We start from the raw sequence: 144,179 nt of genomic DNA, 5'->3' as shown, positions 1-144,179 counted from the left end.
TATTTACGACATCACATTAGAAACCTCTAAAGTTATCAGTGTTTCTCTACTATATTGTGCGTGTATTATTCATATAAACCTTCTTAAATCAATATAGCTATTAATAAAAACGCATCAAAATCCGTTGTGTGATTTTAAAAATCTAATTATACACACGGACAGACAGCGGTAAGCGACTTTGTTTTATACTATGTAATTATGTCGAATGACGAATGACAATGTTTTCAAAACACGAGGAATTCAATGTAATTGTGACATTTTATAACTATTTAAAAACGCAGTCTAAACAGCACTATGGTTTTACTTTCGACGAGATAAAGCGGAATACTATTTTTTTCAGATTATGTTAAGTTTCTAAGATAAATTCAGAAACTGATTAAATAATAATTGCTTATAATTATTGGTTATATTATACAACGTTAAAAACCACTTAGAATTTCGACGCAACATTTGAAGGAGTTCAATACTAAAATGGTCATTATCCTTTCATAACATTCGACTGACCGACAGACAGAATTAATTTCCTATTTATAATATTAGTATAGATCAGTCTTAATATAAATCACAGCTAATGATATAATAATAATTTTAACGCAGAATGCATCAATACCTTGTAGTGTAATGAATTAAAAAAAAAAGCGCGCGCAAACGCCTGTCACTGAAGCTCGGGTTTACTTTTTGGCGCGAAGTTTGAATGCTTGCCGTTTTGATTGGTTTTTGTTATTTATTTAAAGTAATTATAACCCTGTTCAAGTCAGCTTGATCTTTTTGACAGACGGGCTAGTGATGGGAAACAGAAAATATAACATATATAACAGTCGATGGAACGATGGAATACGTAATTCCAATTAAAATTCAAATTTTAAATTATTTTTCTAAAAAGAGTTATACCAGCTAAAAAGACCCCAACCGAAAGGACCCCCGTTTATAACAATAACTTAACAGTGATCTTTAATAAGGATTTTTGTAATCGATATTTGTAGCAGTTACTGCCTGTTTCGCGTCCCTACCGTCCGACCGATGTGACATCGTACAAGCGTCTATTATTTTCAGTGTTTCTATTTAAAGTTTACTTTGAAGCAATAATATATAATAGAAAAAGTCTTTATTAAATATAATTGAATTTTTTTTTCTGATCGACTTATACGACCTGAAAAAATTACATCTGTCAAAAAGATCAAGCTAACTTGTACAGGGTATAATGTTATTTGTCATTATAAGGTATGATAGTCATGTGTATCTTCTTTTTAAAATGTTATTTTTAATTCTAATTAAGATTATTATATACTAAAACATTCTCGGAGACGTGTTGCATGTTCTAGTTTAACTTGTATGCTTAATAGTTTTTTTTTTTTTACAATTAGGCATTAGATAAAGTATCTTTGCCTGTTATCATACAGACTATTCAAAACTAGCTGAATGAAACGAACGAATGAACGTTAATAACTTTTAAGGTTAAATAAAAGACTTTTATAATAATTATGAGTAATTTCTCTATTTAATATCATTCTAAATCCATTCATACAAACTAAAATCGTAATCCAACAAACACAGTACAGTCGTTTATATATATAATATATCATTGTATGTCGCCAGCACATATATGTATGTTTATTATAAAATCACAAAGTCATGTTTCAAAATAAATAAGTTTTGAGCGTACTTATTAATTTACTCTGTGACAAGAATTTTAGTTTTTTTAATTTCAAAAGAAAAATTATAGAAAGAATCTCTAAGAAATGTCGATTTCAATGGCAGGAGGAGTCAATTCAATACGTCAATTTTGACCTTGAATACGTTCGAGATTTAAATTATAAATGATTCTGAATAATGGCGAAGTTATCGGAACTCTAGAGCAAATGATTATAAGTAGTTAAATGTATAAGCAATATTAAACATTCGCTACATCACCGTAGGGAGCTAAGATGTTATTTCCCTTGTCCCTACTCTGCCTCACTCACCCTCCTAACCGGAATATAATAACACAAATACGTGTGTGATACCTAACACTAAATAAATTTATATTAATCAAGAACCGTATGTAGTTCAATATAGCAGATGTATTAGCGAATCGAATGGAATATAAAATCTAAGGTTTGATTATCTTAACTCCTAGTACCATTGAAATATACTCTAAGAGCCTAAGAGTCGACATTTAGAGCAAAGAGTACTAACAAAAATGTCAAATAAGATAAATTTCTAAAAGAAAATAGTTCAACTAAAAGAAGTTAGTATTTAATATACGTACAGTATATAGATCATAATTCTGAAGAAAAAAATCACTATACATTATATACAATTAAATATAATATCTATTGATTGTTTAATTATAGAATATTAGTTAAAAATCGAATCAGCCTAATTTAATTTAAACGAAGAACTAAATTAACATAAGAAATAAATAAAAACTTCAACTAAAACTAAGATAAAATTGAAAAAAAAATCGAAATACCAAATTCAATTGTCACAGAATAAATAAGGAGGTTTATCTAAAATAATATGAGTTCAATATTTTCTTGGCAAGAGATAAAGTTCAAATGTGTCCTTCGGTAAGGCGACGCATGCTGGCTTCTGTCTCAGGTCGTCTTTATTGACAGCCGCGACCTCGAACTCTTGGACGATGTTGGCGAACATGACGAAACTCATAGTCGTGACCAACGTTTGTCCAATACACGTCCTCTTACCAATGCTGAACGGTAAGAAGTGGGGGATATTCTTCTTGACAGTGACGATTTCCTTTTCGGATTCTGTGGCTTTGTTAATCGGACCGGTTCTCTCGCTGTCCGATTCCATACCTGAATCGCATTGCGAGTTCCTCCTCGTGCGTATTTTGGTGCGTTCCAAGAATCTAGACGGATCGAATTTTTGCGGCTCATCCCAGTATTTACTCGATGTGTTCAATTCGTAATTGTTTATGAAGACAACGGTTCCTTTCTCAACGCCGTATCCTGATATGTTCGCGTTCTCGGTAGCCACATGAGGGACGATGGGTGAAGAGGCGTATCTTAGACATTCTAAGATTGTTGCTTCTGTGTACGGCAATACACTTCTATCAGCCAACGTTACAGCTCGTTTCCCTTTAGTTATACCATCGATTTCTGCCTTAATCTTCTTTCCGACATCCGGATCCCTGGCGACAGCAGCTAAACAGAGCATGACCAAATTACCGACAGACGAATGCCCACCCAAGAAGTCTTCAAGCATAAATATAATAGTGTTTCTATCAACAGTTGGATCGTCATGGAGCACTCTTAAGAGACCATCGAGGAAGTCTTTCTCAGGTCCCTCCATGTCTAAATTAATCTCCCTCTGTTCAACGATCCTGGACAGGATGAAAGAACGAATATCGTTTGACCAATTGGATAGTTTCTCCATGTGCTTCTTGTAAAATGGCGACAGCCACGGCAGGAAATCAACAGCGTAACCTTGGTTTATTTCCCAGAAGATCTCGTCGAAATGGTTAACTATCTTCCTGAATTCCGCATCGTTGTCAGCGTCGAAACGAATGTTGCACATGTAGTTTGTAAACATGTTCATAGCTGTTGTCATCAGGAGGGGTTTCAAGTTGATGCTTCCAATTGTTGAACGAGTAATGTTTCGCAAGGTCTGGACGAGTTCTATGGATTCGAAGGTCGCCACGGAACCGATCCTCGTAAAATTATCCGTGTGCTGTTTTGGACCGCAGTGACGTCGCGCCAGGTTTCTACGTCTGAGTTGCAGGTTCGACCAATCACAAAGGGCCAGAGCTGTAAAAGACAAACATTCATTAGTATTTGAGTTTAGAACTTTCATCTCTCTCTCTGTCGGTTTGCAGTAATTTCGTTGGTGTTTTCTTTAACTCAAAAGTAAAATGAAGTAATATATCCAACGTGTAAAAAGAAAGAGAAGTTGGATTTAAGATAGACTGTATATCTTTTAGGTCTCTGTGTTCGAAACCTCCAAGCCATTTATAAAACAAAATAAAATTTTCTAAAACGTATCACAATCAAACACGTGTTGAAGCTTAATCGGCTGTGTGGCACTCGCTTAAATCAGCTATAAGTTGTGACCCACACATACCAACAGTTGAAAATAATCAAAAGCTTGTAAAAAGAAATGGGGTTGCGTGTTTTAGTACAATTCAATACTTGCTCAATAGAGCATGGGATTTTCGCACCATTGATTTCTATGGGCCATCGATCTTAAACGAATAAACCTCTTATGATAACACATTAAACCGTCTGGGAAGGCACAATAATATAACAATTAGAATCGTTGGAAATACTTATTTATGTAGTTACATTTATATCATACTAGCGACCCGCCCCGGCTTCGCACGGGTGCAATGTGAGTAATCCCTAAGAGATAGACATATACCATCGCGGACTTTTTTGAAGACCGTTTTAAGGTGTACAATACTGAAGAACATTATTTTGATCTATCTCGTAGGGTTCAGCCAGCGTTTACAATGTAAGCGCAAAAAATGTATAAATTTACGACATCACATTAGAAACTTTTAAAAATATCAGTGTTACTTAACTATATTGTCTATGTATTATATACAAAAACCTTCCTCTCGAATCACTCCATCTATTAAAAAAAAACTGCATCAAAATCCGTTGCTTAGTTTTAAAGATTTAAGTATACAAAAGGACATAGGGACATAGAAAGCGACTTTGTTTTATACTATGTAGAGATAAAGAAGAAGCAAAACCTGTGGTTTTATCCGAGCTACATTTCAAACACAAACGTCAAAACCCCGTTTCACACCATTTGGTAAAATCCGTTCTTAGAGGATGTCTGCACTCTTTAAGAAACCTTCTTGCGAAATTTCAATTTGTATGGTGGCGTGTTTCGTGATGAATCTTTGACTTTTTGACTTTGAATCATTTCACTTATATATACAAAAGTGAAATGATAGGAATGAGGACCATGTTGTGAGAAAGGTTTTGAGAATGGATGTGGATGGATATAGAGGTAGGGGACGACCAAAGAAACGATGGATGGATTGTGTGGAAGACGATATGGTTAGAAAGAATGTTACTTGTGAAATGACGTCAGATAGGGAAGTATGGAAGAAGACGACCCCAAGTGAAATTGGGTAAGGGCAGGAGGATGATGATATATATATATTTAATAAGCGATATCATAAAAATAAACGTAATCGATTTCAGAACGTCATCCGTATGGCTGTAAACATTAATACGGGATGTTTTCCCGCGTAATATTACAAAAAAAAAAAAACGATTGTCACTAAATGTAAACGGGAGTCCTTGTTCAATTCTGATTTTATTTCAACCTCAGGATTATGAAGTTTATAAAATTTAACAAATGATAAAATATATAATGTGTACAGGGGTATTTATTTATTAATAGTAATTGTCAGTTTACTCATGGAATGCATAAGTATTTATCCATATAACTTAGTGAGTTTCGGTGTTAGGTTTAGATGGAAGATCGTCTGAGTATCAGCCAGTACAAACATTCTATCTCCAAGCAAGGTTTGAAGGGTGAGCCAGTTTAACCACAGGCACAAGGGTGACATCGTAATCCAAGGTTCGTGATTCGCGATTAAATTGTAAATATTTCAAATAGCGTCAATGTCTAGGGTGGCCATTTTGTCCATCAGTATAACTATATCATAAAAAAAATCTAATATTATAAATGTGAAAGTAACTCTGTCTGTTACGCTATCACGGTTGAAACACTGAACCGAATTTGATGAAATTCTTTATGAACTTTAAACCCCAAGGAGGGATGTTATAATTTACAGCCTGTAAACTTAATAAATTCGTTGATCGTACGAGAACCGGTGTATTCAACATGGTATGGACGTTGGCAAAGCATCTTAACCGATGATTTCGGGTTCAAACTCAAGCACCCACTGAATTTTCATTTGCTTAATTTGTGTTTAAAATTCATCTCGCGTTCGGCGGTGAAGAAAAACATCGTGAGGGAACCTGCATGTGTCTAATTTCAACGAAATTCTGCCACAAGTGTATTCCACCCGCATTGGTGCAGCGTCGTGGAATATGATCGAAACCTTCTCCTTAAAGGGGGCCTGAGCCCAGCAGTGGGAAATTTACAGGCTGCTAATGTTAATTAAAAAAAAAAAACATCGGTTGGAGCTTCGCTTGAATTCAAATGTCTCGTAACAAACAAACGACGTTACATATACAGAGGGACACGAAGCATCAACCGGTTTAAAAGTATAATTCGTAAGTTCTATATTTGTCAATAATTCCATTCTTGGCGCAAAATATGCGCACCTATAAGCGTCCTCCATTATCCTGCATGAATAATCTGTGTACGTCACGGTGCTGGTGCAACACCTGGGCTGCGGTATGAAAAAATATCTCCTTCGTAATCGAGCACAGATATTAAAATGTAAAAATAAATATGTGAATCGGTAATCAATTATTTTGAAGAAAATTATGTTTTGTTTTTCTTTGGTAGTGTTGCCAGTTAAATGTACTTATGTAAATGGACGACGACGTTCGAGATATGACGTTCAAAACGCATCCGCAAAGCATAGTGAATATCACAGATTAATAAAGCTCGAAATAGCGGTTTGTATTGTCTAACGGCTGAAAAACTGTGAACGTTGTAACATTCTGTTGTATATTTAGTGTCAGCGTTGCACCCGTGCGAAGCCGGGGCGGGTCGCTAGTGTATTAATATAACTAAAAACATTAGAATTTAGTATTAAAAATATCAAATATCAATGACCTACACTTGTAATTAGGCAATTAATTTCACAATAAGCATTATTCTATGATATCAAAATTATATCAAGTGTCATATTCTGCATAAAAATCAATTATTAGTAGCGTCTCATTACAAATTTTCGGCTCAATAATAAACAGTAAAATGTGTTAACTTTGCTTATTTATAAATAAACAATCTTGATAGAATTGTTATGTTCTGTTAAAACGTATATTTATAATGAAAGAAACTGCCTAAAGTCGCCGTACATATACTCTATTCCAACCATAAGAGGAGAAAAGTTAAATAAACAACATTTGACGGCAAATTGACGCGACATCATTGGTCGAGAGCTCGAATGGAAATGGCGTTTCGAACGTCGACGAAACTGTCATCGGAATTTTTGGTAGTAAAATTAAAGTGGATATAAGTAGTTAAGTGTAATAGTGTTGTATTATAAATAAAGATATATTAATCGTAAACTTTATGAATATAAATACGTAAATCTAAGGTTTGTTTATCTTTTTTCCTACGTCCATTGGTAAAGGCTTTAGTTAAAACGCCTGTTTTTTCTTACAAGCATGAGATGAATTATAAACGCCAATTAAACAATCGCAAAATTTAATGATTCTTTCGGATTGAACCGGTTATCTTTAGGTGAGATTCACGTGCACTTACAACTGTGTCATCAACGTCATTGATATTATGTTACATATTAACGGCGCCTTTTAATATATATGTAATATTATATCGCTATGGTTTAAGTTACGAGAGTCTTGATACATTAACAGACTTTAAATTTCTCACTGCTGGGCTAAGGCCTAGTCTCCCTTTGAGGAGAAGGTTTGGAGCACCACGCTGCTCCAATGCGAGTTGGTGGAATACACATGTGGCAGAATTTCGTTGAAATTAGACACATGCAGGTTCCCTCACGATGTTTTCCTTCACCGAACATGAAATGAATTATAAATACAAATTAAGCACATGAAATTTCAGTGGTGCTTGCCTCGGTTTGAACGCGTTCTAACCACTGGGCCATCTCGGCTCTTGAGTCTTGATATATACTATTTATTAAAGCAAGTAACTCTATCTGTTTGTTAGTTTCGTTCACGACTGAATGGAATTTTTCGGAAATTTGGTTTTATGGAATTGATAAATTCTTTTTACACCTTACACCAGCCGATCAGTCTCTAGCAGGCGTAGCTACGGTTAAGCCCTAGTTATAAATAATTTGATTATTGTCGTGACTTTTAAAGGAGTGGGGATTCAGTACCTTTGACGATGTATTTGCAAACAAAGTAAAGTCACTTAAAAAAATAGCCTCGATTTAAGCTCGGGTTCCATCAGGACTGAACACTTATTGTGAATAACAGAATTGTAAATATCCTTACTTGCAAATTTTGTCCTTGTCTTTGGGAGAACTAATAAGCTAAGGCGACGGGTGCTACGCGTACTGACTTGTTTCATAAATGACAATTTAGAGTGTACAGATTTATTAATAATTTTTCTTATTAGAATGCAAGAATTGTATATATAAAGTTGTTTTAAATTCATAATCTTCGTTTCTTCAAAAATTTTAACTGTGGATGTATAATATGTTTTATAATTGTTTTGACGCTTTAAGTTAAAACGCTTGTGACTTGGTACATCATTATTTGATTCTAAGTGATAATTAAAGTTTAAAATTACAATAAGCATACTTGTGTAGGTCAAAATGATATCGGTTTTCAGGAATTTAGTTTAATTTTAAGCCTAGAAATGGGCCACCTGATGGTACACCATAGACTTGGACATTAAGAGAAATACCACCAACATTTGGAGCTAAGATGTTATGTCCCTTGTGACTGTATTTATACTGATTCAAACCCCGTTGATTTTTAATTGTTGAAAAAGAGTAACTACTGAGTTTCTTGTCGGTTCTTCTCGATAGAATCTACATTCCGTACCGGTGGTAGCTACACTTGATATAGTTTGTTAAATGATGATTCAAAAGTGCTTGTAAAAGCCTACTTGAATAAAGTGTACTTTGATTTTGACTATTGCTGTTTGGTGGTAGAATATCTGATGAGTGGGTGGTACCTACACAAAGCCTTACTAACAACTAGCTAAGAACGTATTTTAAAACTATATGTATCGTCCTGATTAATGTGTCTGTACGTTGAATTTCTTTTTAGTTTTTTTTTTAATTTGTCTTCTTGAATCGAAACTTGAATCGAACCCGGGACCTCGGAGTGGCGTACCCATGTAAACCGGTGTACACACTACTCGACCACGGAGGTCGACAATAGTGGGATCAGTGTCTGATATTTTGCATAATAGTTCCACTGAAATGTTACGTTACGTTTCACTTGCTTGTGCTAGCTTTAACCCTAATGACAAAGCATTTTTATACGTAACACATGGCGACCCTTAAAAAGCAAGCGAAGCCACGGGCGCCAACAAGCTATAAACAGAGCTATTAAAAGGAAAACCGCAGGCGAAAGCGAACAAAAAATGTGAATATTGTATTTTATTTAATATGGACTTTAACGTCATATATTTAAAGTACATTTTCGTTAATCATTGCTCATGTTACATTTCAATGATTTTTAATTACGACGCCAATGTTGGTTCAATGTTGGTTACAACTTTTTTATATTGTATGTAATGTTAAGAGCCGAGATGGCCCAGTGGTTAGAACGCGTGCATCTTAACCGATGATTTCGGGTGCAAACCCAGGCAGGCACCACTGAATTTCGTGTGCTTAATTTGTGTTTATAATTCATCTCGTGCTCGGTGAAGGAAAACATCGCGAGAAAACCTGCATGTGTCTAATTTCAACGAAATTCTGCCACTTGTGTATTCCACCAACCCGCATTGAAGCAGCTTGGTGCTCCAAACCTTCTCCTCAAAGTTAGAGGCCTTAGCCCAGCAGTGGGAAATTTACAGGCTAAGTTTTTATATTGGTTAAAATATATCAGACGGTATTTGTTATTAATTCTGTCTCACATTATGAATGCAATAAAAAAATTCAATATCATTTATCTGACTTTTTTTATAACGTTGGCAAACGATCTACTGAGTCACTTATTGGTAAGTGGTCACTGCTGTCTATAGACATTAGTGTGATAAGAAATATTAACCATTCCTTACATCACTAATGCGCCACCAACCTTGGGAACTAAGTCTCTCTGTACAACAGTACTAAATATTGATGCTTGGCAACAGAAAATGAAATTATACAGAGCTTTTTACGTATATATAAATACTGTAATGTTATATATATTAATTATTATTATAAAATTTAAATATAATAAAAAAATGTTTTGACAATTTAAGGCATTATAGGTTTACGCCTATGCCAGAAAAAAAAGAAACATTAGTTCGTTATATTTATTGAATTTAAATAGACTTTTTTGTATATTTAAGCTATAGTTTTAATTTTACATAGATTTTTAAAAAACGAATCGTCCCTTTTTTCTTTTTTTTTGAACTGGCTTACGGTCGTATTTATTCCTGACGGTCTTAAAGATTTTATATTTTTCACCTCAGACTTAACTTGGCTTTGATTTGTCTATCACGACATTTCTTTTTATATATACTAGCGACCCGCCCTGACTTCGCATGAGTGCAATTTTGTATAATTTTATTGGCTCAGAAGATCTGTGTAATGCTAATATCGCAAAAACACTCTTAAGTTTTCTGAAATATACCAATTTTCAGCTCAGTTTTTGTAATTTTTTCTACCAAATAACCTTCTACAAAGTATTAGAAAACTAAAAAATAAAATTAAAGCTTGAAAATTAAACAAATAATATGATATTACATCAAACGTTTGCACCAATGTTGGTCAATGCAACCCAACGCAGTTAAAGCTCGTTTTTTACTCATGAGCCTAACGCCTTAGCCGGACTTTGTAATTTGATGTTTTTTCTTATCGCCTTTATTAAATATAAACAATAATTTTGTAAACAGTTTTACTGTTGACTCTGAGATTGATAGACGTGTTGTTTTTTTTATTGTTGTAATAAAAAACTTTTGTGTGTTAAGTTATGTGATATTTTATATTTTGGCTGTATAATACGGTATGTTGCTTTTTTTAAATAAAAAAAAAAATGTCTTCCAAGTACATAATGTATAAAATGAAATTTGTCTAAGCTATACGGACAGTCCCAAAAGTCCTAACAAATATTTTCTTTTTATAAATATAAAAAAATTTTGGATAAAATTAGTCTCGACGTGATAGTATCGTCAATTTGTAATATTTTTTCTTATAAACACATAGACATACAAAGAGAGGTCCTTTAAAAACAAATAAAAAATAATTCTAAATTCAAATTAATATAATAATAATACTTACAATTATTTCTGTCGCCGGCGAATAGCTTGTGGAACCTCAAGAAGTCGGGACGACCGCCGAAGAATTTTCCATTTTGATTCAGAACCTCCCGTATCTTGTCTAAGCTGTTTACAACCAGACACTGTGCTGAACCTAACTTTATACTAAATATATCCCCATATACACCAGATAATTCAGTAAATGATTGGAAAGGGGATTCATTTTTTCCGAGTAAGTGCAAACTTCCAATAACAGGCAAAGGTATCGGGCCTGGGGCTATTTTCAACTCAGCGACTTTATTTTCTCCATATTTCGTAACTTTTCTCCACGTAACAGAACGTCGCGTTACGAATTTATATAAGATAAGGACGCATAAAGCGATTATGAGGAGTGCACTCATTTTTTCTAAAAAGAAATATTTCGAGTGACAACACCTGTTTTGACAGGAGATTTGGCGGGAATAGCCCCGTTCGTCGGCCAGCACTGCGACAGCTGTCCGATGGCGGCCATATTTATACCAAATCCTGCAAACTGTCATTGACAATTGGCACAGACTATTTTCGACTTTATATCAATGCTGATACGATTCACACATCGTGCTAATTTAATCTTTGTCTATGCATACAATTAGATGCACCATTTAGAAGCATAGTTGGCAGCACTGTGTATTAAAATTTTCAATTACAATAATTTTAAATAAAGTTACGTATATTTACAACAATAATAAACATGAATATATTTAAATTTAAAAAAATAACTATTAATAATTTATTTTATAATTAAAATGAAATTGTGGATGTATAAAATGTTATCTTTGCAATATGTTATATAAAAATATTTTAATGTTAACTTAAATTCGTCTCGTTTACAAAATAAATTCACAAATTTACTGATCGTATTGAATTCAAATAGAATAATATGACACGACGATTAATTCTAATAACATACAAAGTTTTTTTTTTTTATTTATATTAGAGCCGGGCTCATGTTACATACACTGATTTTGAAATTTATTTCTGGGTTAGGAAGGTAATGCTAAGTGTATAAAATAGGGTCCGTTGTTATGTCTGTCTATACGAGTCATTAATTTTTTTGTTAAGAAAAGTTATGTATATGTTAGAGACGAATCGATTAAAACTTTGGCTGACTAGCCGACTACGGTCTAACTAGTCGGCCTCTTGATTTTTGCTTTGAATACGTCGGTGTTTTTATATAAAAAATAAAATTTTATTTTTCAGTGAACAAGTTTTAAGAGAATTAAAATTTATTTAAGTAAAAAATAAAGTCTCGCTTGTGAATTTTCTTCGATCGATTTGATAATAATTCGTCTTATGTCAAGTTTAACCAGACTAATTGTAATTTATCCAAAATTTATTTCATCGTAATAATAATACTTGTAATAAAATAATGTAATTCCTCCTATATACGCCAAAGGTAGCCAGTTAGTCGCCACCTTTTGCCAATACTCTCTACCGACTAGTCGTCGATAAGTCGGAAATCTTTAATATGTAGGTAGGTATATGAAACTCCTATGTGTACCTAACTCGTAAACGAATACGTTTTTTTATGTAAGGATTTAAGTCTCTGGATGTTTTCGTTTGATAAGTAACGCTAAGACCGGGAGGTTAATACGAAATCGGTTTGGTTTAGTATGTGTATACCAACCACAAGAAGACAAAAGCCAAATAACCAACATTTGACAGCAAATTGACGCGATGTCATTGGCCGAGAGCTCGATTAATCTATGATATTCACTATGGATTTGCGAAAACTGTTATCAGAACTTTGGTAATAAAATTAAAATATTTTTGTGGAATAGTGTTATATTAAACATAAAGACATATAAGTCAAGAACTAGTATTTAGTTCGTTTTATGTAAATCTAAGGTTTGTTCATTTTTATTCCTTCTTCGACTGAAATCGACCGTGTGTGTTTCCGACCAAATGGGAGTTGGTAAGTGTTTGATACTTTAATTTTATTCCAATTACCCCCCCCCCCCCCTCTAAATAACATGTATGTTACTTTGTAATAATGAGCAACTACTGAGTTTTTTGTCGGTTCTTTTCGCTACCTTCGCTTCATATAGATTGTTATATGACGATTCAAAAGTGCTTGTAAAAGCCTACTTGATCTCTTATACCTTTTACACTAGCTCACCCAACCTGAACACAATTCTGCTGTTTAAGTAAGTGAATTGTCATTTAGCAAACTGTATTAAGCGAAGCTACCACCGGTTCGAAATGCAGTTTCCACCGAGAAGAACCGGCAAGAAACTCGGTAGTTATTCTGTTTCAATTATACTATTAGTCGGATGTTTTAAAAACATTGCAAACGAATGCTCAAAATCTTAGGATTGTTAGATAGGTTAGCTTACAGGAGAAACGGGTGAGGATCACTCAAAAAAATAAAGATGGCGTAATGGCGTCAATCCTATCCTGATTACAAACATACTCTAATTTTCAAATTTTTTGGAATTATTGTATATGTAATTCTAAATTAAGTCTATATGTTTTAAACATAAAGAAACATTACGTACGATATAAATCAAAATCAAAATCAAAATATACTTTTGAATTACTTTAGAATCGTCCAATCACCCAACCTGAACACAATCCTGCTGTTTAAGTAAGTGAATTGTCATTTAACAAACTGTATTAAGCGAAGCTACCACCGGTTCGAAATGCAGTTTCCACCGAGAAGAACCGGCAAGAAATTCAGTAGTTACTCTTTTTCAACATCTAAAAATACAGTCGTGTTAGTTAAATACAATTATATACGTATGTTATGTCTCCTGCCTGGAAGTCAACGAGCGTTAACTCCACGCTTTTTTATCATGAATATAATCTTGTATCGAATAATATGCCTTCTTTACCGATGTATTTTTTACAATTGACTTGAATCTATGAAACGGCAAAGTTAAAAATGTCTGCGGAATGTTTATTTATTTTTTATTTATTTATTGCTTTAGAAATACCATCGGCATATTCACAAATCATATTTAGGAAAAACAACAAAAGAAAACTTGTACAGTGTGATACACCATTACAGGTATTTACATTTTACAACTTACATGTTAACAAAGGTAACTAAACACTACACTCAAACATTTAATAGAATCTGTGAGAATAAATTTTAAACAAAAAATATCAATACAATAGGATGACAAACAATCTTTGATAACAAAAAAGGATATTATAATTATTTGACTTACCAATAACACTAATATTTTTAAATATTAAATATTAATTACTAACTAAAACAGTATCTAAATTTTTCTTAAAACGATCACTACTTAGTTCGTATATGTCGATGACATGGGAGTCAAGTTCATTGTAGGATCTCATACAACGAATTAATGACGAAAATTTTCCAACATTTGTGCGATATCTAGGAATGGCGAAGGTGCCTTTAATTGGATATCGAGGAATGGTTTTCGGAACATATAAATTTATTTGAGAAAGTAGCCTTGGACAGTCTATGGAGTTGTGAATGAGCTTGTGTAAAAACATTAAATCGTTCAGAGACCGTCGTTTCTCCAATGTATCTAGCTTAAAGTATTTTAAACGTGTCACATAGTCTGCTCGATATGGACAGCGCCTGTCTTTATATGCTAAAAATCTTGTAAAACCCTGTTGAATTTTTTCAAGGCGACTTTTATAAATTTTGTAACTTGGACTCCAAACTGGTGATGCATATTCTAAAACACTACGAATCAGGGAACGATACAACGTTATAATAGCTTGAATATTTTTAAAGTCATGACATGTTCTTTTAATAAAACCAACGAGTTTCAAGGATTTTTCTAAAATTTTGTTTATATGATTACTGAACTGTAATTTAACTGTAACTGTTGTTATCAACGTCTATGTATATAAACTTAAAAACATCGTCGAAAGTTTTTTTTAATTATTAAACTGTATTACTCAAATAAAAATACGTACAAAACTAAATTAAGATATATATAGATCAAAATTCAATTCCGTAAAGTTTCAGGGGTGTGTTAACAATGTTACAACTGTCTCTGTCGCACGACACGGATCCAGATAAGGGTTATGAAACAGATAGCATCTTTGACAATAGCTCCTCGCGTCGACACAATGTCCCCTACACTAAAGAACAAGCGTTTAGGGTCGCTAAGCCTTCAAACATAATAGACGGACCTACTAAACAATTATATAACCTAAACTTAAACTTATTTTTTATATTAAATTTACATTAGCAGCCTGTAAATTTCCCACTGCTGGGCTAAGGCCTCCTCTCCCTTTGAGGAGAATGTTTTGGAGCATATTCCACTACGCTGCTGCATTGGGTTGGTGGAATACAAATGTGGCAGAATTTCGACCTCACGATGTTTTCATTAAGCACATGAAAATTGGTTGCCTGTCTGGGTTTGAACCCGAAATCATCGGTTAAGATGCACACGTTCTAACCACTGGACCATCTCTCTTACTCGTAAACTTATTTACGAGTATGTATTTAATTTTAGTTAACATATGTAAAGATTGCCTATATCTTTTAATATATTTGTTCTCAAGTCTAATAAACTTAAAATGTACATGTACATGTATATTCTCCACTGCTGGGTTAAGGCCTCTCCTCTTTTGAGCAGAAGGTTAAGAGCACCCCCACGCTGCTCCAGTTGGGGTTAGTGGATTCATATGTGCCAGAATTTCGTTGTGATTTCGTCACGATGTATTCCTTCACCATCACACACTTATTTGCACGAATAAGTTCAGTAGTGCTTGCCTGGGTTTGAATCCGCGATTTAAATTTTTTCTTCTCTTTTTTAATTCAATAATAGAATAAGCTAAACCTTATCCTCAATGAAATCAGGCCTTTGCCTTTTTCTAAAAGGTTACATAACAAGAAAACATCGTACAAAATTATTTATAACCTACATCCTAACACAATTGCCTACGTCAAAGTTGTTTTTAAAATTCGTTTGAAATTCAAATAAGTTAATGCTTCTGTAAAGAAAATAAAACGATTTCGGATTTTGTTTTTTTTTTTTTTTTTCATTTAGACACGTGCTCGATGCTAATCCGTGACGTCATCCGAACCTTACCTGGCCACGAAACTTGATGAAATTCTTCCCTTAGATCTACTTACATTTAGCAGCCTTTAAATTTCCCACTCTTATGCCTCTTCTCCCTTTAAGGAGAAGGTTTTTGGAGCATATTCCACCACACTGCTTGGTGGAATACACATGTGGCAGAAATTAGAAAAATGCAGCTTCCCTCACGATGTGTTCCTTCATCGAACACGAGATGAATTATGCTTGCCTGTGTTTGAGCGCGAAATCATCGGTTAAGATGGACGCGATTTAACCACTGGACCATCTCTCTTAGATTTACTTATACCATGTGATTCGCTTATAGATCAGCTATATCGTGCACTTCAAAGGATTCTCGATCTCTATTTCACTTAACGAAACATATCGACTTTAATTTCACTTCCAAAAGTTTCGATGACTTCACCGAAGTTCAAAATTCTATCGCGAATTCATAATGAACGTCATAGTTTATTCAAGCTCTCGACCAATGATGTCGGGTCATACGCCGTCAAATGTTGTTTAGCTTTGCTTTTTGTCTTCTTGTTTTTGTAAACGGTACTTAGGTTGCTAGGTGACTAGGATACGTGATTCTTAGCAGAATATTGAGAGGACTAACTCAGGCAAACGCTGAGTTTAATGGCGTTCATTTGTGTCTATAAATAACAAAAAGGATTTTTATTTTATTTTACGGTATAGGTTTTACTATACTTGGTGGTAGGGCTTTGTGCAAGCCCTGGGTAGGTTCACCGAGTGGTTGGTATCTTATATTCTACCGCCAAACAGCGGTACTCAGTATTGTTAAGTTCTGGTTTAAAGGGTGAGTCTGTGCAACTACAGGCACAAGCACTGATGATAAGTGGTCACCACCGCCCATAGACAAAGACGCTGTACGACGTATTAACCTAGAGAACTAAGATGTTATGTCCCTTGTGCCTGTTTACACTGGCTCACTCACCCTTCCAACCGGAACACATCAATACAGAGTACTGTTATTTCGCGGTAGTATATCTGATGAGTGGGTGTACCTACCCAGACGGGCTTGCACGAAGCCCTACCACCAAGTTCACACCTTATCTTATTTAACAATGTTAATTTATTACAAATTTAAATTGTAAGTGGTAGATATGGTAGTGGTCAAAAAGAAGACATTACATGAATATCTATAATAATGAAGAGCCGAGATGGCCCAGTGGCTAGAACGCGTGCACCTTAACCGATGATTTCGGGTTTAAACCCAGGCAGGCACCACTGAATTTTCATGTGCTTAATTTGTGTTTATAATTCATCTCGTGCTCGGCGGTGAAGGAAAACATCGTGAGGAAACCTGCATGTGTCTAATTTCAACGAAATTCTGCCACATGTGCATTCCGCCAACCCGCATTGGAGCAGCGTGGTGGAAAGTGCTCCAAACCTTCTCCTCAAAGGGAGAGGAGGCTTTTATCCCAGCAGTGGGACATTTACGGGCTGCTAATGCTAATGCTATAATAATTCTTATTATATTTTAATTAATTATTTGCAATCAATTAAAAACTATTATTAATTACGCCAAAGAAATACAATGTCTTAAACTTAAACTTACGTACACACACCATTACGTCTATTCAGAAACTAGTAACGCGCCCCGGCTTCGCACGGGTGCACTGCTGATACTAAATATACTACTTGGTCTTTTTTTAACACACAATGTATTTAAGGTACTTAATTGGATAAGGATTAATATTGTATTACTTAAAATCGCTTTGTAAATTGTTTCTCGTAAAAAGTAAAGGATGAAAAATGCTTGTTGTGGGCTATTCCTAAGAGATATACATATAACATCGCGGACTTTTTGAAGACCTTTTTAATGTGTACAATATTGTCGTACATTATTTAGATCTATCTCGTAGGGTTCAGCCAGCGTTTGCAATGTAAGCGCAAAAAATGTGTTTATTTACGACATCACATTAGAAACCTCTAAAATTATCAGTGTTTCTCTACTATATTGTGCATGTATTATACATATAAACCTTCCTCTTGAATCAATCTATCTATTAAAAAAAAAACCGCATCAAAATCCTTTGCGTAGTTTTCAGCATCTAAGCACACAGGAACAGACAGACAGCGGGAAGCGACTTCGTTTTATACTACGTAGTGAATTTTACACCAAAAACATATTTTCCTCGAAAACAATTTTTCCTGAAAATTAAGGATTTTATTTATAACCTCTTTGAATAAAACATTACACCGCTCTACTTAATAACTAGGTAAGTTTAGAGAGAGATAGGTATACTGTTTACTGTGAACGGAAACGAGACGGATAGTGTTTTGTTTTGGTTAGACGTGAAAATGTCAGTGTATTGTACGATGTCTGAAGAGCGAATACCACCACTCTGCCCAATGCGGTTTGGTGGATAAACATGTAACATAATTCTATAGAAATTAGTTGATTTATGCTTATGATTTTAAGACAGTTAAATACCAACTTAAATACATTGTGCATTTAATATAGATCAATATGGCCCTTTACAGCGTGTAATTTAAATGAATATTTTCGAAGATATTACAGATTTAAAACGCAGGGACGTAGCGGTTTGTATTGTCTAACTGAAAAACTGTGAACGTTGTAAGACATTCTGTAGTATATTTAGTATCAGCATTGTACGTGTGCGAAGCCGGGGCGTGTGTTAAAAATATTGTTTGATATGTCAAACGTAGCAGATTTACATCATATCCTGCAGGTTTTTTTTATCGATGTTTCCGCGCTTCACTGAACACGAGATGAATATTAAAATTTAGACGCGCTCGCCGGCAAAGATCCCTCAGCCATTGTTGTTTCACGTGTTCAAATCACGACCACCTCAGCCAGTAACGGGCCAAGGATGCCATGGAAAATAGGACACGTTTAATTCTTAGAGTGTGTTGAAAAACATGCGTGTTTTTGTGTACGTGATGTATTGATGTACGCGCACTAAACTCGCACCAACTAAGAGCCGAGATGGCCCAGCGGTTAGAACGCGTGCATCTTAACCGATGATTTCGGGTTCAAGCCCAGGCAGGCACCACTGAATTTTCATGTGCTTAATTTGTGTTTATAATTCATCTCGTGCTCGGCGGTGATGGTAAACATTGTGAGAAAACCTGATGTGTGTAATTTCAACGAAATTATGCCACACGTGTATCCACCAACCCGCATTGGAGCACCGTGGTGGAACATGCTCCAAACCTTCTCCTCAAGGGGAGAGGTGGCCTTAGCCCAGCGGTGGGAAATTTAGAGGCTGCTAATGAAAAAAAAATAATGTAGTAGGTTGATGAGTGACCCAGTATGGTTTAGACACAAGGGATTTAATTTTTAATGGATGATGATGTCATCCTGACCTATATCAGCCTCATCGCCCATTATCAAGGGAGACCAGGCTACGCTGGACATATTATAAAGCACAAATTTTTGCACAAACACAGATGCACTTTGTTCCGTTACTCAAATGATCTTTACCTGTAGGGCGTTGTGCAAGCACGTCTGGGTAGGTATCACCCACTCATCAGATATTCTATGTCAAACAGTAGTACTCAGTATTGTTGTGTTCCAGTTTGACGGGTGAGGGAGCCAGTGTAAATTACAGGCTCAAGGGACATAACATCTCAGTTCCCAAGGTTGGTGGCGCATTGGTGATGTAAGGAATGGTTAATATTTCTTACAGCGCCGTTGTCTGTGGGCGACGGTACTTATCATCAGTTGTCATTGTTCTTCTGCTAAAGGATATCATTAAAAAAAATCTGTTGGAATAGAAAATCCATCAGAGTGGAGGATTTACGTGCTTTCGGAGGCACGGGGGTAGACATTACTAATCTTCAGAGCTGGGCTGTTGCTGAGACTCTTACCAATAACAGTTGTATTGGAAGTACACGGGTTGAAACTCAAACTCCAATTTTTTTATTCAATATACACCACCAACGGTTCGAAAAAGAAAATACCCAGACCTGAGAACCGGCAAAAGAAACTCAGCACGTCTTTCTTTGTCAATTTTATTATTTACAATTATTCGACATGAAAAGGACTAGCTACTCCATTGGGTAGACAATAGTTAATACCTGTAACAGTGCCGATGTCTGTGAGCGGTGACCACTTACCATCTGGTGGTCAATTTTCTCGTACGTTTCCGGTAGATTTTTGATAATAATCGCTCATATCAAAAGTTTGTTAAGTTAAAATTTGACCTAAATATTTGTTGGTTAAATAAAATAAAGCTGGTGATCTGTTCCTCCGGTCATAAGGCCTAAATTTAGGAATACATGCACCCCCCAACGAATATGTCATCGTGAATAAAGTTCGCCGTTACGTATAAATTACAGAATCTAGACCAAAACACGATTTGTCAATATTTCCAAGAGTTTTGGCTGTTGTATTTTTTATGTTGATTTCGTTTCCATTCTCGACAAAATTTTTTACCTGTTTCTTAACGGAATTTGAATGATGTTTTTAAGTTGCGCCCTCGACTTTGACCTCGGACGGTTTGGTAAATGGTTATACTTTGATAAGTTACTTGGTAGCTCGTTGGGCACCCTTAATTAGTGACATATTACACCATAGAGAACTATTCAATTATTTTTTCCTTTTTGAAGAAGTCAACACGTAAAGGCACCAAATATCTGAGTTCCCGAGTTCTTTCTATTGGAGGTTCATTTGATAGTCTGTCTAATAATTTTAAATAAAAAAGTCTAGATGGTAATAAGTTACCAGCAGAAATACAATAATCTATTTCTTTCTAATGAACCTGGTTCATCGCCATGGTTTAAGATTTTTAACACATAACTATTCCGGAACTCTACTAACTAAGTAAGTTACAAATTATTTTAAGATTTTCGACCTTTAATCTCAAATAAAAAAAAAATCAAGTAACGGAATGATTCGGAACTTCTGAATAATATTTTTAATTATGTTTTGAACGAGTGAGAGTATTTTCAGCTTGTTGTAAATTTATGTAACTTCAAAGGTCTCGATCGGCCGGGATATACATAACAAATTAAAAAAGAGAGATTCCCTCGGATTACCCGTTGGAACGAAGTTTCTTTCTCTATATATAGAGAAATAATTATGTATTTATTATGTATTAAATAACAGACGCAATGAAATAAATCGACAAAAATCGTTTGAAAATACTAAAATGACAATATATATATGTCGGAGAAGCAGGATGCCGAACAGTTGGGTTCGGGGATTGATCCGACATTTGTAAGACTATGTGGGCGTGCAATGGAGATATTCATAAAATAAAAGGTATTTAATATCGTCTAATCACTGTATTCATTGATTCAATAATCGTACACCACAAATATCAAAGGATTACAATGATTCATCTCGATTAAGAGCAAATGGGTTTGCAGGCAACCATCGCATTCGAGAAGCTTGTCAAAACATAACGGCTCGCGTTGCCATGACACTTACAACTCCATTCGGGGTGACCCGCTCTTATAAGTAAATCAGCCATCAAACATTATTGCCAACTACTCGATTCATTAATTATCCAAATCAACAACTAAAGTAACCACGCTCCGATATATATATATATAATTGTTATTAAAAATCCCATTCCAATTAAAACAATAACAAAAGATAATGATAATAATAATGATATGAAACCGTATTCAAAAGAAAGAGATAAAGGTGATATCAGACGGTTCATTCTTTTGAGTGAATGATTCATTTTTCTTTCATTCCATGTTCACACGGCTTAGCTGGAATGACGTAAAAAAGAATATTCATCCGTAGTTTCTTTCAATATGGCGTCGATTGAAGTCGTGTCTCTTGGAATAAATTTAATTTGTAATTATTTGATCAAGGAGCTAAAAAAAAGATTAAGAAAAATGCGTTCGAGACAAAATGACCAAATTCGAGTGAACGTTCATTCTGTGTTCAGATTGTTCATTTTTCGTTCATTCGGAGTGGGAATGAATGAACCGGTCCAACGTCGTTGGATCAGTTCACTAATGAATCCATTCGGCGCTTTTGTTTCACTTTGTGTTTAGACGTGTCTCTTTGAGTGAAAGATGCAAAAAAAAGAAATTAACAAAAAATGAACCGTCTGATTCTACCTTAAGGAGAGTACTCTTTTCCCATTGTCTCTTTATTTTTATTAATTTTATAACGTATTATTTTATCAATTACCTTTTTACAATGTTGACTTACATTTCAATTTCCAAGTAATCTTAGAACACCTGCAAAAAAGTAGGCAATTACCCATTTACTTATCATGACTCTTGGTTTACTGTGTAATTTTGTTGTACTACTTGTTTGTGTTGTCAAATAAATAAATAAATAATAAACTAACAATAATAAGACAATGTTGAATGGGTAGCTATTAATAAAGTTATTATTATTACTTAAGACGGACGCAAATGTTATATTACCATACATGTTTATTCTCATGTAAGCGGCTTATGTCCTTTTTAGAATAAATGTCTATAAACCAAATTAATTTTATATTAATAATAATTAGATTTATTGAACTATTAATTATTTCCAAGACCAATTTCGATTGGACGTATCTGTTGGACGTGACGCGTCGTAATCTTACCTCTTGCAATGTGTTGTTGGTTTCATGAATAGGGGTTTTTTTAAGGCATTGGTTGCCGGACGAGCATATGGGCCACCTGATGGAAAGTGGTCACCACCGCCCATAGACAAAGGCGCTGTAAGAAATATTAACCATTCCTTACATCACCTATGCGCCACCAACCTTGGGAACTAAGATGCTAAGTCTCATGTGTCTGTAGTAACACTGGCAAAACCTTCAAACCGAAACACAACAATACTGAGTCCTGCTGTTAGAATATCTGATGAGTGGGTACTGGTGGGTTACCGCCAAGTAAAACAAAGTATATACAAACAAAACAAATTTTACCTCTTAATAATAAATTGAGTACGTGTTAGTGATGTCGGAGGGCCAGCGACTTGGCTGCCCTCTGATCTAGTTCCTTGTCCTATATACCTTCATGGTCGTAAACACGATGGCACTCGGAAAATAACCGAACTAAAAACGAAAAGATAGATATAGATAACGGCTATTTTTAAAACGTAAACAAGAAATGTAGGCCGTGTTTATTATGTAACTTTGGTTTATTTCTGTACATATGTGATTTTTTTTTATTGATTTAACACTTCTATTTTGCTTCGCGTGTAAGAATGAATCGTAGGGGACGACCCAAGAAACGATGGATGGATTGTGTGGAAGACGATATGGTTAGAAAGAATGTTACTTGTGAGATGACGTCAGACAGAGAAGTATGGAAGAAGAAGACATGCTGCGCTAATAAACAAGTAAAATCGGGATAAGGGCATGAGGATGATGATGATGATGTAAGAATTACTCGTATTCCGTGACGTCGAACGTCATGACGCTCTCTTAGACCGAGATGTCTTCTCCGTCAGCTCTCTGCTGTCTTGAGTATGGCGCGTATACATTGCCTTCAATATATTTACTAGCGACCCGCCCCGGCTTCGCACACGTACAATGCTGATACTAAATATACTACAGAATGTCATAAAACGTTCACAGTTTTTCAGTCGTTAGACAATACAAACCGCTATGTCCCAGCGTTTTAAATCTGTAATATCTTCGAAAATATTCATTTAAATTACACGCTGTAAAGGGTCGTATTGATCTATATTAAACTCACAATGTATTTAAGCACTTAATTGGATAAGGATTAATGCTGTATTAATTATAATCGCTTCGAAAATAAGTCATTATTTCTGGTGGTTATTGTGGGTTATCCCTAAGATATAGACATATACCATCGCGGACTTTTTTGAAGACCGTTTTAAGGTGTACAATACTGTAGTACATTATTTTGATCTATCTCGTAGGGTTCAGCCAGCGTTTGCAATGTAAGCGCAACAAAAAGTGTTTATTTACGACATTACATTAGAAACCTCTAAAATGATCAGAGTTTCTCTACTACAATACATATAAACCTTACTCTTGAATACGTTACGTAGTTTTAAAGATCTAAGCATACAGGGACAGACAGACAGCGGGTAGCGACTTTGTTTTATACTATGTAGTGATTATAATTATATCAAAGCCTAAAGCAGCGCACGACTTAAACATGGCGTCTCAGTAAGAATAACATTCATAACTTGACCTACCCTGACACGCCATTTTTATACGTTTATCCTGTAAATTTCATAATTGTTAAGGTCAATGTCGTATAACATATCCTGTCATTTGACGATGTCCAGTGTATTTCTTGTTTTTTCTTATCTGTTGTGATATATAGATAATTTTAACACGAATATGCGCCCTCTACGTTGAAATATTTTCGTGTATTAGTGTGAGTGAGTTACGCTCGTAGTGTCAAGACGTCTTAGTGTGCGTGTCGTATTCAGCAAAAACAAGTTAGGTTATATTTCTTAAAGTTTATTTTATTTAAAAATTATTATATTTACCTTTACGTGATGTAGTTTATGTGCATTTTTTTTTTATTATATGACGGTCAATGAGCACCATCCAAAGACAATGGCGCTGTAAGGAATATTAACCATTACTTACATCACACTGGCTCACTCACCCTTCAAACCGCAACACAACAATACTGAGTACTGTTGTTTGGCGGTAAAATCTACACGAGATATATATTGAGATGTATCTTAAGATTTCAAATTCGCTTCGCAATTGTCAAGACTTTTGTTTAAATATTCGTATTGATTTCGCCTTCAACGCTAACATAAAACTTCGGGTATATCTTTTTTTTTTTCGTCGACCGGAAGGTGTCGATGTATTTTTTGTGATTTGACCCCGTTTGACCCAATTTATTCAGAGAAAAAAATCGCCTGAAAAATATATTCTCAGGGTTGCCAGTGACAAATGTTTTTATTGGAAAATAGTTGACGCCCGCGGCTTCTCTTATTTGAAAGATTGCTCAGTCGTTAAGCATACTTTAATTTTTAGGTATATTTGGTGGTAGGGGTTCGTGCAAGCCCGTCTGGGTAGATACCACCCACTCATCAGATATTCTACCGCTAAACAGCAGTCAGTATTGTTGTGTTCCGGTTTGAAGGGCGACTGGGTCAGTGTAACTGCAGGCATAGAAGACATGACATCTTAGTTGCCAGGTTTGGTGTGGCATTATTTCTTACAGCGCCCATGTCTATGGGGGGTGGTGACTCGCCATCAAGTGGTCCATTTACCTTATTATATATAACATACTACATAAAAAAGGCATAAAAAGCAACAGACGGACAGATAGAGTTACTGTTTCATAGTGATCTTTGTATTTTAAAATCAATCAATCAAAATATACTTTATTCAAGTAGCGTTTTACGACTTTTGAACCGTCATTTAACAAACTATATTAAGTGAAGCTACCACCGGCTCGGGATGTAGTTCCTACCGAGGAGAATCAGCAAGAAACTCAGTAGTTCCTCTTTTTCGAGATCTAAAAATACAGTCATGTTAGTTAAATACAATTATATATGTACGTAATATATCCTGCCTGAAAGTCAACAAGTATTGACTCCACGCTTTTTATTTAATATTTATTATACTGGACGTGGTTTTTAGGCGGTTTTTGCAAGGGGAAGTCTTCGAGAGATATCCTGGTTCTTGGGGGAGCTACCATTGATATCACATAAACATACGCTGCCCAACCGAGTCTCAACTGGATGATCTTGCGATTCTACTTTTGCAACGAAGTTCTCTAACGCGCCTTACAGTTGAGTGAACTGTCAGAAATTGTCACGTAAGGAAAGCGTTATGCGACCGAACGATCTTTCCCTCTCTTTCCTTTTAGTAGCAATTATGTATAATTGAATTATTCTCAAATATTGTTTAATAAATAATATATAGCGAGAGCAATCTTTATATTTTGTTTGTATATCTATAATCATAATTAAAAATATTGGAAGGGAGTATGGTACGCCATCTTGTTTATTCGCACTGGTTGGAAAAGAGTGTCAATGGGAGTTGAACGGCGCTCTAGTGAAGCGTCGCGTCGATGGCAGCGCGGCGGCCATCTTGGATCGACGGTTACATTCAAGATTTTCCGCGCGCGTATGCGACGAATCGCTAATTTTCGACATTATCTTTTGTAATAGATTCAGTGATTTATGTGTGTTTGTGTATATGATTTATTAACGAATCGATATTGATGACTATTGTGAATATATCTGTGTGATTGATTTGTTTAATTAAAAACTTACTGAATTTGTGGATCGTTCATATATAAAATCTTGAATAATCCTGATATTACTAATAAAATGACAATTTAATTCAATTCTTAGTTTAATGGCTTTTAGTTGCGCATACAGGGCACAGATTATTTCGCCAACGTCACGTAGGATGGAGAAGACACGTCAGAGATTCATCGGTACGGTTGAGTTACAGACTCAATGAAATTTTGAAGACTAGCATACTAGTAACAATTTCCTTGCTAATCCTTAACCTAGAACAACACAAACATAAAGGGTCAATAATAAGATAAATTAAAAATAATTGTTAGTACTCTAAACTACATATAATAAGAAATAACACAAAAATATATATTTTAAATTTGACATTTGACGTATTTCGCAAAAAAACAAAAAACAATCGTCGCTGTCACGGTGACAGTTACCGCAGCCCTACAACACACGGAAACGTTGATGTATAAATAAAAATATATGCTAAATACTTATGACCTTCTCTCTCCGTGTAGACACGTGAAAAAAAAACCCCAGCGAATATTTTGACATTCACATTCGGCGGATTCGAAATGTTCTCCGTCTTCCTGAATTTCGGTAAATCATTTTTTTTTTACAAGTTTAATATTCAATCAAGCTGTTTGTCTGGGTCAAGTTTGATGGACTTTTGGGTTTGGCATTTTTTTATTGTAAATAGTTAGGCAGACCGGCTAATAGGACATCTTCACGACAAACCTTGGGAACTGAGAAGTATCTGTAACTGCACAGCCTCACTCACTCTTCCGACAATTAACTGATGAGCTGGTGGTGGTGGTACCACCTCAGACGGACTTACACAAAATCCTGCCATCAAGTAAATCACACAAAATATATACATATATTAAAGTAGAATTTTAAATACCTAGTTAGATTGTAATCTATCTCGCGAAATTGTAAACTGTCGAAATATTGTAAACGGTGATTTAACTCAAAATTAAATGTCGATAATTTCGATAGTAGATGAATACATATATCGGTTAAGTTAGGTTAGAGTTTTTATAATTTAACTTAAATTAACTTCAGTAGATTATAGTGTACCGAGAAGTAATGCGTTAAATTGTAAGCAGTGTGCTACGGTTCACAATCTTTTCTCGCGAGATAGATTACTAACGGTATTTTTATTTGACACAGTTACCCGTGCCTTTTTTACATTTTATTTTTATAAATTTTGGCGTTATTTTATATTTTTACTGAACATCAGTAGATCTTCGCTGGACTTCGAGCTTGTCGTATTCTTGGAAGACGTAGCCCACACTGACATTTTTCTTTTTTTTTCAATTCAATTTCTTTTTTTTTTTTATATATATTGGACAACATCACATACATTACTCTGATCCCAATGTAAGTAGCTAAAGCACTTGTGTAATGGAAATCAGAAGTAACGACGGTACAAATACCCAGACCCAAGACAACATACAAAACTAATGAACTTTTTCTACATCGACTCGGCCGGGGATCACACCCGGGACCTCGGATTGGCGTACCCATGAAAACCGGTGTACACTCTCGACCACGGAGGTCGTCAAATCGATTTCAAATTTAAAATTGAAATACGGTATTAAAATGAAAAACGGTATTTACAATTTGACGGTGACAGATGAGATACTAAGTTTTAAGTTTTCTTTAGTACGTAGTTTATATTAGCCCTTAAATATAGGAAGAGAGGTTTTTAGCCCATTTATATACAAAACATTTTTAGCTCTGACTTCGATGATTTACAGTTGATGCTTATTAAAGCCATATGAGCCGAGATGGCCCAGTGGTTAGAACGAGTGCATCTTAACTGATGATTTCGGGTTCAAAACCAGGCAGGCACCACTGAAATTTCATGTGCTTAATTCGTGTTTATAATTCATCTCGTACTCGGCGGTGAAGGAAAACATCGTGAGGAAACCTGCATGTGTCTAATTTCAACGAAATTCAGCCACATGTGTATTCCGCCAACCCGCATTGGAGCAGCGGGGTGGAATATGCTCCAAACCTTCTCCTCAAAGGGAGAGGAGGCCTTTATCCCAGCAGTGGGACATTTACGGGCTGCTAATGCTAATAAATGCTAATGCTTATTAAAGCACTTGAGCGAGGTTTGTACAAAGTCATAGTTTTCATTCCTAAACGTTTTGGTATGAGAGTTTAGGCGCAGGACCAAATGCTTTAAGTATTTTCGTAGGCGTGGGAGTGTGCTCACTTCCAACTTCAAGATACTAGTTTTTTTATCGGTTAGGTTGGCGGACGAGCATATGGGCCACCTGATGGTAAGTGGTCACCACCGCCCAGACAACGTACTAAGAAATATTAACTATTCTTTACCAATGCGCCACCAACCTTGGGAACTAAGATGTTATGTCCCTCGTGCCTGTAATTACACTGACTGACTCACCCTTCAAACCGCTGTTTGGCGGTAGAATATCTGATGAGTGGGTGGTAGCTACCCAGGAGGGCTTGCACAAAGCCCAAGTAAAAGAGTTTTTCGATCGAAAAACCTGGATTTCGAAACTGGGATCTGTGGCCATATCTCAAGGCATCAGACCAACGAGGCTGACCAATAAAAAAATGCATAAAATAATATTAAAATTAGAAGCAGGATGACTTGTACAGGACTTGTATCAACAGAGTTTTTTTATTAATTTACAAGATCATCGAACAATTTGAAGATGGCGAAAATCACGTTCAAAGATTAAATTACATACATAAATGCAGTAAAGATAATAATGTATTACTTGAAACTTAAGTAAGTAAATAACAGCCTGTTGATCGTAAATTTCCTCCCTTATAAGGGGGGGGGGGGGGGGGTTCAGGAGCTAACTCCACCACGCTGCTTCAATGAGTTGATTAGAAGAGTTTCTTTAGTAAAACTATGTTAACTTTACTTGTTATGACTATGTTATGATCGCATATAGAAGCGAAGTATATAGTTTACGCCACATACAGGACAATAAAGAGCGGACGGGGAACACGTTTCGGTATACGAGAGAGTCATGACGTATCACGGTATACGATTCAGTATTTCCCTGAACTGCTGATATATATGTCGGAGGAGCAGGATGCCGAACAGTTGGGTTCGGGGATTGATCCGACATTTGGAAGACTATGGCGTGCAATGGAGATATTCACAAAATAAAACGTATTTAATATCGTCTAATCACTGTATTAATTGATTCAATAATCGTACACTTCAAATATCAAGGGATTACAATGATTCATCTCGATTAAGAGCGAATGGGTTCGCGAGCAGCCATCGCATTCGAGTCGCCTGTCCAAACAAAACGGCTCGCGTTGCCATGACACTTACAACTCCATTCGGGGTGACCCGCTCTTAAAAGTAAATCAGCCATCAAACATTATTGCCAACTACTCGATTCATTAATTATCCAAATCAACAACCAAAGTAACCGCGCTCCGATATATATTTTTTATTTTTTTTTTATTTAAAATACTTTATTGCACAACGCAGGAATACATGATATAAATACAAAACTTTATATAAATAGTCCGCAAAGGCGGTCCTATCGCTTACAGCGATCTCTCACAGATAAGCTTTGGTGATAGAAGCTTAGAAGGTAAACCAGGTAAGTGCAGAAATAGATAAAGAGAGGAGATAAAAACTATAATATACATTTACATTACAATACATTAGCAGCCTGTAAATTTCCCACTGCTGGGCTAAGGCCTCCTCTCCCTTTGAGGACAAGGTTTGGAACATAATATACCACGCTGCTCCAATGCGGGTTGGTGGAATACACATGTGGCAAAATTTCGTTGAAATTAGACACATGCAGGTTTCCTCACGATGTTTTCCTTCACCGCCGAGCACGAGATGAATTATAAACACAAATTAAGCACATGAAAATTCAGTGGTGCCTGCCTGGGTTTGAACCCGAAATCATCGGTTAAGATGCATGCGTTCTAACCACTGGGCCATCTCAAATTAACGACGTTTGAAGATAATTAAAACAATAACAAGAATTAAGTTTAAATAATATTACATTAAATAGAAAAAGGCTGAGATAAAAATAAGGAGAGGTAAAGATAACTTGGTCGCACAACGCTTTCCTTACGCGACGTTTTCTGACAGTTCATTCGTTTCTAAGCTAGACAGAACGCCAGCCAGTATAGACATGATGTGGCCAGAAGATGTTGGACTCTCTTCGGGATGTTATTGAGAAAGTAGGAATACTCATTGTTGCGTCACATATTTACAACAATAATATTTATATTCACAGTAGCATTGGTCACTTTGATAAAATCAGTGATAATCATTGTACGTGCACAAGAAGTGAGGATAAGCTTAGAACGCCAGTTTCCGACTCCGAAAAGTCAATAAACATTCTTGGGGCCAGGTATCCGTTTCTATAATAAAATTCCGCAGACATTTTTAACTTTGGCGGTAAAGAAGGCATATTATTCGATACAAGATTATATTGATGATAAAAAAGCGTGGAATTAATGCTTGTTGACTTCCAGGCAGGAGACATAACATACGTATATAATTGTATGTAACTAACATGACTGTATTTTTAGATGTTGAAAAAAAGTAACTACTGAGCTTCTTACCGGTTCTTCTCGGTAAAATCTACATTCCGAACCGGTGGTAGCTTTACTTAAAATAGTTTGTTAAATGACGATTCAAAAGTGCTTGCAAAAGCCTACTTGAATAAAGTATATTTTGATTTTGAATTTTTTTTATAATTATAGTTTTACTAGCCCCAGCTCCCCCAATTACCAGAATATTCAGAACTTCCCCTTACAAAAATCGCCTAAAAGTTTAAATCATTTTATGTAAAACCGTAAACAAGACAAAGAGAGGGAAGGTCGCTCTTTACGTGACCATTTCAGCCACTGTAAGCCGCGCAAAAGAACTTCGTTCCAAAAAAACATATATTGTAGCAAAACGAAACCATAATTTACTTCACAATATAATGCAAATGGTACCTTCTAGACCAATTGTGGTACCACCAACAAAAACAAGTCTCGAAACACATTCACGGTCATACATTTCGCAACAACCAGAAAGTCTATTGTTAAACATAAAACATTATTCAAATTGGTCCTGTTGACGCAGATCGAACATAAATATTGTATTGAGGCTTAATTCATATGCACACATGTTCGGATACTCGCTGCTGAATAAAATTAACATAAGCTGTGCCCGCGAGATTTGTTCGACTTTGGGATTGGATACATCTAAAAAAAAAAAAAACAAATTATGTATAAAACATTCTTCAAGCTTCAATAGCTAAATCACAATAATTGTCTCCGATATAAATTGTGGATCATTAAAAAAATATGATCTTTGAGTCGAGATGTTTCGATATTAAATACATGCAATTCAATGACACGACAGTTCAACGGGCGGCCATGTTTGTTTACGGGTGCGGTCAGAAAGTGTGTTCCAAATAATAATTTCGAGCAAGGGTGCGGTAGTTAGTATATTTATGAGAGTATTTTTTATCATGCGCGCACATACGATGTCATTAAAACTATACTTTGAAGTTGATCTACTTACTTTTTTTGACCGGGGAAACGAGTAACAACTGAGTGTATTGTGGGTAGGATCTACTTTCCGAACTCGTGGTGGCTTTGCATTTAACTGAACACGGTAACATGACGATTTAAAAGTTTAAAAAGATTTATTCAAACTTAACAAAATCCGAGAAGTCTTTCCTAGTTAAATTTGGATTTTTTTTTCCATCACGCTGCTTCACGGAGGGTTGATCCTCAAAAACAATGTTGCTTGTCCTCCTTTATATCTAATCTAATCCAAATCTTTGACTAAAATCTACGTCATGCATGGTCGTCTAAAGAGCTATTTCGGCTAATTATCAAACAATTTAACTCAAATATCATACTCGAAATAAATAAAAAAAAAATTGAACGGTATCAAGGCTACCCGTTACATAAACATTACAGATTAAATATTAACTGAACATAAATAAATATCCTAAATATAATTATTATATTTCGGTACGCGTATCCGACCGTGTATTCAAAATGGCTGTCTGCGTTAGTAACGGTGAAAAAAATAGTGTCAAATGTTGAGAATTTATTATTTATACATACGAGACGGACCGTGTCTTGACAGTTAGTTTATTATGCATTTAATTTAAATACGGGCGAAAATGAAGCGAGACGAAGATTATTTTGATCCAACTCTCGATATTTATCTGGATGTTTAAATTGAGTCAAATATGGTCGGCCATTTGTAAAAACATGACATAGCTTATCCATAAATAACATAACATTATAAATGCGACAGTAGATCAGCCTATTTATTTTGATTTTAAGGTTTTAATTCAATTTTAAAATTTGACACCAAAAAAAATTAAATTCATACCTAGAGGATGTAAAATTGGGTGTAAAATAAACTCTGCCTACGGTCACACGATTAACGCTCGCTACGCTTAAGACATCAAAACAATGTTCTAGAATATTCTAAGCCTTCACATAAAATGTATCGCTTCTTAGAAACGTTCATAATACCGTTTTTCGTCAATTAAAATTAGTAAAATATAAATTAATTGCAGAATCATTTTTTTTTTAATTAATTGTCAATTGTTATTCAGGTAAATGTGTTAGTTATCTTAAACATTTAATATAGATTAAAAATATTACTAGACATGACAATTACAGGATATAGTTGCTCGCGAAACCGCCGAAGTGACATTTTTTTGATATTTTGTCAATGTCATCAGTGACCGCAGACTAAAAATCAGTTTATAGGTGATGCGTTTAGTTATTTTACTTTCGGCCGAGTCGATGTAGAAAAAGTTCATTAGTTTTCTATGTTGTCTTGGGTCTGGGTGTTTGTGGTTCTCGTTACTTCTGATCTTCCATAACACAAGTGCTTCAGCTACTTACATTAGGATCAGAGTGATGTATGTGATGTTGTCCAATATTTATTTATTATTTATTATCGTCGTTTAATTTTTTTATTGCTCATATTTAAATTCTTTATATAATCTATAAAGGTATGTCAATTAGTTGAACGAAATTTTCGAAGTTCTCTAACGCGGCTTACAGTAGAGGGAATAGAACCCGAGACCTCGGAATGGCGTACCCATGAAAACCGGTGTACACACTAATCGACCACAGAGGTCGTTGTTTAATTTGTAATTTCTGCATGTGTCTAATTTCAATGAAACTCTGCCACATGTATCCACCAGACCAGATTGGACGAGCATGCTGTAAAGCTGAAAACCTTCCTTTCAAGCGGGTTCAGTTCTTACCCCAGCAGTGGGACAAAAGCTGTTCCTATATTGAGAAAGCAACCAATCAAAAGAGTATCAATGTCTCTCTCGTTTTTAATACTGGTTTTATGCACTGTGTAAATTATTCTAAGTCTGTTGAATGCAATGTGTGCAAATGAGTCTTTTTCCATTGTTTTTTTTTTTGTCGAAATGATATTCAAAGACGTATCTTTGAATATAATTTATCGTATTTTCGTTTTTGTTTATATTTTATTATATAATCTTCCCCGATCAAGACAATTGAATGCACAATTTGATGCTACCTATAAATTTATATGAATTATTTAAATTTATTTGTTACCATTAACTTAAAGATACATTTTTTCACCCACGTGAAGTGCTGAGAACTGTGTGCGCCCTAGCTTAGCGGAACCACTAAAAAAAACAGCATTACCCACCTGAAGAGACGCTTCTGGAAGCATCGTGGGACCGCTTTCGCATGCTACCATGACGCACCGACGGAGGAATAGCTGTACCGATTTCCAACAACTGTTTCTTAATTTATAATTGATGAGCTTTTTTATGAAACGCAACGATAAATTTGTTCGCTAAGACTCTATCACTATCATTATAATTAGCATTAGCATTAGCAGCCTTTAATTTTTCCCACTGCTGGGCTAAAGGCCTCCTCCCCCTTTGAGGAGAAGGTTTGGAGCATATTCCACCACGCTGCCCCAATGCGGGTTGGGGGAATACACATGTGGCAGAATTTCGTTGAAATTAGACACATACAGGTTTCCTCAAGATGCTTTCCTTCACCGCCGAGCACGAGATGAATTATAAACACGAATTAGGCACATGAAAATTCAGTGGTGCCTGCCTGGGTTTGAACCCGAAATCATCGGTTAAGATGCACGCGTTCTAACCACTGGGCCATCTCGGCTCATTATAAAGTAACATATATTTAATTATTTATGCTTGTATAGCCTGTTCCGCCCACGAGAGGACAAAAGTAAAATAAACAAAATTTGACAGCAAATTGACGCGATATCATTGGTCGAGAGCTTGATTGATCTATAATACTTATGGACTAGTGGATCGCACGCGAAACTTCTCGTTTATTCAACGGATTTTTTAAATTTCGAAACCTATGACTATAAGGTCTTTTTTTAATTTAAATTCATTGTAAACTGACGGCGTCTGTTCGTCATAGCGCCGCTCCCTACGCGACCAGCAACATTTTTCCGCTCTCTGAAACAAATAATTAATTGTTAAATCGTAACAATTTAATAAATCACAATCAAGAATCCTGTTTAATTTTTCTGCACGTTTACGGCTGGAGCTCTTCGAATGATGACACCTTAAGAGATCTTTTATGTACAGCTATGATCCCATAATCACGGGGACAAAAATCGGCTTACGCTATTGATACACAGCGTGACTGTTTGAATACTATCTATGTTTAAGGACGTGATATCTGGCGATCATATATAACAAAAAAAACATATAACACAAATAAATAATGAACTTCTAAGTAAAGTTAAACAAGAGCTATGTAATTAATTACGCGTCGTGTGGACACCCTGGTTACGCCGTCGAAGCAAAACAGTTATGTGGCGTTTTGACGTTACGAAAAAATTATAAGCGATTATTTTTATGCGCGAATTTTGAAAACTTCACAGTGAAGTTACTCGCTAAGCCGCCGATTAAGTGTCAAGTCGCTCGAAATAGACAACTTCACACCTTATTTTATTAACAATGTTTATTTTTAATTCATGTTTGTGTGTTACAAATATATGTCTGTGGCTCCGCTCGTTTAGCAAGTAATGAAGCTTAATTATGTCCTTCCTGGGGGGCAGACTTCGCAGCTATAGTATATAATATACACAATTATATTATCAGTATTGATTTCTAATTAATTAACACTTAAAAATTAAGCACATGAAAATTCAGTGGTGCTTGCCTGGGTTTGAACCCGAAATCATCGGTTAAGATGCACGCGATCTAACCACTGGGCCGAATCGGCTCACTTTTTTCGGCTTTTTTTTTATCCCTAACACCTAAAATAGACATGAAATCGAAATTTCATCCGGTAAAGATAGGTATTTAAGGCGTTTTATGTCGCAACCTATAGATGAATTGTTACCAATATACATGAAACAAGACGATTATTTGATTGTGAACCAGACCTATTAACCACTGCGCTAACTGGGCTCTTTAAAATCAAAATATACTTTATCCAAGTAGGCTTTTACAAGCACTTTTGAATCGTCATTTAACAAACTATTTAAAGTAAAGCTACCACCGGTTCGGAATGTAGATTCTACCGAGAAGAACCGACAAGAAACTCAGCAGTTACTCTTTTTTAACATCTAAAAATACAGTCATGTTAGTTAAATACAATTATATATGTATGTCATGTCTCCTGCCTGGAAGTCAACGAGCATTAACTCCACGCTTTTTTATCATCAATATAATCTTGCATCGAATAATATGCCCGCTTTACCGATGTATTTTTTACAATTGACTTGAATCTATGAAACGGCAAAGTTAAAAATGTCTGCGGAATTTTATTAGCTTATCCTTATTTCTCGTACACATACAATGATTATCACTGATTTTATCACATTCAATAACATACATACATAACATAAGCAGCCCGTAAATGTCCCACTGCTAGGATAAAGGCCTCCTCTCCCCTTGAGGAGAAGGTTTGGAGCATATTCCACCACGCTGCTCCAATGCGGGTTGGCGGAATACACATGTGGCTGAATTTCGTTGAAATTAGACACATGCAGGTTTCCTCACGATGTTTTCCTTCACCGCCGAGCACGAGATGAATTATAAACACAAATTAAGCACATGAAATTTCAGTGGTGCCTGCCTGGGTTTGAACCCGAAATCATCGGTTAAGATGCACGCGTTCTAACCACTGGGCCATCTCATTCAATGGCAAACAAATAATATATTATTTCGTAGATTCGTGTTAAATTTGGTAAGTAAAAGATATTTTTACCTATATGGTGATCACGACTATAAGGCGTCAGTCTGTCTACCTATTCTAAATTAATAACATAGTACAGTAGACCGCCGATTATCCGAATTAGTTAAGACCGGGATCGATTCGGATGTAAAAAAAACTATAACACACATAGTATAAATTTTATTGAGTTAACAAAAACAGTTCTACGACCATAACAGTTGAAATAGATCTGGACCAGTGGCGGACTGAGAAAGACTAAACCCACCCGAGGCCCTGGGCAGCAAAGATGGAATGAGCCCCCCCGCCAGCTTTAAAAAAAAAGGTAGTTTCACAAGCATTTTATTGAGTTTACATTTGTGTGTATACACTCACGTTCACGTTTATTATATACTACATGTAACCCGCAGCTTTGCCCGCGTAGAATATGAATATATTTACAAATTAACTTAAAATGTTACGTTAATGAAATACCTCTTTGTATACCACATTGGAGTGTTTTCAGTGCTTAGGGTAGAATATCCAGAAACGCTTAAATGCAAATCAACTCATTTTTAATCGGTGGCCCAAAAATAAAATTTAGAGTTTTAACTTCAAAATGACAGACTTCCAGGCTAAACTGAATACGAAATGTTAACACCTATCCCTTTAGGCCTAAAATATCAAGAAACGCTTAAATACGTATCTACTCATTTTTAATCAGTAGCCCAATAATAAAGTTCCATGTTTGTTACATAAAAAATGACTGACTCCCATAAAAACTTTCAACCCTTATTTCACCCCCTTAATGGTAGATTATCTAGAAACGCTTAAATACGTATCTACTCATTTTTAATCAGTAGCCCAATAATAAAGTTCCATGTTTGTTACATAAAAAATGACTGACTCCCATAAAAACTTTCAACCCTTATTTCACCCCCTTAATGGTAGATTATCTAGAAACGCTTAAATACGTATCTACTCATTTTTAATCAGTAGCCCAATAATAAAGTTCCATGTTTGTTACATAAAAAATGACTGACTCCCATAAAAACTTTCAACCCTTATTTCAACCCCTTAATGGTAGATTATCTAGAAACGCTTAAATACGTATCTACTCATTTTTGATCAGTTTCCCAAAAATAAAGTTTCATGTTTCTATCTTAAAAATGACGGACTTCTATACAAACTTTCACCCCTAGTATCACCGTAGGGGTAGAATATGTAGGAACACTTAAATAAATATCAACTCCTTTTTAATCAGTATCCCAAAAATAAAGTTTAATGTTTCTAACTTAAAAAAATCCCATACGAAAGTTCAACCCCTATTTCACCCATTTAGGGGTAGAATATCCAAAATTCCCAGCTGAGTGGGTGTCATGATATGTTAGTTTATAAGTGTACAGCCTAAAATATAAGTTTTATGCTTCTAGTTCTAAAAATTCTAAACATGACAATACTTTCAACAACTTACAACCTTTCATCCCCCTTTTCAACCCTTTTTCCAAATAAAAAGTAGCCTATGTCCTTTCTCAGGCTCTGTAGCACGCTCCCGCTGCCCCGGCCGGCCGGTACCACCGCAAACGCTACGTTCCGAAATTTTTAAATCTGTAATATCTTCGAAAATATTCATTTAAATTACACGCTGTAAAGGGTCATATTGTTCTATATTGAATGCACAATTTATTTAAGGTACCTAATTGGATAAGGATTAATGCTATGTTGCTTAAAATCGCTTCGAAAATAAGCCGTTATTTCTCTATATCTTTAAGAGATAGACCTATATACCATCGCGGACTTTTTTGTAGACATTTTTGAGGTGTACAATTCTGTAGTACATTATTTTGATCTATCTAGTACCCTACTCAGCCAGCGTTTACAATGTAAGCGCAAAAAAATGTATAAATTTAGTTTTAAAAGTTTAAGCATACAAAGGGACATAGGGACAGAGAAAGCGACTTTGTTTTATACTATGTAAAGATATATATTTATGTGTAAAAAGTCTAGATGGCTGTAGAGTGTAGTATTTTGATTTTGATGAAATTATGTAGATACTAAGCACATTTTTAAAGTCTTGTTTAGGATTTGATCAGGGGAACGGGGATGAATTGGTGGCCCCCCAAGACTGGAGGCCCAGCGCGCCCCTTCCGCCCCCTGTTAGTCCACCCCTGATCTGGATTCCAGTGAGTTCCAACTTGTTACAACATAACAAAACAAACATTACTTGGTTTTAATTTTTTATATTACGCTTAGGACCGATTCGGATAATTTGTTTGGTTAATCGGCGTTCGGATAATCGATATGTTAATTTAAATTTACTAATTAAACTTTTCTTTTAATAATTAAATGGACGATTATTTTTTTATTAAAGTTATTATTGGTTAAATATAGAACTTTAAGTCCTTATATATTAATGGCGTAATCCGATTTTTGTCCCAGTGATTACGGGACGATGGCTGCACGTAAAAGTTTAGAAAATCTGAGCGTCATCAAGAGCGTCGATTGCAATTTACTAAATTGTTATAATTTCACAAAAAAATAATCCTAGTTGTACAAAGAAAAAATGAAAAACGTAAACAATTTTGTGTTTGACAAACTTCAATGCTAACTGACTGACTGGCAAATGTATACTAATTGACGTTAAAATATACTTTAAATAAGGTTTCATTGTTTTGGCGCCGAATGTAGATGCGTGATTTGCATTTTACAATTAAACGAAATCAAAATAAAGCCTCTCATAGGCTTCGAAACTTCTAGAAGAAGCTTTTGAATTAACGCGAAGTTTCGCGGGAAACTAGTATTGAAAACGAAACATTATCAAGAATTTTCTAACGACGAATATATATCAGGATATATACGAGATCATTTTGATTGCGTTTTTGATTAACGTGACATATATAAAAACAAATAGTCCGATCCTTGTTTTAACATAACATTCATGAATTATCTATAAGAAATAATCTTTTAAAAACGACGCTACAATTGCAACAACGCTCAGTTCCACTTTTGCTTTCGAACTTGAAGCGTCTCCGTTTTTGGGTGGATTTAATGGTAAGTTTATTTCTTTCGTTCTAATATTAAAAATTAAATTAATTAACAACTCGTGTGTCTATTCAAAAGATTTTTTTTTTAGAAATAACGATTTTCATTTGGCACTAAAATCACATCTACGTTTGGCGCCAAAATTATGGAACCTCTTTGGAATTAAATCTTTAATGTCAAATGTCCATTAGTTCAGTTAGGATTGGAGTTTACTTTAAATTTTGTTTAAGTTTATCATTTTTATCTTATACAGCCGTAGCTCCCTAACCGGTCAGTAACTATTTCCGTAAACTTAGAGGGCGAGCCAGGATACTCTTAGGTAGATAGATGGATTGATTCAAGGGGAAGGTTTATATGTATAATACATGCACAATATAGTAGAGAAACACTGATAATTTTTGAGGTTTCTGAAGTGATCTTAGGGATAGCCCACAATAAGCATTTTTTATCCTTTACTTTTTACGTGAAATAATGACTTATTTTCGAAGCGATTTTAAGCAATATAGCATTAATCCTTATCCAATTAAGTACCTTAAATACATTGTACATTTAATATAGATCAATACGGCCCTTTACAGCGTGTAATTTAAATGAATATTTTCGAAGATATTACAGATTTAAAACGCAGGGACGTAGCGGTTTGTATTGTCTAACTGAAAAACGGTGAACGTCGTAAGACATTCTGTAGTATATTTAGTATCAGCATTGAACCCGTGCGAAGCCGGGGCGGGTCGCTAGTAACATATAGGATTAAAAAAATGGATGAATTTTGACCAAATGTTATAAATAAGATCGTTTGGTAAACATAGTACTCATACTTTAAATATAACGTATTTAAAAACTAATCTAACGCATTCAAATTATATATAACGCAATTATATATTACGATACCTTTTGGGGTTACATAGCCAAATGGCAAAAAACGGAACCTTTATAGATTGGTCATGTCTGTCTGTCTGTCCGTCCGTATGTCACAGCCACTTTTTTCCGAAACTATAATAACTATACTGTTATAACTTGGTAAGTAGGTGTATTCTATGAACCGCATTAAAATTTTCACACAAAAATGAAGAAAAAAAGCAATAAATTTTGGGGTTTCTATGGATAGGTCTTCAAAAATGATATTGAGGTTTCTAGTATCATTTTTTTCTAAACTGAATAGTTTGCGCGAGAGACACTTCTAAAGTGATAAAATGTTATATATAATGATATTTTAGACGTCACAGGGGGGACGGACAGTCCCCCCTGTGACGTCTAAAATAAGTGAATGATGAAACAAAAAAAATGATGATGTACATTACCATGCAAACTTCCACCCAAAATTGGTTGGAACGAGATCTAGTTAGTAGTTTTTTTTAATACGTCATAAATCGTAAAGCGCAAATATATTTTTATGGCATTGGTTGGCGGACGAGCGTATGGGCCACCTGATGGTAAGTGGTCACCACCGCCCATAGACAAAGGCGCTGTAAGAAATATTAACCATTCCTTACATCACCAATGTGCCACTAACCTTGGGAACTAAGATGTTATATCCCTAGTGCCTGTGATTACTAGCTCACTCACCCTTCTAACCGGAACACAACAATACAGTGTACTGTTATTTGGCGGTAGAATATCTGATGAGTGGGTGGTACCTACCCAGAAGGGCTTACACAAAGCCCTGGTAGCCCAAGCAATTTACCTTTCATTCAAAAGTTACAACGAACTACAAGAATTTTTATATTATGTGCTACGGAACCCTTCATGGGCGAATCGGACTCGCACTTGGCCGCTTTTTTATTGTTTAGCGGAGGATGTTAACCTTTGATAAATATTTTACCGAAAATTGCGTAATTTTTTAGCAACAGATATATTTTTGAATTATAAATAGAACTATTATAGTATTCAAAAGGCGTTAATTTACTTATTAGTGTCAATAAGTTTCCAATATAACTTAAATAGTACAAACAGACAGACAAAAATTGTGAAAAATGTTATTTTGGTATATGTACCGTGGTATTTTAATATTACAAACAGACACTCCAATTTTATTATATGTATAGATAAGGAGAATTGGTAATTGTGTTTAAATGTCGTGCTTTGAGAGCCGAGATGACCCAGTGGTTAGAACGCGTGCATCTTAACCGATGATTGCGGGCTCAAACCCAGGCAAGAACCACTGAATTTTCATGTTCTTAATTCGTGTTTATAATTCATCTTGTGCTCGGAGAAGGAAAACATCCCTAGGAAACCTCCATCTTGATGCTCCAAACCTTCTCCTTAAAGGGATAGGAGGCCTTAGCCCAGCAGTGGGAAATGTAGAGGCTGTTACTGCGTCAAATCGGCTTACGCTATTAATATATAGAGACGACGTATCGTCCAGTTGAGCCTCATTTTTCCTACTTATCTAACGAATCAACGCATCCCAAATTTTATTAGCAATGAATTACGGTTGAATTTCGACCAATGGGCGACCACTATTTTAATAAAAACGACGGCTGACCTCTTTTCATCCAATGGCAACACTTTATGTAAATAAAGTTTGTAATAAAACAAACGTTATACCCTGTACAAGTTAGCTTGATCTTTTTGACAGATGTATTTTTTTCTGATCGACATAACTTTGCAATGACGAACATATTATTTTCTTAATTTAATGATTTTAAAAATTGTAAAAATATTTTAATAAAATACATATAATACAAAAGTTATGAGCCGAGATGGCCCAGTGGTTAGAACGCGTGCATCTTAATAGATGATTTCGGATTCAAACCCAGGCAGGCACCACTGAAATTTCATGTGCTTAATTTGTGTTTATAATTCATCTCGTGCTCGGCGGTGAAGGAAAACATCGCTAGGAAACCTGCATGTGTCTAATTTCAACGAAATTCTGCCACATGTGTATTCCGCCAACCCGCATTGGAGCAGCGTAGTGGAATATGCTCCAAACCTTCTCCTCAAAGGGAGAGGAGGCCTTTATCCCAGCAGTGGGACATTTACGGGCTGCTAATGCTAATGCAAAAGTTCCTAAAGATTCAAGCGTTATCCGAAAATTTAAAGACTTGAGATGCACGCGTTCTAACCACTAGGCCATCTCGGCTCTTTTTGGTTTCAATGTAAATTGTCGAAATCCGTCACGAAATTTGTACCATTATGAGACGGTTTTTGGCTAAACATGACCGAACCTCAAAATGCGAGCAATGCCGCGGGCGACAAATATACATATACTCAATGTATTTCAACGTATAATGTAGTCTACTAGTGTATATATATATAATAAACTTATAAAGTGGTAAAATTTGTTTGTTTGTAAAAGGTAACCTCTAGAATTAATCGAATTCAAATAATGTTTCAATGATAGAGACCGACATTCTACTTGAGTATCTGCATAGGATAAGACAAAGTCCCTTCACGCTTTGTACGCTTGGATCTTTTAAGCCACGCAACGGATTTTAATGCGGTTTTCGTCAATAAACAGATCGACTTTCGAATTTCCACCTCCCTTGCCGGTCGTTTTATTTCAGTTGCTTTGAAATAAGTTCCAAGTTGTTACACATTTTTGGAGAGCTAAGATAACCGTAATGTTATTTTTAAATAATCCGCAGGACAGGTTTCATAACGATTTTTTTTTTGTTTTTAAGGCAAGAAAATAACATCGTTTCGTAATATTAAAATTGATACATTTTTTTTAAATAAATTTTTAATGTTGCATTTTTGACTTATTTTGAAAAAAGCTAAAAAACCTGCTACCTTAAAAATGGTTCAGTTTTGCATTATGCATATGGGGGTTAAAATTATCGCAAATAGCCACCCCTATTATCTCATAATTACCAACAACCCTGTATATCAAGTACAAGTACATTAATCGACCTGTTGAAATTTATCAAACAAGTCTCAGAGAAACACCTCTTAAATAAGAACTTTGGTAAATATCACCGATACCAAAATATGTGCAAGCGAAGATATTCTATACTAATATGTTATGATATATATGACGGATACATGCACGTGGTTCTCAAATTATTCTTAGCTAGCAAGGTCAGGCATATAGGATACGGAAGACCGTGTTATGTTACATTTTATACAACTAGTGACCGCCCGCAACTTCAGCGACATACTTCTAGTGCCGAGACGATATATGAACGTCATATTTTAGGAGGAACAAATCACCTGGTAAGAGATGACCACTGATCATAGGCAATGGATACGTAATATTTATTGATTAATATAACTTTACTAAACATAATATTAACAAATACACCAGTACGCGGAATATTTTTTAAATTATTTGCTTAATTTTATAAACCTAAGGTTAAAATGAAATCAAAATTGTTAAAAATCTCTCTTTTACAATAAATTGGTGAAAATCATTTTTTTTTTCTAATTTTACGAGGGAAAACATAATGTAAATCGATTAGACTGGCTAAATCTACTGGCTGAGTCTAATGGCATTGACAAAAAATGTATTTATTAAATATATTATATCAATATTAATAACAGGTTTATAAATCTTTAAAACAAAAAAGACTCCAGCCTCCTACGCCATAAAACCATAAACTATCAAACGGTTTTTAATGCGGTTTCACCAATAGCCGGGCTGTGTCATGAGGAAGATCTAAAAAAAAATCTAAAATCTAGAAAGCGCGGGAAAATAAGACATAAAATGGCGCGCGTTGAACACGGTGTGAGTACAGCAAGATGATATTTAAATATACAGTGCAACCTTAATATAACGTACCTCAATATACCGAATTCCTCGATTTAACAAATTCACTTTACATTACGAATATTTTTTGCGAGCAACGTCTTTAAAACAAATTTTCAACTATTAATTAAAAAACTCAAAATTGTCAACCCAAAACCTTAAAGTCACCAACAAAAATTTTTGTTACCTACCTAATTGTTTTCAAATAGAAAATATAAGAATTTGACGAAAATGTGTTGTAATTGATTCCTAGAAATTGTAACAAGATGCAGATAAGAAGTACGTAATGTGAGATGAAAAAAAAACTGGTTTTTTAACCTCTTTATAACGAATTTTGGACCAACATAACCTCAACAAAACAAACCTCAGTTTAACGAATTACTTAATATAACGAATACTTACTTGTTCCCTTCCGATTTTTTATATCGAGTTTGCACTGTAATGCGTTTTTAATCTTATTTGTAAATCGACCTGACACTTGAATATAACACCTCATTTCACCAGTGAAAGAGGCTGACAGTTAGCCTGGTTAGTTTATTCAAGAGAAGCGGTTGCCATGGCAACCGAAACAACAATAATTACAGCTGTTACTCATAGCAACAGGAATGGCTAACCTAACCTAACCTAAATTTACAACCAAAGTCTCAATAACAATTCCGATTTGCAAAACGCAATTTTCTCACGAATTCATAATGGATACCATAGATATATCATTCAAAAATTCGACCAATGATATCGCGACGCGATATCATTGGTCGAAAATAGACGATAATAGACGCGATGTTTATTTTTCAAAGTCAAAGTCAAAAATCTTTATTAAATATAGAAGTGTTTACACTTGCTTATTGATTGTCAAAAATCTACCACCGGTTCGGAATTTAACACCTCGGACCTGAGAAGAACCGGCGAAAGAAACTCGCGGGATATTTTTTCTTTTTTTTTCCATTTTGCATGTACAATAATAATTATATTTTAGTTATTTGAAACAATCTGGAGCCGATCATTTCATTCCCAAGGAGTGCAGTCAACTAAAAAGTCATTAGTGTTGTAATATCCTTTAGCACACAAACGCTCTTTGACGATTCTTTTGAATTTTATAATTGAATAATTTTGAACGTTTTCCTCAGATAATATTCCATTGGCAGAATAATAATTGATCAGAAAACACATAATTGTTTACATACAAACGCTATTCCAACCACAAGAGGACAAAAGCCAAATAAACATAATTTGACAGCGAATTGACGCGATGTCATTGGTCGAGAGCTTGAGTAATCATTGATATCAAAAATGGCGTCTCGAACGTTGACGAAACTCTAAAAAATGACGTAAGTTGCTTAAGACAGACATAGGACAGATTAAAAATGTGTTAACAAAATACTAAAGTGTTTTTACTTTGAGACAGTTGATCCCACATTCTGAAATTTAACTCATCATAGTCTGTGGTGAAGTTTCTAGAAACTTCTAGAAACTTTTTGGCGCGAAATCGAAATTGCCATTCTGAGCTGCTAGCATTCTTAAGTTAAATCTCTAAATTATAAAGACAATTCTGGGTAAGCTTCGAAAATTTATAAACAGACTTTTAGACGAATAATTTTACTATTTATAGTATTAAATGTGTGTCACGATCATGTTACAATTTCTGCAGTTCTTAGAATTTCGAGTTGAATTCGAAGAATTGTGGCGTCGCTAATATTAAAAATGTAATAATTAAATAAAAACTGTTAGATTAAGAATATTTTTTCATTCATTAAAAAAAAAAAAAAATTGATTTAATAAAATTGTTTATCTGATACCTAATCGGGAAAGAATGTATTCGAAATTTTAATTCATTGCGTTTTTTTTTTTTTTTTTAAGAAATATCAGGTTTGTCGAAGATCGTAATATTAAGTTGCAATAAATTTTTATCTTGATCACTGATCTAATACTGATTGATAATTTAAGGGTCGATTTTATTAATAAATTGATGACATAATATGGCGGAATGATTGTGGGCTGAAGCAATACATTCAGAACTCATAAAAAATAAAAAAAAAAGATTGACAAATGCAATCGTTTTCAGTGGTTGATTTAAACGTTACGGTTTAGATTAGAAATTCAAATATTTGAAATTTATATTTCGATTGAATTCGAATGTAACTAACATGTAACGTTTTGGAAACGTTTTATTCTTAGATTTTAACAATTGAAAATGATTTTAATTTGACAAATGACATTGATTCTTAGTACATTTATTTGGTTTTAGAATATATATTATTTTTATTTTTGTATTGTGTACCTTTTAATTTCTTGTATGTTTCCTAAGTCTTGCAGTTTTATTTATGATCGAGCACGCTCGTATATGCTCATGTAAAAACATTGTGTCGTTTCACTGCGCAAAAACGTGCGCGTTTTCGCGCAAACGCCTTCCAACGCGTTTTTTAAGATTTTTTATCAGACTCTTATCTAAGCAATAATTATTAACTTAAATACTCTTTTTAAACATGTATTTTATTAAAGAACTACAAGAAAGTATTTATTGTAATATTATTGAGGCCTACTTTTCGCTATGACTCCGCACGGAAGTTAAATTAAGTATATTCGTATTTTAACGTTTATTGTCCACCTTGTGGTAAATGGCCCCCACTACCCTTTTCCTTAATATTGTAATAAATATTAACTATGGGCTACATCGTCAATGCGCTTCCAACCTTTTTTTAATTGGGACTGTTGTCGTCCACAGGTACGTCAATCCCATTGCCTCTTCTTCCAATCTTAGGTACCATTGCATCTCGTCCTACAGCTATACTATCTATTTACAAACCGAAACATAACAATACTGAATGGTACCACCCAGGGCTTCCACAAAGCCTCATTGAATTCCACCATCAAAATCCAATGACATTCCTCTAATATTCGAAAAATAGTAACTTATTTTGAGATTCACGTTAAGCCCTATATATGTTAGTGAAAAAATGTTTAATGATGGATGTTTCACACGTGTAGACGCGCCTTTATAATATTTTATAACGTTCAAATTGTAATTTGATCTATGAATCTATTACACGCAGTACAGTGCGTTAATTGATTTAATATATATAGTTTAGTTTAAGTATTAAATTGTTTTTGATGGTTCAGTACGTACCATTTTTTTATACGCTTTCATGTTTAGTCTAAAATCGACTACATGAAAACCGAAAAACAGTGCTCAGTTTTGACTCAGCAATTCTAAGCCGGGTTGTCGTCGCTAAACAAAATTATACGTGAAATTTAAATTAGATTTTTTTTCAATACAAATGTTTCTTGTGTGCTGTTCCGGTAAGGGTGAGTGAGCCAGTAATTGCAAGCGGAATATGACTAGGTAAGAACATATATCACGAGCTCTTGGGTTCGAGACTCGAGTCGGGAGAGGTCTTTGTCAAGAGAGCGTCTTTTTTTGTGTTTTTTAACATTATTGATCGCGTTGGATTTGTTTACCGGTTATTATGACATATGTAGGATTTCTTTTAAGACTTAAGTTTGTATAATCAAAATATAATTAGTAGTAGGCTCTTGCGAGCATTATATTTCGACTATTTAAAAAATTACTAACTTCTATACAAAAATTCCTTCTCATTTTCACCCTCTTAGGTGATGAATTTTCAAAAACCGTGTGAAAAGTGTTATACTTGTTAACATAAGCTTTATAATGTTTTCCATATTTGTAACATCGGAAATAACGTATTACCATTCACACCTTCATCCTACATTTCACCCTCTTAGGTGATGAATTTTTAAAAACCATGTGAAATGTGATTTCCTTATAAACAGAATCCCTATATCGATTTCTGTATTTGTAACATCGTAAATGACAATTTTTCATTAAAACTTTCACATTAAACATCACCCTCTTAGGTGATGAATTCTTAAAAACCTGGTCACCGTGGTAACATTTACTTGTAAACAGAATCATTACATCGATTTCCTTCTAAGATCGGAAATGACGAATGTCCATTAAAAAATAAAATTCATCTTCAATCCTATTGGGTGTTGATTTTTTCAAAAAACGCCGTAACAACCGTATTTAACTTATTAACATAAGCCTTAATGATTTTCATACTACTGACGTCATTGACGAATTTCCATATAAACCCCTTATTTAGTTACTTTCATTTGACCCAATTATATCCTGTTCAAGTTAGATTGATCTTTTTGACAGACGGGCGAGTGATGAGAAACAGAAAATATAACATATATAACAGTCGACGGAACGATGGAATGCGTAATTCAAATTAGAATTTAAAAAAAAATTAACTTATTTTTCTAAAAAGGGTTATACCAGCTAAAGAGACCCCAACCGAAAGGACCCCCGTTCGTAACAATAGCTTAACAATGATCTTTAATAAGGATTTTTTTAATCGATATATGAAACGTTTGTACAATTATATGTTAAATTTATTTTACTATATTATGATGTATTTTAACATAAAATATACAAAATCAAATCAAATCAAAATATACTTTATTCAAGTAGGCTTTTACGAGCACTTTTGAATAGTCATTTAACAAACTATTTAAAGTAAAGCTACCACCCGTTCGGAATGTAGATTCTACCCCTAAGAAACTCAGTAGTTACTCTTCTTCAATATCTAAAAATACAGTCATGTTAGTTAAATACAATTATATATGTATGTCATGTCTCCTGCCTGGAAGTCAACAAGCGTTAACTCCACGCTTTTTTATCATCTATATATCTTGTATCGAATAATATGCCTTCTTTACCGATGTATTTTTTACAAATGATTTGAATTTATGAAAATTCAATTAATTAAATTAATTTAAAGCCAGTAAAACGAATCGTACCTACTTATATAATAACTGTATACTTTTTCAACGACAACGATATGACGGTACTTGTAAATAGCGCCAACGTGAGCTAAAAACAATTCTATTATTGAAGATTTTTTTTTTTTCAGATATGACGTAAAGGGCTGAAGAAATCATTCCAAGATGGCGATGAAAGATTTGATCGAAAACGAAAGTAACTGTCAGAATACGAAAGTCAATGAACTTTACCTTTCTTCGCATTTAACGTACGCTGTTCTGTGTTCGATTTTTGAATTCGTCTTCAAATATTTCAAAGTTGCAGTTTTTGTTTTTATTTTTTTTCTCTTCATATACATCCTGTACAAATCGTATTGGAGTCCCGTGTTTTACGCAAAGGTAAGAATTATTGATATATTTTGATAAAAATTCGAATCAAGTTTTATCATATTATTTATAAATAAACGAGAAGTGTATTTATTTAAAATTTGTTTTTATTTAAAATTAATAATTTAAGCATTTTTAAATTTTGTTGGCTGTTGTTTCTTCGTGAGCCAATCTTAACTGTAGAGTCAAGTTTTGCTTATAATAATTACTCAAAGTGCGAAATACAATCTCTAAGCGTGAAAAAATACTGAACGATTTTGTGAAAATTTATTTTCCAAGAGTATTTAAACTTTATGTAAGGTTTTACAACACCATAACAACATAACAAAACAAAATGAACCAAGTTTAAAAACGTCTGAGCCCAAATACATATAGCTTTACAAAGCTCGTTATGTATAGAGGTTATCTATATTTATGTCATTTTTAAGCTGACTAAGCTAACTTAAGCATTGCAATGGTTGATTATTTATAATGTTAACGAAAATAAATATATTATTTGACCCAATTGTTAGTTAAACATTGTTAAAGATTATGAACCAAAAGGTATTTATGAGCCAAGATAAAAATAACATTGTACATTATATTTTATAGGAATTATCAGAGGTTGGGTTCAATCACATCCCAAAAGGAAAAGATAGATCCTTACACATAATAAGGGCTCAAAAAGCGAGGAGGTTTGGGAGCAAATTGCCACCTCCCTATCCAAATGGATGGTTCGCTCTCGTGGAGAGCAGAGACTTGGTAGTCGGTGGTGTTGTGGCTATAGATGCATTAGGTAAGGAATATACTTGCTGTATTTCCCTGTAGTTTCGTAACCTTCGAGCTTTCGATGAAAAGTTAAAAAGGTTTCACAAGTGAAGGCAAAACTATTATACGAGTAGACTGGCAAATTGGCTACTTGATGGTAAGTGGGCACTACCGCTCACATCGCCTTTACCTATATATGTGATATTGCCGCTGTAATGAATATTAATTACATCTGAAAATTTGTTACATTGCCAATGCGCCATCAAGCTTATGAACCAAGATGTTATATCACTTTTGATATAACATCTTGGTTTTCGCGTAGATACATTAAATCAGTCTCTTTTCAAACCGGAACACAACAATACTAAGTGTTGCTGTTTGGCGGTAGAATATCTGATGAATTGGTGGTGCCTACCCAATTTGGTTTGCACAAAACCCTATCAGAAACTAAAAAGAAATAGTTTTTTTTTGTATCTTTATTTGAAAAAATTGTGACATCAAAATTCCTTGTTGATTCATGTAATTGTTAATTGGTGGTTCATTTCTATTTATCGGTCGCTTAATATACCATTTTTTCCTGTAAGATGATGATTCCAAAGAGATATATAGTAAATTAAGAATTTTACTATTATTTTTTTATTAAAATTTTACGTTATACATGAAAATCTGCCTTGTAAATACTCTTAAATTCTTACACAGGACTTAATCTTTGCGTCTACCGAGGTGAAGATGAAACGGCGCGGGTAGTGGACGCTTACTGTCCACACTTGGGAGCAAATCTAGCGATTGGTGGTAATGTTTGCGGTAATTGCATCGAGTGTCCCTTCCACCAGTGGAAGTTCGGAGAGGATGGGCAGTGTGTCAGTATACCTCATACGGAGACAGGTGAGCTTTCGAGAGACAAAGCTATATAAAGATTTAAAATATGACTAATTTGTAATTTTTAATAAAGAATAGTAAAGGTGATCACCATTCCACCAATGAGTAAACAGTAATAATTAGATCATATCGTGCAGATTGAGATACATATTTAATAACATGCTTCATAGTTAGTAGGTCCAACTTCTGGGCTAAAGCTTCCACATTTACTCTTAAGAAAAGCCTTGGATTTTGTTCCAACACTCTGCTTAGTACATCACAGACAAGAAAACATTGTAGGAAAGCTTCACCTTCATTCACCGTCGTATAAGATTATATATCCAAGTTATAACATGAAAACTTAGTGGTCGGTGAGCTCAAACCTTCAGCTAAGACTCTCTTGAGCCACGATAGCTTAGCTATACAAGGCTATTTTGGCTCATAAATACTGGTGCATTACATATATCTTCTTAATCCTTATGTTTGTGTAATTCTAGTTCCCAAAGGCATATCAATAAAGACGTATCCGTCAATGGAGATTGACGGAACAGTCTGGGTGTGGTACGATGCTGAGGGTCGTCCTCCGCTCTGGACCGTCGAGGAGTCTGACGAGACGAAGAACTGGGGCTATAGGGGCAGGAATGAATTTCTTGTTAATGCTCATATTCAAGTAAGAAGTTTGATCTTTGAAGTATATTCAATTTTTCGTCTATTTATACAAAAAGTCGATCTATTTTTGCGGAAATGCGAGCGATCATAGTGTGCTTTTAAAGTTTCACAAATAACTTTCAAAGCTGCTAATACTTATTATATAATGTAATAATATTTAAATACTAAGTAAATCATTAAAATATTTAAAATTTTATGAATATTCGTAAGTTGTGGTTTCCCCTTAATTATAAAAAGTATACGAGTATATCGTTTTGTGTTGATTCAGTTCAAAGTTTTCTTGTTGATTATATATTAAGATTAACATGCTTATAATATGTTATAATTAGACTCACTTTTGTGTTACGGAGATTTATATTGAGACATAACTTACATCGTAATTAAAAATGATTAAATTATTTTGGCTTATATTATGTTCTTGCCTTTTACTCATATTATCGTTTACTTTAAAAACAAATAAATATCAAAATTACTTTAACTTAAACTCTATTAGATTGTTTTCCACATTTGTATATATTTTAATTCAAGGAAATACCAGAAAATGGCGCTGACGTGGCACATTTGAACGCCGTACACAATGTCTCGTTGCTAACTGACGTCGGATACAAATACCCATTTTTAAATTACATTATTGGTAAGTCATAGAAATGTATTCATAAATTTAATTATTGAGACATCAAATATTGAATAAATATGATCACAGATGAACGACAGAGTTAGGGGTCATGTTTGTAATAAATGTCAATAGATAGCGCTCATTATTTTTTTGTGTTTTCTTAATGGCGCTGGCTAGATTTTTATTTACTAATATAACAGCACCCCGTTACACTTATTCCGCCAAGATCCCCTCCGACTTCGTTCTCCCCACCGACTACGTTCTGAACCGAGGTGCGATCTCATAGGAGACACCCTCAGGACGAACATCACTCTCGAGCTCGAAAGGGCTCAAATTTCAAGGCTGAGTCCAGTACTCACCCCTAGGTCCGGTGTTGCTGTAAAGGCCAGCAGGGCCAACAGCACTACATCATTAAGAAAAAAAAGAAAAGAAAAATTATTCCACCAAGATTTTATGTGCTCAGTTTGGTTTTCAAACCATATCGTGATCTGCGGTAAAATATAGCATTATGATAAGACTTGCGTGTCTCCGCGCGGAGCATTATGAACGAATAAGCTCCAAACCTTCTGAAGAGTAGGTGGTCTCAGCTTAGCTGTAGGTCATTAACAGCTATTAATTGTAATCACCATTCACCACTAAGTATGTAAACCACTTCGGACTCGTAAACATCCTAAAGACACGACATTAAGATTCTAATTAGATACAGATGCAAAAAGAGCCGAGATGTCCCAGTGGTTAGAACTCCTGCATCTTATCCGATAATTGCGGGTTCAAGCCCAGGCAAGCGCCACTGAATTTTCATGTGCTTAATTTATGTTTATAATTCATCTCGTGCTCGACGGTGAAGGAAAACATCTTGAGGAAACCTGCATGTGTCTAAATTCAAGGATTCGGAGCAGCGTAGTGGAATATGCTCCAAACCTTCTCCTCAAAAGGCCAAGGAGGCCTTAACCCAACAGTGGGAAATTTACAGGCTGTTAATGAATGAATGAACATGAATGATCAAAATGAGGAATTTGTTTTCTTAACTCTAATAATATCAGTTTCTCATCCTGCCACGGGCAGTCTAAGTCAGTCAGGTATCATTTAAAATATTTATAGAATCCCAAAGGATAAATAAAAAAGCGTTGTTCTTGTGCGTTTGTTTTTATGGCAATAAACATTTCCCAGGTTGCCATAATTGGAGTGCGGAGTGGTCTAAGGGCGAAATAGATCACTTGGCCCAGATTAAAATTGCTCACCAGTACATTATAATGAAGTTCGACGTGTTCCCCATCAATGTTACAGTACATCAGGTAATATGGCCTAACATTTACTATGATATCAATAATAATAATAGCTTTTCTAAAAGAACAAACTTTAAATTCATCATAGAAACAGAAGTATCAGAAAGTGTCGTATTAAATCTCTACCAAAAACTGTTCCGTCTTACGGGATCAGGAATATAACGATTCGTTTATTTTAAAACGGGCAGTATCCAATAATTCCCTTTGTGAAAGTATATCATTAAAAAATCCTCAGATAGGTCCTGCGCACGTGAGACTACGCTTCCATTCGCCACTCGGTCCAATGACGATTATACAATCTGTGACGCCGATAGCGCCATTGGTACAAAAAGTCGTCCATAGAGTTTACACGCCCCGTTATAATGCTATCCTCGGCGCAGCTCTTGTGCTCATGGAAGCTTATCAAGTAAGTATTATTTTTTATAAAATGGGTAGGGAGTCGGGTAAATGGGCCACCAGCACCCATAGACAATGGCGCTGTACAATATTAATCTTGTATACATCGCCAATGCGCCACCAACGTTGGAAACTATGATGTTATGTCCCTTGCGCCTGTAGTTACACTAGCTCACTCACCCTTCAAACCGGTGTAGCCTGTAGACTCGATGGAAACTTATCCACAGTAAATTATTAATAAATAATAAACCATACTTGTATAATATTATTTATTTAACCCGAGCGTAGCAGAGTTTTCATCCAGTATCTTATAAAGCGCTACAATTAATCAAAACAAAATATTTTCATTTGAACTTAGAAGCTTTTGAATCATCAACTGCCATCGGTTCGTAATATTATACAAACACGTACATCCGTACAAATGACAGTCACAGTTAATTCTAAGCACTATTATCAAATATGATCTCCACTGTAAAATTTTGACTCACCACAAGTCGTTTTATGTTAATGAGCCAAAATAAACAAAAGCAAAATCACTAACGTCAATGTCATTTCATAATTTATCATATATTTACATTTTACAGTTTGCACGAGACGTTGCTATATGGAACAACAAGAGATATGTCAGTTCGCCTGCCTACGTGAAAAACGACAAAACCATTCGTACGTTCCGATCTTGGTTTTCACAGTTTTACAGCGAACAAAGCGTGTCTTTGAAGGATGCCTTGCAAAATCCGTTAGATTGGTGATTGAAAATCAATTGAAAATCACAATGTATCATAAGCATCCTCAAGAATAAGTTATTAACAAAAGAGTTTGTCATGTCCGTCTGTAATTATTATTGCTCAAAAATCAAGATAACGTCAAAAACTATTACAAGAGTATTATCGGTTCTCTCTCTTTTAAGTAACTCAAGTAACCGTCACAGATCATGAAATAAAATGACGAATCTCATTGTTGTTATTATATATACTTACATTATAAATGTGAAAGTAACTGTGTGTCTATCTGACTGTATGTTGCTCTTTCGACCAAAGCAATCCAAATTCAATGAAATTTGAAATGAAGCAAGATTGACTACATTTTATGACTACTGAAAACAAACCCGACGAACAATCATGTCATTTCATTTGTCATGTTGATACATAATTAGGTATATTTTGTTTTAGAAGCTTGAATTATAAAAAATCATCATAAATAAATATAGCAAACAAGCATTAAATTCCAATATGTATGGAAGTTTAATTATTCATGACTGTTTTATCTTAAATACACCGTGAGCCAAAATACTCTCTTTAATCTCTAAAATTCTGTCAGAAGCTTACTTTTCAAATACTCGTGATTAATTTGAACTGCAATTCGAAGAGTACGAAACATTACTTTTATATCTAAACGGACGATGGTTTACTTAGAATAAAAGGCAATTGTGATGGAAGATGTACTTTAAATGAATATTATGTTGAACGAAAATTTACTTGGTGGTAGGGCTTTGTGCAAGCCCATCTGGGTAGGTACCACCCACTCATCAGATATTCTACCGCCAAATAACAGTACTCTGTATTATTGTGTTCCGGTTGGAAGGGTGAGTGAGCCATTGTAAATAGGCACAAGGGACTTAGCATCTTAGTTCCCAAAGTTGGTGGCGCATAGGTGTTGTAAGGAATGATTAATATTTCTTACAGCGCCTTTGTCTATGGGCGGTGGTGACCACTTACCATCAGGTGGCCCATATGCTCGTCCGCCAAGTAATGCCTTAAAAAAAACGAAAATTATTCCATTTGAATTTTTATGTCAAAATAACTATACTTTATTCATTTTTATTTTGGATCATGTCATTTTTTTTTATTACCAGTGTTCGCTCAGTGATCGAAATTCAATCATAATTATTGTTGAAAATTAACGTTAAGCTACAACGAAATACATTTATAAATTTTCATATTACTTACGAACACTAAAGCTTGTGACGCGGTAAAAAAAAATTTGACTGCGATGAAAAAGGCATTGAGCAGTTGTGCCTTTGACTATTTTGTAGGCATAGATAATAATTAAAAAGTAAGTTCTCATATTAGTTAATTAAAATTGTCAAATAATGTGTGTCATAAATTGAATTTTATGTATTAATCATCACAATTCGATTGCAAACAAGATTAGTTAAAATTCCTCCTTAAAATTAAGTTTGAACATTTGTTTTAGCTTTTAAGATGTTATTCCTGTAAATAAAACTATGATATTTTTTTCAAAAACATATATTGTATGATTTTTGTAATACAATAAAAAAAAAACAAATAAATATAATATCTGTCGGTTACGTCATTCGAACGGATAATTTAATGTTATTGTTGCCATATATGAAAATTGTTTTATGTAATATTTCTTAATGTAAATATAAAAATATATAATGAATATGTCTATAGTTTATTAACATAACCCTGACTAGATAACTACCCCATATTTTCAAATATCGACTACCCTTAATTACATTTTGCCGAGCCGACTACAAATAATAATTCAAACAATAGATTATCCAAGATCTCAAACAATGATATTGAGCCAGTTTACCTCAAAGTTATTTTGTTAATTCCTCCCGTTAGTATGGACTGTAAAAATAATTTAAATGATTCGGCCATCAAAATCACGTGTTAATTTTCCAGATTATACTGACGTAAAACGGGTCGCAGTTGATATTTGGGGTTTTCTTTTCAGAATTTGGTCGTTTCCACCTACACCGTAACTGATCTGAATTCAGCATAGTCTATATAGCCGTCATTGTTCTTATCCGCCTGTTTTAATGCACCTTCGACTATTTCGGACAGATCTTCATCCTTATATTGAAGGATTACTTGTTTTTCTTCGCCGTTTGGTTCTGCGAAATTCATTATTGTTATATTGCATGACACAACGTCAGTTAACACAAATCAGTAGAAATTCACTGCCTGGTGGTATTTTTGCAAGACTGCCTAGGTAGTAGTGTATACAGTATTGTTGTCTTCCAGTTTGAGGCAGCTAGTGTTGTACAGGCACATGGGACATAACATCTCAGATACCAAATTTTGTTGCGCATTGGCGATGTAAGGAATGGTTAAAATTTCTTAACCCTTTGAAAAATGGGAAGACGAACTTTTAAAAAATCCTAAACAAAGACAACACAAAGAGCCGAGATGGCCCAGTGGTTAGAATGCGTGCATCTTAACCGATGATTGCGGGTTCAAACCTAGGCAAGTACCACTGAATTTGCATGTGCTTAATTTGCGTTTATAATTCATCTCGTGCTCGGTGGTGAAGGAAAATGTCGTGAGGAAATCTGCATGTTTTTTAAAAAACGAAATTCTGCTACATGTGTATCCATCAACCCGCATTGGAGCAGCGTGGTGGAATATGCTCCAAAGCTTCTCCTCAAAGGGAGAGGGGGCCTTAGCCCAGCAGTGGGAATATTACAGGCTGTTAATGTTATGTAAATGTAAAAACAAAGACTGTACGAAAAAAATAATATATACATACTCTCTTATTATTTATTACTAAAGAATTAAAGAGACTTAAATAAAAAAATAATAATAGCAGAAGAATTAACGGGCTAAAGACAAAATCTTATAATTAAAAAGAGAAGCTGAAATCACTTACGAAAGCAAACACACCCATAAAACTTTACAAGAAATTCAATATAAAAATTACAGAACACACCTTTAGACTCACCCAAAAAAAATCCATCCAACCCACGCTTCAAAGCACCCTTCAATCCAAAAGCATTGGTAGTACCTATTTATGCGTTTGTATTTCGATTTACACATCACGTTGTAAAATTATGGTTCACTGTCGAGAAAATCATAGGAGTACTTTGGAAATTGACTATCTGTACGCGCGAGAGAAAAGTGGAGTGTAGTTAAGGAAAAAGGGGAGTTGTTACCTCAAAACTGGGCTCTGACTTATGAAGACACGTTCTTCTTGGGAGCGCTCCCTTGGTCTTCATACACTCGAAGAACACAGCCAAAGGGATGTGTGATATTACAGGAGAAGGATAAGTCCGTTACACAAGCTAATTTCAAAAGCGCGGCGCAGTCACACAACACACGAGAAGGGAAGAGAAAAAAAGAAGTACATCATACGTCAAATCATTCATCATTTACGTTTCATTTTTGACGATGGCATGGCGAGAGCAACTAGTGCAGCTCAATCTAGCTGACTGTACTAGTCGTCTTCGCGTTTGGATTGCACTTCCACATACTATCAGGTGGAGTCATAAAACAATCTCGTGCTTCGAAAAGGACGTAAAGCCGTTGATTCTGCACCCGAACTTTGTCCGTCCTATCGGATTATAAGAATGAGTGCACCTTCTTGAGCACTTGATGTTTCCTCAGTGCTCGTAATCAGTGAATAAGACATCATTAATTTAAAATGTCGTTATAAAACAAATTTTGCCTTAAGGATTGCCAAGCTACGTAAAAACGTAGTCGAATCTTCGTTATTGTTCCAAGTGATCGATGATCCGGAATAAATATTACTCACAAAGTTATATTATTTATAAAAATAATTAAAAAAGCTCTCTTTTGTGTTGTTAATGTAAAGATTTAAAACTTAAAAAGCAAGATAGGGAAAAGTGTTATAAAGTATAAAAATCTCTACTGTTAACAATATAATAATGAGCCATACTACAAAAGTTGCCATTGTGGCTCATTCTTAGTAATATCAACGCAACAAAATTACAATTGAGTTCTGATTTAACTAGCACAGAATATTTTATATGCTTCATTGCAGATAAATAGTTACAGAAAAATGTACTAATTTTACACACTATCTCGTAAAAACAAAAGAGGTTATATATGTATTAGGGTGTTTCTCATATTCAGTAGGCTATTTGACAATGCGAAAAATAAAGTGTCAATTATTGTAATCAGTATAAATTATGAGTTTAAAAATGGTTATTTATCAACGAAAGTTGAAAACAATAATTAATTTACTCAAAAATCCATAAATAAAAATGCATTTTTTAAACGTTTGTCACGTGACACAAAACGCTCCCGATTGATCGGGCTTATGATGATGTCACTCGCTTATTAACCTCGTTTGCCTACTATATGTACCGCAGATTACAATACAGGCAAGTAACGTCACCGAATCCATTACAGCGCCATATTGTCAAAGTAGCTTTCGCGGGCTATTTAGATATGGAATTTTTCAGCAAATATGTACCAGAATAAAAAAGACAACTTTTACTGGGCTCCTTATACTCTACTAAATAATATAAAACGCATTTTAAAAACCATTCGAATAGCCTATTAAAAGAAAACGCGTTAAAGAAACAAGAATATGAGAAAATAAATTTATTATGCAAATTATTTAAGAAACATCTTTTCATCCAGATGACATTAATTATAAACAAAAAAATGTTGATCGGACGAATATTTTTTTCTTGTTTAAGTTTTCTTTACTTGAAAATAATTTAAAAAAAAAAACGATATTAAAATCACTTCTTTTTTCCTTTAATCATACTTATTCTGTATTCTAAATAATCAATATATCCGTCGTTATTAATGTCCGCGTGTTTGAGCGCCTTTTCTAAAACAGCTTCGATTTGTCCGTCCGTGTAAACTGAACGATTCGCGTCCACTTGATCTGTAAGAAATTTAAAAAAAAAGTTTTTCTAACATTAGTAATTATTTTAATTATTAATGTTAAAGTTTAAATCTAAATTAAACTAATCTATAATATACATAAATAAATGTTGCTCCTTTCGTATGCGTACTTTGATTATTTGTATATCTAAACTCCATTCCAACCATAAGAGCAGGAAAGTCAAATAAACAATATTTGACAGCAAAATGACGCGAAGCCATTGGTCGAGAGCTTGATTACCGCCATTTTGCGAAAAAATGACGTTTTGAACGTCAACGAAACTGTTTGTAGTTAAGTGTAACAGTGTTGTATTATAAATAAATATATATTAATCACAAACTCTTAGTAGTGTTTATAGCTGAGTTATTAGCAAATTTCATGTAATACGTAAATCAATTTTGTTTATCTTTATTCCTACTTCCATTTAAATAAAGACTAGATAGACTGTCAAAACTTATAATCTGTCTAAAGAAATAGCGACCAACGGTACAGTACAGTACACGCACACTAGTAAAGTAGTTTGAAGTATGTCAAGCGTTACTGTCACGCACACCGAGATAATAAAGTTGGTTCGTTTGTTTTATTTATTTCCAGTCCGATGCTCTATCTATATGGATAAATAATCAAAGTATGCATTAATAAATTACTTTCAATGAAATCAAAGTCAAAATAAGGTCCAAATCATTGTTCAATAGAAGCATTACACTATGGAGAAGTGACAGGACCGGATTTGGAGGTCGACTGTTTTTTTTTCGGTCACCTGACGGTAATTGGTCACTACCGCCCATAGACAATGGCGTTGTAAGAAATATTAACCATTCCTTACATCACCAACCAACCTCGAGAAATAAGATGTTATGTCCCTTGTGCGTGTAGTTACACTGGCTCACTCACCTTTCAAACCGGAACACAACAATACAGAGTTATAGATACTGTTGTTTGGCGGTAGAATATCTGATGAGTGGGTGGTAGCTACCCAGATGGGCTTACACAAAGCCCTACCACCAAGTAAAAGTGGAGCCCCTAGTTCCTTTTTATAAGTATATTAATTTTAAGAATTTCATTTCTGACAATAAAGTTTGTTTGTAATTTAATCTTTGTATTAGTAACTTTTAAAACAGCAGCACTATAAAATTACTATTAGTATAATTTAACTGTATATTTATATCTTAACATTATCACATCCATCGGAACCTCTCTTGTGGGGGGCAGTTGCTCCGGTTGCCCTCCCCTAAATCCGGCCCTGAGAAGTGGGAGATATTTCATATAGGTCTTGAAAACAAAATGTCCACTACTCACGCGTGTACATAAATACACACGCCTTGTCTGTACAATCTAAATTTATCCCCAACATACTTAATAATTCTGTGTAGTCGGGTAACAGACGTAACTTACGTCACTAGTGTAGTTCATATAGTTGCTGACGCTTGAATAAAACTGAATACGGTTAAACTTAACCGATGATTTCGGGTTCAAACCCAGGCAGGCACCACTGAATTTTCATGTGCTTAATTTGTGTTTATAATTCATCTCGTGCTCGGTGAAGGAAAACATCGTGAGGAAACCTGCATGTGTCTAATTTTAACAAAATTCTGCCACATGATTATTCCACCAATATGCTCCAAACCTTCTCCTCAAAGGGAGAGGAGGCCTTAGCCCAGCAGTGGGAAAAATTACAGGCTGCTATTGCATCTTTCAAACCGTAACACAACACCGCTAATTGCTGTTTGACGGAAGAATTTTTGATGAGTGCGTAGTACTTACCTAACAGAATCCATTTTGAACCAAATTACTACATAATTAAACTACGTTACAACTAGAATTACTTATGTAAATATGTTAATTTAAAATTAACTTACCCCAGTTATAAATTAGGGTTTTCTTCACGACACACTGTATTTAATGTGGTTTATAATTCAATATAATAAAAATACCAGTTATTAAAGGGTTTTTTTTTAATAAAAATTCACATCACATGTAACAAATAACAAAAATCGCGTACACCGCTCCGTTACGCAACGCGTTACGGCGCCAGTCTGTTGGGCTTCCCTTTCTCATACGCATACGCAGCGGTAGGCAGGCAATAATGATATTGATAAGGGGCCATTCATTTATTACATAAGATGATTTAGGGGTGGAGGGGGGTGGACCACATCTTATGTTTTCTTACAAGGGGGTGGGAAGGAGTGCCGATAGTCCTTACGTAATTATATGAAAAAAACGCGGCAAACCGCGCGTTTGCTGAGGTTCGATCGGATGCGTACCTTTAGAAACTTTGAAATTACAAATACATAAACACATTTCAAAAAGTTGTTACTTTGAAAAATTAACAGTAAAATAAACCAAACGTGTATTCATTTTAGACTCTTACGTAATAAATGTTAAACAGGGAGGGAGGGTGTCGGCCAGTTCTTATTTTTTCTTGTATAAGAGGGGAGGGGGTCAAAAACTAGCGAAAATAGTCTTACGTAATAAATGGATGGTCTCTAATTTACATACACAAAATTCTAATGTACATATTCAAGAATTATTGTAACTAATAATAAAATATTTTTTATAATCAATAAAAGATTTTAGTAATAAATAACCTTTCCCTACATTATCATGTTAACATTAAAGATTTCAATATCAAATAGTTAAACTTAGATTGGTTTAAGTTATCACTTCAGTCGGGCGTCCCGAGACGCACGCGTATTTATTTTTATTTACTTTTCATTGTATCATAGCAATAAATATACTCACAACTTTGCTATAATAATACGACAGGCGTCAAGTTTCGGTCGCTGCATGTATATCTTATGAATTATTGTGTAGCAGATAATAAGGAGGGGTTATAAAATTTATTGTCCGGATAATATTCAAATAAATTACTTGATTTGTTTTTCGTAAGTTTATTCTTAGGTATTTGTCGTAGGTCTCGGACCGCGCATGCTATTCCTTGATAATAATAATTCGATTAGACAGCAATTCTAACAAGACCGGTAAGAGTTAAGGCGCAGGAACAACGTATTTACGAACAAACATATACCGGACTGCCAATGAGAAGTTTTCGACGGAATTTTTGTCCGATAACTTTTAACCAATCCGACCCAGTCTGACCCCAAGGCAAGATCACTGGTCCTACAGCGTCATAAGCTCACCACTTGACAAGGCAGACAAAAATATAATGTTTTTTCTAACTAATGTCAGTTCCTATGATTTGGCGGGAAATGAACAACCAATGACACAGCTCCAATAAAGACGCGTGATCGATAAGCTTTTCTATTGGTAGATATACAAAATGCCTTATTGAGCGTTTTTTTTTTTAAATTATCAATTTTTTAAATTAACCAAGACGTTACATCCTTAAACTTAAGCAATCAAAAAAGCAATAAAACGACAAATCAATGTACAAATTTATTATTATCAACAACATTCCATACTTAGACGACACAACCTTAAAACCACAGACAAAACATTGCACGCATAACATAATAAAGCAATCATTTGACAATTAATCGTATCGAGTTTGACATTTAAATGTTTGAAAAATAAACGACATTTTGTGACGGAATTTAAAGAAGGGATATTTCTTAAATAAACTATTAAATCGAGTATCCTTTAAAAATCACAGATATTGCCAAGTAATTTCTTAAAATGCAATGTGTGTCTATGATTATAACATTCACAACATATTATGATATATATACATATATGTATGTGCAGGCATGTAGTAAAACTGATTAAACGAGACATTAGTCCAAAAAAAAAACTGATTTTAGTCTTTGTTTCAATAAACGCTATAATTTTTAATAATCGTAATTTTTTTGTAACATCTTCCCTCTCGCTTCCGCAAACCGTGAAGGCGATTTCGTAAAAAGGGACGGAAGTATGTAACAGAACCAATTTTCCAAATTCTTTAATGTCGATATTGCTTTACCGAGTTGAGGTGTCAGATTCCCGATCTTCTTTATTTTTAAAGCAATATGAACCTTAAGACATTACCAATAATAAAGTTAGGATAAAGAAAGTTATATATATGTCTTCCCTATGACAGGGGGCAGTTATTACTTATATAATAAAAATGCAAGTATTTTTATATTATATATTCACTTTCCCATTGAATATTATTTTTTATTAAATATTTTATATCAAGAAAAAATATTGAAGTCTTAAACAGTTATAAAATTATTTACATATTTTTTTTTACAAATATTTTGTGGCACTAGTTGGAATAGAACATAATTGTGAACATTTTTGAAATGATTATAGAATAAGAATAAAAAAATCAAGATATTTTTTTTTTAAAGAAGAGATTCCAAATAATACGAAATTTAAAAAAAGAAAACACTAAAATAAATCAAAAGATAAATTCGAATAAAAGAGAAAAACTCATAGATTAAGTAAAATAAATACTAAACAATATTCGATCAAAAAGTTTGGAAGCACGTCCGAACAAAATATACATCTAATAAAAAAAAAATAAGTCTTAACATTATCCGAGTTCGAAACTAACGATTTTTATGTATGGCAATACTGATTTTACGAATACAAAACGTCAAAGATCTTCATTTTGACATAACCGCTCAAAGCGCTCTTTCAAATGGAACGAAATTTAAACTTTAGCATTTGACGAATGCCACAGCCTACAAAAGAATTTATAGACATTCAGTTAAAAAAAATACTAACGAATCGAACTAGATCGTTGATTTACTTAATAAAGCTTTTCAGTAACGATTTTATTTCGATTCGATTGCGTTTAACAGTGAAACGGGATTAAAATGCTTAATAAATTTAGCACCACGCTGCACGCAATTTTATGACTAACGAGGTAATATATAGTTACTTTACTTTAGCTAGAGAACCGAGATGGACCAGTGTTAGGTTAGATTCAAATTCAGGCAAACACTACTAAATAATCACGTGTTTATTTTTTTAATTACCCTCATGCTCGGTGAAGGCAAACATCTCGCGGAAACCCGATAAAAGATTACCTAAATTATATTGATATAAAAAAACGGGAGAAATGTAATTTATGAAATACCTTAAAATAAAATTTATTTGCTAATATATTCAATGGAATGTTTGATCTTATTAAATATATATTAATTGACATTTAAATTGGAATAAACGGCTCTAACGAACTCAAATCAGAGTCGTATAATGTGTCAAGTTTGACATAGCGTTGTATTTCAAATTAATGTTGCATATCGATAGTTAAGTTATTAGCGATAGTATCGATAGTCTATCGATAGTATTGTCACGTGTCAATACTATTGACACTATCGACAGTATTGCAAAAATCATTACTTTTAACCTAAACTATCGATACTATCGATATACTATTGTATCGCTACTACCAATTGTATTGCTTACAGAGATATAGCGATACTATCGATAGTACTATCGATATCCTGAATAGTTTTCGAGGTCAACTATCGATAGTCAACGTTGTTTCAAATGTTAGAAAAATACTATTGAGTTTCTTACCGGTCAAACTCGAATGTACATTCCGAACCGTCATTTGTTTTACGTTTAATACAACTCTTGTCAAATCACGATTCACAAGTGCTTATACAAGCCGAGTCGAATAGAGTAAATTAAAATTATAGATCCGTCAAAGTTGCGAAGTTCCTTGACGAGTGTTCCTAATAAAACTATTGGAGATTTTCAGGTTTTTTTTTGCCTTTATATAATTCGTGACATTTCAGTGTGAAATTCGTGGACGATTTTTAATTCGATATTTTAAAACATTTTTTGGAACGAAGTTCTTTAACGCCGCTTACAGTATAGCAAACTAGTACAGAATCGTTACGGTGACCTTGCCCTCTCTTTCCCTTCCTTTCTTTTTACATTTGGTTTAATATAACATTATTCAAGCTATTTTTTTATTGTTTTAATTCACACGGGATTTTTATTCTCATCGTTGATTTATTTCAACGTATCTGTTTTTTAATATATAATATATAAAGCAAGCAACTTCGTTCCAAACTGGTATCCCACGAACAATTTATTTATTTTTTAAATTTAATATATGTATTAAAAAGACAACCAATCAATAATATATGTACAACTACATACGTATCCATAAAATGTAATACATTAGCCTTTGTATCAAAAAAAAAAAAAAACAAATCAATGTTGCCATACACGAAAAAAATCCAACCGTCAAAAAAACGCGGCAAATTAATTATTCTCCTTATTCTGATTCTTCTGTTGAGCTCTAATGAATTCCGGATAATCAATGAAACCGTCACGATTGTGATCGTCCATATTTAATATTGGATCTATTAAATTTATTAGCTCGTCATCCTTGAATATTTTCTCCCCTACCGGCGGGGAGCCCTGCTGCTGTTGCTGTTGCTGCTGATTTTGATTATGACCTTGCTCTGATGAATGACAGCGGCACATAGAAATCAAATGACTATAAATACACGTCCAAAATACATATACAGTGGAATCCGTTTATAATGACACCGAAGGGAATTGACAAACACGTCATAATAACCGAACGTCACACAAAGCGTTTGGTAAATATATATATATATATATATATATATACACGACATACGAAACATGTATGTATGTACTATATTTTTCATATTTTAATGTAAGTAATCTGTAATTTTTGTCTGCTTTTTAATTTTTTTTTTGTAATAAGTCTCTAATACTGTTGTGTATAGAAGACATAACAGTTAAATTATCATTTCCAATATTGCTAGGAACAAATCTGCAGACGACCTTTGAGTGACAATTACTCACTCAGATTAAAAACAATGAGCCACGTGCCGAACGTCGCCGGGAACATTACCGAAGGTGTAAAGAATCATGTCGGCCACTATAACCGGACACAATTTATTAAAAATGTGTCATAATAAGCGAACTGTCGCTATAAGGAAAGTCATTATATCCGACTTTTTTATAAAGAATTTTATATGAGAACCAAACTTCATAGTGTAAGTACGTCACAATAAACGGTTGATCAATATAGGCGGAGTCATAATAAACGGATTCTCCTGTATATATAAAAAATACTAACAAAAAAACAACCCCCAAAAACACATTAACCCACAAAGCTTCGAAACATAATTTTACACACGTAACAAATATATTTTACGCGAATTTATTCACCGTATTCCAAAACTGTGTCGTGTGATTCCTTGAATCCCATTTAACTTTATAATTAATTGTTAAGTCACATAAACAATTTAATTATAGATTAAAAATTAATTTCGTGTGTGATAAAACCAACAGATTATTTAAATGTTAACAAATTAATAAATCCAATCAGAACTTAACTAACTATTATGTTTCTGATTCTAAAACAAAAAAATAAGCAAAAATTTTATTTTTTAAGGAATTATTGTTGGATAAAATTTTGAATTCAACCCAAAAATCTGATTGTATTTGTAAGATACTATTATATATTAAATCTTGCAATTAAATATTAAACCGAATGACAAAACAATTAATTATAACTTAATGTCATTTTGACGCAAAAATTTGCCGCCAATTTTTTTTTTTTTTTTTTTTCGTTTGATGAAGGTATCGACTTACCGTGCCAATGTATTAAACTTTTAATCAGCTCACATCCGTCTAATTTGTTATTATTGTCGGCGTCGTGCATTTTGAAATAATGAAACTGTAATTCCTGTTCGGTCATCTTTGATGTGTCGATTGGTACTTCCATGTGCTCTTGAATATGTCTGGAATTGAGCGAATAACTAATTAAGAAAGAGAAAGAGAGATAGAGGTCACGGGATGTCAGACAGAGAAAACATAAGTAAAACCTACAAGCCTGTCTTTCACACAATCATCATCATCCGCCAGCCCTTATCCCAATTTCACTTGGGGTCGGCGCAGCATGTCTTCTTCTTCCGTACTTCTCTGTCGGACGTCATCTCACAAGTAACATTCTTTCTAACCATATCGTCTTTCACACAATCCATCCATCGTTTCTTTGGTCGTCCCCTACCTCTATATCCCTCTACATCCATTCTCAAGACCTTCCTCACAACATGGTCCTCATTCCTCCGCATAACATGCCCGTACCATGACAGCCGGTTTCCAGATAGCTTCTCGGTTACCGATGCCACTTTCTTTCTCACAAATACATACAAATACCGACGCCAAATAATGATACTTAGAGAAACACTGATAATTTTAGAGGTTTCTAGAGGTTTTAGAGGTTTCAGTTGTAGGGCTTTGTGTAAGCCCGTCTGGGTAGGTACCACCCACTCATCAAATATTCTACCGCCAAAGTGAGCCAGTATAATCACATGCACAAGGGACATAACATCTTAGTTCGCAAGGTTGATTGCGCAGTGCCGATGTAAGGAATGGTTAATATTTCTTACAACGACTAAATCACCGAGATTTTGTCCATACAATTGCCCATTCGGAGTCAAAATCATTTAAATGTTAACCTTCTTGTAGTTGAAAGAGACAGAAAATTCTTAATCACTACCCCCCGAACATTGTTAATTGTTGTTATTACACTTTATTTTACACCACGAACATAAAACACAGAAATCTCAGGATAGTGATTACACAAAAGACAAAAAAATATAAACAAATACTTGATGTGCTGTACAAAGGGCGGACTTACGTTTAATTAGCGATCTCTTCAAGACAACCCAAAATATAATTGTACAAATGATTTAAATTAAACATTTATGTAGACGTTTAAATTATTAATAATCAACAAACTACTCACTCTCGTTCCTGGGCGATGTTAGCCGCGTTCAGAAGTTGTGGATCTGAAAAGATAATGTCCATAAAGAAACTGCATATAGTTACATCTATCGTTTTAATCTAATATTATGAAGAGCCGAGATGGCCCAGGCAGGCACCACTGAAATTTCATGTGCTTAATTTGTTTTTATAATTCATCTCGTGCTCGGCGGTGAAGGAAAACATCGTGAGGAAACCTGCATGTGTCTAATTTCAACGAAATTCTGCCACATGTGTATTCCGCCAACCCGCATTCGAGCAGCGTGGTGGAATTTGCTCCAAACCTTCTCCTCAAAGGGAGAGGAGGCCTTTATCCCAGCAGTGGGACATTAACGGGCTGCTAATGCTAATGAAGAGGTAATTACGTTTTGTTTTGTCGGGCATAATCTCAGGAACTAATGAGATCCAATTCTAAACTTGTTTTCACTGATAGAAAGCTCAATTTCCGATTGTTATAAGGTCATTTTAATTATATCATATAATTTTCTTTACTAAAAATTGCACCCGAACGAAGACGGATCGCTGGTGCATTACAGTTACGTCAGGCCTTAGCCCTGCAGCGAGATTTTCAGGCTGTAACTTATTATGACTTGATACATCGACAAAGACACTGTAAATTAGACAAAAAAAAAAGAAATCGTACAATTAGATCGTTAATGAGAACAGAACCTTCGCGCTTCCTTAAAAACATACTAGAGTACCGACCGGACCATCTGGATGCAGACAGACAGTCTGTTTTGTGTGAAACAGGGATGTTTTCACGATTGTCTAATTGTTCTTGATCTCACAATACCCCTTACGTTTTCGTGAACTCTCGAATTACCAAACCATCCGACAAATATGTAAAGAATGGGATGATGACATTTATTTTAGACTTTGTCACGTACGTTTTCAATTTGGAATTTAAACAAGCAATCTAAAACAAATTTTAGATTGAAGAAAAAAAAAAAAGTTATTTTTTTTTCCTATAAGAAAATCGAAATTCCTGGCTTATCTCTACTATAATACGCGTGTATTATACATATAAACCTCCCTCTTGAATCGCTCTGTTTATTGACGAAACCCGCATCAAAATGCGTCGCGTAGTTTAAAAGATCCAAGCGTACAGAGCTGGAAGCGACTTTGTTTCATACTCTACATCTACAGAGATTTCCCTCACCATGACCACCGTGTCCGTGTCCATGGGAATTCTGAACCGGCATCTGTTGCACGGGCACCTGCTGTTGATACTGCTGCTGGGGAGGCTGCTGGTACTGTTGCTGCGGTGGCGGCTGTTGATATTGTTGCTGTTGTGGTGGGGGTGGCTAGAAAGATAACACTCAAATTAATAATAAAATTTATAAAGTTTTGCTTTAAAAAAAAACTTTTTACGTTGATTAGTTTATGATTGAGAAAGGATATAGATAATACTAGCTGTTATCTGTGGTTGCGCTCGCGTTTTAGGCGTTTGTCATAAGTAAAGAGTAGCTTCTAGTCTATTTGGACTACATGAGTACAAAGGCCAATTAAACAACATTTGACGTCGAATTGACGCGATATCATTGGTCGAGAGGTCGATTCATCTGTGATATTCATTATGAACTTGCGAAAGAATGCCGTTTAGAACAAAAAAAAAACTAATAAATTTTATTCAAGTAAACTTCACAATGAAGCGTTTTTGAATCGTCGATATTTAAACACAACCACCGTTTCGGAAAGCAGCCACCAGCCAGACGAAACGACGAGAAACTAGTTGCTCTATTCAAAAATTTACAATGAATGATGAATAATAAGATTAATTTATTAATTTAGTCTTAAAAAAGTTTTTAAATTAAGTAAATGGTAAATTGATTACATATCCCGGTATCTTATTACATATGCGAATACCATTGCCCAAAAAACGTTCTCTGTACCGTATGCAAACGTCGACGAAACTATTATCGAAACTTTGGAAGTAAATTTAAAATGGATAAATATAAATAAAGATATAGTCAAGAACTGTTTTGAGTTTAAGATAGACCATAGTACATTTATTTAAGATAGACATTAAGTATCAAAAACCTAAAGTGACCTAACCTTGTACACGCTATGTAAACTGTGGTAAAGAAAAAAAAAACGATGAGAAACGACTTTTCGTTAGTAGTTAGGTAGTTAATGGGAAGATTATCAAATATGTATAGGCGCAATACTGATACTAAGACTTTATATACAACGTTCACAGCTTTTTTGTCATTAGACAATACAAACCGCTATTTGTATACCTTTTTAAGGTTTATAACACTGTAGTACATTATTTCGATCTATCTCGTAGGGTTCAGCCAGCGTTTGCAATGTAAGCGCAACAAATGTGTTCATTTACGACATCACTTTAGAAACCTCTAAAATTACCAGTGTTTCTCTACTATATTGTGCATGTATTATACATATAAACCTTCCTCTTGAATCAATCTATCTATTAATAAAACCGCATCAAAATTCACTGTGTAATTTTAAAGATCTAAGCATACATATGAACAGACAGACAGAGGGAAGCGACTTTGTTTTATGATATGTAGTGATAAATCTTACCTGTTGCTGCATCGGTTGAGGAGGGGGTGGCTGTTGATAGTTCTAGAACATTAAATAATCAGTTATGTATATGTTATCTGTGATTAAAGGATTAATAATATCTTTAATACCAAGGTTTCTTTTTTTTTTTTAAACGGAGTTGTTTAACTTATCTTTCTGTCACGTCAGGAATTTGTATTATAAACATGATTGTACAGACATCTTGAGTAATCTTTAATCGTAACTATCATACTTCGGACAGAATCAAAAACAAAATCAAAATATACAGTATTCAAGTAGGCTTTTACAAGCACTTTTGAATCGTCATTTAACAAACTATTTAAAATAACGCTACCACCTGTTCGGAATGTAGATTCTACCGAGAAGAACCGGCAAGAAACTCAGTAGTTAGTCTCTTTCAAAAGTAAAAAAAAGTATCAACAAAAGAAACTCAGCCGTCTGTCGCTCAGATATTTTCAACTATACAATAAATAAATAAATAATAAATATTGGACAACATCACATAAATCACTCTGATCCCAATGTAAGTAGCTAAAGCACTCGTGTTATAGAAGATCAGAAGTAACGACGGTACAAACACCCAGACCCAAGACAACATAGAAAACCAACTTTTTCTACATCGACTCGGCCGAATGTAATTATATTGTATAACTACGACTACGACACACATACATAAATACCATAGACATTATATTGAGTTCACAACTAAGTGATTGCCGGTATTGTGGGTAGGTAGACTTTACGCTTTCTTTTGTTTTCTTAACGTGGTCAAAACATCTGACCTACATTTTTTTCGTATTATTTTGACTTCTACCTTTACTTTAGTAAAAAATATATATCTATTGGTGCTTCAGTTTTGTTTTTATCCCAATTAAAATATTTTATTGTATTACTTCCGAAAAGGCGAGAACGCATCGCACGCACAAAATTAAAAAAGTTATGCGCCATATATGGAAATGAAGACTGGAAAGAAACGTGGAGTCGAAATTGATTGGCCTGATTTCGTTCTGGTGATTTTTCATTGAAAAATGCTCAATGATCTGGCCGTTCTGTCGAAATCAATGGAACCCATATATACAAATCAAATTAATAAATTTCAATACCCATCGTAACCATACACATTTAAATTTTTTGGCACTAAACAACTGCATAGATACCCGAGTAATTTAATGGTTCTTTGATTTATAACGACCTATCTTTAAGACGTTGGTTATAAAAGAAAATTTAATTAATTTATTTTCAAATATACCGAGACAAATATAATATAATAAACGATGTCTAATTACATCATTATTATTATATTATATATTTCCAACAAACACAGATCTTTATATATTTAGATGTAAGCATTGTCACATTACTCTCTTAAATAAATTTAAAATGCTTGAGAATTCAACCGAGAAACTGGAAAAAGTCTCATGAATGAAACCAATAAATAAGTTTATATAACACTTTATACAATTATATATACCTCTATTATATTCTATAATCAAATTCTCTAACATTTTTAATTTATTTCTTATACAATACTTAATATATAGAGACAGGAACTTCGTTCCAACCGGGAGTTGCACAACACATCTTTTTCATTAAAAAGCACGCTGCCTGTTTAGGGTCTAAATCACAATGATTTCCATGAAAAGGTATTTTTAAATATAAATAAAAATTGTTCAAAAGAATATTATTTAGTTTAAAATTCTATTGATGGAATACTATTGTATAAGTATATGTACATATAAGAAATAATTTATCTCTCTAACTAATTTGAATGTTCTGATGTTCTCATGTTAGTTGTAAAACCTTAAACAGTTTCCAACTAGATTAGTGTTTCAATTTATAAATAATTATACATTTAGTATGATTTAGAACATTAATTATAAATTTATGATGAAAATTAAAAACAGGAAAAGGCTTAAGCAATTTTATACAACTGTCTGTGCTAATTTAAAAAATAAAAAAGGTTTTTTAAAGTGTCATGGCACAAATGAAACAGCCTTAAAAAGGGTTATTTATCATGTCACGCCTGAATTTAATAACTCATAAATAAAATTATTTAATAAATTACCTGGTAATTCTGCGGGGGTACCCCGGGCGCAACTTTCTGCTGATACTGTTGCGAAATTGTACATTGTAAAAGCCCAGCTACTATTAACAGACGAAGCATTTTGGTACCTGTAATTAACACAACAACCACTTGACACGTATTCCACACATAGAACAAATTTTTAACACAACTTTATAACAGTTTGGGGATTTTATTTTTTTAATTTTAGGTTCTTTAATGGTCAACGGTTTAATACCATGACGAAAAGTATAGAAAATTAGTTTACCTTTCAGCTACGTGGTCATGCGGTCACGATAAATTACCTTATCGAATCTAATGATAAAATTATTATAAGCTATTCGTTTTGCGGACGTTTTCAAAAAACAAGTTGGGATATCACACGTCACGATAACATGTCATGGTTGACTTTTACTATTTACGTTCCGTTTCGCAATTTAAAACGATGTTATCATTATATAATCCTCCGGAATAAAACTTTTATTTTATTATAAAATATAATATACATCTATATTGATAATTTCTTTTTTTCAAATTCGTTTAATAAAACTATTGACTTATATTATTAAACTATGGAGTGTAAAAGTCAGAGGGCGTTGCTGGAGTTAACGTGTGAAATTTGAAAGGACGCGTTACTTGATAGAGTAAAAGGGATTTAGAGAAAGCTAACTAAAAGCCATTAAACTAAGAATTGAATTGAATTGAGAAAGCTAGACATCCACCTTCGAAATGCTATTACTATAATTATGCATTACTAATCTACACATATAATAAAATTGGAGTGTCTGTTTGTAATATTAAAATAACCCATTTTTACTAAATGCATATGTATACACGGTACATATACCAAAATAACATTTTTTACAATTTTTGTCTGTCTGTTTGTTCCGGCTAATCTCTGGAACGGCTGAACCGATTTCGACGAGACTTTCACTGGCAGATAGCGGATGTAATAAGGAACTAGGTAATAGGTAACTTAGGCTACTTTTATTTTAGAATTACATGTAGAATAAAACTTAAATTCAAACAACGCGCACGAAGTCGCGGGCACAGCTTGCAATTAATAAAAACATGAACGTTATCCAAAAAATCGAAATATACGTTGTTCAATCATGCACATGCATAAGCACTTTTGGGTCATCATTTCATGTAGTACTTACTAGCTACAGTGGCGCCATTTTGGAAATTTATGAAACAATATTTCGTATAATTCATTAATTTGAGTTGCAAACCATATAAAATACTTCTGACCTCTAGTTTATTATTTGAAATATATGTATATTAAAATAAGGCGATCGAATTCTAATTCTATGGTGACCACTGACCACTTACCATCAGGTTGTTTAAATGAGTTATAGTTTACCTTGTAATCATTTGGTAAGAATATAACAAATATTTCATTGCGTCTGTTATTATAACTATTTATTTGAGCATGGCCGAATTTTGGAGAGGCCCTACAATAGAGGTTCCGACGAGTTAAGAATTTTTATGTAATATATGTTTAGAAATCTGGATATAGACAAATTATAGTCGCCGATACAAAGATTAAATATATTATTGCCAAACCTGATTGACGGAAATTGTTGCTCCAAGGTCTCAACTCCTTTGTGGCCTCGAGACCTTTAAATCCGGTACTGAATTGTGATCATGTAATTGAGCCATTATTAACTAAAACTCTTCTAAGTTAAATTGAGTCAATTGAGGTATTACCATCGGTAAGTAATTTTGTTGCTTAAATTCATGTAATAATTAATAACTCTTTTTACGATGTCCGAAAGTATGGTTGGTATGACGTCATCGTACGTATAAAATGTTGACACGCTCGATTTTCATAATATGTAAATAGAGTTCCATATTATTGTTATACTGGATGAAAACCCGGCTTTGCTCGGTTAAAAAAAATATAATTTAACAAATAAGGTTTTTAATTTTTTTTTCATATATCATTTAACGCTTTTAAAAACGTGTTTGCCAATCATCTAGATAACATCACCCGTAAACGTCAAACATGCCGCCTGTTGAACTGTCATTTCATTTTACGGATTTAATGTCAAAATATCTCTATCATACAGAGTTTGCTGATTTATATTTTCGACATAAAGATTTTTTTTATACGATCTATAATCGTGGATAGTTTTCGATCGGGTATATCGTAGACATGCACGAAATTATGTATTATTTATTTATTTATTAAGGACCGTCAGCAGTCACTACACTTACACATGAGATATAAATTTTTTTTTATAATTAATATAAAGAGGGCGACTCTTTAAGACGGCACAATATATTAGTATATTTATTTTACTAAAACAATTCTATTACACTAGAATACTAAATATTAACTACATTTCATTTCAGAAATAAGCAATAAATATTATAATTAACTAATGGAGTGATATAATTTATGTTGTCGCTACGATTTTTGAAGCGTGCAAAATTAAAAAAAAAAAGAAAAAATTGGCGGGAAATTTAAGCTCTCGTCTGGATACGCTGGAACCGGGAAAATTGTTATAACATTATCTTACATTACTGTATTGTTTTACTTTGATTCTTAACTTAACTAATAAAGAAAAACGTTATTTATTAATTTCGAGAGTGATACATACAACTTATATAAATACACCGTACAAATAACTAACAGCAGTTAATTAACAAATAACTTTCTTTACATTTATCACATTAGTAACTTATAACAAAATAAATTAATTAAAAAAAAAAACTTAAATTAATTTTTCATGAATATTGTAATTGCAGTAGTTCGGGATGGCGAAATAAAATTATGTTGTACCATGATATCAATATCTTAATATCTATATCTTAAAGTAACACTCTTACAATATTTTGTTTTGTAATTAAGATTGTTACATAAATAATTATCTTTAATTAAATACAATACGTAACATATAGTATGTATGTCTTTAAAATATGTTATTTATTTTATAAAAAATAAAACACAGTATTGGCCAAATAGTTTATTTATTTATAGGAACGCAACCTTTGTTTTTTACATATGGATTTTTTTTTAAATGAAAACTCTTTACACATAATGAAATAAAAAAATAGCGTTTACGTTTGAATCAATTAAACTTTATTCGGATATCAAGTATGCCATATATGTATATTATTTTAAAAATGTCTACACATATAGCTATAAGCTTCAATGGTGGTATATCTATACACCTTTAACAGTTTTGAGGGAGACTGACAGCTGTCAGTACCACCATCACATTGGTGCCATTGGATCCCGGTAAGCATGTACCATGCAAGTAATACTTATATATCGTTATCATCTTATCTATTAACAAATTTGAAACACCCTGTCCGAAAAAAGTTTTTTTTATTCGCCTTTTGGCGATTCTTGACACTTAAGCTTAGAACTACTTATCGAATCTAGAAAGCTCAACCCCAGGCTCACATATATAGGAATAAAATTGAGTTATTTACAATATAATAATAAGTATACCATATAAAATTGAGTTCATTACAATATAATACGAAATATATCATCTAAATTTGACTATAAAAACACTATAAACACATGGACGAGTTTAGAATCTTCTAAAGATATGCTTCGTTCAAAATAAAATTTTACCAACATTTCCGGGAGAATTCCCCACACGCACCACCTCTTTATTTCCATGGCAACACTGATGTAAAACTTCATTAAACATTAATGGCATATAACGCGTCTGTAACTTTTGAAGTCTACACAAATCCCTGTTTCCCGCCTAAATCACTGTCAAAAAATTGGTCTCAATTTTATACCCACGCCATCATCTTCCGAATTAATTTGAATGTTAAACCTTAATCAGTTTTACATACGTTAAAATATATTTATTTTCAATATTTCACCCTTCCAAATTCAAAAACTTCCAAAGGTCACAGTTGACAGTCTTTTTCATTCCCTGTAAAACACACACATCCAGAAATGTATAAACATCAATAAGATTAAAAATAATACGCTTATACGTTTATATATTATATAATGTATAAACGTCATTTTTATACACAAATATATCAAATTAGAGGAATTTAAACCGACAACTAGACATATCAAACTTCTACCTTTAATTGGACAGATTAATTACGTTATATTATCACTAATAATAAAAAAAATATATAAATATAACAAAAAAAAAAAATATAAAAATATATTTATTTCAATAACGCAGTGATACTCACAGAGTACAAATATTTTTTCCTTATTATCTAAAAAAAGTAAAAGACAAAAATAAAATTTAAAAAAAAAGTAACTAAAATGGTGCATTCATGTTAAAAATAAAAAGACTTCGATATATTTTTTAAATACAAACAATATAGTCTTCTAATGAATTTCTTAGTATTTAAAGCTTACAGGTCCCCAGAATGTTACAACCAATACTAAAATAATTTCAAAGTGAAAATATATTGACAAAAAATATGTTAGCTGTAAAAATATAAAAAAATACGCTCTACGTGCCTGAGTGAGTTCTATATACACATGTATTTTAAATGCGTTACCGTACTTTGAGGTACACCTGACCTACCTACCGCCCCAACAACGAAATGAAAGTTAAAAATGCCTAATAAATTATAGTCAATACACTGCTATCGTTGATCACTACAGATGATAAAATAGCAGCGTTTAAACCAAAAGTTACCGAATATACTTTCATAGGACGCGGCCATTTTGTTTTATACCCCGTGTCGTCAATGCAAGTATACCTGGATCTAATCTAATCGAAGAATCAATCAATCTTCGAATGGCTTCGATATATTGTGCACTACTGAGTTCTTGACTAATATATCTTTAATTATAACACAACACCAATTCACTTAACTACCTACTTCTGTCTACTTTAATTTTACTTATAAAGTTCCAAAAACCGATAAATAATTGCTCCATCCAATTATATCGCGTCAATTCGCTGTCAAATGATGTTTTTTCGGCTTTAGTCTTGCCTTCTAGTGGTTGGAACTGACAATGGTTACATTTAAAACTAATTCATCACGTGTGAACAGAGAGAAAATATTTTATATAAAAAATTATGTATTCGACTTTTTCACAATGGAAAGCTTTTTCCTTTTCCCCTGTCCCTCCTCTAAAACGACTAATCCCTCAAATTTCGAACTCAAATCTTTTATACATTCGACCTCATCTTTCGTCAAACCGGGCGGCAAATCGAATTTCGCATATTCTTCGTTTCCCGCCAAATTTTGACACATGTCAGTTACGCCATTTCTGAAACTCTCGTCTACGTCATAGGCGACTGTCCTTTTCGCAGACGAACACTTAAACGCATTCTGCCACAAATCCCTTTCCTGGTCAGCCGATTTTAAGTTATATTTATCTAAATTCGCAAGCGCTTCGCCTATTTCTTTGTTTTTCGGTTGCAATTTAAGCGCTTTCTTGTAATATTTAACAGCATCCTCATACTTACCTAACATCTCGTGACCTCGAGCGTAATAAAACAAGATTTTGCAATGTTTATCTACATCAACGATATATTCTAAGCACGCACACATATTAAGAACGTGTTTGGGTTTATTTAATTTATAATAACACACGGCTAAGTTTGTGTAAGCGTTGATTTTTAATTTTTCTACTTCATCTTTTTCTAGATCGTTCTCTGGCTGCGACATGTTTAGTATAGATATCGACTGTTGGTAGTTTTTGACGGCTTTGAAGTACTTCTTCTTCGAGAACAGATCTTTTGAGTAATTGTGCAGAGATTTCACAGTTTTCATCGTTACTGCGTATTTCTTCTGCTCCTGCGATGGCAGATCGTTGAACCTGGTAACGAAATCAACGAATAAATATGTATTATTAACGATGATACCGAAAACCGCAATCTTTTAAAAAATTTAAGAGAATTTTGTTGTTAAATCCATTTGGTCTTAGGGCTTTGCTCAAGCCTGTCTAAGTACCACTCACTCACCACAAATTCTACCGCCAAACAGTAAAGATAAGTTTGAAAGATAAGTTATTTTTTATGTAATAGGTAGGTGGTGGTTGTAAGTGGTCACCACCGCCCATAGATACCGAAGCTGTAAGAAATATTAACCACCAACCTTGGGAGCTAAGATTTTATATCCCTTGTGTCTGTAGTTACACTGGCTCACTCAGCAAAGGCCTACCACCAAGTTAGTTTAAAATAATAAAGAAATATAGCATCATAAATCAAATTGGTGGCGCTTTCATGTTATTTCCAGTTTGGTAAATAGTAGCGAAATCACTGGCCATAGACACAAGCAGAGATACAAAAACTTTTCGTCTTACTAATGTATAAAAAATAACTTACCTTGATATAGCTTGAACGTCGTCAACGTCGTACAAAGAGATAACAAACAGCGCAGGCTCCGGTCTAATCCTTGGCGGAGCACCTTGGGGCCCCCATGCCATCCTCGGCTGCAGCAGCAGAAGGAACCTAGCCTTCGGTCCTTTGACACAAGTCAGACCGATTTCGAGACCTGGTAGAAACCGTCCTTTGCCTAATCGCATACGCTAAATAAAAAAAAAAAAACAATACAATAATTTTTTTACTGAAAACAACCATTTAAAAGATACGACTTTTTACGTTGGAATCTTTTGGAGCTCTCCCATTGCTAATAAAACATAAAAAAAAAATGTGTTCGATTCCAAAGATACCGAAGAAAATTTATTGAACTGGACGATACCTCGTCACTGCTACTATAAATAATCAAATATTAAAAAAAAGTTTTTGTACCCGTAGTTGTAGTTTGACACGACGTATGTCAATGTCAGTGCGAACGTAACCTATGAATATTTCATATTAAATATAATGCAGATAAGCGTGTACGTGTTACACGTATCGTGGTGTGTGTAATGTCTTTTTTCATGTCGATCTTACTCCTAAAGTGTTTTTTAAGAAAACACTCCACACTTCACAGGACACTAATTTCCGAAATTCTTGACAAACAAACTAATTTTGAGGTCAGTGTTATGAACTTTATTTTTGTCAATGTCTCAGGAAGCGTTTTAGCTTAGTGGTCAGACCGAGAAGACCAAACAGAGTCGGGCTTTTTAAACCAATTTTAAAAAGAGGAGAGTCTAAAGCAAGTTTACTCTCCTTATTTTATGAACAGAAGATGAATTGGCCGAGTGTCATTCAGGCCGTTGGTTGAACAGCGCCGCTTGGTAAAGTGGCTATGCGTTTAATTGGATGGCTAATTTAACCAGTCGGCTACGACAGCTCCCTTTCACCAAGAGTCTCTAGCGTTTGCGTTATAGAACCTCGTTTCCACTGTCATATACTTACCAATGGGGCACCACCATTCATTGTGAGTGTAGAATCGAAAGGAATTTTCGCCTTTTCAAAATATGCTGCATAGTGGATGGTCACCATCGCATCTACTGGTACCAGCGGACCATTGCCTATAAATATAATTAACAAAAACTTGTAAAATTGTCTATGCCTAAATATCTTCGATAAGACCCCGCCATGTCTGTAAGCGGTTTTAACTAACGGACGGAGTGATTCAAGGGGAAGGTTTAGGTGTATAATTCTTTAAGATTTTGTGTAAATTAGCTGGAGGATGATGAGGATTGTAGAAGTCATCGGAAAAAATTATACCGACCAATAAAAAATAAGAAGCGATAAAAAGTTTTGATGTGGTACCCTTATTTTAGGGAGGCCTGGACTGGTGGCTTGTAGTATCTTTAATATTAGATGGTACGCCAGAAGGGTATGTTAGAGTAAGGGTCTATTTTACCGTCACGGTGGCACACAAAAGCGACCCCGTGGCACCCGCCGAAGTGACGGAGAGGGTGCCGCTGGTTTATTAGTGGATATTCCGGTGCATTAAGCGTTCTCAGCACCGGCGAGTCCCACACACCGCTCCGCTTTAGGTGGGGGAAACGCGTATTGAAAACTAAGGTCTATTATGCCAGAGGACTCTTAATAGTTAATCCAAAGTATAAAGTGTTTTATGGTATAAGAAGGCCGGGTAAGTGGGTCACATGATGGTAAGTGTTCACCACCACCCATAGACATTGGCTAGACTTCATCGTGTAGATGTCATGTCTGCGCGCGCATCGTAAACATGCACTCAAAGTCAAGTCAAGTCAAAAATATTTATTCAATATAGAAGTGTTTACACTTGCTTATTGATAGTCAAAAATCTACCACCGGTTCGGAATTTAACACCTCGGACCTGAGAAGAACCGGCGAAAGAAACTCAGCGGGATATTTTTTCTTTTTTTTTTCCAATTTGCATGTACAATAATAATTATATTTTAGTTATTTGAAACAGCCTGGAGGCGATCATTTCATTCCCAAGGTGTGCAGTCAACTAAAAAGTCATTAGTGTTGTAATATCCTTCAGCACTCTCATAATTATTCCATAACGCACGCAAAGTAGAACTTCGATTATAAAATACCTTCTTCCATGATAAGCATTTTGACGTCACCAGTCGATATACAATCCACCATCTTCGTCGAAAGATCGCCGAACGAGTGATACTCCGGGCAGGAGAGCAATTGTTTTTCCGTTGACTTTTCTATATTCCTGAATGCATCTTCAGAGTCGCTGTTGGATTAAAAATCTCTGATTGCCTGCATTAACGGATATTTGTATCGCCCTGTCTTTGTTTAACTTCACGTTGTACGATATGTGAGAAAGAGATGAAACGAGAGCGATATTTCACGCAGACGGATTACCGTTAAGTTAGAGAGAGACATGACGATGTTTCAAGAATTTAATGGTATCGTACTTTGAATGCATTGGTGTACCAGAACGATATTCATAGTTTTATCGATGTGGGGAATACGGTAACCGTTCAACATCAAAACGATGATATCTGATATATTTTTTCGATATATCGAACACATGCCTACTCGTTGGACTAGTGGCTGGGTTATGGGTGATGTAATTATCATTAAAATTTATAATGTTACAATTCCATTCCAAAGAACTCGTAGTATATTGCCAACTGCAAGAGACCAAAAGCCAAACAAACATCATATGACTTTTTTTTTAAGATTTCGGTAGGCGGACGAGCATATGGACCACCTCATAGTAAGTGGGCACCAACGCACCAATGGCGCTGTATGAAATATTAACCATTCCTTACATCGTCAATGCCCCACTAACCTGGGGAACGAAGATGTTATGTCCCTGCCTATAGTTACACTGGCTCACTTACTGTTCAAACTGGAACACAACAATACTGAGTATTGTTGTTTGGCAGTAGAATATCTGAAGAGTGGTACCTACCCAGACAGTCTTGCGCAAAGCCGTACCACCAAGTAATGTAAATATGCTTTATTGTACACCACGAACATAATACACAGAAATCTTAGGTCAACCCAATCTCGGAGACATAATCATACAAAAAATCATAAAACATAATCTTGGTAAGTGTTGTTCTCTTAAACAGACCTACAAATATTTACACACTAATATGTTTACTTAAATAACTATATTACATAACAAAATCATTACCTATCACTGTCTCCGATATCAGGACAGAGGTCATCATCACAATTAGTCATCAAGCCCATATTCGGTTTCTTGAAGTCCATATCTATTTGAAATTCCGAGTTACCACTTATTAAATCTCTGAAAACAAACAATTTGTAATAATAATAGTAACAAAACATTTATTACAGACTATATGTACATTTTGTAGGTACAGATTATCTTATCATAGTGTTCGTACAATAAATAACACTAAAGAAGAAAAAAAACTGTTAATAATCAGTTCTTCACCATTTCGTTAGAGATTGTACAACAATGATTGATATACAAGCAGTCAAGTATGAGCCGAGATGGCCCAGTGGTTAGAAAGCGTGCATCTTAACCGATGATTTCGGGTTCAAACCCAGGCAGGCACCACTGAATTTTCATGTGCTTAATTTGTGTTTATAATTCATCTCGTGCTCGGCGGTGAAGGAAAACATCGTGAGGAAACCTGCATGTGTCTAATTTCAGCAAAATTCTGCCACATGTGTATTCCGCCAACCCGCATTGGAGCAGCGTGGTGGAATATGCTCCAAACCTTCTTTTCAAAGGGAGAGGAGGCCTTTAGCCCAGCAGTGGGAAAATTTACAGGCTGCTAATGCTAATGCTAATGCAGTCAAGTCTGATGGCGATCATGCTAAGTATACTGTTGGTGTTGCAACTGACTTTATGCACTCGGGATGCGCATTTTTAACACATCGTTCTTATTATCAACCCGATATTCCATGAACATTCCCGATGCTCTACAGAATTGCGGCCAACCTAAGTACCCTGAATGCATTGTTATATTGTACCCAAAGGGCACTGTACAATTTTTGGGTATAATGAGCCCACAGGCTGCACAAGTTTAAAAAATTTATGTAATTAATTGTTACATGAAAGTATTTATATGATATTAATATGATATATATGACTACATAATATACAATAAAGTGTATCCACTGTGTTTGTATATCATAATCTCAAAAACAGCTTAACAGATTTTAATGCAGTTTTCATTAATAGAATAATTTTGTGTAAATTATCATAATTAAAATGATAATTTTTATAGTTGTTGGACAATATGATTGCCAGCCAAGTGACAGAGATGTATATTATGACCACCAAGGGGAAGTTGAGTCTAATAGCAACTATACAATATACATATATCCATGGAACTCATTAATTATTAAAATATAGAATTTAAAATACAACAGGTATCTTCAATTAGTTGTTAGTATTATGTTTATATATTTGTTTTAAAAAGCGAATGTATAAGAACCGCCACTCTCATCTTGGCATTATATTTAGTTATCCTTACGAAATACCTCCAGAAATAAAAAAAAAAAAAAAATGGTTAATTATTTTTTTATAAATGAGATCTTTCATTTTTTTTGTATCTTATTCACATATATTGTGAATATTTAAAAAAATATTCGCAAATTTAACAGATAATATGTAAAACAAAATTTAAGTAAATATTATGACACTTACTTTAGTTTAACTCCTGAAGAAAGTTGAACGGGATCCTTAAAAACTTCTTCCATATTAAATTAAATTCTATAATAATATTTCTATAGGTTATCGGCTTACAAATTATTATAACAAACACGGAAATTTGTATTTATTTTTTGGAATCTGTCAACGGCACTGTTTCTTTTTTAATTTAATATAATAGCAATGGATGTAATTTTATTGCGGCCCTGAAAAAAAAACAATATATCGAGTGGAATGTACAACTTATGGTATATTGCACTTTAGGCCTATGCTATAAGCTTAAATTATTAATTACATATAAGAAAATGTTTTTGAATAACATGAAGTTTCTTTTAACTTTTCTTTATTTTATATTATATTTGAACACTAAACATCATTTTGTTACGAAAAACTGTAAAATAAAATCACGGCTGCTTCCATAATCTCAAAATATTTATTTTACTAATAAATATGTTCTAATACTAATAATCTACTATCAACTAAATTATATGCAAAACGCATTTCAAATCAATTTTATTCAAGTAAACTTCACAATTAAGCGTTTTTGAATCATATTATATTCATTCATACATATTTTATTTATTCTTTTCAGATCTGAGAAGCCTACACAATCGTTTTTACCCGATTTTTCCTTTCTTTATCCTTTTACTGCATTTCTCTAAGTTTTTGTTTATAGTACCGATAAATATCTAAAGCTATGAACTACAATATAGTTATTTTTTTTTAAATATAATAACAACTGTAAGTAATCGACAAAATAGTTTTATATCAGTTTTAGTCTAGTCACAGAATTCATTGACACTTAGATATTTTCTAAAGTGTTGTTTCAAACTCTTGTTATGCTAGCAACCCCAAACTTAACTTGTTGCGACCCTTATTTGTATACATCCAGAGCAGGTATTTTCCTATAAATAGTGACAAATTTAGACATTGAATAAGTGAGAAAAATTATTAACTGAGTCTATGCCAATGCACTTATTGATCGAATGTACTGTACTTTATGCGTATTGGTATTTTTATGAGTTATCACCTTCGAGGTACTGACAGAACTGATAGTCCGTCTGAAATTCGCACCGGCTTCCGTGAAAATCGTTTGCAGCTAAAGGTAAATATTTTTACGTGTTATCAAGTGAAATAAAAACGCTAATTTTTAAAATATATTCTTTGAAATAAAATAAAAATCTTTAAAACGATTTCAATAGCAATTTTTAGCTTGTATAATGCATAAGAAAAGTAAGAAAACCGATTATTATGATGAAAAATTTGTAACTGCTTGCGAATATTTTAATTTAGAGTCCTTATGTGCGTGAGTAGCTGCTCGCCCCGGGTTCACACGGCTCTAATAAAAAAACATAAAAATAAATCTTTAATATGCTTGTATTACACATATATATACCTTCCTCTTTAATCATTCTCTTCATTTATTAGAACCGCATTAAAATCTGTTGCGTAGTTTAAAAGATCCAAGCGTGCAGAGCGACGAGCGACTTTTGTTTTATACTATGTAAATCTCCTATTCCAACGGTACCCCCTCGGCATAGCCAACTCGGCTATGGAACAGGATCCTTCTAATCCAAAGACCCCTTTTTTATAAGACGAGTTCCTATTCCACTATGTTGCTCGAAAGCAAATTTGCACTAGCTAAGATTAAAATTTACACTCTATCTGCTAGCTAAGCCAAGAATTAGTAATTATTTATACAAAATAATTTTAATATATGTTTAGTCATGAAATTTTATTTATTTGGACTAGCAATTGCTACCCTAAATAAAAAAAAAAACTTTAAATTAGCCAATAGTAATGATTATAATTAAACATTTTATAGGTGTGATACTTAAATATATTAAAGTTATAATTGGCGAAGAGTTATATATATCCTTAATTACATATTTGCCGGGCGAATATAATGCTTCATTACATTGTTTTGTTTGAGCGAAGCAAATCGAAGAACTGTGGCTATATGTAGTAATTTATTTTGATATTGTCATAGTGCTATGTGTTATATATTTGTCGGTAGACCAGAAACCAGAAGTCTATATTTGAGTCTATGCCGGAAGCTCTGATAATTTGAAATAAGAATAGGACTAGTGGACAGGGCAATATAGCTACATCAGATAGGATCATATGATTTGTACGTACAGCGTACTGCTTGGTTTTAATCTGCCACTCGTGTACACACACACACACACACACACATATGCTCATATATACTTATATTCACCTTTTTTATATATCATAATTGATCATCATAAACTATCATTGTAATAGAGGGGGGAGACCCTTAGTACAAGGAAACCTAGTTTGTCTCTAGTACCTGCCTCCCACATACAATTTTACTTATTATGAATGCACATGAAGGATATGAACGTTATGTTCCTGGGAGAGAATAAATAATTTTTTTATTATTATTTAAATATATATGACGGCGCATGCGTAGCGTCATGTTGAATTACGTCGCAATAGGCTATTTGACAATGCGAAAAATAAAGTGTCAATTATTGTAATCGGTATAAATTATGAGTTTAAAAATGGTTATTTATAAACGAAAGTAGAAAATAGTAATTAATTCATTCAAAACTCCATAAATAAAAATGCATTTTTTTAATCGTTCGTCACGTGAAACAAAACGCTCCCGATTGGTCGGGCTTATGATGACGTCACTCGCTTATTAAACTCGTTTGCCTACTATATGTACCAGAGATTACAATACAGGCAAGTGACGTCACCGAACAAATTGCGGCGCCATATTGTCAAAGTAGCGTTTTCGTGGGCTATTTAAATATGGAATTTTTATTTTGATATTATTCAGCAAATATGTATAGAATTAAAAAAGACAACTTTTACTGGGTTTCTTAACCTCTACTAAATAATATAAAATTCATTTTAAAAACCAGTCAGAACTAGATTTGACAACGACTCATAATCAAAATCTAGCGAAGCGTCGTATGGACGATATATCTATGATAGTTTTTGTTATTTTCGATTCATTTGTGATGTAATGTGATTCTTTAAACTATTCATTTGATTTTTGAACCAAACATACAATTATACAATTGATTATGACGTTTTATCTTGTTATCCGAATACATCCAGAAGTCACAAATCATGGCTAATCCTGAAAAAGGTGATCTCTGGCCTTTATGACAAAGTCACTGTGAATGGTTGTAAGCAGCATATTGTTGACAGTTGTCCTGCCATACATATTACAGTTGATAATAATTAATTTGTAAATATAAAAGTAAAGCAAAAATATAAACAATTATTTTATGTGTGTACAATGGGCGGACTTGTGGCTGATTAGACATCTCTTTCAGACGACCCAAACTGAGAGAGATTTTTTTAAAACCAACTGGGTAGGCGGTGCAGTCATAAGCTTACATACAAATATTGACACACTAATACTTATACAAAATATATATAAAGGATCCCAGAAAGCGGTCAAAATGCTTCTGTTACCAAATTAAAAAAAATTGTTAAGGAACGCTTGTGTGCGAAAAGTTACTATACAATTAGTGAGTTTATGACACAGCACATGTTAGGAATGAAACGATCGCCTCCTGGCTATTTTTATACGTTTTCAATGCATGTATTTAATTAGTTTGACAAAAAAAGACCCGCTGAGTTTCTTTCGCCGGTTCTTCTCAGGTCAGGGCGTTTCCTTTTCCGAAACGGTGGTAGTGTTTAATTTGACCATCAATAAGTAAGTGTAATACTTCTATATTGAATAAAGGAATTTGAGTTTGAGTTTGATATATCTATTATACAATAATAAATCTTATATATAACGAAATTAATTGAAGTCGAAATTATTACTAATAAAAAAAAGGGTGAATTGAAGGAGTATGAACAATTCGACCACCCTTAGACATCGGTTCTGTATAAAATGTTAATCATTCCTCATTTCATCACTCCGCAATCAACCAAGATGTTGATGTTCCTTGTGCCGGAGTTACACTAACTTATTTCTTCCTTCAAAAATGAACGTGTCAACATTGGCACGCGTCGTGATATCTGCTGATTACGTTACGTGCAGTGACGTGATTCGAGTTATGAAATGTGTTCAGTGTTATTAACAACAAAATTGATGATACAAAGTCTGTCTCACTTTTGGTACACGCATCGATGAAATGTCACATACATTTTGGAGTTAACTTTTTTTAATAAATTAACTTGAGTGATTTCGTTATTTTGGAACCAACGCTGCTAGTTTAAGTAATTATAATACCACAATAACATACCCAACAATATATGAGGATAGGCTGATACCTACTTAGTGGGCTTGCACAAAGCTCTCCTTCCGTAAACGAACGCGTCTTGTGCATTTATTTTTGTTTAAATAGATATTTAACCTGGTGGTAGGGCTTTGTGCGAGCCCATTTGGGTAGGTACTACCCACTCATCAGATATTCTACCGCCAAGCAGCAATACTCTGTATTGTTCTGTTCGAAGGGCGAGTGAGCCAGTGTAACTACAGGCACAAGGGACATAACATCTTAGTTTCCAAGGTTGGTGGCGCATTGGTGATGTAAGGAATGGTTAATATCTTTTACAGCATCAATGTCTATGGTTGGAGGTGAAAACTTACCATCAGGTGGCCTATATACCATAAATATATATATAAGATCTTTTGTTACAGCAATGGCCGACCCAGCTCCACGCCAAATGGTATCATGTCCATACAACAAGTCACATCAGTTGGAGCACTATCGTATGCACATTCACCTGCAGAAGTGTAGGAAGCAACACCTAAATTGCAACAAAGTTACGTGTCCCTTCGACTCGACACATGTCGTAAATGACGTGGAGCTAGACGTGAGTTATTATACAATTCTGTTAATATAAATGTATACATAACTATAGTCGATTTCAAAGACAGGACGAGGAAAGGTGTATAAACTTTGACCTTGAATTGATGTGATCACATTGGTGGAGATTTAGTTATCTGTAGTATCATTATGGAAGGGAAATGGACCAAGAATAGAACCCAGAGGGACCCCACATTTCATAAATCCCTAGTAGATCTCTTACCATTTACATCAATCCTCTGAACACGAATGTTCAGATACGAAGTAAGTACATTGAGAGGCTTCTTTAAAGCGACGTAGTTTTCTGAATAGTGGGTCAAGTTACACGCAATCGAAAGCCTTAGATAAGTCACGATATATCCGTAAAGAATGTAGATGAAGTTGTTCTCGGAAATTTAGAAGTATGATTAAAGTGCCATTTTTTCGCAAATCCGTAGTGAATATCATAGATTAATCGAGCTCTCGACCAATGATATCGCGTCAATTTACTGTCAAATGGTGTTTATTTGGCTTTTTTCCTGTTATGGTTGAGATAGAGTGTAGTTAATTGACCACACTGTTCCATTTGGGTTAGTATACACATGTGGCAGAAATTCATTGAAATTAGACACATGCAGGCTTCCTCATGATGTTTATCTTCATCGAACAGGAGATGAAAACTCAGTGGTGGTCAGTCACATATTTACGAATTATTTATTGTTCAAGTATCACGTGAGTGTCTGCCCCAAGCGAGAGATGCTGGACAGCCAGATATATGTTATGGATAACGATTACCGCCCAGCCGTGGACGTGCAGCCTCAGCCAGTGGTCTCGTATGAGGAGAACTGGGATGATGTAAGTCAATTTATTTACCTTTTAAGTTACTACACATTTTAAGATGTGTGGGCAAATATTGCAAATTGATTTTGAACGAGTTCCAAAGATTGGAACTGAAGTGCACTACTGGTGGTTTTGTGCAAGCTTTCATGACATTCCTTAGGATGTTTCGTCTCTAATTCTAACTCCGTTCAAGCTGTCCGATTATGGAACAAAGTACCCGAACATATCAGAAAAGCAACCTCTAAATTTACTTTTAAGACTCGTCTACGTGAGCACATATTGTCAGAAACATAGTTCTCATGATATCTATAATGCAGTGCATGTGTTTTTTCTATAGATAGTATAGGTCGATGTTTATTTTGTAGATATATGTATTTGTATGTATGTGTATTTATTATTTTATAGTTATATGTATAATTTTTGGTGTATTGTTGGTAATTAATTACCGTCTCCAGGGTTTTCTAATTTGCCTAAAGATTGACTGGAAGAAAATGTCTTTAGGCATTGAGTCGGCCTTTTGTTTTGTTTACTTTGTGGTGTTATTAGAAAATCAAAATGGCGTATTTTAGTTCTTATGGTCGGTGGTGCATTGGTGGTGGTTAATAAATCTTACAATGACCATGGGCATGACCATTTATGGGCAAATGTTACCACTAACCATCATCTGGCAGTCTGTTTGCATATATTAAATAAGATATTATACGATACAGAGTCAATAACCATGTAATCTAATAATCCCAGGCGTCAAGTATTTTGCAGAATTATAAAAAATAGTCAAAAGTGAAAGGAGAAAAGGGCACTTAAAATAAATTGCTTTATGTTAGAATTAGTATGTCTAAATAATTTTTAGTTTGACACCAAAGCATTAAGACCATTGACCTTGGTTTTATTTGAACTGTCAAACATCTGTCAAATTTTACATATATACATATATTTTGTAATATTCTTCTGTAATTTTTGGATATACTTTAATTATAGGCATAAAATAGGTGTCATACTGGATTGATATATTGTTGTTGTTTTGGATGGATTTTGAAAAATCCTGTATTTATTTCACAGTTCAATACAACATCATACATACCGGACCCAGCTAAGAAAGGATCACATATTATAACTAAGATCAAAGGTGCAACGCCGTCCGAGAGGCGAAAGGCAAGGATGCAGGGTATTGCTAATTTCAAACCTCTAGAATAAGCATACCAAGCATATTACAACATCGATTTAAAAAAAAAAAAACATCTAAATACCATTTTGTTAAAAAAAAAACATTTTGTATCTGTTGTTCGTGTCAATGTAAATAATACTATCAATAGATAAATATGAACAGTGACGTTTATTATTTAAGGGAATAAATTTAATTTCTTAGTGTTTCTTTTTTTTTTAAATATTTTGACAGAAGTAATATGTAAAAAGGCCCTATATAGTCCTTTCTTTATGGTTGTTATCATATTATTACATATAATGTTTATGTATATGTAAAGTACCAAAGTAACAGTCCGTTTATGTTCCACTATTAGGCAAATGTCTCTTATGGTAAATTTGAGGTTACTACATCGAGCTGTGCAGGTTTCCTTACGGTTTTTTTTTCAGTTATTTGTTCAAAATGAATTCTGTGGCTCGGTACTTAAAGAGCTAAATTCAATAGTCCTTAATTTTGATATGGATAGAAACATTGAATTCAAATATTGGTATCACTGAAATCAGTGCTACCAATAAAAAAATATATATTTTTTGTTTGTTTGTATAATAATTTGGTTTGGCCCTTATTTATTTAGATTTTGTTGATTTCTGTTACTGTTCATAACGATATTATATAAGCAATGATATATATTTCATATAAATCATTGCTTATTTACAATTTGTACGAATCAACTGACTTGTAACGGTACTAAAAATATAATATTTTCTGGAGATTAGCTTTTAATTAAACACTAGTATCAAAATTGGATAATTACTTAACTGTTCTGTACTTCTCTATTATATATATACATAGTTTACAATTATATTGAGTTGAATTCAATTCAGACGATTTACTAGCAAGTTCCTTTTTTAAAAATAAGCGTTTTTAAGTACATAAGGAAGAGGTGGTGCATTCCAGAATATTCTTAGCATATTCTATATTTAAAGTTGTATTCAAGATTACAATGGATAGGATCTGAGTTTTGTAACATTATCGTTTAAGGACTAATTTTGACGTTCATTAAGAGTGGTGTGCTAGTCTCTAAACTTCTATCCCTACAGAGTAGAGCATAGATTTAATGTGATATCCGTATTTCGTACATTACGCTTAAGTTAACGACAAAACATTGTGAACCAGCTCAAGAATGTTGCCAGTGTAAAAAAATTTAATTTAAGTTGTAATAAAAATTTTATTGTTCTTTAAGTATGTTTTTAATCTAATTTTAACGTAATTATGTTAGTAGTTCTTCAATTATTCTTCAATACGTCACGTTATTTTCTTGACAAATCTGTATAAACATATGACTACGCGTGGCGTATGTTTTTAGAATACTTTTTTTTAACAATTGTGAAGAAAAACAATCAAATTTAGAATGAAACTATTTGAAATGTGCGTGTGATAAGAAACCGGGGTGCTAGTTAAGAATACAAGGAATGTCGACTGTAGACTTTAAGCTTTTGCTATTTTTATATTACTTTTTTTTTTAATTTGTCTCAAGTTTTGACATAATTCAATGTATCCTTATAACAACGAACTGGCTGTTTGCGATGGTCTATATCCAACTGCAAAAAGACAAACGCAAATAAAAATATTTGACAGCGAATTCACGCGATATCATTGGTCGAGAGCTTGAAAATTATGGATTTCTCGACCAATGATATCGCGTCAATTTGCTGTCAAATATTGTTTGTACGGCTTTTCTCTTATAGTTGGGATAGAGTGTTCACTGACGAATGTGGAACTCGCTGTTAATACACCGATATCGCTTTTAATGAGTATATAGTTGCATTATTTAGTACATTTTGTGTTCCATTAAAACATATTTTAAACAAAGTTATGGTTGCAAAAATAAGGATATATTTTTTTTGTTAAAAAATTCTGTGCATTTTTTTTTCTATAGATTAGAGAATAATTCAGACAGTGCAATGAAGAATATTAAAGAGAATAATATAGGGCAGGGTTACCATTTGTGGGCTCGAATAAAATGTTAATGTACTGACATTTCTATATATATATAAGATTCCTTTCATCCACGAACAAAAGTTTGTTTAGTTAATAGATTATTATTTATGTCTAAATAAACTGTCAGAGCTGAGAGCGTTTCGAGAAAAAATTGTGGTCAACGGTTGTCCGCTAAGTACACGCACACTATTAATAATGACGTTTGACGTTTGTCAAGCGTGGCTGTCACGCACACCAAGATAATAAAGCAGGTTCGTTTGTTTTAGTTCCTTTATAGTGTGACACTCTCTCTAAATATATAAATAAACTAAGGTGTAGGTTATATTTAAAAATTAAATATTGCGAAATGAGTTATACTCAAAAATAAATGTATTATTATTGTATTTTAAATATAATGTCATTTCAAGTGTTACCAGACTAGTGATTAAATTTATGGATTGATATCTCAATGTGAACTTTCATTAAATCTAAATGTCAATATTACGATGGTTTTATTTATTGGTTACCGTCATAACTCTACTCTCCTGATTCGCCTTCCTTTTCTAACATTGATCCCTTGTATAGCCTATTCCAAAGGATGTAGGAAAGGTATACAAACCTTAGATTTACGATTACATGTGATTTAATAATTGGTTGATGTTTTGTTGTTGAATATTCTTTATCCAATTAGGTTTCTATGATCAAAATAAAAGTAATATATGTTTTAGATTATTTTATTTAACACTATTTATATATTCTTCATCCATTTTCTGGAACTTCTCCGTCATGTCTTCAGGGATTTCCACTGTAGTTAAATCCTCGGCCCCAACCTCGTCCTCCTTTTGAATTAAAATATCAACAACGTTCTCACATGCGAGCAATATGTTTGGATCTTTCTCCCATTTATGATATTCACGTAAAACATAATAAACACCGTTATCCCTTAATATTTCTCTGCCTTTACGCTGTGCACATAACTGATTTAACGTCTCAATTATCATCTTACGTATATCAACGTCGGCATCCCGTTGTTTCTCTTTTGGTAAATATTGTAGAGCTATCGGTAACTTATCCATTTCATCGTCAGGATAATCTTCATTACCCATCAATGGTGATAGCAAATACGTCAGTAACTCTAAATCATTACTCAAGAGGAAGTCGTGATATTTAGTGTCAAATGACAAATTCCTTAACGTCCCAATAGCTCCACCTCTGCGTATAACCGATTGTTCATAGTTGCAGAATGGTATAAGTTTTAGTAAAGGTACATAAGGATTTTCTTCTGTTAACCACTTCCGTATTCTTGGGGAACAGCTTAGATTACTAAACATAGGCGCCAAGTAATGTAACTTCGATCCTTTTTTATTATACTCTAAGTTTACGAAAACATTTAATAAGTCATTTAATTGTGGCATAAATGAGTCGAGACATTCCTCAACTATATTTTCTTGCCTTGTGATATTGGATAGGATCATACAAACGGCGTCCGCGTCTTTCTTTTGTTGATCGAGAACATAACCTATGAATATTTCAATGGCATTTTTGTAAGACGGTTTGTATTTAATTAACTCAGAAGCGCCTGTTGGGTTTGCTGTAACATTAACAAGTAATAGTAAGGCGTTCTTGTTAATTTCATCGACTTTATCATTAGTTAATTCAATGATACTCTGTATAATTTTTTCGTTCTTTAACAAAACATTAATTCCGTCCTCTGTACCAGACAGACCTAATAAATGATCCAAAGCAATGTGCTTTAAGTCAATCCTTGCTTGCGGTTTCAGAAACTGTATCATTTCATCTAGTGGATCTTTTGCCATGTTTTATTATTTAATTTTAAATAAATAAGTTTTTAGAGAACGTGCGGATTGTTTTCTTTATAGAGCTGTCATTGTCAAAGAAAACATCAAAATTTGATAATTGACAATGAACGTTGTGAGGTATAAAATTACCGGTAAAAAAATCGGAATTTTTCTCTCAAAGTTAGGTTAATTTTTAAATATCGGTAAAAAGTTATTAGTGATACGTATTATGGTTTTTTTATATTTAATTTTATAACATGTGTAATACTTAAACTTTGAACGCTGTCGCCTCTTCTTCTTTTTTAAGATTATGTTTAACGATTATAGAATGAGATTGATCAAAAATCGAATCTATTAGCTAGGATGAGCTAACAGTGACTTATCACCTAAACAATGATTATAAATAGTAAAATTGGTATTCATTTTTGTCGTCGTTTATTTTACTAAAATGAGCTGCAATATTTTTATGCACGTATTACATTCTCGAACCAAACAGAAGGATGATTTTTGTTTCAATTAAAAACTATAGGATAATAGAGTAGTAATCTATAACACTAACAATTGCCTTATATATTATGTATTAAGCACAAACTGAAACAATTTAACTTATTTAGCTTTTAGTTTCCTTACGAAAGAGTAGGATAGATCTCATCTCAACTGATGGAAAGTAAATGTCATCTGATTTATAGATCTGTAGTCCTGCGTTGTTACGCCGTTAGTACCAACCAACAAGTCACAATACATTATGACGTAATTATTTAAAACAATGAATAGTTTTGTCAAAAACTATTAATTTGAATTAAACTCTGAAAAGAACTGTTTGTCTCCAAATATTTTTATATGTTCAATTTTTCAAATTACATCTTTAAAATACTCCATTAAAATTACTTCCATAGAAATTCAATCAATGTATCAACTTAGATACTTATAATGTAGACGTTTTAATTGGATGTTTATTTGATATTTTTATTTCATATTAATTTCCTGCATTTTTATTGGTTAATTTTTATTTCATTCTTTTTTTATACTCGTTACTTTTTTCATTAAAATATTCCACTCATCACAACCAAGAAGTTTTACTATACTGCCAGTCTCCTCTTAAATATCTTATGTTACAAAACAACCATCAACAAAGCACATTACTAAATCCCCTATTATGAATTTTGGGTAGTTTATTTGTAGATATTAAGAACAATAAAATACTTATATATTTGTTTAAAAAAGTATCCAGTTTAAATTAATATCCAGGCTTTGAGTATTAGTGTCATAACCCATTAGCGTGGCATGTCACGCGAACTTCAGCGTGTTTGTCGCGTACGGTGTGATTTTCTATGTAGTTCTGTGGCGAAGCGTCTTGTCGCGTATCAAAAACGCGCGTAAAACGTCACGTATAGCCTAATGCAATCACAAAGATAAGCAAAACTTGATTTACGTATTTCATGCGATTTGCTAATAACTCAGCTATATTGTACATTACTAAGAGTTTATGATTAATATTGCTTTATTTATCTACATTTATAACTACTTATAACCGATTTTATTTTACTTCCAATATTCCGATATGTTTCGTCAAGGTTCGGAACGTAATTTTTTCGAAAATCCATAGTGAATATCATAGATGTATCAAGCTCTCGACCAAATGATATCGTGTCAATATGCTGTCAAATGTTGTTCTTTTGTTTTTTTTTTTTAATCTTATTTTTTGCATATAGTTAAGGGTTATGGCAGTTGGTAAAATATTTAATAAAAAAACTGCAATGTGAATTTATTTATTCAAACAAGAGAAACACACCTATTCTAAACACAACTAATGTTTTAGTAAGATGTTATAAGCTATATTCGTATTGAAATTTATTACTAAAATATACGGTGACATAATTAAACGAATTAAAAGTCGTCCAAAAAGTTCCTTTTCTTACATCAAGAGTGGACGTTCGACTACAAAAAATATTAAACTAATTAAAAAAAGTAAAACCCTGACTTACGCTATCCTGTGTGACATCTTAGTTGCGATTCATATCAAACGCGTCGTATAGAATCTTACCACAACCCACTTTGCAAAAGTGAATTTAATCACACAATAGTTAAAGTCTATATTTGCATGGAACGCTTGTACGCGGTGACAGAACGATTGCGGTCAATTGTGTTCTTGTTTCTTAATATAGTGTAACCATTTTATTTACTTTACTACATATAATATGTACTCTACGGCACGATTCGATGCGACGCGTCTGATGTGAATCGTCCTTTAATCAATGTACGAGACGTATTTTGATTTTCCGACATTTGTTTCGGAATGAAACTCTTTTGACTTTATCATTCCGCGTATTGGTTTGATTCGGGATTTGAACCAGCTATTATACCAATGAGACAGTGAAATTGAGATAATTTCGTTCAAAATAGTTTTCGGCTGTTGAGAGTTTGATTATAATAGTCAAAACATTCTTAATGAAATTTTGGGCGGGAAAGTCTTCCGTCAAAAGATTGACATTTGTGTCATTGTCATCAAAATACAAATCGTTTAAATAATTGTATTATTTATTGATTCAACAGCCATTTATCGCTAAAGCTATGGGTTTTTTGTAGTCTCTGGTATGCGGTACAATTTTTAAATTGGTTTTGAAAGAGTCACACTTCAAGCTAAATCTATCATTCACTACGAAGTCAAAAAGTGCTGAATCGTAAATCTATTTACATATAATGTATGTAATATTTATTATGAATTATGTTTTAATAAGCATTGTCATAGTTAAATAAAAAATATCATTATTATGCACAGATAAAATATTGTTTTAATAAAGTGACATTTAGACAGATTAAAAATATGTACACGTATCTTTTTAAGTTTATTAAATGTGCATTATTCTTGTTAAGCAAACTATGAGAAAATTCAATAACAATTTGACTTAAATTTATTTGAAAATGTATTACATAATTACTGTGTGAGAAAATAAGCACGAATATTAGTGATTTTTTTTTTCTTAATACTAAAAACAGCTATGAAAAATATCAATTATTCTATAAAAATGCAGTATTTTTGACAACATTGACATATTGTGACGTAATGTCTAATGATTTTAACTTTTTAAATTTAATTTATAACACAAAGAAATTTTGCTACGATATTACATCAGCTCAAAGATAAAAATAGATGAATTAATAAATACTTTATAATTATAGATTAAATATATGATTTAAATAAATATTTTTGGTTATGTTCAGAGATTGTAGAAATTATTAAATGCCTCGAATATTTTTTTTAAATATTTTTTTAGTATTTTATTTTTCTATTATTATTTTTTTTGCTATACAACTATTTATTATTATCTCTGTTGATAAACGGCTATCAATTTCTTTATTTTTTCTTTTGAGTAATTTGTATGACCTCTTGGTAAATTTTACCAAGTTTTCTTTACTACTTTGTGGAGCAATAAAAAAAAAAGATTTTTTAAGTAGAAAACAAAATAGTAATCACTATTTATCATTGAATGCTATTAAAATAATTATATCAGAAGCATAAAGGATTGACCACACTTGCGCTACTTAGCTATTAAGCTAAAGTTACATGTACACATAAGAGATTACTTTAACAAAGAGAATTAAATCACTTACTTTAAAGATTTACTTTAAAGATTACTTTAAAGATAGATGATTTCATAGTCGTTTTAATATTGTTGTGCATATGTGTTCAATCCCATAAAGGCCTACAATAATAAATATAAATCGTGCGAAATTCTCCTGAGTTAGTTGACGAGCATTTTCCTTAAGCAGGTTACGAAGATCACGGCGATTATTGAAGTTTTAAGGATGTCCGCATCTGTAACAAATATATGTATAATTTTTAAATGAAAGAAACAGTCAGACTGGCTATTTAAATGGCAATATTGTACAGTTGGTTAAGAATTATAAAGCAACCGTCACAACCACGGCCAAAAAAGATACTATTTCCGATGTGCCTGTAATTACACTGGCTCACTCGCTCTTAAATCTCAGCACCTAGTTACAAGTTATTGATGCTTAGAAGGCAGTTAAGAGTGGGTAGCACCGACATAGTTTAAAATCTGGACCCACATAATACGCTACAGAGGCTTATAAAATTTTTTTCACACATCAAAACAAGACTTGAATCAATCTTATAAATTCCATATATAATGTTATCTTTTTATTACATTAAAACCTCCTTTTTACGTGTAATAATAATACTATAAACAACTTTTAGATTTAAAAAAAAAGACATAAAAAGATAAAATCTTTTTTCTTCCGTCTAGGAAAGTAATAATTCTCGGCTTTTCGCTACTATAATATGCATGTATTGTACATGTAAACCTTCCTCTTGAACCTCTCTGTTTATTGATAACAACCGCATCAAAGTCCGTCGCGTAGCTTAAAAGCCCTAAGCGTACAGAGCGGGAAGCGACTTTGTTTTATACTATGTAGAGACGTAAAGACAGTTGTCCAGAAAGTTATCTTATATCTATACTTATAAATATGTCCTAACTGAGTGATTCGCTATTGCCAAGCGTAAACTATTAAACTTAGGGCCATGGAATTTGGTGCGTAGGGTCGTTTTACTGAGAAGACACCTATTAAGGAAGGAATTTTGGATTTTCTACACCAAAAAGAAAGAAATACCTTAGAAAGCTTTTATGGTAATCCGATTTGTTTTAGTTAGAATTTTATTTTTGGGCTACAGATTAAAAATAAGTAGATACGTTTTTAAGCGTCTCTAGATATTCTACCTCTAAGGGGTGAATAATTTAATATTTTAAATTAATCTGTAAATATATTTAATTACACGTATGACACGGACAGCACGTCACTGGAAGTTAGATCAATGAAAATAAAATGACATTAGGTCATGGGTTGTCAGCTTAAAAAAATATATCATAAACTTTAGTAATTACTTATATTTAAAAAAAATATATAAAAAAACTTACGCGTGTTGAAATCGTATTAAAAATATTTGATAACAAATAAATATGTACAAATTTATTATTGTAATGTTTTGATCACGTGTAAATTGCGTGTACTTACCCCTCCAAAGTGGGGGGTCAGAACAAACAAACTAAGTTTAATGATGAGGATTTTTTTTAATTATGGGGTCGAATCTGATAGTATTTTTTAGATAAGACCTCAATGACTGAATTGCGATTCAACTTGAAACCACGCAGGGACTTAGCATAGAGCTGACTTAACTCTTTTACATCGAATTTTATGGTTAGTTAGTCCATCCAAATAGTAAATATCTACTAGTCAGATATTTTACTGTCGAATAACAATATTTAAAAGTTTGTTTTTTAAGGTCACATATCTTTATTCAATATGGAAGTATTACAATTAATAGTCAAAAATCTACCACCGGTTCGGAAATTAACACCTTGGACCTGAGAAGAACCGGCGAAAGCTCAGCGGGATTGATTTTTTTTTACTGTATCTTTTTTTTTTTAGCAGTGGGAAAATTTACAGGCAGCTAGCCTGTAAATTTTCCCACTGCTGAGCTAAAGGCCTCCTCTCCCTTTGAGGAGAAGGTTTTGGAGCATATTCCACCACGCTGCTCCAATGCGGATTGGCGGAATACACATGTGGCAGAATTTCTTTGAAATTAGACACATGCAGGTTTCCTCACGATGTATCTTTTTACAAATATCGATTTCATTCAAGAACAGTAAATATATTTTCGTTATGGGCCTTGGTGACTACTATCGGATGCCATATTTGCAAATCTTTCTTCAAGAGATGGGACGATACAGGTAGATCTGAGTAGGTTCGGGCACTTGAATCTCCATTTAGACGTCATGTGAAATGCCTTTTTCAGTGAGTTTCCTTGCGCCCTAAAACCGCTGTGTTGTGACGTAGTTGCTCTATATATATATCGTGAGGATTTTACTGGGTGGTAGGGCTTTGTGCGAGCCCGTCTGAGTAGGGACCACCCACTCATCAGATATTCTACCGCCAAACAGCAGTCAGTATTGTTGTGTTCCGGTTTGAAGGGTGAGTGGGCCAGTAACTACAGGCACAAGGGACGTAACATCTTAGTTCCCAATTGGTGGCGCATTGGTGATGTAAGGAATGTTTAATATTACAACGCCATTGTTTATGGGCGGGGGTGACCACTTACCAGGTGGCCCATTAAAAAAATTATCTATTAAATAACAAACGCAATGAAATAAATTAACAAAGTTTCTCAAATAAATAAATGACAAAAAAATTAAGTTTAAATAATTTTATTAATAGAAACAATATTTACTAGATAGGAAGAGAGGTGGGGGGTACATAACAATATTTCCTTACGTGACGACTTCTGCCAGTTCATTCTAGCTGTTAGCCGCGTTAAAAGCCTTACCCTCTTTACCATAGGGCCCTGAGAGGGCCCCAAAGAACCTACAATTTCTTTTACACATTTGTTCTCACGTTGACTGCTATGTATATTTTCGAAAGTGAAAGAGGAAGAAATAACTAACATATTTATCAAAAAAGGCCATAAGACTGTACCACCAATCAGATTCCTACGAATGTATGAAAATTACCGCACCGTTTATTTGAAACTATACTTAAAGCCTGGCCATAAGCAAAGTATTTGTACATGGTAGTCAAATTCATAGGGCCCAAGGGCCCCAGCATAGCTTGAGAGAGCTCTGGTTAAAAGACTTCGCTTCTATAATTCCTGGATGAATAATCCACCCAATAGATAATTAGATACTTTTTATTTTTATTTATTAATTTTCGAAACACCATCGGCATATTCACAAAATATTTAAGAAAAAGTAAGAAATACATTCTTGTACGGTGTGATACACCACTACAGGCGTTTACATTTTACACATCAAATAACAAAATAATAACAAAACATTACACTCTTACATTAATAAATCTTTAAAATAACAACAAAAATATGAAAGATATGAAGTAACAAAAAGGAAACCAAAACAATAACAAATTACTCCAAATTAAAAGAAATAAAAGCAAAAACTAAAAAAACAAAAAAAAAACAAAAAAACAAAAAACTAAAAAAAGAAAGATACATACCACTACACGTGTGTTCCTTTTCCCTGTAGCCGCTCTCGGTGTCGCACAGACATATCTTATCCTGTGGCGAGTGGACGCGAAGATGAGCTGGCGCAGATCCGGTGATGTTGGGCGTTCCGCAAATGAGGCCGTCATTGCATTCGTCACTGTTCGCGCACACGTGGTAAAGCACTGGAAAATAATTAATATGTCGTTTAATTCATTACATTTAAAGTATTTGATTTACTTTGTTATTTCAAACATGAGAATTGTTTTTTTTTATTGCTTGTTGGTCAAGGTGGAATTTGTTTGAGTTGACTTTATATTTAGTTCGATAATGTATGACAATTTAAAGGTTATTTTATGGGCTTATTTTATCAATTTGAATAATTATGATTCGGAAAGTAGATTCTACCGCCAGTGTCGGTTACGACAAGAAACTCAATAGTTATTCTTTTCCACAATTTTAATTACAGAGTTTATGTCAGTTATATTTATATATAACGAGCGTGGTTACTTTGGTTGTTGATTTGGATAATTAATGAATCGAGTAGTTGGCAATAATGTTTGATGGCTGATTTACTTTTAAGAGCGGGTCACCCCGAATGGAGTTGTAAGTGTCATGGCGACGCGAGCCGTTACGTTTGGACTGGCGACTCAAATGCGATGGCTGCTTGCAAAGACATTCGCTCTTAATCGAGATGAATCATTGTAATCCTTTGATATTTGTGGTGTGCGATTATTGAATCAATTAATACAGTGATTAGACGATATTAAATTCGTTGTATTTTGTGAATATCTCCATTTCACGCCCACATAGTCTTCCAAATGTCAAATCAATCCCCGAATGCCTATATATCATGCCTAATATCAACAGATACAAAGTCCACGCATTTTTATGATTAACATAATCTTGTATTGAGTATGGCTGATATGCGTTAAAACTATTTACGTCATAATTTTTGGAGACATCTCCACGTTCTTAACAATAATATTGATTCTGAAAACATAAACACTTAAAATATATGACACCGAAAAACAAAAGCGCGCGAACCCGAAATTAATCCGCCATCTTTTTTTGGGCGCGTACAGTAATATCGATATAGACGCGACTTGTCATCTGTTAAAAGTGTTCGTTATGTTTTATTTGGACTTGTAAGCTAAACTGAGTAAGATTCAATTCAATAAACATTATTTGGTTATTTACTTAAGTTAAGACAAATTCGAAGTTAAAACTATTTATGGTTCGTTAGTAAATTGTTTCAAGTAATTTAAGTACTTGTCTTTTTTTATCTATTTTACTTATCTACGCTAAATATAGGTCGACGCAAAAGCATATTTAGTCTTAGCTAATTATATTAAGTTAGACTTTTAACGATTACTTTGTTTACGGTTAATCGGATCTTTTAACCCGTTTTATGTTACTGTAAATTCATATTGCAATTTATTATGAATATTTCTTGCGTAAACATAATTTTTGGACGATTAATTTAAAATTTCACGTTGGCAATGCTGTCGCATAATAATTAAAATTATTTGTAACAAACAAATCAAATTATTATGAATTCGAATTTACTAATTGTAATGGGTGATTTTTAATGTGATTTTTCAAATGTAAAAGTGTTTCCAACGGACAAAGCTAGTCTTTAAAAGGCTCCGATAAAGATGGCGGAATTGATTTTTGTTTGAGCTTCGGTGCAAACAAGAGGTGTCAGTGTTGTGTTCAATTATATCTGGTGAGTTGAGAATTTGTTATTTTGAATCTAGTTTGACTATTTACAATAAAAAAATAGCTTTTATTTTAATTTTCCGGTTATTTACTTGGTGGTAGGGCTTTGTGCAAGTCCGTCTGGTGGTACCTAACCACCCACTCATCAGATAGTCTACTTCCAAATAACAGTACTCTGTATTGTTGTGTTCCAGTTAGAAGGGTGAGTGAGCCAGTGTAATCACAGGCACAAGGGACATAACATCTTAGTTCCCAAGATTGGTGGCGCATAGGTGATGTAAGGAATGGTTGATATTTCTTACAGCGCCTTTGTCTATGGGTGGTGGTGGCAGGTGACCCATATGCTCGTCCGCCAACCAATGCCATAAAAAAAACCAATTATTTGAATTACAGATTTTTCTTTAAATAAGTTTTTCATTATTTGTGACGAGCGAACCAAGTGATGCAAATTGTGACGTCGCACTGCTGACGTCACTCTTTCTAAAAACTCTTATAGTCCCGATTCTCCGTTATATATTAATATCAAAATTTATCTAAACGCAAAGTTGTGGCTGTTGCTCAAGAATTCCATGTTATCGCTTCGATTGGTCGCGCGTGTGTTAATTGCCTTATTTCCTTAACGATCGTAATTTACTTCTTCTGTAGGTTCGTGTCCGATTTCGTTTGTGATAATAAAATGTCGTGTTAAAATATATGAGAATTTTCAGTCTGTAATATAATACTTAACGATTATCGTTTACTTTGATCAATTACACGGAATGTTTAACAAAAAAAATCACGTTTAATCAAAGCTAAAGTTCTGGTATCAGATATGAATCTATGCAATATATATTTATTGACATTTTACTGACAATGTCGGGATTATTCGAGATAAGTGGGCGTATATTCAAACGATTTTATGAACGATCCACAAATTTAGTAAGTTTTTAATTAAACAAATCAATCACACAGATAATCACAATTGTCATCAATGTCGTTTCGTAAATAAATCATTTACACAAACACACATAAATCACTGAATCTATAACAAAAGAATAAAGATAATGTCGGAAATTAGCGATTCGTCGCATACGTGGTGCGCGGGAAATCTTGAACGTAACTGTCGATCCAAGATGGCGGTCTCGCTGCCATCGATGCGACGCTTCACTAGAGCGCCGTTCAACTCCCATTGACAGTCTTTTGTTATTTAACGGTCAACCAGTGCGAAAACAAGATGGCGCATCATGCGCCGTCATATTTAATAGTTATCGGTCGCATTTTAGTGTGGTTTGGTTTCAAACATCTACCAATTTTTTTCACAAAGATATAAGCAAAAACGCTTTTCACCCTCTCAACCCCCTAACGTTCACCCCAGAGGGTTGAAAATTTTAATTTGTTATTATTTTAACGTCCCAAACTACATATCATAATGATACTAATTATTTGCCCTTCACGGGCTTTATTGACTGGCCTATTAGTGGTTGTCAAGTGTTAGGTATAATATTCTTAGCTCAAATTCTGACTTGGAATTCAAGCATGTTTCAAATCAAATTTCATCAATTTCGGTTCAGTTGTTTGTACGTGAAAGAGCAACAGACGGAGTTGCTTTGGCATTTTTAATTTTTAGTATAAAAGTTTCGTGTGAATCTATTATAGACCCGATCGAAGCCTATCCACAATTATAAGATCGTTAAAAAATAACGATATCTAGTCGACAACATATATCCGCAAAATTCGTATAATCGAGATATACCCGAACCGCCTAGACATTTTCTATTTTTAAGACATTCTCTGCCTCGCTCAACCACTCTGTGGAACCAGCTTTCGCCGGCGGTTTTTCCGAACCGATACGACTTGGGAACCTTCAAGAAAAGAGCGTAATCCTTCCTTAAAGGCCGTTAAATAACAATACTAAGTACTGCTAGAAATATATGTTGAGTGATAGAGTCCTGATAGGGCTTGCACAAAGCCCTTTATATTTCACAGGACCGAACGCGTAACTACACATAGTCTTTCCCAATCCAAAGGGGCGTAAAGATAACGTATTTGCTAATAACTCAGCTATATTGTGCACTACTAAGAGTTTACGATTAATATATCTTTATTTATAATACAACACTGTTACACTTAACTACTTATTTCCACTTTAATTCTACTACCAAAATTCGGATAACAGTATCATCGACGTTCGAAACGCTTTCTTTGCAAACCCATAGTTAATATCATAGACGACTCTGTGGTCGAGTGGTGTGTACACCAGTTTTCATGGGTACGCCACTCCTTGGTCCCAGGTTCGATTCCCGGCGTAGACGCGGCGACGTAGAAAAATTTCATTAGTTCCTTGTTGTCTTGGGTCTGGGTGTATGTGGTACCGTCGTTACTTCTGATCTTCCATAACACAAGTGCTTTAGCTACTTACATTGGGATCAGAGTAATGTATGTGATGTTGTCCAATATTTATAAAAAAAAAATAAAAAAAAATAGACTAATCAATATCGACCAATGATATCGCGTCAATTAGCTGTCAGATGTTGTTTATTTTTTCTCATCTTACGGTTGGAATAGAGTAGATTCTTTCTGGTTGTGTTAAGTAGAATTTGCATTGTGGTTATTATTCAGTTCAATTTAATCCGATAAGATTATTACTACAGTCAATACCTATTGAGATTTTTTTAGAATTCAAAAGGCTAAATATAAAACGATAGACTATATTCGAGCCGAGATGGCCCAGTGGTTAGAACGCGTGCATCTTAACCGATGATTTCGGGTTCAAACCCAGACAAGCACCACTGTATTGCTATCATGTGCTTAATTTGTGTTTATAATTCATCTCGTGCTCGGCGGTGAAGGAAAACATCGTGAGGGAACCTGCATGTGTCTAATTTCAACGAAATCCTGCCACATGTGTATTCCACCAACAAGCGTGGTGGAATATGCCCTAAACCTTCTCCTCAAACGGAGAGGAGGCCTCATCCCAGCGGTGGGAAATTTACAGGCTGTTAATGTAAAAAATGTAGGCTATATTCACATGAGGCTTTAAATTGTAGCATAAAAACTTGATCTAATAAAAGTTTGCTAAACAATTTCGAATTGGAAAATGTCCACAGACATTGCCGTAACTTTTTTACAGTTTATGTTTTGTTCCTTGTGCCTGTAGTTACACTGATACACTCTTCAGACTCCAACACAACTATACTATGCATTGCTTATCGATGGAATTTAAGTGTCAACAGCGAAATCTAAATAGAGAAGGTATTAGAGACGAAACCGGAAGTATGAGTAGGAACACAGAGAAGGGAGAATCCCTAGAACGCAGCTGACGATTGTGATTATCACGAAGATTTTTTTTAAATTACGATTATCTTTAGATTCAAGTATCAAGTATCAGAAATGTAATTTTAGGTTATAGTTTATAAAGTTTACAGAGAGAGGCCGAGATGGCCCAGTGGTTAAAACGCGTGCATCTTAACCGATGTTTGCTAGTTCAAACCCAGGTGGCGGTGAAGGAAAACATCGAGAACCTGCACGCGTTGTCAACTCATGTGTATCCACCAACCCATCTCCTCAAAGGGAGAGTGTGACTTAGCCCAGAAGTGGGAAATTTACAGGCCGTTAAAGTTGTTCCACCCAACCGTTAGCATTTCAATGTCTTCGAAATAACTACGCCACAACCATTAACTTTATAAAGTCAAGAACGAATAATTATAACATCTACACTATAATTGTTTGCCTCCCCGACCGCTGCGAGGCTAATTGGGGGGGGAGGCAGGTCACGTGACCTTAAACATTTATTTATTACGCCGGTTCTCATTAATTATGTTACAATCACGGCCCTTTAATAGGGTCACAGAATGACGTCAGTACGTTTTAAGGGAGGATTAGTATATCAACGATAATTATTGTTATATATTGCGAGATTAATTTTCATTTATAATTCGTTTTAATTGGATTTTATTTTATTTTGTTAAGGAAACAAACGGTACGAAAGTCCACAACAGTCCGATTTTTAAGACATTTTCAGCCTCGCACAATCACTCTGTGGGACCAGCTTTCGCCGACACTTTTTCCAAACCGATACGACTTGGGAACCTTCAAGAAAAGAGCGTACTCCTTCGTTAAAGGCCGGCAACGCATCTTCAAACCCATCGGTGTTGCAGATGTCCATGGGCGGTGGTAGTCACTCTCCATCAGGTGAGCCTCCTGCTCGTTGCAGGAAGATAAAAAGAACGAAGCAATACTTTCAAACAAAACACAGTCGCCAAAAGTAAACGATACATAATAATCAAAAATGGAAAAAGAAAAAACTGCAAATTACAACTAAAATCAAGAACTAACAAAATGAGTTAAAATTGAACAACAATGTCAAAAGCGACTACGACATCCTCATCCTCCTGCCCTTATCCCAATTTCACTTGGGGTCGGCGCAGCATGTCTTCTTCCATACTTCCCTATCTGACGTCATCTCACAAGTAACATTCCTTCCAGCCATATCATCTTTCACACAATCCATCCACCTTTTCATTTTCCAAAGCAATTAGGACAATTCTATAAAAAAAAAATCACATAAATTCTTACAGAACTGCCTGGTAGAGTTCGCTATGTATGGCGATAAGGTCGCCATAATTGTAAGCGTCTTTTATTCAAGCTGGATCCATTTTATATTTATTTTTTTACTCTGTGTGGTGTACGATATAGTACAAAGTAATTAAGAACATAAATGATCGACAGAAAATAAAAATATAAATAAATAAATATTGGACAACATCACATACATTACTCTGATCCCAATGCAAGTAGCTAGAGCACTTGTGTTATGGAAGATCAGAAGTAACGACGGTACCACAAACACCGAAACCCGAGACAACATTGAAAACTAACGAACTTTTTCTACATCGACCCGGGACCTCGGAGTGGTGTATCCATGAAAACCGGTGTACACACTACTCGACCACGGAGGTCGTCAAATATGTACACATAGCTGGAATCAAATACAAAGGCAATAATTATTTTATTAATAACACTAGCGACTCGCCCCGGCTTCGCACGGGTGCAATGCTGATACTAAATATACTACAGAATGTCTTACAAGGGCCATATTGATCTGTATTAAATTCACAATGTATTTAAGGTACTTAATTGGATAAGGATTAATGCTGTGTTTAAAATCGCTTCGAAATTAGGCCATTATTTCTCGTAAAAAGTAAAGGATAAAAAATGGTTGCTGGGGGTTATCCCTAAGAGATAGACATATACCATCGCGGACATTTTGAAGACCTTCATAAGGTGTACAATACCGTAGTACATTATTTTGATCTGTGTCGTAGGGTTCAGCCAGCGTTTGCAATGTAAGCGCAAAAAATGTGTTCATTTACGACATCACTTTAGAAACCTCTAAAATTATCAGTGTTTCTCTACTATATTGTGCATGTATTATACATATAAACTTTCCTCTTGAATCAATCTATCTATTAAATAAACCGCATCAAAATCCGTTGCGTAGTTTTAAAGATCTAAGCATACATAGAGACAGACAGCGGTAAACGACTTTGTTTTATACTGTGTGTTTATTGACAGAATTTAACCATTAAGTAGTCATTAGAATTGAAGTCTTTATCGATCTGCTTATAATAATTTTATTATATTAAGAGCTACAGGTTACGTACATGGGATTGAACACCTTTGGTCCAAATGTTGGTACCGCATTGGCGATGTGAGGAATGTTTGATATTTCTTACTGAGCTCTTGTCTATGGACGATTTCGACCAATTTCTTGGTTGTCAACGTCTTCTCACAGACGGTCAGACAGAAAAATCTACACAGTGTTATTGATATGCGTTTAAACTAAGGAGCGAAAATAAAGTATTTCTGCTCTACGTAAAATTTTCTTGCGACTTTTACGGCTAGTGGCTCTTCCAGCAGGCTGAGCAGGTTTCAGCCTAGGGCGGCGGGTTTGTTACGGATTTTTTTCTCAAACAATTCATAAAACTTAATCACTATTTGAAATCCTCAATACAATCAAAGGTGCGATGTGAAAGGAGCAAATTATCCTGACTGACAAAAACGGGTCACCGTAAAGTTAAAGAGACAGGACGAACGTTTCATGAGTTATCGTCACCCGTCAACATCAAATCGATGACATCTGATATTCCGACGACATCGGACTTCAGATGTGTTTCGATTTATCGAACAGATGCCTAGTCTTCAGTAAGCCGCTCAAAAGAAATTCGTTCCAACAAATAACTCCCTACGAAATATTCTTGTAGCTAATTCAATTAACGATTACGTTAAAACTGTTTTAGGGTAAGGGTGAGGTTAGATTATTACTGATAACGCTTCGTAATTAGTTTGGGAGAAATAGTTAATTATGCCTCTAATAATTAGTGATATTTTGTAGTGTGTTCAATGTTCCTTATTATTAGTATTTACTTGATGGTAGGGCTTTGTGTAAGTCTGGGTAGGTACCATCCACTCATCAGATATTCTACCGCCAAGCAACAGTACTCATTATTGTTGTGTTCCGGTTTAAAGGGTGAGTGAGCCAGTGTAACTACAGGCACAAGGGACATAACATCTTAGTTCCCAAGGTTGGTGGCGCATAGGTGATGTAAGGAATGGTTAATATTTCTTACAGCGCCTTTGTCTATGGGCAGTGGTGACCACTTACCATCAGATGGCCCATTTGCTCGTCCGCCTACCGACAACATAAAAAAAGGTACCATTAACTCATCAAATATTCTGCCGCCAAGCAGCCTTTGAACTAACGCTTATATAATCTCTGAAGGCATTTAATTGTAAATTAACCTTACGTCCGGAGTAGAAGACTACGTTATGTATTCGCTGACCTTTTTAGAAATTCACGTTGGACAGAAAAAAAGTTCAGCCGAGGTCATTGCTTATTAGGTATGTCTAAAATAGACTCATTTTAGTTTTATTTTATAGAATATAAAGATGTTAGTTCGGTCGTTTGTTATTAAATAGTAATGATAGATATATATCTAGATATATATCTTGTACGTCATAGTATCTCATGTATGAAGATGAATTATATTATTTGTTAACAAAATAATTATCTTTAAATATGTTTGATTATTTGTCTGTTTCTTGCGTTTTGGTTGTTTGGCATAAAAAAGCCTGCCGCACAAAGTCTTGGAGTTCAAGCTTATTCATGTGGAATTATATCACGTGAGGTTTGACCGTGTAACAAGCAAACAGACAGAGTTACATTCGTATTTATAATATTAGTGTAGACGTATAGATAATATAATATTTGTGTGCAAACATTTATGATTTTCCCGAAATTGTTACGTATTTTATTAACGCAAGGTCTTCCCAACGACGTCATTCTCACTGGAGCTTAGTGTTCGTTTCTATCAAATCAAATCAAAATATACTTTATTCAAGAAGGCTTTTACAAGCACTTTTGAATCTATTTTAAGTAAAGCTACCACCGGTTCGGAATGTAGATTCTACCGAGACGAACCGGCAAGAAACTCAGTAGATACTCTATTCAACATCTAAAAATACAGTCATGTACTTTTAGATGTCACTTAAATACAATTACATATGTATGTTATGTCTCCTGCCTGGAAGTCAACAAGCGTTAAATCCACGCATTTTTTATCATCAATATAATCTTGTATCGAATAATATGGCTTCTTTACCGATGTATTTTTTACAAATGATTTGAATCTATGGAACGGCAAAGTTAAAAATGTCTGCGGAATTTTATTATAGAAGCGGATACCTTGCCCCAAGAATGATTTATTGATTTTGCGGAGTCAAAGAAGTATTAGAAGACTTCACAGCTATTTTTCAATTTCAATTTCGTCGATTAAATCTCACGTCAAAACTAATATACTATATCATAAATAATGATAATTGTATTAAATAATAAACCTTAATATGTAAATTAGGGGAGAAGTGTCACTACTGAGTTGCCGGATTTACTCGATAGAATCTACTTACAGAACCGGACATAGGTCTATGTTAAGTTATTGGCGGAGGTGACTTATCATCAGGTGCCTCATTCGGTCATCTGTCTTTAACAGTATTTAAATTTCCCAATGCTGGGCTAAGGCCTCCTCTGCCATTGCGGAGAAAGTTTGGAGGATATTCCATTGGCAGAATACCATTGAAATTAGACACATGCAGGTTTCCTCACGATGTTTTCCTTCACCGCCGAGCTCGAGGTGAATTATAAAGACAAATTAAACACATGAAAATTCAGTGGTGCTTGTCTGGGCTGGAACCCGAAATCATCGGTTAAGATGCACGCGTTCTAACCACTGAGCTATCTGTCTACTTATGTTAAAAAGAAGAGTATTCAGTTATTCGGTAAGAACTGTCCGATTTCAATTTCCCGATCTTACCCCACCTTGTCAACGCATAATATATACAAACATATACTTATAACAATTAATATATATATAACATTCAACATATATAACAGAAGAAGACATATCTGTATATCAATTATCATAGCGATCGGTGGAAGGCTGAAGAAGTTAACGAGCAGCGCCATCTAGGATTGGATAGCTGTTCCATTTTCAAATTAATCATACATACCTTTCGTAACCGCTTCACACTGGCCATTCACTGGAGGCAGGTTGTCTCCACACAGACATCTTGTGACCGGATCGTAATGCGTCCTGACGCACGAAGAGCTGCTGATTCCAGCGCATTCCGCTTGGCGGTTGCACTGTCGAGCTGCAAAAAATAATAAATGTGAGAACAGTACCATCTCCAGTCTTAGTGGCAGTCTTTGTTGGTACCACACATCCATCTTTTACTGGCAAACAGAAATGTTAAGTATTGTGTTCCGGTTTGAAGGCAGAGTGAGAATAACTACAGGCACAAGGGACATAACATCTTATCTCCCAAAGTTGGTGCGTTTTGGACATGTAAGGAATGGTTTCTATTTCTTAAAACGCCAATGTCCTTGGGCGGTGGTCACTCACCATCAGGTTAGCCATTTGAAAGTCTGCCTACCTAATATTATGAAAGAAAATCTTCTAAATACTATGTAAAATAATATACATATATAGATAATCCAAGTATTTATTGTTGACACCCAAGATTTAAAAGCCTAGCAGTTTGGATAATTACCCTTTTAACCAACTCAACCAACTAAATAATTTAAGACCAGCGCCAGTCTGACCAAACGTCTAAGCAGAGAAGTTTATATTGATATAATTCAAGACGTAACTGACATTTAATTAAAAAAATTACATAACAGTCCAAAAACTATTCTAAGATATGTCAAGTCTTTATTGCCATCATTGGTGTCAGGAGACTTAAAAAGAGTATTGCCAGCTCGCTGTTTTTTACGCGATCGTAATTTGTTGAATGGCAATTTGTTATTTAAATTTTATATACAGTATAAACTCTTTAGTCACCGATTTAACGACAAACTCCCTAAAACGTCGAAATCACTCGACTTTGGTTGGTTCAGCTCGTCTTCCGTACAATGATACACTCTATAAAAAGTAGTAAAAACTTAGCAGGTGTGTACGTTCTTTTGTCGCTTTATTATCCCAGCCTGTAATAAATTGTCGATGTCATACATACCGAACTCTCTAAGAAATCCGTTCTATAGTTTACAAATTGTGATTGCTTGATAAAGAAGCCCTGGGAGCAGCAAAATTATTAAATAAATACTAATTTTTATCACCAAGATGCCTCAATATCGCACAGATGTGTAAAGGAAAAAAATTACAACAAAATTACAGGTGCAACAAAAGACGAAAATAACAGATTATACGCAAAAAAAATAAGAATAGTTTTATTTTATTATTAGCACTAGATTGAAATAAAAAAAAAAATTTCTAATACAGATTCTTCTATAATGTCCAGATACACACAGTCCCTTAAGGGGACTACATGAGCTAAATGCAAGTTTTTAATGCAAAAAAGTATATGATCCAATGCAGTAAACCAAATGAAAAAAATATATGATAATCTTCAGGATACATGCTAAGTATTTGTTATTTTGAAAACATGATGTAATTAATTTGGTACGATAGAAAAAAATCACAAAGTTACCTCTAAAAAGATCTTTTAATCAATAATAACTATACTTATATACATTCCATAATTCTGGTTTTTTGTCAGATTATTCTACAAGCAATATACTATTTAACCTGGGTGTCACTTTTTTAATAAAATCAATAGATTTTTTTTTAAATCCGATATTCTTATTTTCGAACAAAATGCGTACGCATGTGTGCGTAAACGCCGTGTACAGACAATGCCGGCCGAGGCCTGATGCTATACAGACGTGTCGATCTTTTCGCCGCATCATTCATTACGTTACGAGATATTTTATTGTAATTTTAATTGTAAATTCATTGTTTCATGTTTTCTTATAATAATTTTATTCTTTCTTGTAAATAAATATATTAAGTTAAAATAGTGTAGTAGTAATTAGGCATTTGTTTTTTTATTATATAATTTGTTATAAATTTTAATTGTGTAAATATGGGAAATAAAGTGAAACGCGTGAGGAAAATTAAAAAACGTTTATATAAATCAAGCGCCGAACATACATATGAACGATATTAAAAGGTAAGAGTATTTAATTAGTAAACATATTTTTTTTTTATAAATTATGAATATTGAAAACATCTATTAGAAAAATGTGCAATCAGTTCGCATATAATCAGATTTTTCAAGCCATTCTTAATAATTACGATAGAGTATTTGGTCAAAGGAAGGAAAACATCAATTGACTTTCATGGGGATCAAGTGACTACATTCGATCCCCATGAACTCGAAAAAATTTTTTTTTCATTATAACTACTATGACATATTAAGATACATATTTTTTAAATACATAATTTTATAATTAATAAAAATGTAATTACTAACATATATTTATTTTTTACAGAATAAAGAAAGTCGAAAACAATAACACGGAAGCTATTTATATTGCGTAAGAGTTTAATTTTATCGATTGTTTATAATAAGAATTAAAGTTATGTATGAACTAATTTTAATAATAATAAAAAAAAGTAAAGTCTTAACAAAAAAAATGTAATTGTTGTGAACCAGAGAACTAGAATATTTAGAAGTGTCATTTGTACATAATTCATAAATTTAAATTTTTTTGTAACGTCCGCCATATTGGATTAAATATAGCAGCAATTCATGAATCGTGCATTGTCATCGAGATTAAATATGTGTGCCAACTTTCAGCTGAAAGTGGGTGTAATATTTATTCCAAGATTCCAGGACATATGTAATAACATTAATACATACAAGTGAAATTAAATAAAAAAATTTAAAAAAGAAATTAACACTAAATGTTTTTTTTTGTAGTACTAAATATAAATAAAAATATTTTAAGTTTAATTAAATCAGTTTTATTTTTTAATCATTTTCGAATAACAGTCAAAAGCAATATAAATAATTCTAATATCCTATCTATTTTTATGAGATTTATGATTAAACCTATTATGATTAACCTTTCATTCATCAATGATTCAACCAAATCCAATTGACAACATTTTTTTCTAGTAAATATTTAGATTTTTTTTTTTAAATTGAATATATATTTTTTCTTTATGAACCAATATTAATAAAACGAACAAATACTACGCTATATGTTACCCCACGGTCACTACACTACAGATTTCGAACACTTACGATTTTATTATATAAATAGATCATTAAACTTTTATAAAATGTTAAAAATTGGTATGTTTCAATATTTAGTATAAGAACTAATTGTGGTATAATAATATAAATAATAGAAAAAAAAGGTTAAAACTAACTGTCTATTTTATTGTATACAAAATATAAATAAAAATATTGTAAGTTTAATTGAATCAGTTTTATTTTATAATCATTTGTTAACTAACATCGAAAGAAATAAAAATAATTCTGTTGTCCTATCTATTTTTTATGAGATTTATGATTGATCTTACGTCGCTCGGTTTGGCGCCATCTATTAGAATATTTGGGCGTAATCTCGTTACCTCGCTTAACCCTTAGTACACGGGATTGCCGTTTTTGTCGATTTTGTAAGTGTGTGCGTGCGATTCTCAAGGGCACTTAGCTCTTGTAGTCCTCTTAAGCGTCGTTATATAGAGTTTACATTGTATTTGTTTAGTTACTCTATGCAAATAAAGAGAAGTCTCTACTCTCTCTTTGTACTATCAAAGCAATGTCCGCTTATATATGTACGCTTGGATCTTTTAAACTACGCGACGCATTTTGATGCGGTTTTCATCAATAAAAATAGCGACTCAAGAGGAAGGTTTATATGTATATTACATATATGTTACATAACATAACATAAGCAGCCCGTAAATGTCCCACTGCTGGGATAAAGGCCTCCTCTCCCTTTGAGGAGAAGGTTTGGAGCATATTCCACCACGCTGCTCCAATGCGGGTTGGCGGAATACACATGTGGCTGAATTTCGTTGAAATTAGACACATGTAGGTTTCCTCACGATGTTTTCCTTCACCGCCGAGCACGAGATGAATTATAAACACAAATTAAGCACATGAAATTTCAGTGGTGCCTGCCTGGGTTTGAACCCGAAATCATCGGTTAAGATGCACGCGTTCTAACCACTGGGCCATCTCGGCTACATATATGTTATAGTAGAGAAAAGCCGAGAATTTTGATCTAGACGTTGTATATTGTGTTTATTTATTGTAATGTATTTTTCTTTAGTCCAGAATGTGCGTGTCCATTATCTCGGCGATTACGTTATTTCAAAGTCGTTGACATGTTTTGATTCATGATCTTTGATTGTGTTTTACAGAATAAATGAACGTTTTTTATTGTCTATATCTTCGCGAAGTCTCAGAGTGGTTATATTTTTTTTTTTTTTAAATTAAGTAGCGTGAGCAGATGTCAATTTTTGGAGCCTTCAATCTCATATTAGAATACGGGAATATTTGACGCGTGTTTTGTATGTAATGTATGTACACTCATATCGAGTTACTCAGATATATATTTCTATGCCATAGAATTTCAGAAACAAATTACCACTACATAGTATTAAACAAGGTCGTTTCCCGCTGTCAGTCCCTATGTATGCTTAGATCTTTAAAACTACGCAACGGATTTTGATGCGGATGTTTCTAATAGATAGAATGTTTTAAGAGGAAGGTTTGAATGTATAATACATGCACAATATAGCAGAGAAACACTGATAATTTTAGAGGTTTCTAATGTGATGTCGTAAACAAACACATTTGTTGCGCTTACATTGCAAACGCTGGCTGAACCCTACGAGATAGATCAAAATAATGTACTATACTATTCTACAGCTTAAAAAGGTCAGCATGGCACCCGTGCGAAGCCGGACGGGTCGCTAGTCTTCATATAAAACAACAGTAAAACAGATACCACTATTAAAGTCCAAATATTTTTAGCACTTTTGTATCGGAAGTAACATTTCCCTGTAGTTGCTCCTTCCCCGTGATATTAAAAACATAAAAATTTCAAGAATTGATTTACAGAGTTACAGAGATTATTGCGTTCAAAAAAAAAATAGACAAAATCTTTATTAAATAATAGCTCTCCGTCCTGACTTTGTACACATACAAAGCTACCTTAAGGGTAAAGCCTTAGAGCTGAAATTCCCAAAACAACGTCCTCAATGAGATTAACTTTGCTAAATTTAAAGTCAATCGGACTAGTAGTTGAGATGTGGATAATGCAGCAACTGATTTAGTTTTTTTTTTTTTTTTTTTTTTTTTTTTTTTTTTTTTTTTTTTTTTTTTTTTTTTTTTTTTTTTATAATAATACAATATAGCAATTTTGTTTGTTCTCACCAAGCTATTAGGCTTGACGGTGATTAAAGGGGCTTTTAAGATACTGCCCTAAGGACAACGTCACAGGACAATACGTTTGAAAAAGTATATTTTCCAAAGTAGAGCTCGCCCTGTAGGTTCTCGAAATTCGACCACAATCAAATCAAGTTTAAGGGGCCCTGGGCTACTACTTAGGGGCCCACCTAAGACATAACGTAGACTTAAATTAAATTAATGGAGTGTGTTTGCAGGACTCGCAGGGCTGCAAACCATACGATCTGCTTAATTTAATAGAGTTATGGATGTTTTCGCATTATCGTCTATTTTTAACTTTGACTTGACTTAGCTGGGGCCCCCTTGAAGCCACGGAGCCCTGGGCTGAAGCCCAAAAGCCATATGGAAGATCCGGCCCTGCTCGTGACACAAAACTTCGTAAGGTTAGCAGCCATTTGAAGCGTGTCTCTAAGTCTATCCTTCAAAAGGCAGTTCCTAACTTATATTTCTAACACAAAAGTACTTGGTATGCCTTTACGTCTTAACCGAATCGATCGTTTGAGTTTTCGTACAAGTTATCAAGAGTACATGAAAGGACTCCCAGTACCTCCCCCCTTTTAAATAGTTCTTCTGTACTTTCTACTTGGACTCCTACCAGTAAATATCAAGTTAAATTATAGTAGATGTAGTATAACTTAATAAACCCCGTAACCTACTTCCAGTAGAGATGGTTAGATATCGTTCGGAAGCACATTACTTTTACGCCCCCGCAGCGGCCATTTTACTATGAACTTCCGGTTAAACTCCGTTTCCATTGTTAAGACACTGAGACAAAAATACAAGAAATATTTTAATTTAGTAATTACAAAAATATGAAATTCCTTCTAAATTTGAATAGAACTATCTATAAATGTATTGCTATTAAAGACAGCAGTGTGATTCTTTAAAAAAAATTTCTGCTATACTATAAACTAACTAACATGCTGATAACAGACTTACGATCACGTCACGCCATTTTGATACGTGTAATAATAATAAATAAATATTGGACAACATCACATACATTACTCTGATCCCAATGTAAGTAATTAAAGCACTTGTGTTATGGAAATCAGAAGTAACGACGGTACAAACACCCAGACCCGAGACAACATAGAAAACTAATTAACTTTTTCTACATCGACTCGGCCGGGAATCGAGCCCGGGACCTCGGAGTGGCGTACCCATGAAAACCGGTCTACACACTACTCGACCACGGAGGTCGTCAGTGTAAGTTTTATATTTATTAGAGTCAAAGTCGCATGTCACATTGGAACGTCATGCTCGTCTTCTGCTTTGAATTCCGAGTTTCCTCGTACAGAATATCTCTACAGTTTTGAAAACAGACTTTAAAATAACGATTTTGATAGAGGGGTCTATTTTTTTAAATGAAATGTAGCTTAGATCAGTAGCCACTCGACCCGACTTTGACTGCAGGGCCGGATTTGGAGGTCTGATGGTCCTAGGGCAACTGCGAAGTGAGAGGCCCTTGTTATTTTTTTTCATAAATTAATTTTAAGAATTATTAAACCAGTAATGATATTATATTACTATTAGTATCATTCGACTATATCTATATATCTAAACTCACTGATATCTCTTGTGGAGGCCCCAGGGAAGTTGCCCGGTTGCCCTCACCTCAGGCCTTGTTCGAATGGGTAAAATTCATTCAACGTCCCCTTTCCCTCAAAGTTTAAATACCCAATAATGCATTATTTCCATATTTTTAACAGATCTTGTAATAAATCTATACCAAATTTTAACTCTCTAGACTTAGTAGTTGCGAGGGTATTACAGCAGTCAAGAGAAACGATTATATAACTACGGAAGATATCATTGTCAAACATTTTCACGGCAGCCGGGATGGCCTTTGTTGTCGTATGTATTAGCTAGCAGAGTGAGAAGGAGAGATCACCTACACCTGAGAAGAGCTTCACCAAGCCACGAGGGGATCACTGCATGGGGTCACAGATGCGTTATATCGACACGATCCCGCAGCCTCATCCGTGCCGAAGACGGCCAGTGGTTTTAGGGAGTAGAAATTCCACATAACCCGGTTTCACCCCCGTGAAAAAAAAGACAGACGCGGCGGGATGCTTTGTTTTGTCGTGATGATGGATGTCAGTCCAATTTAATACATTCTCATCCTGTGACAGGTTTACATAACGTTTTTAAAATCCAAAGTATTATAATACGTTTACCATTAAAAAAAAAATTAATGTTCGCTCATGAAACCACACCTTAACAAGACCAAGGAGGCCTAATGTAATTCAGCCGGTTAGTTCCGTAGTAGAGGCCGCCACTAGTATCTATGAAAACGTTATCAGTAGTGTTCCATTGAAATTTGCACCTTAAACGAACACGATAAAACCGAATTTCACTTGACGGCTTTATCTACGTATTTGAATTTTATCGAATTTCTTAAATTTAATTAAATTTGCACGTAAATCGGACTGAAATAGAGTTTCATTTTGTTTAAACTGTTTGTTGTTTTTTTGTTTTGAATTTGAATAGAGTTATATCGCGTTCCATTTTCGAAGTATTGAATTTTTGTGTTACTATTTTGATTTTATCTTTTTTTTTTTATTTTGGCACTGGTATTATATATTAATTCTTTAGTTTTTTTTTAAAGATAATATTATTTAATACGTTTTCTTAATAAATAGTATTATAAGTATATATAATTCTATAACAAGAGTTCCTATACTAATATGAAAAAGATTTAAAATTGTCTTTTTGTATGTAGGCCATAAAATCCGGAATTAACGATACAATTCTAATAAAAAAGTAAAAATCTACATTATTCGTGAGCGCTTTAGAGTATCAATTTAATTGATATCATGCATTAGTCGAGAAATATCTCTTAAAACAGAATAATTTTAGTATATGTCATCGATATCTGATTATATAAAGCCAAATTCGCCGCGAAATTAGCCTTCAAATAACTGTAACACTCAAATTTTGACGTTTCGTTTTATACGAAGTTTATATTATAAATACACCCGCGTTTTGGATACTCGTGCCAATAATGGAGAATATTTGAAAAACATAAAATAGATCATAGAAATGTGTGGAGTAATTCGATGACCTTTCATGCGAGATGAATATAATTAAATTGTACTGAATCTTAACCGATGATTTCGGGTTGAAACTCAGGCAGGCATAACTGAATTTTCATGTGCTTAATTCGTGTTTATAATTCATCTCGTGCTAAATGAGGGTAAACATCGTGAGGAAACCTGCATGTGTCTAATTTCAACGAAATTCTGCCACATATCTATTCCACCAACCCGCATTGGAGCAGCGTGGCAGCAGGAGGCCTTAGCCCAGCAGTGGGAAATTTACAGGTTGCTAATGCTAAAGAAGTATGTGGACGGATAAACGCGCCATGAACCTTGGGAGCTAAGGTGTTTGGTCCCGTGTGCCTGTAATAATACCGGATCACATTACAAACCGAAACACAACAATACTGAATTTGCCGCTTGGAGTTATAACGGTGAATGGGTGGTACCTACTTAGATGTGCTTGCACAAAACCATTACCAAAATTGTGCGGTCTGTGAACCGAACCGTTGGTAACACCAGGATTAATTTAATCTTGTCAAACGACGATTATTGAACTTGAATACACTTATATATTGACATTCCATTAAAAATGTAATAATTGTAAATTTCCCACTGCTGGGCGAAGGCCTCTCAGTTATGAGGAGGAGGTTCGGTGGTTGAGGCAGAATTTTATTGAAATAAGACACCTGTAGGTTTCTTCACGATGTATTCCATCACCATTATGTGTATGATGATTTTTTTTATAACAACTACCTTTTTTATGGTAGAGGTTTGCGGATGAGCAAATAGGCTAATGGTAAGTGGTCATCGACGCCCATAGACAATGGTACAGTAGGTAATATTAACCATTCCTTACATCGGCAATGCGCCACCAAACTTACGACCAAGATTTTATGTATGTACGTGTATACAGCCACACTCACCCAAACCGGACACAACAATACTGAGTACTGTTGTTAAGAGATAGAATGTCTGATGAGTGGGTGGTACCTTCCCAGACGGGCTTGCACAATTCCCAAAGAAGTAAACCAAAAGGAATGTCAAACGAACGAAGGTAATTAATTGCCAAATATCAAAATGAATGATATTTTGAATATAATAACCGGTCTTTAGTTTCAAATGACGGAATTCTATTATTTTTTAACAATACCGCCATTGTAATGTTATGAATCTAAAAATATACGCCATTTTGTGATGCCGGATGTGGCCGGGCGTTAAATTGTCCGATAGAAAGCGTGATTTGTAAAATATAGCATAAAAATAACTTTTTTTTTTCTTGGCTGTATATTTTTGAATAATAATAACATTAGTGTAATACTCTATGAATTTTATTAGTGACTAACTAACCGTCCCGGATAGTTCACAAGGATATATATAGCAGGGTTCGCGGGTATATATCAAGATATATATCAATTGATTTTTTCCTATCTTCTGAACAACACTCATAGATAGCTTAAGACCTGACTCTGAATGATTACTTTTTATAATTAGTCGATTACAAATTAATATTAAAAAAAAATTAGTTGATTTATCTCACAAACATATGAAGATATAATAATAAAAGGTACTTACTTGTTACTTTTTTTTAATAAAAAATGTGGTATTTCGACACTTGCAAATTCCTTGAACATTTTTAAGTGTTTACAGAATGAAATTCGCTTCGTTTTCTTAGCCTGGATATATATCGGATATATATTAAAAAATCGGATTTTTTCGAACCCTGATATATAGTAAGGCTCTATATACAACCTTAAGATTGAAAAACTAACAAATAAAAGAAAATTATTGTTTATTTCCGGCTAGGAAAGTTGAAATTCTCGTCATTTCTCTGATATAATATGCATGTAATATACATATAAACCTTCCTCTTGAACCGCTCTGTTTATTTATGAAAACCGCATTAAAATGCGTTGAGTAGTTTAAAAGATCCAAGCGTACAAAGCGTGAAGCGACTCTGTTTTATACTATGTAGAGATATACAACCTGGTTGGTACTCAAAAGTATTTTTATTCTACATATGGAATAAGATACTTATGGTCGTAAATATGACATGAAAATAAGATATGAGTATGGAATACATATATACATAGCTCAGAGGATTAGCCAGCTGAAGTGGCAGTGGGCCGGTCACATCTATCGAAGAACCGATAGCCGTTGGGGCAAGAAGGTTCTAGAGTGGAGACCGTGAATCGGCAAGCCCTTTGGCCATTTTCATAAAGTACATAAATAGGACTTCTGTATGTAATCAATTGATTTAATTTATAATTTTAACCAATTTTGATGATTACTCAAGACAAACAGACTATAACGAATAAATTGTTTATTCGATTTTGGTAGCTTGTAAAAAGCCACGATGACTAATACAAGCTGAACCTGAGGGTTTACCCGCGCGAAATTCATAAAACACAAACGTCCAACCTCCGTTTTACCCCCTTAGGTGTGGAAATTCGTAAATCTACGCCCTATAAGGAACCTATCTGCCAAATTTCAAGTTTGCAGGCGTTATAGTTACTGAGATTTCGTGATTAATCAGAGACCGGTATTACGCTTTTATACACAGGGTTATTGATAATTCGACGTATTCCCGTTAGGAGGTGATAGGAGTAATTTTAACCCCCATATGCATGATGCAAAAGTAAACCATTTTTGAGCTATCACGTTTTTCAGATTTTTTCAAAATAAGTCATAAATGTTACTTCGTTTATGTATTATAAATAAAGTGTATATAGATTGTTCTGAGGTAAGACATGTTTGTTTGTAATCTCTGAAACTAATGAAACGATTTCAATTATTCTTTCTCCATTAGAAAGGTACTATATCTAGAATTAAGATAAGATTTTAATTATGATTTCAGTATCTCTGTTTGCAAGACTGGATTTGTAGGTCTGGAAGCTCTGGGGCCACAAAGGAGTGGAGGCCCTGGGTAACAGAGGAGTATAGCCTCCTAATTATTGTTTTACAAATTAATTTGAAAAATTTTATTTTTATCAGTAAAAGTTTGTCAATAATTTATTTACGCTTTGTATCAGTGTCTTTTAAAACAGTTATTAGTAATATTATTATAATTTGATTATATCCAGATATCTAATTATATTTAACTAAAATTGTTAACTCGTTTCTATTGTGGAGGCACCAGTGCAGATGCCCCAGTTGCCCTCCCCTAAATCCGTTCCTGTATGTTTGTATCAGTATAGTACTACTGAGTTTTTTTAATTATTATATAACTACTGATTTTCTTGCCGGTTCTTCTCGGTAGAATCTACATTTCGAACCGATGGTAGTATTACTTAATATAGTTTGTTAAATGATGATTCAAAAGTGTTTGTAAAAGCCTACATGCATAAAGTATATTGCGATTTTGAGTCACAATCCTAATTCCAAGAAGGCAAAGTCGCGCAAATCATATACATCCTAATTACCTACTAATACAGTGCAAATATAACTAAAAGTTATTTCAAAATACTGCGCAGCGAATTGCGAATTAAATTCAAACGAAACGTATAATATATTAAAAGCATGCTTCCTACGTAAAACATTGCCTTTTTTTGAAGTCTTTTTGTGAATAATCGTACGTTATTCCACCCAAGGAATCCGACGTAGCATGTCTGAACTCGTTCTATTAAGGAAAAACGCAAGTTATATTCAAATTTATGTTAAAATGTAAACATTTGCAAGAAAAAAAACACAAGTTTAATTATGTTTTATAGTCACGTGACATTTATCCGCCATATTGTCAGTTTGAAATGTCAAATTGGTTACGTTAAGTAATTATAGTCTGTGCAGTGTATGGTGAGTAAAGGAAATCAATAAATAATTACGGTTTAAAAATAATATAAACATATCTAATAAATAAAAACTTAGTGTTGTTAGTAAAATAAACAGATTTGATGATATATTTTTTTATGGTCTCGTTGTTCAACACGGGAACGAGTAAACTCTTTTCTGGAAGGCTCCTATGTCAGGCATATTCACAAAGACAATAAAAAGTACACGGACCAATGCAGTGTGATACACCACTACAGATATTTACAGCACTATTGAAAGTAATAATCACTCTTAAATTAATAATAGTTAAACTTAAACAAGCCCAAACTTAGACAAAAGATCGGTTAGGAAAAACGGTGGGCGAAAGCTGATTCCACAAAGATGTGAGAGGCGGAAAGTTCCATAAAAATCGCTTTGTGAATTACAACATCAAAAAGCTAGCAGGTACGTTGCCGGCTTTTAAGAAATTAGTGGATTAACTTCTTAAAGGTTCCCAAGTCGTTCGTCGTCGGTTCGAAATATCCAAAAGCCAATGCTGCCGAGGCTGATGCAGAGTGGTTGAGCAAAGCAGGAAATGCCAAAAAATATCGCTGTTGTGAATTATTTCTCGAAGTTTGCTCGCAAACCATACTTTAAGTCAAAATAACATCTTTTTAAATTTTTATCTGTCTGTCTGTTTATTCCGGCTAATCTCTGGTAAATAGTTTATATCATAAGGAGTAACTTAGGCTACTTTTATTTTAGATACGAGTTATGTTACATATGTACCACAGTAACCTTTATACGAAACGTCAAAATTGTTACAAGCGTCGCAATTTTTTTTATAGATCGTACCAACGCGTGCCGTGGACGTTTATTTGGCAAGATTTTATCTTTTTATGATACATTTCGTAAAACGACTCTGTCGTCAAATGATCGAACGTTTTTGATAACGATTTTCGCGTATAATTTTTATGAAACCATCATGATTTACAACTTTTCATACCGGGATATATATCCAATATAATGAAACCAAGGACTCAAACACGCTAAAGTACATCAACCACCCGAACTTTGACTACTAACTTAAAATGATTGCCGATCGGCGCACAAGACCTTTGACGACCTCCGTGGTCGAGGAGTGTGTACACCGTTTTCGTGGGTACGCCACTCCCGGGTTCGATTCCCGGCCGAGTCGATGTAGAAAAAGTTCATTAGTTTTCTATGTTGTCTTGGGTCTGGGTGTTTGTGGTACCGTCTTTATTGTGGTAACGTAAGAGCTTTAGCTACTTACGTTGGGATCAGAGTAATATATGTGACGTTGTCCAATACTTATTTAATTGGACTTGACTTTATAGGTCAAAACAATAGGCCCGGTATTCACGGCTATTGGCAAAGAAAAGACCGAATAGGTGGTTATCTGTTAGCCCGTACCCGGACTGGCGTCTGCAGACCACTCAGAAAGAACCCAACTTTATAACCCCAAAAAACCAACAAAATCGAGCTGTTAAAAGCCGTTGAATTATTAGAGAGATGATTATTTGTATACCTGAAATTTGACGACCAACCAAACGCGAGCGAAGCCACGTTAACAACTACTAACTAATAATATATTTTACACATAATATCAGTCATTAATATACGTCAACTTCAATCTACGGTTGAAATCTAATTAATGCTGTTAATATGAGGGACTTAACTTATTGATCGCGTTTAAATTATTCTTAAAATACGCAATGTAACGCTCGTAAGTGTTGCCACTAATAGAGGTATTGGTGTAATTCTGCAAAAAAATTGTCTATTGTAAATGAATCAAGACGTAATCGTTGCCGTTTATCAGCTTTTCTGTTCTACGAACACGATTGGGGCCGACATATAGGCTGCCTGTGAAGCCCTTAAAAATACCAGAATAAAAAAAAAACACAAGTTATAAATTAGTAGAATTACGATTAGCATAATAATGGTTAATGCTTTACGTAAATGTACGATATAGTAACGGTAAGTGGTCACCACCGTCCATCGACATTGGTGCTGTGGGAAACTTCAACAATTCCTACCATCGCTATGCACCAATCTTGGGAACTTGGGAAGATGTCCCTTGTGCCTGTAGTTACACTGGCTAATTTACCCTTCAAACCGAAACACACATTGCTATTTGCACGGCCGGACGGTAAGTTTAGGGAGTCCTGGGCTAACACTACTTAGGGGCCCACCTAAGACATATCTGAACTTAGACTAGAAAAAAATTATTGAATGGGTTTGATTAATTACAGGACTCGCAGGGTTGCAAACCATACGATCTGTTTAATTTAATAAATTTATGGCTTATTTCAAACTATCGTCTATTTTTGACTTTGACGTGACTTAGCTGGGGCCCCCTTGAATCCACGGGGCCCTGGGCTGAAACCCAAAAAGCCATATGGTAGATCCGGCCCTGACTATTTGAGATCACGATCGATGTCAGATGTCATTTGACTTCTGTCCTTTTGTGGTTGGATTAGATAAATATTGTTGTGTGGTGGTAGAATATCTGATGAGTGGTCAGTACCTACCCAAACGGGCACAAAGCCAGTAGAGGCTTGACTATGATTAAAACATGAATATTAACACTTTGGACGTCACGAGGTCACCGCGTACCGCGAGGGTAAACTCGTTGGACCCAAAGCAAAATCGTCCCTCTTGTATTGTTTTAAATGTTTACTTTACAAATACAAAATTCAATATATGAAAATTTCGAATTGGAATGGCTCCAAAACATTACACTCAGATTCTTGGCTTCAATGAATCAGCCATATTTGCAAGGCCGTAAACGTGTTAAAGAATTAAATGTCACTACATTGTATAAAACGAAGTCGCTTTCCGCTGTTTACACGCTTGGATCTTTTAAACTAGGCGATGGATTTTAATGCAGTTTTCATCAATAGACGGAGCGACTTAAGAGGAATGTTTATATGTATAATACATGCACATTATAGTCGAGGAAAGCCGAATATTTATTGCCTGAAAAAAAAAGAATTATTCTTTTTAACTTTTTTTTTTCAATGTCAAACTTGTATATAAACCCACATACGCCAGTAAAGCCGTATATATATATAAAAAATACTAGGAATTATATATCAGAAACTATTGGTCCGATTTATGTAAGTATAAGTAATAACCCTTTCGCGACGTAAAGGCGCGTTTAGAAAGGATTTTTGGATATTGTATCCGCCAGAAGCCGGATCGGGTTGCATGTAGTACAAAATAAAATCAAAATTAAAAATGGCTACTGCACTTATATTACCACTTGGAATAGAAAAAATGCCTGTCGTTTTTCAAATGAAATTCCCTAGTAATCTGGATATTAAACGACGTATTTAAGGAGGTAACAGGGCGAGGTGTTATTTATTACAGTAGTGTTGATATTATATGTCGCATCACACTTAACATTATAACAATGAATCAAGTCTGCAGTACAGCTTGTATTTAATCCACTGTTGGGCTTTCCATTTGAGGAGGGTTTCAGAGGTTATTCCACCATGCTCCCCCTATGTGGTAGCAGTAATTCATTGATATTAGACACATACAAGTTTCCTCACGATGTTTTTAATTATAAACGCAAATTTAAGGCTTCTCTTTTTGTTAAGATGCACGCGTTCTACGCGCCATCTTGGATCTCAAAAACGACGAATCTCTTATAAAAATATCCAAGGATTCCAAGAAAATCTCTTAATTTCTCAGTATATCAAGTATATTATATATGAGTATGATATAGATACAGATGATATGTAACTTTTCTAGATGGCTCATCATTCTTGTATTAGAATTACAGGCCGTACTTATAGGCTCATCCAGAGCCCTGCGTGACGCACGCAAGCTGACTATTTGAAAACATTATGACGTATATTTCATTTGATTGATGTTAAAATAAATGATCGATCGTTACAAGTAAGATTATTATTAATATGAAATTAACAATTGATGTCTTTTGTAATATACTCTATTCCAACCATAAAAGGAGAAACGCCAAATAAACAACCTTTGACAGCAAATTGACGCGATGTAATTGGTCGAGAGTTTGATTAATCTATGATATTCACTATGGATTTGCGAAAAAATTGCGTTTTGAACGTCGACAAAACTGTTATCGAAATTTTAGAAGTAAAATTAAAGTGGATATAAGTAGTTAAGTGTAATAGTGTTGTATTATAAATAGAGATATATTAATCGTAAACTCTTAGTAGTGCACAATATAGCTGAGTTATTAGCGAATCGCATAAAATACGTTTATCTAAGGTTTGTTTATCTTTATTCCTACTTCCATTGGAATAGACTCCACTCAACCTTCAAACCGAAACATAACAGTACTAAGTATTGCTATTTGGTGCTAGAATATTTGATAAGTGGGTACTTTACAGGCTTGGACGAAGCCATTAGGTTGCTTTTACGGTAATCTTTTTGACAGAATTACTGTTATTCATATGTATCCCTCCAATAAAGCTTAAATCCTGTGTTAGAAGTGAGAACAGCAATAGGTGTGAGGAACTTATGACTTTTTCAACGCTGAGAGGCTCGTAAACTATTGTGCTTTGCTCTTTTTTATGGTATAGGTTGGCGGACGAGCATATGGGCCACCTGATGGTAAGTGGTCACCGTAGACAATGGTGCTGTTAGAAATATTAACCATTCCTTACATCGCCAACGCGCAATCAACTTTGGGAACTAAGATGTTATGTCCCTTGTGTCTGTAGTTGCACTGGCTCACTTTCTTCAAACGGAATATAGCAAGTGGCTGGTAGCTATCCAGACGGGCTTGCACAAAGACCTACCACCCTACCTAGTAAACCTATTCTATACATATATATAAAGAAATAGGAGTACAATTTAATACTACTTCGCTGGGGATTGGAGATTGCAGAATTTTCCTCATTTACCGAGACCGAGATAGACTTCAGAAAATATTTTTTCAGCTATTATTTCATATAAAAAATATATTCTATAAACATAAATGTAGCTTATAACAAATAACGAATATTAAATATTACTTACCATAATCAAATACGTCAGAATGTGCAAATGGTGCCACAGATAATGAATGAATCGGTGTTTTATTTAAATGATGCTTTTTCGAGTTATATTGTGGACTTTGACATATCTGGTTTAAACTGACAGATGACGTAGGGTGTCAATTCGTCTGTATATAGCTATTACATTTGGCGTCGAGTTCATTATCGTTCTAAGGTACGTAATTTATTTGTGGTTGTTGAATAATTGTTATATATTCCTAACAGTATTTAAAAAGGGATATTTACCATGTTTTTTAATTTTATTTGTTGGAGCTCGATATTTCGACATTATCTACGCATGTCTTGTTCACGAGACTGACGTTTGCGGGTAGATGTCGAATAAAATAAAAATAAAAAACATGGTACATATCCGGTTTTAAATACTGTTAGGAATAAAAATAACCATGTCAATTTAAAAATTGTTATATATTCAGAGAAATTGATGTTAGCATGTCATTCGGTTTCTTGACAGTTTGATGATAAGTAATTTATAACAGATGGAAAATATAGAACTTTTGAATTATCGACGCGTTTTGAAATGTTATTTGTCATTTGTCATGTCTTTGTTGCGTAAACAAAATGAAAAATGTATGTAAAATTGGTATGAAAATTCTAAATTTGATCCGTATTACTTTTACCCTATTTATTGCATATATTTATTAAATAGCAACATTAAATTCGATAATATAATAACCGGGCTATATTATTGACCCATTAACCAATAATTCATTTATTTAAGCCTAATATAACATGTGAAACAAGTGGAAAAGGTTTTTTTTTTAATGACTTAGCCGACGCAAAGATCTCTTATTACATGGAGTGACACTTATTTGTCTTATGATCTATGATCATAGAGTTTATTTGTCAAAGTCCACAATATATACTATAAAAGTCTTACCTGGCGGAGCCGTCGGTGCGACTTCTTTCGGTGGTTGCGTATTGCTTTTTCCAAATGTAGTCAACGCTTCCGATGATTCGCCCGTCAACCAACCAGCTAACAGCAACGGCAAAATGGCCGCCGCAGCTTGACGCCTGCACCACATCTCGACGCGCGAAAAGACATGCATAGTGTAGCACTAGCTTTACTTTTATGTCCAATAATTGACAGTTGACAGCTCACTCGATCAAATAGCACTTTTTGATAAATGACAAAGCTGAATACTTTAAGTGTTTTGCCTTTTGCGTACAGAAAAAAAAAAAACTAAATTTGTTTTTTTGACAGATTAGTTTTTAATTTGTACTATGGCGCTAAAAATATTTCGTAAATGTGATGTAGAATTCGAATTGGAAAATCTTTTGATAAATTAAGTGAGGTGCCAAGGTATCTTTTAAATTTTTGTGGTTCTTTTTTCGAATATTCGAATTACGTAAATGAAAAAAAAATCAATTCACCAAATCCAAAGTCAAATGTCATTTTAAATTACGAATCAAGATGTGGCGTAGTTTTTTAAAATAATATAAGTTCGAAGACCGAGGTTATTCAGCCGAAATTATTATTATTCTAGCGTATAATATGTACATAAACTTACAGTATGTATATACAATGGTACGACGGCTTTGACCTTTGTGCCAATATCGAAATTATACCATACTCCTATGTGGGTATGTATAACAAAAAAAATTAATACGTCATCGTCTTTTGTCTATGATTTCAAGGTCTAATTTATACGTTCATATAGAGGCAATACAATATAACAATAGGGCTGTACGGCCACAGACCTTTACCTAACCTGAATGATTTAAACGAAACAATAATAAATTAACTTACTTACTGAAATATAAGTGATAGTATATAGTGACTTAAACACGCGTTCATATAAAATATAATTCTTAAAAATGATCTAACTTTTTGTCGTTTCGAATCTGTTGTGAGTAGTGATGTCCGCGAGCTGATGTTTTTATCGATGAAATGTATTATTACAGTGTACTGTCTTTGTTATAAAACGAAGCTATAGTCGATTCCAATCGAATAAGGAATAAAGATAAACACACCTTTGATTTAAGTTTGCCTTAGACAACAACAACAAGTTTACAACAATACTCCACTAAACTAGTTTAATAAACATTAATTTTACTTCCAAAGTTCCGACAACAGTTTCGTCGACGTTCGAAATGCCGTTCATAGATTCAAACTCGACCAATGACATCGCGTCAAGATTCAAGCTCGACCAATGACATTGCGTCAAGAATCTACCTCGACCAATGACATCCCGTCAAGATTCAAGCTCGACCAATAACATCGCGTCAAGATTCAAGCTCGACTAATGACATCGCGTCAAGATTCAAGCTCGACCAATGACATCCCGTCAAGATTCAAGCTCGACCAATGACATCGCGTCAAGATTCAATCTCGACCAACGACATCGCTTCAAGATTCTAGCTCGACCAATGACGTCGCGTCAATTCGCTGTCAAATGTTGTTCATTTGGTTTTCGTCCTCTTGTGCTTGGAATGGACTATATGTAGCTTGCTTTATGAATGATGTAGTTATGTATGTGTATGCTTGCACATGTGTTTGTCTGTGTCGCGTGTGTATTGGATACATGGCACGAAATATCATCTTAATTACTAAACAAATCATACGTTCCTCGTTAGTGTCAACGAATCAACTATTTTTTTCAGCTTCAATCTTTACCAATAATGTAATGTCTTACAGAAAAAAATAGTAAATCAATTTGAATAAAACTCATACAAGAAAATTAAGCGCGTTTCGGAGAATTTAGTATATAATATTGTTAAGTTAGCTGCGTTTTGAGTTTCACGTACGCAATTGATTTTCATGTTCTTGTCAACGTCTATAACGCTATTTTTTCCAATACCGTACCGAAATTCAATTAATTTTCCGAAAAAAAAAAAAATATATGATCTTTTTAATTCAACTTCACGACGGAGTCTTTCTTTTATTTTTAAAGGTGACTTTGTATTTTAAATGTTGAAAAATACTAACTACCTATTGAGTTTCTTGCCGGTTCTTTTCGGTAGAATCAACATTCCGAATCGGCGGTAGCTTCACTCAATATAGTTTGTGAAATGACGTTTCAAAAGTGCTTGTACAAGCCTAATTGAATAAAGTATATTTTGATTTTTATTTTGAAAAATAGGTTTTAGCTTGGGGTTCAAGCTGTTTTTATTTACCAGTTATTATCTAGTCAATAGAAGCGGTTTTACTTGCTTTTAACAGAATCAGTAAAAACGTGCCCTTATCAGTCGGAAATTCAATCGGTACTCACCTAAACTATAGATATGCCAAATTTTATCTGAAGTTGAAGTCTACTAATCTAAACAATTGATGAAAAGTGACGACTGGGTCGACAAGACCCTGACCTACTGGGTCAAAACTAAAGGCCACGGTAGCTAAGAGCTACCGTTGAGGACATGCCCGGGCAAGGAGGCATGCCTCGAGACCCGTACCCCGCTTGTCCTAGGCCAAGAAGGAAGAACCCTCTCTGAAAAATAGTAACTATGGTTTATCTTGCCGGTGCATCTATATATAATCTGCATACCGAACCAGTATATTTTGTAACGAAGTACTTTTACACGGCTTACAGTAGAACTGGAAGAAATCGCCACGTAAGGACAAAGTTACTCTCTTCAGGCGATATTTCCGTTTAATTGTAATTGTAACTTTGTATGTATTGTATTGTAACTTTAATTGAATTCATTGTGTCTATTATTTGACACACAATAAGTGACAGCAACTTCGTTCCAACTGACAGCTCTTGTTTTTTTTTTTTGGTTCAATGGCTAAGGTATAGCATTAAGAGTACGTATATTTAGTGTTATGTATCCAATTTATTTATAAAAGCTATACACCGATAATAAATATTTCTTACCAGGTGACGGAGTGCTTGTCGGTGGCTTAGGTGGTTCTGTGTTAGCTTTCCCAAACGACGAGATACCGAAACCATTACATTGTGTTATGTTATATAGTATTATAATCGTTAAAAGCACTTCAATTTTACGGATCCACATGATTTCCTTTAGAATATCGAGTGTTTTCAAGTTCTCTTGTTTCTTGAGGGTTATTTTGTATGTTTTATTTTCAAAAATGTTAGTGCAAAACTTTTTTTTTTAATTCTTTGTGACACTCAAGTCCTAATTCATACGGTTTTTAAGTTTTATTTGCATTAATTGTCTGTCGAATATCACGTAGGGATTTCAATTTATCGATAACGGTAATGTTGATGATACTGAAATATTGTAAGTCCAAATTTTAATATTACGATTCTTTGATTTATGTTCGTTGACAGAAATTTCAAGTCAGCTCGAGATTAGCCAAGTTTTCGAGTTTATTTTGTCAAATTAGTGAAGCTATTCTGTAAAGTCCAGCTCGAAACTCAAATATCCGGAAATATTGATTGATCATAGCATTTATTTTTTCTCATATTAGGGAAGTGCATGAACGAAGAGGAATAAAGGGGAAGACGACCTAAGAAAATATTTGAGAGAGATGGACGATCAGATAAAGGATAATTGAGGAGATTTGAAGGCAAAGATATGCTGCGCCCCCCCAAATAGATTGAAACAGAGTATTGAGAGCCGAAGCGAAAAAATGATTCAAATATCTGTCTCTTTGGGATATCTCCTTGTTCCATTTTCAGTTAAAACGCTTAAATATTAGAGTTATCGTGCTTGAAGTAATCGTCTATTAAAAGTATAACACCTTGCTTTCATCCTTCAACTAGTGAATGGCCGAATTTACGCTCGGAATATTAGAATTGCGATTCAACGGGGAAATGCTGCTAGCATTCTTGTGGTTCCACGCGTTCATTATTTGTGTTAACTATTTCTAATTATTAATTATATGTATAATTAAGATCTTAACATTATTAATTATGATGTTAATAAACCTTAACTATTTATGATATTAATAAAACAACAAAAATGACATACTTGAATCATACAAGCAACAACCTTAGGACAAATTCTACTTTAATTATATATGTATGTATGTTATAGTATTATACGGTACGCCTCCGAGGTCCCGGGTTCGATTCACAGCCGAGTCGATGTAGAAAAAGTTAATTAGTTTTCTATGTTGTCTTGGGTCTGGGTGTCGTGGTACCGTCGTTACTTCTGATTTCGCATAACACAAGTGCTTTGGCTACTTACATTGGGATCAGAGTAATATACATTACTCTAATCCAATATAGTATACGAAAGCCTGCACATATATAAACGCGTGCTCATTTGTTGACTTCCAGACAGGATATTATATACATACATATATAATTGTATTTAAATAACATAACTTTGTATTTTAAATATTGAAAACGAGTAACTGCTGAGTTTCTTGGCGGATCTTCTCGGTAGAATCTACATTCCGAACCGGTGGTAGCTTCACTTAATATAGTTTTGTAGAATGCTTGTAAAAGCCAACTTGAATTAAGTATATTGATTTTGAATTTAAGTAATTCAGACTTTTTTCGTTTGAAAGCGTTTTCATTTTTAATCCGTTTTTAAATAATAGTTACTAGTTTTGATCGAATCGTGATAATTACAAGACTATGATATTATCATCATCATACTCCTGATGATAACTATTCCCTACGTAGCCGATCTGGCACTACACTGGCTCACTCGTCCTTCAAACCGCAACAGATCAATACTAATTATTGCTGTTTGGGGGTAGAATATTTCAGTGATACCCACCCAGACTGACTTGTACAAAGCCCTATCACCAAGTAACATATTATGGTGGACTGATTAGATATATAAGTTCAATGCCATATTCATAGGATGTATTTAAATAGTCGGTCAAGATTATCCTAACTTTGATCTCAGATATGCTCCAGTCTTACAGCGAAACAAAATAGCAAATTAGGTCGCTGAAATTTATTTCTAATGCGATAACTTTTTTTTCTGAACTCGAGCAAAGACCCTTGAAATACGATCGTCTGAAAATGTTAAAAAGTTTTATAAATTTCAATGGAACGTAACGATGCTTGAATATAATTCTATTTGGAACAAAATCTTCACTTGGCAGCCATTTTAAAAACTAGACTGATGAATTATTCAATCACCAAAAAGTGCCAGTAAAATAGCTTGTTTCGAACTCGCTTAAAAATAATTTGGAAGATGTGAATATGTAACAATTATTTTCAGAGTTCATAGATCTTCTTATTCAATTTACAGACATAATTCTAAGTTTTGTTCTAATATAAATACATATATATAAAAAAAAACATTAAAGACAGTTTAATTCAATAAAAGTTTTATAATACTAAAAAGTATCTATCTATTAGGGTTTTGGGAAACGCGAACTTCAGCAGACCATTCATGATCGTTATTATTCACCCTTATTCAAGGGGCGACACAAACGTCAAAACGGCAAAATCACTAAAGATACTATGCCGTAGGCTGTATGATAAAAAAAAAAAATCATCTGTGGACATCATAATGAAATAAGTATCTATATAATTTGACACCAGATGTGTGTAGTCTATGGGGGTACAGTACTAAACATTTATGTAACACAGCCTTTTCCACTAAAGGATTAAAAAAAAAAACAATTTTGACATTTAATCGACGCGATATTATTCGTCGATATTACAGATTTACGAAGTAAAATTAAAATGGTTGTACGTATTATTATAGCAGAGTTATAAGCAAATCTCATAGCTTATAACGGTAATGTTATATTTAAATCCAACTTCGACTACGCCTCACAAAAATTAACCTCAGCTATCAAACGTAACTGGATTGTTGCGTTGGTTAGCTTAGAATTGGGGCCAAGGTTTGTACCATCCTTGGTCCTTCGTTTGTGATAATAATATAAGAAATTAAACCGATTAAAGCCGAACGGCAAATCTAGTTTAATATAAAATATAATAGTTTATAGTTTTGCACTAACATTTTTAATTATTTTTTATGTTATTGTTTTGCGTGTGCGTGATGGCGGTCAGCGCCATTTTGAATGAATTAACGTTTTTTATTTATTTCTATGAGTGTGAAAATGTGTTTATTGTGGGAATAGTTTTGCTTATTTATTTAATATTATTCGTGAGCAATGATATTTAATTTTAAGGTCCAATTAATTTACCTTTTTTTTTTTTAATAAAGCAATGATAACAGATGCAATAAGATGTTTTTTTTTTTAATAGGATAGAATTTAAATGTGAAAACATTTTTGTATTCATTTAATCGACTACAGATTAAAAATTAAAATTGATTTCAAATATTGTATTTATCATTGAAGTTTAGACGTACGTGAATATTATTCAAATTAGTCGTAAAATACAAATAAAATAATACGATTATCTTTGACTCAAGGAAATGTTTTTAGTTGATTTTAATGTTATCTGTTGATGATAATGTGTGTGTGTTACATGTATGTGTTGTGTTGGTAAGGTTTTCTACATAATAGGACAATAATAGTTTTTATAATAAATCTACACATCGAGAGTAAGAAAATCAGTGTTGCCAATTTGCAAAATAAAAAATATATACGTGTTTATTATCATAGATGTAAATATATAATTTTTTTTAAATATTTTGCAAAATTAAATAAAATAATTTTGTATTATAAATTATAAAGATAACATGCATAGATGTCCTATTATATAAAAAAATAATTACCAGGCGCCACCGCGGGAGTCGATGCAGTCGCCGGCGGCTTTGTGTTCGACACGCCAAAAGAACTTAAACATTGTATATCTCCAATCAAAGTAACGAAAATGAGGAACCACATCTTGTTTTGTTCACTGTTGTAATTTTGCGTTTAATCTGTGATATTTGAATTTGGAACGGTTAAAATGTACATTATAAAAACTCCGTTGTGTTTAACTTTTTAGTGTTTAAAAATAATCTTACGTACTTTTTATAATGTACATGTATTTACATAGGAAACGATAGCAATCACTTCGAAATGAAACTTCTTTGATCGCGTTGCGGATATGTTTAAATGGAACGATTTAAATGCAACGATTCTGATTCAAAAACGTTTCATTTCTATCACGTGGTCGTTGCACGTGCTTGATTCGATCATTTGTATATTTGAATATCATCATTGAATATAGTTAAATATGACATATCCAGAATATGATGAAAATTATTTGTTTCATGTTTTACTTTTTTTTTTTAATTTTCGTAATCAAAAAATATACGAACAAAGGTCATACTTCTGAATACATTATATTACATAAAGGCACTTCACATATATCTTCTTAAATCTAAAATATAATAAAATATGTGCGTTAAAGGCGTCCAGTGATTTATGTCGTGAATAAAAAAAAAAATAATGAAATAAACGAGGCATTGACAGATGTCAATAAAAAAAAAAAACAAATGACATTTCCGTAAATACATTATCTGTAGTAATATTATAAATCTACGTTAATATGATTTATTTGTTTGGACGTGTTCTTTTTAATGTTTATCAGTATGATTGATATGTTTGCGTTATTTATAAAACAAAGGTTAACACGCTTATCGTTAGTAAACAAGATGATAAACGGCAAATGAACAACATTTGACTTGCTTGAATAATCTATGAGATTCATTTTGGACTTTCGAAAAAATTGCGTTTCGAACGTCGACGAAACTGCTATCGGAATTTTGGAAGTAAAATTAAAGTGGATATAAGTAGTTAAGTGTTGTATTATAAATGTATTGTTATATATAATTCGATAATCTTTGGTAGTGTACAATATTTTTGTTTTAACATTTACAGCCTATAAATGTCCCACTGCTGGGCTAAGGCCTCCTCTCTCTTGAGGAGAAGGTTTGGAGCATATTCTAACACGCTGCTCCAATGCGGTTTGGTGGAATACACATGTGGCAGAATTTCATTGAAATTAGACACATGCAGGCTTTCTCACGATGTATTCATTCATCGAGCGCGAGATGAATTATAAACACAAATTAAGCACATGAAAATTCAGTGGTGCTTGCCTGGGTTTGAACCCGAAATCATCGGCCATCTCGGCTCATATTAGCAAATCGCATGGAATACGTAAATCTAAGGTTTTATTTATCTTTATTCCTTCTTCCATTGAAACATAACCTTGTTAGGACATAACAATTTGAAAAAAAGTACTCTGTAGTGTTTCTAGAAATTTCGCTTGGGAACCAACCCTGTAGGTTTCAGCGAAGTTAGTTTAATTAGATTAATTATTGAGTTCATTTTAAGATTTGTCACGGAAGGACTCAGATATTGGGGGTGACGAAAAAATACCCCCAAAGGGTGAAACAGTACGATGATCATTATTAAGGGCTCGATTTTTATTTTATAACGATATAAAAAGTCGCATGATCGATCCTGGCCCACTCCTCACTTCTAACACAAGTGACGAGCTTAAAAGTGGGCGTAAATAGTAATATTAGTAATTCCATAATTAATTTGGGGCATTGCTAGTATTCTTTAAAAAAAAAAAGTAATTTTTGCATCTGTGACGCATCCCGTTCTCAAGGAAGACAAGCGTAGCGAATGTCATAAAAAATGTCTACGCGAACAGAGGCGTAGGACTTCAGCGTATTTTCTGACACTCGACATACACTGACAACTTCGGGAACTACAGATAACTTCTTGACGTTAAAACTTTATAAAGTTTTATCGTCTCGAACAAGAATATAAAGCCTAGAGATTATTATTCAGCCCATACTTATAGCAACCAAGGAGTTCTAGACCAACGAGGTTTTGCGCAGTGATATTATAACATGCCCTAAGAGATAAACAAGGAAATCAAATCATGGAAATTTACGTTATCATTTAAAATAAGATTTACCTAGAATCTGGGTCGCGGTGCGTATCGTATCTGTCACGAGATTATCTGTGATTTTGACAATTAAACAAGCGAATAGCCGAGACTTCTATGCGCCTCTAAGTCCTGAGAACACACTTTGAAAACATCGAGACTTGCCATACTTGAATTTAATTCGTACTTTTCCACGTTACGATAAATGACTGGACCGTGTCCGGCGGTAAATTTATTCGTACACGCAGAGTTAAATACGACGTATATTTTAAGAAATCCACGTTTCAGAACGTTGAATCTACCGGTAATAACTCAGTACAGTCCTTATGCGGATTTGACGTTCAATATTGACCAATTATAAAGGTCAAATTACGAATATCTACGACGAAAAATTTAACTTATTTAAATGGTTATTTATTTTTTTGTTTATCATTAATAAAAATATCTAATAATATTTAATTATTATATATTTAATTTTATTTAATTGGGACGTAAAAGTATTTGTTATTTATATTTTGTAAAATATTATTCAAACGATTTAATTTACATAATAATTAATTAATAATAAAATGGATTGAAAATCGTTCAATAATATATGTTACATAAAATAATGATAATCAATTAAACCGACAATTTGTTGACAGCTTCGAAAAGACGCCATTTTGAATTGATCGCCGTCATTATAGTTGACATTTAGGCCAGTTTTACTCAATCATTTATCAAATAAATTACTTGTATACTGTAAGTACATAAAGGGTATAATAATTACCTTCTTTGCAAGGGCTGTCTGATAATATAATATTTATATTTAACACATAATTAAACACAAATCAGACCACTAAATATACAAATTACTGTGGAAAAAGAAATGTTTAATATTATATAGGGCTATCTGCAGTCTAATTAAAATTAAAATTATAGTTACCGGGATATTATGAAATTCTTTAAAAATTACTTACATACTAAATATTATTTGTTGCAATATTCCCATATATCGTATCAAAGCCTCGTTTGATTAAAAAAAAAAAATGTAATATGAAAGTGCGTTAAAGCGGGCGTGTTATTAAAAAAAAGATAAAGGACAAAAGTTTTCCTGCCTTGCTGTAAAATATTCTAAAAAAAATGGTAATAAATTTTATAATTTAATTAAATAAAAAAAAAAAACAACAACAACTATACAATAAATGAAATATTTTTTTTTACACAAGACAGTAAAACTCCTTTTATCTAATAAGAAAAAAAATTAAAACGTCTAAAAAAGCGTGCATACAGCGTGTTTATTTTAATCGATTGATTATTTATTTTGCTTTTAAATTTCTTAAAAAAACTTTTGTTTTAAACAGTTTTATTTTTAGTACAGTTTTATTCACAGTTCGGTGTCTGAATTGAGACTAGAGTTTTATTTACTATTAAGTTGTTCCTTGTGTTGTGGCTACGGTGTGTGACGCGGTACTAAATAATATACCTTTGTGTTGCCTTGCACGAACTTTCTTCGTATACAGGCTGCTCTTGTTAGTTGTTTCTTCAAGGTTGGTTAGTATTCACAATGACTAATAAAATTATTTACATATAAAAAAACAACTTTGTCTAACAAGAAATATTAAATACGTAACAATTATAATAGCATTGTATATGTGTGTGTGTAAGTGTGTGTGTGTATGTATATATATATATGTATGTGTATATGTATATATATATAGTGTATATATGTACATTGTGTAAGTATTTACATGTAGATATTTGTATGCAAGTGTAGTTATAATACCGCCTTAGCACCACCTACCCAACTTCCATACAACCTCTCTCTTTATTGGGTTGTCTGGAAGAAATGGCTACTTAGCCATAAGGCCGCCCGTTGTACTCTACAATAATATTTAAATTTTTCTTGTAACATATTTTAATCTGTATCTTGTGGTGTACAATAAAGTATAAATAAATAAATAAATAAATAGCAATGGATAATTCTAGTTGTTTTAGTTTTGTTATAAAACACACATGACTAGATTCAATCAGGGTACTAATTAGAGTTTCTTGCCGGTAGAATCTACATTCCTAACCGGTGGTAGCTTGTATAGGTGGCTTCCTTGATTACAATATATTTTGGTTTCGGTAATATAATTTATTGTAAGGAGTTTTCATGCATATGTAAGGAGTATTTATGCATCGCCATTAACCACCAGACGAAAAATAACTCGGAATTAACGTGACATTTGGCTTGTCATCGGTGGTATGGTACGGACGATGGTGATTTTCAGTGTTAGTCGTGATTAAGGTCACGTACGCCATTTCGATTTGACTTTATGTCATTTTGTTATTGAAGTTTACAGTATTTGTTTGTGATAATCTTTGTGTGTTATCTCGATTCTGGTTGCTAAAAATATTTATATTGAACACTGGTGTTAAAACACTTCATGTAAAAATTAAAACATGGTGTATTTAGCTGTGCCACGATAGCGTTCGAAGATACGGAGAGGGTACCGCTGATTTTTCGTAGGTGTAATTTTAGTTACTGTACTAGTCCTGGGCTTCGGCGAGTCATACATACCCCCCCACATCACTTGGGGGATTCGCGAAATGCGTTTTTCCAGCAGAATAAAAACGGACGGGCTTAGCTGAAAAAAGTCGGCCCACTTCTACAATTACTAGTCATTTCTTGGTAGGAATATCTGCAAACCCAGCTCTGTAGGTCACTAATTCGTTAATTATTCTGCCACTAAACAGCAAAACTTGGTAAGGTTGTATTTCAGTGTGGAGGGGAGTAAGTTCACATGACTACAGGCAGAAGAGATATAAAGTCTTAGATGGTGCATTTGGTACTGTAAGGGATCAAAGGGCAATAAAGGATATTTACAAGGTAGCCCATTTGCCAGTCTGTCTAACAATTTTAAATGTATAGGGCTACGTAGCAAAATATCTGTAAAGAGTAATCTTTATAAGTAATTATATTGTTTGAAATTATTTTCGTATCATAAACTTTTTATTAAATATTCAGCTAGAACTAGAGAAATTTACATAAATAAAAATTGGAACGTCCGTCTGTGATATTAAACTAGCTCTATTTTTGTTCGTCTGTTTATCCGGAGATTTTTTTTTGTTTATATGGATAGACATTACAAATTTAAATCTTTGAATGGTTACAGATGTTCAAACTATCGTTTAGTATGTACTTTATCATAATCGGTTGAGTCTTTCAAAAGTTATAAAAAATTATATGTTTTTTACGATGCGCGCGCCGACATGACAACTACGCTATGAAGCCATTCGCTAAACTGTCAGTTAAGTGTCAAGTCGCTCGATATAGACAACTTCATTCTTTATCTTATGGTACAATGTTAATTTTATTATATTACATTAACAGCCTGTAAATTTCCCACTGCTGGGTAAAGCCTCCTCTCACTTTGAGGAGAAGGTTTGGCGCATATTCCACCACGCTGCTCCAATGCGGAAATTAGACACATTTTATTACAAATAGTGGTAAATAAAGAAGTAATTGCATTTATCGTAATAATGACAATAATTTTACTATTAATAAGATAATAGTTATAATATTATAATTATTATTAATGCAATAAAAAACTTTTATAAACGACGATGAATTAACTACTCAGACGCGTAGTTGACCTTTATAAGTACTTTGTCTCAGTTAAATGGAGCTTAAATCTCAACTCTAACCGAAATCACAACGTTATAGAACATTTCAACATCAACCGGTTGAAGTTAGACCATTGTTTAACAACTTAAAACACCCTGTATATTTCTATCAAATTATCGCTGGTATAATATAATGCAACCCTAGCAGGACTCGAGGCAAAAAATAAAGCCTGCTTTGTTGGAATTCGCGTGATTACTATGTTCTCAACCGACTTTTAATACGTGTGATTTGTGTTTGGGATTTTTTTTGAATAAAGAATTCGCTTGCGTTTGTTTTTTTTTCTGCCTACGTTGTTGAGCGACGATTTAACGCGTTAGAGGCGATAGAGGAATTTTACATTGTTTTTTATATGGCATTGGTTGGCGGACGAGCATATGGGCCACCTGATGGTAAGTGGTCCCCACCGTCCATAGACAAAGGCACTGTAAGAAATATCAACCATTCCTTACATCACCCATGCGCCACCAACCTTGGGAACCAAGATGTTATGTCCCTTGAGCCTGTGATTACACTGGCTCACTCACCCTTCTAACCAGAACACAACAATACAGAGTACTGTTATTTGGCGGTAGAATACGGCTCGCCTTGTGTACTTCAGTTATTTCCACAGTATAATGTCGTATGGCATCCTACTCTGGGGTAATGCAGCTGACATTAATACTATTTTTGTACTGCTGAAGAGGGCCGTTCGTGCAATATATAACCTGGGCCCAAAAGATTCGTTAAGAGGTAAATTTAAAGAAATTATAATAATGACTGTCGCTTCTCAATTTGTTTTTGATAATGTTATGTATGTACGCAAAAACATAAATGATTTTCCCAGAAATTGTGACGAACATTCTATTAACACTAGGAACAAGAATAAACTTGTTACTCCAAGTACCCGATTACACAGGGTTAGTAACTCTTTTTTGGGGCAATGTATACGTTTTTACAACAGGATCCCAGAAAGCGTTCGAATTATTCAATTATAAAATTCAAAAGAATCGTTAAAGAGCGTTTGTGTGAAAGGATTAGCTTTTGAAAAAAATTGACTTTGACTTTGACTTTGACTTTGATGAGTGGGTGGTACCTACCTAGACGGACTTGCACAAAGTAGGTACAACCAAGGTAGTACAACCAAGTAGGTGTCTGTTTTATTGTAATGATGAGTCTCTAATTTAATTCTAGTTTCATAAAATATTACATTGCTTTTAATTGTGTTCCTGTTTGAAGGGTGAGTGAGCCAATGTAACTACAGGCACGAGGAATAACATCTTAGTTCCCAAGGTAGGTGGTGCATTGGCGATGTAAGGAATGGTTGATATTTCTTAGAATGCGTGTCTATGGTCAGCGGTGACCTCTTCAAGATCGCCCATTTGTGTCTTTTTTAATATCGTATAAAAATAAAAATAGTGCGTCTCGGGACGCCCGACAGAAGTGATGAGTTAAACCAATCTAAGTTGAACTGTTTAATATTGAAATTGTTTAACTCGAGATAAGCTTAGATTGTTACTTAAATCTTATGTATATGAGGAAAGGTTATTTATTAATGTAATCTTTTATTGATTATATAATATATTTTATTCTTAGTTACAATTCTTGAATGTGTGCATGATCAAGAATTTAATTTAGAATGTATGAGAGAAAGGGAAGCCAGATAGATGCCGTAACGCGTTACGTAACGAATCGGTTTAGCCCCCCCCCCCCCCTAAAAATGTTCAAGAATTTTAACTAAGAATTTATATGACAAAGGGAAGCCAGATAGACGCCGTAACGCGTTACATAACGAATCGGTTTAGCCCCCCCCCCTAAAAATGTTCAAGAATTTTAACTAAGAATTTATATGACAAAGGGAAGCCAGATAGACGCCGTAACGCGTTACGTAACGAAGCGGTTTACTCTCCCATAAGAAGTTATCACTTCAATAAAGGAAAAGATCAGTGAAGTCTATATCGAGTGACTTGACACTTAGTTGACAGTTCAGCGAGCGACTTCACCGTGTAGTTGTCATGTCTGTGCGAGCATCGTAAACATGCACTCCCATCAATATTTCTTAACGCGCCAAAAGGATTATAAGTTCAAAAATATCATGACCGTACGGAGCATGGAGGAGCAGACGAAGGGTATTTTGTATTTTAACCAAAAGGCACTCGATGACGACCTCCGTGGTCGAGTAGTGTGTACACCGGTTTTCATGGGTACGCCACTCC

The 144,179-nt window shown here is 33.9% G+C and overlaps 7 protein-coding genes across 9 annotated transcripts; 2 read left to right on the top strand and 5 right to left on the bottom strand.

The window, feature by feature from the left end:
• Window positions 1-1,521: 1,521 nt before the first annotated feature.
• LOC125075275 (cytochrome P450 307a1) lies at window positions 1,522-11,475 on the bottom strand. The gene is made up of 2 exons (XM_047686989.1): window positions 11,024-11,475; window positions 1,522-3,746 (listed from the first exon to the last, which is right to left on the bottom strand). Exons 1-2 carry the CDS (start codon window positions 11,400-11,402, stop codon window positions 2,506-2,508), a joined length of 1,620 nt encoding a protein of 539 aa, XP_047542945.1. The 5' UTR covers window positions 11,403-11,475; the 3' UTR covers window positions 1,522-2,505.
• Window positions 11,476-49,090: 37,615 nt separating this feature from the next.
• On the top strand, window positions 49,091-54,612 carry LOC125075422 (cholesterol 7-desaturase nvd). The gene is made up of 8 exons (XM_047687161.1): window positions 49,091-49,303; window positions 49,883-50,066; window positions 50,738-50,923; window positions 51,394-51,566; window positions 52,094-52,199; window positions 53,352-53,476; window positions 53,703-53,873; window positions 54,448-54,612. The coding sequence occupies exons 1-8, from the start codon at window positions 49,091-49,093 to the stop codon at window positions 54,610-54,612; spliced, it is 1,323 nt and encodes a 440-aa protein (XP_047543117.1).
• Window positions 54,613-62,853: 8,241 nt separating this feature from the next.
• On the bottom strand, window positions 62,854-73,200 carry LOC125075297 (multiple coagulation factor deficiency protein 2 homolog). The gene is made up of 7 exons (XM_047687022.1): window positions 73,060-73,200; window positions 72,795-72,901; window positions 70,730-70,771; window positions 69,342-69,486; window positions 68,166-68,208; window positions 67,007-67,155; window positions 62,854-65,838 (listed from the first exon to the last, which is right to left on the bottom strand). The coding sequence occupies exons 2-7, from the start codon at window positions 72,891-72,893 to the stop codon at window positions 65,636-65,638; spliced, it is 681 nt and encodes a 226-aa protein (XP_047542978.1). The 5' UTR covers window positions 72,894-72,901; window positions 73,060-73,200; the 3' UTR covers window positions 62,854-65,635.
• Window positions 73,201-77,321: 4,121 nt separating this feature from the next.
• On the bottom strand, window positions 77,322-83,859 carry LOC125075280 (inactive peptidyl-prolyl cis-trans isomerase shutdown-like). The gene is made up of 6 exons (XM_047686997.1): window positions 83,727-83,859; window positions 82,236-82,352; window positions 81,172-81,320; window positions 80,051-80,166; window positions 79,073-79,275; window positions 77,322-78,564 (listed from the first exon to the last, which is right to left on the bottom strand). Exons 1-6 carry the CDS (start codon window positions 83,777-83,779, stop codon window positions 77,817-77,819), a joined length of 1,386 nt encoding a protein of 461 aa, XP_047542953.1. The 5' UTR covers window positions 83,780-83,859; the 3' UTR covers window positions 77,322-77,816.
• Window positions 83,860-84,597: 738 nt separating this feature from the next.
• Window positions 84,598-92,154, top strand: LOC125075306 (gametocyte-specific factor 1-like). The gene is made up of 4 exons (XM_047687033.1): window positions 84,598-84,834; window positions 88,366-88,541; window positions 89,240-89,368; window positions 90,413-92,154. The coding sequence occupies exons 2-4, from the start codon at window positions 88,368-88,370 to the stop codon at window positions 90,545-90,547; spliced, it is 438 nt and encodes a 145-aa protein (XP_047542989.1). The 5' UTR covers window positions 84,598-84,834; window positions 88,366-88,367; the 3' UTR covers window positions 90,548-92,154.
• Window positions 92,155-93,192: 1,038 nt separating this feature from the next.
• Window positions 93,193-94,353, bottom strand: LOC125075290 (protein HGH1 homolog). Its single transcript, XM_047687014.1, has one exon. It carries the CDS (start codon window positions 94,289-94,291, stop codon window positions 93,209-93,211), a length of 1,083 nt encoding a protein of 360 aa, XP_047542970.1. The 5' UTR covers window positions 94,292-94,353; the 3' UTR covers window positions 93,193-93,208.
• Window positions 94,354-97,606: 3,253 nt separating this feature from the next.
• Window positions 97,607-138,545, bottom strand: LOC125075302. 3 transcript variants are annotated; one of them, XM_047687029.1, is made up of 5 exons: window positions 138,366-138,545; window positions 129,539-129,701; window positions 111,552-111,692; window positions 101,300-101,470; window positions 97,607-98,090 (listed from the first exon to the last, which is right to left on the bottom strand). In XM_047687029.1, the coding sequence occupies exons 2-5, from the start codon at window positions 129,681-129,683 to the stop codon at window positions 98,017-98,019; spliced, it is 531 nt and encodes a 176-aa protein (XP_047542985.1). In that variant the 5' UTR covers window positions 129,684-129,701; window positions 138,366-138,545; the 3' UTR covers window positions 97,607-98,016. The 3 variants fall into 3 exon arrangements, with proteins under 3 accessions (XP_047542985.1, XP_047542983.1, XP_047542982.1); XM_047687027.1 differs by having other exon boundaries at window positions 129,539-129,683; window positions 138,366-138,544; XM_047687026.1 differs by lacking the exon at window positions 138,366-138,545 and having other exon boundaries at window positions 129,539-129,707.
• Between the last annotated feature and the right edge of the window lie 5,634 nt (window positions 138,546-144,179).

The sequence above is a fragment of the Vanessa atalanta genome, chromosome 30 (genome assembly GCF_905147765.1).
Source record: "Vanessa atalanta chromosome 30, ilVanAtal1.2, whole genome shotgun sequence".
In the NCBI taxonomy this organism is placed as follows: Eukaryota; Metazoa; Arthropoda; class Insecta; order Lepidoptera; family Nymphalidae; genus Vanessa; species Vanessa atalanta.
The sequence above is the reverse complement of the archived record's forward strand: the minus strand, read 5'-3'. Positions and strand labels throughout refer to the sequence as shown.

Excerpts from the sequence above, each read along its gene's own strand:
- LOC125075297 (XM_047687022.1), bottom strand. The coding sequence starts at position 72,893 with ATGCTTCGTCTGTTAATAGTAGCTGGGCTTTTACAATGTACAATTTCG. Across the intron at positions 68,209-69,341 it reads ACACGGACACGGTGGTCATG|ATCCACAACTTCTGAACGCG; the intron begins GTGAGGGAAATC and ends TTATCTTTTCAG. Across the intron at positions 67,156-68,165 it reads AACATCGCCCAGGAACGAGA|ACATATTCAAGAGCACATGG; the intron begins GTGAGTAGTTTG and ends GCTCAATTCCAG.
- LOC125075290 (XM_047687014.1), bottom strand. The coding sequence starts at position 94,291 with ATGGCAAAAGATCCACTAGATGAAATGATACAGTTTCTGAAACCGCAA.
- LOC125075302 (XM_047687026.1), bottom strand. The coding sequence starts at position 129,707 with ATGCATGTCTTTTCGCGCGTCGAGATGTGGTGCAGGCGTCAAGCTGCG. Across the intron at positions 101,471-111,551 it reads GTGTGAAGCGGTTACGAAAG|TGCTTTACCACGTGTGCGCG; the intron begins GTATGTATGATT and ends ATTATTTTCCAG. Across the intron at positions 98,091-101,299 it reads AAAGGAACACACGTGTAGTG|ATGCGGACATCCTTAAAACT; the intron begins GTATGTATCTTT and ends TATTTGTTACAG.
- LOC125075306 (XM_047687033.1), top strand. The coding sequence starts at position 88,368 with ATGGCCGACCCAGCTCCACGCCAAATGGTATCATGTCCATACAACAAG. Across the intron at positions 88,542-89,239 it reads TAAATGACGTGGAGCTAGAC|TATCACGTGAGTGTCTGCCC; the intron begins GTGAGTTATTAT and ends TTATTGTTCAAG. Across the intron at positions 89,369-90,412 it reads ATGAGGAGAACTGGGATGAT|TTCAATACAACATCATACAT; the intron begins GTAAGTCAATTT and ends TTTATTTCACAG.
- LOC125075275 (XM_047686989.1), bottom strand. The coding sequence starts at position 11,402 with ATGAGTGCACTCCTCATAATCGCTTTATGCGTCCTTATCTTATATAAA. Across the intron at positions 3,747-11,023 it reads CGCCGGCGACAGAAATAATT|CTCTGGCCCTTTGTGATTGG; the intron begins GTAAGTATTATT and ends TGTCTTTTACAG.
- LOC125075422 (XM_047687161.1), top strand. The coding sequence starts at position 49,091 with ATGGCGATGAAAGATTTGATCGAAAACGAAAGTAACTGTCAGAATACG. Across the intron at positions 50,924-51,393 it reads TATACCTCATACGGAGACAG|TTCCCAAAGGCATATCAATA; the intron begins GTGAGCTTTCGA and ends GTGTAATTCTAG. Across the intron at positions 53,874-54,447 it reads TGCTCATGGAAGCTTATCAA|TTTGCACGAGACGTTGCTAT; the intron begins GTAAGTATTATT and ends TACATTTTACAG.
- LOC125075280 (XM_047686997.1), bottom strand. The coding sequence starts at position 83,779 with ATGGAAGAAGTTTTTAAGGATCCCGTTCAACTTTCTTCAGGAGTTAAA. Across the intron at positions 81,321-82,235 it reads GATATCGGAGACAGTGATAG|CGACTCTGAAGATGCATTCA; the intron begins GTAATGATTTTG and ends TTAATCCAACAG. Across the intron at positions 78,565-79,072 it reads GACGTTCAAGCTATATCAAG|GTTCAACGATCTGCCATCGC; the intron begins GTAAGTTATTTT and ends TTTCGTTACCAG.